Source organism: Callospermophilus lateralis, chromosome 1 (genome assembly GCF_048772815.1).
Source record: "Callospermophilus lateralis isolate mCalLat2 chromosome 1, mCalLat2.hap1, whole genome shotgun sequence".
In the NCBI taxonomy this organism is placed as follows: domain Eukaryota; kingdom Metazoa; phylum Chordata; class Mammalia; order Rodentia; family Sciuridae; genus Callospermophilus; species Callospermophilus lateralis.
The window spans coordinates 201,914,398-202,058,576 of NC_135305.1; positions in this window are offsets into that span (position 1 = coordinate 201,914,398).

The window sequence follows — 144,179 nt, forward strand, 5'->3', positions numbered from 1 at the left end:
TATTGAAAGTGCAGCTTCCTCGCCGGCCGCCATGTTGGATCCCCCAGTAATTAGGTTTATACAGGGTCATGAAGGTGGGGCCCCCATGATGGCATTAGGGGCTTTATGTGTAGGAAAAAGAGACGTGAGTTAGCATGATCACTCTGTCTACCATTTGATGCCCTCCACCACGTTATGATGCAGCAAGGAAGCCATAGAAATATGAGCCTTCTACGGGCTGGGGATGTGGCTCAAGCGGTAGCGCGCTCGCCTGCCATCGTGCGGCCCAGGTTCAATCCTCAGCCCCACATACAAACAAAGATGTTGTGTCCGCCGAAAACTAAAAAATAAATATTAAAAAATTCTCTCTCTCTCTCTCTCTCTCTCTCTCTCTCTCTCTCTCTCTCTGTGTGTGTGTGTGTGTGTGTGTCTCTCTCTCTTTAAAAAAAATATGAGCCTTCTATCTTGGGCTTCCCAGACTTAGAACCATGAGTGAAATTGATTTCTTTTCTCTAAAGATTTTCCCAGTCTGTGGAATTGTGTTATTGCTACAGAAAATGGACTGAGACAGCTAGACACAAGAGTTGTGGAACATGCTCAAATGTTTCACAGTTCAAAGTGATGTTTCAGTCACACCAATTTTTCTTTTGATATTAATCTTTTAAAAATGGCTTCAATCGAGGTATAATTTCAGTGAAACATAACCTGAACATCTCAGAATCTTACGGTGAGTCACATTTATATTACTTGGAAATCTCATGGTGGTCTGTGCTTAAGTTACGTCTGGAACATCATGTGATCCTGCAATGGATGAACCCTACACTAAAAGTTTTCAGCCTTGGGTGAGCAGCACATACATAAAACAACTAAGAAAAATTATTACTTTTTCTTAAAAATTCACATTAATCACATTAAATTGAACTAAGTGGCATAGTTAATATCTTTAAAAAATTTTAACAGATACTGCAACAAATTCCTATATACAACATCTACCCTCAGAAATAAAATATCATAAATAGAGTTGAAGGCCCTGTTCTTCCCCATCACTCAGAGCTAACCCTTTTCTCTTATTGAATATTTATTATTCAAAAAATTATGTATATATTTTTATATGTGCATAAATATAATATACATACATATTCATATATTGTACATAAGGTATAAATATATAGAAAAATTTTTGTATAATGAAATGATGGCATTTGCTGGTAAATGGATGGAGCTGGAGAATATTAAGCTAAGGGAAATTAGCCAACCCCCAAAATCAAAGCCCAGATGTTTTGTCTGACATGCAGATGCTAATTCACAATAAGGGAAGAGGCTAGGGAAGAACAGAGTTACTTTGGATTAGGTAGAAGGGAGTGGAAAGGAAGGGAGGGGTACTGGGATAGGAAGGATAGTAGAATGAATCAGACATCATTATCCTATGATTCTACAGCATGTACAACCAGAAGAATGAGGAATTATACTCCATTTATGTAGGATGTACCCAAGTGCATTCTATTGTCATACATAACTAATTAGAACAAATTTTAAAATTATGTATATTTTAACCACCTGCATATGTCTCTGAAAATCATACATTTATCTTATGCACCCTTCTGCATTTTCCCCACTAAATATCAAGTTGATAAAGATCACCAATGTTGATATCTATAGCTCTAGGTCTTTTTCACAGCTTTATGCTATTGCACTACATACCACAATTTATCCAATCATTTAAGGTCTTTTCAACTTTAAAACATTTTTTGGGGGGTATTCCAGGTAATGAAATTCTCAAAAATTTACTATACTATATAAACTTGTACCGATTTAAACTCCCAATAAAGATATATAGTATTTTTGTTGCTCCACCTCCTTACATTGTCTGATTTTAAAAATTTCATGATGAAGAAATTCTTTAAATATACTGTTTTTGTTTATGAATAGTTTCACTCAATTTTGGCTTGCCTGTTTTTTTCTTGATGGTGTGTTTTCATAGGTAAAAGTATGCAAGCTTCTATGAAGTTTAATTTATATATTGCTTTCTTTCTTTTATTGATTGCTCTCTGTGCTCCCTCTAAAAATCTTTGCCTGTATTAAGTCATGCAGACAGCCTCTCATGCTTAATTCTGGAAGCTGTATGATTTCAGATTTTACACCTGGGCCTATGAGTCATGTTGAGGTAATTTTGTGTGGGGGGTGTGATGGGGTTGAGGGTCAAGTGGATACTCCATTTTTCTACTCCTTTTGCTAAAAAATACTTTCCTCAGCTGAACTGAATGGGAATGAAAGTACATTAAAATTCGGTGGAATCTATTCAACTAGTGCTTTGAGGAAAATTTATAATATTAAATGCACAAATTAGAAAAGAAGACATTTTGAAATCAGCAAATCTAAGATTTTGCCTTAAGTAACAGAAAAAAAAGAGAGCAAAATGAAATTAAGGGGAAAAGAAGAAAGACATATTAAGACAAAAGACCAAATCAATGTAATGGAAAGCAGGAATATAGTAGAGAAAAATCAATGAAACTGAAAGCTGGTTATTGGAGAACACTAATAAAACAGCATTCTAATAAAACAGAAAAATTGGACATCTACATACAAAATAATCTTGTCTTAAACTTTACGTTTATTAGGGAAAAAATGTATTACTGATCAAAATATGAAACTATAAGTCCTTTAGAATAAAACATTAGAGAAAATCTTGGTGATTTAAGAGTTGAATAAAACATTCTTAAATATGTCCCCCAAAGCATGATCCATTTTTAAAAGTTGATAAATTTGACTTTATTAACATAAAATAAATGTACTCTGTGAAAGACTCTGTTAAAACAAGGGAAATAGGCTTCGGTTGTATGTAGCTCAGTGATAGAGTGCCTGCCTTGCAAGCATGAGGCACTGGGTTTGATCCTCAGCACCACATAAATACATAAAATAAAGGTATTGTGTCCATCTACAACTAAAATGATTATTTTTTAATTAAAAGGGAAATGATGGCTAACCCTAAATGCCTGAAAGGTCACAGTGCATCCGGAACTCTCACATCTGGCCATTTCAGCCATCGGACATGATGTGAAGAACTCCCTGCTCAACTCATAGAATCTTGAGAAATAAAAATTGTTCTTATTTTAAGTTACTTGGTTTGGGGGCTATTTATTACACAGCAACAAATAACCAAAAGTTTTCAGGCTGTAAAATAACATATACATTTTGCAAATCTCATAGGATTATACACTTACAAGTTGAGCATTTGACTATTAATAAGTACAATTAAATAGAGTATCATCTAATCATGAAAGAACAATGACAAACACCATAATAAATGGCAAAAATGTAAAGCCAATTCTATTAAAACCAGAAATTATAAGAGAATACTATATAATTCAAGATATGCTTTGAAGATTTTTGTTAATTTAATATACAAGAAGTGCAAACTGCAACTTTTGGAAAAGAAGAGAAAAAAATCTTATTTGCTGGTGATAGATTGCCTGCCAGGAAAATTCCAGAGACTCTGCTTTACAGTATAAGAATTAATAAAAAAAATTCAGTGAGGTGATTGGATAAACCATATGTAAATGCTAAGGTCTTTCTGCATGCAAAACAATAATCAGCTAGAAATGGAAATATTTAAAAATCCAATTCTCAATAACATCAAAAAGTATAAAATAGGTTCAAAAGTTACAAAAATCAAGTGAAGAAAGCCACAAAACACTGGAAATGAGACAAAAACATGATCTGAGAGATGCTATATACTTGGCTGGGAAAACACAATATCATCAAAATATTAATCTTTCATACATACAATGTAATTCTAAGAATCTCAATTTCTAATTAGTTGGTTCAAATTAGTTTACAATTCATGTGGAAGAATAGCTAAGATATTTTTCATAAAGTAAAATAATGACTGCACATTTGCTTTTTTCAGTCATTAAAATTTATCACATAAAACTTACTGACATTGAAGTACAATATGGGCATAATAGTAAATGAGTCTGTGAGGCAGAGAACAGGTTCCGTACGTGAATCCCAGGATGCCTGGGAACACATTTATTCCAAAGGTAGCATTTCAATTCAGGAGATTATGTAATGTACCCTGCTGGTTCAATTGTTCTTTATCTGAAGAATGCAATATTAGGATTCCCAGTCTTGACATACATCAAACCATATTTTGATAGATGAAAATGAATATATTTGACATGAAGTTTCATCAAGAGCCCATATTTTTTTTTCTTGCTGTTTTTTTTTTTAATATCTTGAGAGGAACCCATGGTCTTTTTGGGATTTTAAAATCCCAAATTGGAGAATATGAGAAGAATCACTGACTCTGGACACATCTGTACACAGGAATGTGTGCATCCCAAGTGTGGACATACTGAGTTTATTCCTGGTTACTTTCCTATCTTACATAAACTCTCCTCTCTCTCCAATATGTACCTGCTTCAAAAGGGAGAGAGTGGTGGAGAAAGGAAGGGAGAGAAAAGGAGGGCCAAGGGAAGGACTGTGGAGCAGTTGGTGCTCGGTCTGAAGTGAAGGACAAGGATACTCATTGTGGCCCTTCCTCTCGACTCCACTTTCTGCTTAGAACTGAATGGCAGCCGTGATGGAGCAGAAGTTCCTGAGCATCTGATGCTCACCTGTACTGGGCTACAGCGTGGAGATTGTGTTTCATGTGTTATATCTGAATAGTCACTAAACTTTGAGTTTGAAGTTCTGCAGAGTTATGGCAAACACTTTGATTTTCACCACTTTGATTTTTACCCTTTACGGACAAACATGGCTGAAATATTGCATATGGCTTCCTACTTTGTTGAGGGTTAGCCTGTGAGGCTAGTTTGATACTCATTATTATGGTATCTTGTTGAAGAGTCTATCAATTGTAAATCATTATTTTATGTGACACTAAAAACAGAAAAAAATACTGCTAATTAAACTAGGGCACATCTTTAAAAATGGTCTGGCTTAATGCACATATTGGGCACGCCAGCCTCTTGGGGCTTTGAAATGCCTTTCCTGTGCTCTGAAGGATTTGGCAGGTTCTACTGCCTTAAGCTGCATTGCATTGGGCGATAAGCCATTCTCGCACATTTATCTCAGTAACAAAATGAACCGTAACTTCTTCTTCCTCTGGGTTTATAAAATACATGGTTATTGCTTTGGAAGAAATGTGAGACTGCAATAATTCCTTCAACAATAAATATTTACTTCATTAATCTAAAATTTATACTTCACTGCTCTGTTTCCTTGTCTTTCTGCAAACACAATGACTTTTTGTTTGATTGCCACGTTGCAGTGAAATCTTTCTGACACTTTCCATATCTTGTAGCACCAACCATGCTTATAACTCAGTTGAAGTGACAACTTTGTGAGCAGCCACGGAGGAGTTTTCTCAGAACAATGACAGTGGTTCTATCTGGCTAACAGTGTTTGTGAGACACATTTTGATTTTCACAAATGTTACACCATGAAAAAAGAAAGTATGTTCTAGAATCGATGAAATACATTAAGTTGCTTTATTTCTAATGACTTTCTTTTTTCCTTCTTGAGCATTTTCTATAGCAGCTTTGCCTCCCACAAACAGTCCTCTCACCTGGCTGGCACGTACCTTGCATGCACACGTACCTTGCAAACACAAGCAGTTGCTCAGGCAGATTTTGCTTTCAGTAATTGCACCAATGATCTGACCACCATCCCCTATCGCTGCACCTTCAAGTTGGGGATAAGGAGCTGACTTGTTCAGAGTGCACAGTGCAGCAAGAAGTTGAATGTCTCTTGTGCAGGTTTAAGAAAAGCAGGGTTATTTGTGATAGGGGATACACAAGCTTCCAGGGGCTAAAAATAAATTCTAAGCAGGCTCATGAACCTGTTACACCAGAACTTGAAGTCTCTACCCTTGAATCATAAGGCCTCTCTCATTTCTGCTTCTTCAGATTTCTCTATGGAATAACCCTCAGTTACTGTTGGCATGATTTTGCTCTGGATCCCCATGGCGGTAACATGGGTCCAGCTCCTGGAGTCTATTCTTAGGATCTTGATTTTGTAATTCACATTCTTTGATAGAGACATCTATCACTCAGAGACCTGCCCATAGATTTTCTTTCCACCCTACACCACCCTACACCACCCTGACTTCAGATGTCTATTTTAGATCACTGTGGCGTACCCCAGGGTATCCCCCTAGGGAAACTGTGGATGGGATTATTCTCCTCACTCCAAAATGATGTGGGCAGAAGTAACAACCGGCCCAACTACTCCAGGTCAGGAGTAGTACAGATTTTATACCTCATTAGAGTCCCTGAAAGATTCAATATTCTGTTAAATAACTTCAAGAAAAAATTCAACTTCTGCAAAAGCGTAACCATGGAGACCAGGACATGTCTGACTGTCCAGTTATGAAAAAGGAAGAGAAGAAACATGGGTCTGATTTTGTTCCCAGTTTTGATGCCGTTACTTTTTGTTGACATCATCCCACATATGCCGGTCAAGCATGGGATCCTTTCCATATGAACCAAAACGGTAGTTAAGGAACCTAATGGGAACCTACCAAGGCCACCAAACCTCTACTTGGGATTCTCTGATCCCAGAAGTGATAAACAGAGGCAAAGTAAGAAGGAGATGATGTGGGGGAGGTGCTTCCATGTGAAGCTGTGCATTGGTGTGTGGATGGTTAGGAATACTTTATAGAGCAATACTTCTTTTTAAGAATTTATCAGAATTTCTTCAAACGAGCACATTTGCAGAGCGAGCCATTTTATGAGCTGAATGCAGCACCTGTATAGCCTTAGGGCATGTGTCTTCACTGGTTAAACAAAACCCTGAACTTATAGAAGGAAGCGACCTCTGCCATAGACCACCAATGGTATGACCTTGGTGCGCGCTCTGAATGTCTCCACACTGCAAACTTCCCCTACATCAAATATGGTGTGGTTTGTGGCTTCTTGCCCAGCTGGCAGCTCTCTGCTTATAAAGAATGCTGCATTGGGGAAACAAAGATGCACATGGTATTATCAACACTGTTCAAATTTGTCTTGGCTGAGAGCCTTGCCCATTATAAAACTTCTGCCTTGGTGCCCAAGGCATTCTCTGCCCAAAGACCATTTTGTGCTGACAGTACATTTTATTGCTGGCAGAGGCAGAAGAAGCCTAGCAGGCTGTCTTTGGTCCAAAAGACATGGGTTTTATGCACACACTTATGCTCAGTGCTCAGAGAAGCACCCGATTTATATTCTGTCTTCAGATGTTCACCAGCTGGGACAACCTGATTAGAAATATGGAGATAGTCAACTACAAATGTGCCTCCAACACGCAGCAGAGTTTCTGGGTTCACAGAGGATCACAAGGTCCCTGGTTCTAAGCAGATTCCTCCTAGCTGGGTGACTGGAAATAGATGGTTGAGCTCTTGACATGATGCAAATGGATGGGTTGATCACTGTTTCTTCTAAAGGCAGAGAATTCTAGAGGTAGGTCCTTTCTGACTCTCCAAGATGTGTCTCTGAGGCACTAGGGAAGCATGAATTTTGGGGATGTTGAGAGTCAAGGGAAACCTCTCTCATTCTTCTCATTTATTCTGCACCTCATCTTGTTCCTAAAGGGGATTTGAGGACAGGTAAAGAAATGCAGGTTATTAAATGAATACAAGACAGGTGCAGCGGTGCACAGCTGTAATCCCAGCAGCTTGGGAGGCAAAGGTAGGAGGATTGAGAGTTCAAAGCCAGCTTTAGCATAAAAAGTAAGGCGCTAAGCAACTCAGTGAGACCCTGTCTCTAAAGAAAATTCAGAATAGGGCTGGGGATTGTGGGTCAGTGGTTAAGTGCCCCTGAGTTCAATTCCCAGTAACCATTCTCCCCCCAGAATACCTAAGAAATGGATAAAAAGAAAAAAAAATTTAAAAATTAAAAGAAGAAAATCAAAGGAGACCCAGAGCAAAGGAAAATGACAGAAGAAGAAGAAGAAAAAAATGAAGGTGGACAGAGTAACACACTGTGTTTTTCATGATGACTGTGTGAAAATCACCTATGGTCCCAGGGGTCTGAATCTGCTTTTGCAGTAAGGACCCCTTCTTAATACCAGGGACTGGCAACTGTGTTGCAACTGGGGCCTGTTCTTTCCTCTCTCCTATTTTCAAGCCTCCAGATGCCCATGTTTTCCAAGGAAGTAACCAGATTGCTGCTTGTCACCTAAAGAATGCTGTCCCTAGGTAAACCTCCAGGAAAAATGGTTAGAGAGTCAGAGAGCAGACCAAGATTCAGAGCCACATTGTCTTTGGGGGGACCTTGGTGAGTAGAGAAGCCAGGGGGATTGCTGTCCTAGTTTTTCCCCACCTTCTTTCTCTGACATGGCTGTGGCCGCTGGTGAGGAGGGTGTGAGGTGGCCCTTTTATCTGGCTTCCAAGTCCACCAAGCATGCTCTGTGAAGACCAAACTCTATGAAACAGCCAGTGTGACTCTCTAGCTAGGAGATAATGAGTAAATCTGTCAGTCTTCTCACACCTACTGAAGTCAACATAAGCTGTCTGGGGAGGTAAATGTCTTTAGTTAAATGTATATTTAATAAATGTAACATATAGTAATTGATTTACTTAACATTGCAGTAAGTTATTTATAAAGGCCTAGGGAGTTAGAACCAGAACATAGAAACTTCTGATGGACAGAAAGCTTAGCATCTAGCTACTGAAAGAAGAGATTCTCTTTAGAGAAGTCTAGAAACGCTGAGCTACATGATGGTTCATGGCTACAATATGGGACTCAGGGTTCTCCTTTACTTACTTTGGAGTTTCCAAACCCCGTTTAATCTCTGTATCCTTCTTTGAAAAATCAGAATCTTCATAGTTCAATTCTTTATCATTTTTTTAGGGATTAAGTGGCATGATATACAAATGGCATTTAGATTTCCAACTGTTAGAGTTAAGTAGCTACTGATACTACTTTAACAAACGTTAATAAAGGAGTGGCATTGACTTTTAGGATATCGCTAATTCTCCATGGTGCAAGAAAACATTGTGTGTCACCCTTGTCCTAAAGAGTACTGTTCTCTTGAGCAACTCTATGGAAAACTCTGTTCTCAGAGACATGGTAACTGTTTTTGTTAGAAAGTGGTCTAAGAGTATTCATATTTCTCTGTCACTCATTAAGGAGACAGTTGTAGGTGGGGAAAAGAGTATTAAAGAAGAAAAGATTAATCTGATGAGGTTTATCCTTGTCTAGGCCAACCTTCTCACCATCTTCTTCATGTGCAACTGCTTCACTGACCTGGTGGTGATGGGATCCCAAGAAGGTTTCACAGAGCAGAATGACAGCTTATATGGAGGTGACAGATGATAAAAGCAGGGGGCTGAATATCCTTTTCTGAAGATGAACAGGATATGCAAACATAAATCTCATCAATTCTGGAGTTAGAGAAAGAAGTGGAATTAGAGAAATCCTGGGTTATTCTATATCTCTACGAAAGTGGGTAGAACTTAGGTAAAGGAATCAAGAAATCTTCAATTAGCATTATTTTTTTTTTATAAAGCACTTAGTGTAAGCATGCTTAGAGGGAGCTATTTTGTTAGTAGTCTAAAGAGCTTCCCCACAGTCTCATCTGTGCTATTATATTGCTTGATAAACTGTTTCTTTCTGCAAAGGCATTTTCTGGATGCTGGGAGGAGATATCTCACAGGAACAAGGCAGGGTCCTGCCCTCTAAGTAAACTCCAGTTTGGGCTTCACTTCAATCATCACCAGTAGGCCCCAAATCAGCACTGCTTGATTGCTCTTGTGGAAATATGATGGGGAAACAGGGTCCTTTTTCTATCTCTGGGAGTCAAACCAGGTCAATTTGAGCTTGCACAAATCAATAGGGAAAAGAAAATATTCAGACTCCGCCTGTGGGCGCAAGTTCATGCGTGTGAGCGTATGTGAGTCCATGGGAGCAAGTGATGTGAATGTGGGAGGGCCCTCAGGGAACATTTGATGAATGGTTTAATGCTGAACACAGACAGGACTTTTTCTCCCAAGGATCAAATCCACTTTCATGTGCTTTTTATCTCATGGGTGTTTCCTGTGACAGGGTCTGCAAAGAACTGCTCAGATATGGCTAGAGTTAGGGGGCATCCAAGGTCACCAGTGATTTAGGAATAAGGAATCCTGCAGCCAAGGCTTAAGTGAGATAGAGGAAGAGTTTGGGGTTCCATGGCTTTGACTTGGAATTCTGGAATTTGAATTGAATTTGTCATTTCACCAGCGGTGTGACTTGGCAACCTAACTTTTCTGATCCTTGGGTTACTCATATGATAGCTGCAGGTAATAAGGCTTGTCTCACAGAGTTGCTGGGAGAATTCAGTTAAAAAAAAAAAGAACACCTGTAGGCAAAGAGCCTCCACTAACCTTGTTCCAGATGATCCAGTGGTTCTGTGCATTCCCTCTTTATTGAGCAAAGAGTTCCAAAACAGACAACATTCTTTCCTTGCTAAGTTTTTCAATAATTATACTGGCTTTCTTTCATATGATACCAAAAAGAGCCTCCAATGAGTGCTTCCTATGGTAAAGGCACTGTTACGTGTTGTCCTACGCTTTCATCTTAGTTGATCTTCACCACAATCTGAATTTCAAGTACTTTCGCCATTTCCATTTTACAGATGGAGGTGCAAAGGGAAGTTAACTGTCACCCAGATTCACTTACTAGTCAATGACAGCATCAGGATTCAAACCAGCCAGACTGACTCTGAGGGACACCTGTGCCTTCGCTGCTTAGTATTGGCCACTTTTCACAGGTGGGCTACGAACACTAAGATGCCTGATGGTTGCGTGCATTTGACAGTCCCATCGACTCAGTTGTTCTGTAGAGCAAACCTGGGAAATAGGGTTCAGGGATTATTATGCTTATTTTGAAGATAATAAAATAAATCCTGAGAGGCCATTATTCTCTAAGTATTAACTATGACCATTTTCCACGGAGTGGCTAATGCATATGAGGGAGTGTGCTGGTCTGGCCAGGAGAATGTCTCCCGTGTACAGCAGCCAACATCACACAGCTACTCAAACCAGGAGAGGAACATGGCCAGGACTCCCCAGAGGCAGAAGAGGGGGCAGAGAGGACCTAGAGTCCACCCGAAGGCAACCTGGTAGGGCAGGAGAGAAGGAAGTAACAGAAGCTTCGTTGACTATGTTGACTGTGCAAATTCAATGCACAGTGGAACTAGCATCTCCCTAACGATCCTCATTTGTTAGGGGCAATTGTCAAACAGGGGTCTGTCCTCCTATTTACAGCCAGGGCACTCTGGGGAGCTGCTACCTGAATGTTGGGAGACTGGGATCATTGCATTGCAGCTTTGCTCTCATCCTGAGGAACCTTTACACCAGTGGCTCTCCAGGTGTTTGGTTTCAGGACCCCTTTACACTCTTATAAGTTACCCCAAAAGAGTTCTTTTAAAATTTTTAGGAGATACACACACACACACACACACACACACACACACACACATATATATATCCATATTAGAAGTTAAGAGCAGGACATTAAAATATGTATGCATTAATTAATTTAAGACAACAATAATAAATTCATTAGATGTTTACATGAATGATATATTTTTATAATAGAAAACCATATTTTAAAAATAAAAATCTTTACCAAGAAGATTGAACTTTTAAAAAATTTTTATTTTTTAGTGCATTGTAGTTATACATAATAGTATATGGGGTTCATTTTGACATATTCATAAATGCATATAACATGATTTTGGGGTTCATTTTGACATATTCATAAATGCATATAACATGATTTTCTCCATTTCAATCCCCAGTAGTATTACCCCTTTGCCTTCCCTCCTTCCCTTCACCCCCTGATACCTTCCTCTAGTCTATTGGTTTTCTTGTATTTATTCATTATTTTTAACTTCACATTATAGTTATGTATAAAATTGGAATGCATTGTGATATATTCACACATGTGCCTAACAATAATTTGGTCAACTTCATTCCTCAATTCCTCCCCTTTCGCTTTATTCCTCCCTCCCCCTTAGTCCCTCAATTCTATTCTACTGATTTCCCTTCCATTTTAGCAAGATTGAACATTTTACATTAGTAAACTATGGTCAGTGCTGGGATGCAAAATGTGGCTTCATAGATTGTGATTTTGCAGGAATGCCACCGAAAACTTCTCAGTCTTTTTGTCCAGTATTTGGATTCTACTTAGCTACATTTTTCTGGATTCCTTTGCATGCTTAGTGCATCTACTTTTCCAATGAATTGTGTCAACTCTGTAGTTCTTGCAGGATGACAGATTCATCTTCCAAAATGGGCTGTGGCCCATTATAATAATGTGACTTTTATTAATAATGTGACTTTCTGAAATGGGAGAGAGCCTCCGGAGCAGGAAAAATGTGCATAGTGCACCTGAGTGCTGAGGAGGGCTGTCAGAGCCAGGCCAGAGTCAGGGCACTTAATACAGACCTGGAGGGGCAAACACAGAGAAGGAAAAAGGGAGGGAAATAGTAAATCAGGGACAATTGTCATGTTTCAGGAAGCACGTAAACCTACTAAGCAACAGGATAAGTGTTGTGGAATTTGCTTTGAGGAAACCTGTTCTGACCATATTGCTCTATAGACCTCTCCGACTGGCCTTCTTGTCTGTCATCTGCATTTCCTGCCACTTTTTCCCTCCAAACTGAGTTTTACCTGAGTATACAGACTTTTTTTTTCCTCATCTTTTTTAAAAAATATTATTTTGTTATTTTTTTGTGATAGAATACACATAACATTTACCATCTTAACTATTTTTTATTTTATTTTCTGTTTTTATTTTAGTAGTAGCCATTCCTACGCATTTGCACTCATCTCTGTGTCCTTCTAACAGCACCTGATTGAATTCCTGGCCCAAGTATAGAATTATATCAGCATATTACTGCACCTAAAATTATAACAGTAATGGCTTTGATGAACAGGAAGATATCTTTATCTTTATCTCACGAGACTGGGAGACCATATGTCATTGGCATTGAACCTATTAAAAGAATACACACCTACCTTTTTTGCTGGGAATCAGAGGCTGCGACTGCTGGGTGTGACCCATAGGTTCAGCTCCTCTTTCTTGCTGTGGCTCAAGGTTTACTATCACAATTCCACTTGGAAGGACTACTCCCAGCCTTTGCCTTTGGGGCAATCTCGTTCCTTCAGTGTATTCACAGCTCAGCGCTCTGGTTCCAGTTCACGGTTTGTGACCTTTGTTGTTGGAAGGAAGTTTCCTTAGAGATTTCCTCTACTGCCTGAAAACAAAACAATCCAAAATGTCAATTTCCTTTAAGATTTGATGTTTTGAAGTGAGCAGTGGTGATCTTCAATCTTTCTAGTATGAAATAGTACTAAAAAAAAAAGATTTTTTTTCAGGAATTCACATAATTTTAAGTATTCTCATCATCTTTTCAGTGAAGCAAAGGTGGATGAACTTAATGGGTGAGGGGGAGAGGCAGTATCCAGACTAGGTCACAGGGGTCTAGAGTGTCCCCCTTGCAGATGCTGAGATGCCACATTGCTCTGTTTAATGGTTTGGGGGTTGGTGACACATGTTTTGTGGTTTGGGAAGACAATCAAGTCTATGGACTGACTGGAAGTCAGGAAGTCATTCCATCACTGTCCCCTCTCTCTGCCTTTTCATTGCTAGGCCAAGCAGCTCTTTTTTATCATACTTTTTTCAAGGAAGGCTCCTTCTTGGCTTCTGGAAAAGCCACAATTACCGTGTTGTGCTTGCTGAAATCCAAATATTTTCAGTGTTGGGCAATGAAGAGCAGGGACATCCAGGAGAGAGGGCGAAGACTCTGAATCATTTCCTGCCGGTGCTACTCCTCAGAGACCTGATGTCACGTACACCCTCTGTTCCTCCTCTGTTGACAGTGGGCTACTCAGGCATTGGAAAATACCAAGACCTGTTCTTCCCCTACAGTCAATTAAGACTCAGATGGAACTGGGGCTGGGATTCAGGGCACCTAATTCTGGTTCAACTCATCCTGTTAAACATCCCTTTTTAACATTTAAGGGAATCAAATCTATTCAGATTTAAAAGCACCTTCAAGGCCATCAGATAGTGATTAAAGAGAGATGTCGTGGATATTAAATGGTTACTTAAGAAATGTTACTTACATGGAAAACAGCAGCAGTAGCAGCCGCACTAAACTGTTGCTCTTATAAAAAAAACTAAGATATACGAAGTGTGGTGTTAGGTCAACAGAAATCACCGTGTAATCAGCCTTGGGGAGACTGGATTCATGCATGAAACCTAAATAACTATGCCAGGAAGTACATACATATCTAATGTGTGTCTAGGGCTACCTTTCTGAAATGTAACCCCATAGAAGAGGTCCTTCGAAATAGTTTAATGAAAAGAGGTTTTATGTTTAAATCAATTTGGAAAGTTCTGATCTACTCCTTTGGGAACTTACAATGGATATTAATTTATTAAATGTTTTCATAAATCCTGTAGCAGGTGACCCTGTAGCAGGTGAACTCCCCTCCCTCTCACACGTATATAAACACATATGTATATGCCTATGTGTATAAACATATACCCAAAAGTATAGCAGAATTATAGATGACTTCATGCTTATACTTTCCATGATTAAAATTTGTTACTTAATGAAGATATCTTTCTGTTCATCAAAGCCATTACTGTTATAATTTCAGGTGCAGTAATATGCTGATATAATTCTATCCTGTACATTTCAGAAGATATGGAAAAACTAGAGTTGAGAGTTTATCATTTGTACCAAGTATTCATTTGACGTGTGAATGAAAAGGATTACCCTGTTCCATTTTTTAAATTCTCATTTTCTTGATCAATCTCATGGTTGCCAGTATAAAATTCTGTAGTCAGATGGGATAGGAAGGCCATGGGATATATGAGGGGAAGCAATATCAGGTACTAAAATAATCTGTACCGTTGGATACCCAGGGTCATGAATAAATGTCTAAGCTGAGTGTGCCCTTGATCCAATAGATCACAGTGACTAATTCTCTGGGTTTGGTTTTGACTCAGTTATGTACTAATTTTGTCCCCCTTAACAAAATGTCTCCCCTCTTAGCTGAAGTTTTTTCACTTTCTAAAAGCCAGATGCTTGTACCTACCCAGGGAACCCCGTGAATTCTCACTAAGTTGCTAAGTGCCTCGCCATTGCTGAGGCTGGCTTTGAACTTGTGATCTTCCTACCTCAGCCTCCCAAGCTGCTGGGATTACAGGTGTGCATTACCACTGTTTCCCACTTTCACTTGACCACAGAACTTACATTCAGCTTCACCTTTTGACATGAACAGGAAGACATTTTGGGAAAGCTGATCCAGATGTTTACAGTTGGGGAGGATTGACAGAGATGTGTCATTTCTTTCGTTTTTTTTTTTTTTTTCCTTCAGACAATTACTATCTATTTTATTTTTCTCTAGATTTTAATTGGTGCATTATAGTTTACATATTGATGGGATTTGTTGTTACATGTTTGCACATGCACACAGAACTTTATAATTTGAAGTGTGCCATTTCTTGAGAAAGGTGGCAGTACACAGTAGGAGCTCAGGATGTCCCCGCAACAAAAGAGGAAAGGAACTGGAGCAGAGTGTTCTCCTTTTGGTACCAGGGATTGAATTCAGAGGCACTTACCCACTGAGCCACATTCCCAGCCCGTTTTTTTTTTTTTTTCCTTAAATTTTTATTTTTGAGACAGGGTCTCACTAAGTTGCTGAGGTTGGCTTTGAACTTTAGATCTTCCTGCCTCAGCCTCCCAAGCTGCTGGGATTATAGGTATGTGTTACCATGCCTGGAAGAGCATTCTTGTATTAAGTGCAGAGAGGAAGACTATGGAAATTTTTGAATGTATGCTAGAGAGACTGGGCTTGTACAAGGGAGCCCGGTGACACAATCCCTCAATGCACTTCCTCCTCAAAGATCTGTGAGCTCTGCAGAAGGCTGTCCATGATCCTCAGTGTGCAAACGAGGGTTCATTTACTATCTCATTTCCTCAGACAGAAGACCATCAGAAAATGGGGTCAATGCTATCTCTGGTCCTTGCTTACTCTAATGATTCTCAAAATTTTATGTGCATTAAAAAAACATCAGGGCTGACTAAACCATGGATTGCTGGGCTCTGCCAGTGTATATTGACTTAATAGTTCTGAAGGGGCTTAAAATTTGCATTCCTAACATAGAAGATGATGTCAATATTGCTAGTTGGGGACTGCCCTTGGAGTAACCCTTTAGAAATACTTTTATTACCGACCATCTTCCCATCAACAGTTTCTGAACTGGTGGACATAACGGAGGACAGGGTTGATGGGGTGGTTTAAATATAACTTGAGGATCCAGCTCCCTCACTCATCAGGGTCCCAGTTTCCCTACAGAAATGTAAGTGGCTTGGTACTTGGATAAAGTCAGGGCTTGCAAACTCAAATCCTGGAGGCATCCATGTAGCCCATGAAGATGAAAGAACCAGACCGGAAAGTCCAAGCTGAGACTCAGCTCAGGTCAACTGGTGCCAGGTAGAGTAAGGGCCAATGTTGCCAACTAGCCATCATTGTCACCTTTCTGAGGTAAGAGGCTCAGTGAGGGTAGGTAATGGATTCAAATTAATTCATGCAATGAATGAAAAAGCCCAGATGCAGATCCAAAGAATCGAATTCCACAAAGTTCTTTCTCCTATATAACATGGTCTCTGATCATGGACTATGCCTAGGTCATGGCAGGAGCTTTTATAAATGGTTTGTAAACTGGAGAGGACTGGGGAGGTATTACAGCTCTGGAAAGTCCCTCTCTGCTCTTTCTTTCTATTGCTATAAGGCAGAACCACAGACCCAGGGCAAACTCAGATGAATGACGGTGGGTTTGCTAGATGCTCTCAGATTTGCTCTGTCAGATTTAATCCTCCTGCTTCTTTATTACTGGGTTTTCACCCAAGTTCTTGCCCAGGAGCTAATCAAGCCTTAATTGGAAATAGAAATGCAGCCTCTTGCCTGCGTCGCAGGATAATAACAAACCAGGATAGATTAGAGGGAGGTGTGCGTGAGCTTGGGCTGCTTCCACTAATGAAGCCAGCACAAGCTGAAATCTGCAGCCAATTGAAAGAAACAGTCCCTGTCATGGTCCGTGGTACACAGGGTAAGGTTACCCGCATCAAGCTCCCAAGTGTATTTCTCTTCAATTCCTTGTCAAATCCTTTTAAAATTTGACTAATAGCAGCCACACCAAATATCTCCCATGTCACATCATGCAGTATACAAGGAAGCATTAGAGAGTACAGGCCCACAAGTTCAACCCACTTACAATTTAGAGACTAATAAGCTATGGCAAACAGATTAAATTTGTTCATAAATCCAAGACTCATTTTAGAACAAGTTTTGCTCCACCAACCATCAATCCTTTTCTTTTCCCCTCGGTTTTCTGCAAGGCTGGGGATTGAGATGAGGGCCTCACACATGTTCTACCACTGAGCTACATCCCCTTCTCTCTAACCATTAATCTTTTGACTTAACATGGAACATAGAGTGAATCAAACTTCATTTAATTTCTCCTCTAGGCATCGCCCCTGGATTGACCAGAGATGAAGAAGAGAAGGGAAGAACACATAGAAGAAACTATCAGCCCTCCTTCAGTCTCCTCTGCTTTAAAAAGTATTACATCTTCCAGGGAGACCCTGTTTTTTTTATTTTTCCCATTCTATGTTGCTGCCAGCTATGCTCATGTGATTAAGTTCTGGCTAATGAGGTATAAAGAGTCCTATGGCAGCTTCCAGAAATCTTCCTTAAGAAGAACCTCTCTGACCCAGTAAAAATTAGGAATACAATTGTACATCCATGCTTCTCAGAGTAGCCCTATTTATTCACAATACTCAAAAGAGGTGAAAGCAACTCAAATATCACTGTCAGATAGTGGATAATCAAAATTGGTCTAGACATATGATGGAATATTATTCAGGACATGGAGACACATATAACACCATGGATGACCCTTGAGGATATTATGCTAAGTGAAATGAGCCAGTCACAAAAAGACAAATACCGTATACGACTACACTTACACGAAGTACCTAAGGTTGTCAAATTCATGAAGACAGAAAGTAGAGTGGTGGTTGTCAGGGACTAGTGGAAGGGGAGAACCTTTTTCAAATCAATGCCTGGTGAGGTAGAATACTAAGCAGGAAGTCCACCAGGACTTGCATCCTTAGATCAGGTACTAAGGACTGAATCATAGACCTCCTTAAATAGTACAACCCTGGCAGCCTGAGCTTCATCCACCCATTCTCCTTACCAAGATGGCCAATGAGCTGAGCCATTGTGGTTCTTATGGGCAGAACCATAGCCAAACACCCTTATGATACTCATGAGAACCCTCCAAATTACTAACCAACTCCAACCCATGGAAGCAGGTTGAACCTACTCAGGTGACTCGCTGGAATGACAGGCTAAGATGCGGAGTAACTGCTTGCATCCTGGAAGGTAGAGGGAAGTTGTAAAAAAGTCTTTTTTTTTTTTTTTGCAGAGGTTGGGGGTGTTTGTGGTTCTAAATATATTATGTGAAAGCAAATCGTACGAGAGCTATCTTACAGAAACGAGCATTTACTACCATTGTTTTCCGCTCTGGGCTATTTGATGGTTAATTATAATAATAATGGTATGAACTAAATGGAATTGTTAAAATAAAAGTGGAGTGTAGCAGATTCTACTATTCCACATGTATGTTTAATTAATTACTATAGAGACTTATCCAGATTAAAATAAACACTGCCAAAATGGAAAAAAATTATCATTAAAATAACATCACTGGAGCTTTTGAGTTTAAATCATTTGAGAGGCTTCACAACAAAAATTCCACTGTCACACGGTCATATTCAGTCCTTCTTCAGTGGAATGTTTTCAGGGCTGTTCTATCTCCCCTTCCTGTAGCATCAAAGCAGACCCTCTCCCAGACCTGCCCATTACTTCTCTCCTTTTTCCTGGAATTACATCAGTTTCACTGTTATTTTCCCATCTTCCCTTCACTCTACTGACAGCCTCATGCTCAGAATTTCTTTAATGATATGAAAAACCCACCAAAGCTGTCAACCAGAAAGTGCTTGAATGTTTCCTTTCAAATTCTAAGTTGGACATGAAATTCCCAGTGTGCCTCAGCCCCACTCCTAAATGGAGAGAAATGGATCTCTGTGGCCCAACACAAAGACTTGAAGCAACTTGGATCAGGTACTAAGGACTGAATCATAGACCTCCTTAAATATTATAACCCTGGCAGCCTGAGCTTCATCCACCCATTCTCCTTACCAAGATGGCCAATGAGCTGAGCCACTGTGGTTCTTACGGGCAGAACCATAGCCAAACACCCCTGTGATACTCATGAGAATCCTCCAAACTACTAACCAGCTCCAACCCATGGAAGCAGGTTGAACCTACTCAGGTGACTCGCTGGAGTGACAGGTTAGGATGCGGAGTATTTGCTTTGAAATCAGGCAGACCTGGGTTTAAATTGAATCTTACTACTCACTAGCTATGGGAGGACGGATAAATTGCTTAACTCCTCTAAGTGTGCATTACCTCAAATGTAAAATGGGAATGCTACTTGCAAATAGGTTGTGTATAAAGTTCTTGGCATATTTTCTGAGACAAGGTGAGTGCAGAATAGACCTGACACAAGGTGGAGACTCCAGATCTGTGAGCTATTGCTGATGTTGGGTAGGGTGCAAGTGGAGACACGCTTCTGAAGCAGGTGATTAAGAAGTAGAGGGAAAGAAAATGTGGAAACAACGAAATTTTTTTTTTTTGCAGGGGATGGGGAATTTGCTTCAGTGAACATCCCTTCTTCTGGCCCCTGTTCCCTCTTCCAGAAGCATGTCATAGCTTCCTCCTCCAAGGCCTCCTTGGAATACCCTTTTGATACTGCTTAGCAGCCAACGTTGCATTTTTTTTAAATAGCCATATTGATTTTTCCTTTCCTTTACCAGCAAAATCCTCCATGCTCTGTAGACAGAGCAAAGTACTTGCTCGGCTTCTTTCAAGCTCTCTACAAATGTGGTGCACGGCATCAGCACTTCATGCCTTGGTGTGTGTGGAAAAAATCAACTCAAGAATGCTGCAGAATACCTGTCTGTCCTTCCTTGCCAACATGTGCAAGTCAGGGACAGTTGGAACTGACTCCATCAGGCCCTGGAGAGATCTGCAGGCTCTTTCTATCATGCTTGAAATGGAGAGTTCAGTGGAATTCCAGAGTTCAAGTTCATGTGCCTTTGCCCTTTAGACCTGTGTTGTTTCCCACACTCACTGTGGCTGGTGAGGGCAAGTGGCTGCTGCCAGCTCCTGCTGAGACAGTGCCCAGGAATCCCGATGCTGAGCCCTCACCTTCAGTGTTTGACTCAGCCAGGTGGTAAAGTGGCCCAGTGACAGATTGTGATTGTGCATGTGTGACTGGAATTCCTGCAGAGCCCCACTCCCAGAAGAAATCCCTGTCCCTCATAGGAGCCTTTTCCCTTTCTCCTGTATCCTCAACCCATTATCCATTCCACAGGTACAGATCACTCTCAGAAATATAAATATGATCACCTCACCTTGAGAAACCATAAATAACTATTCTTAGGGAGAGTTCTAATTGGTCCTATTATTGTGTGTGTGTGTATATGTAAATGTAGTTATTTTCCCCTTTTATATTTGTGGATAAGACAATCTTTTTAATGCAGCAGGTTCCAAAAGGTTGCATCCAATGCATTTGTACCAGCAAATGCCATCTCCCCTCTTGAACAGCCCTAATGCCCTGACTGGGCTATGACTATACTGAATGTCCCAAAGGCCTGAAAAAATGGAGCCTTATGGGAGGCCTGAGATGGAATTATATATTTTCAGGTGTAGAGTAAGCACTGCCCATGTGTAGTCCTGAGTGAGATCCTGGGCCTTGGGAAAACCTGGCTCTCCCACCTATCCAACAGTGGGTGTCTATGATCCACCAAGCCAAATTCTCTCTTGTGCTAAACATTTCTAAACCTGCTATTTACTTTGCTGGAGAGAGGTACCACTTTGGGGGCCTCAACTTCTCAGCAAGAATGAGTTATTAGCTAATTCAAGAGAAAGGATGTTTGATGGCTAGTGATTGGTCATCAAAGAACAACCAAAGAAGAATGCAGAAACACCACTGAGTCTTCCCATTCCTCATTTTCACGGGGTCACTGTGTATGGGACAACAAATGGCCTGATAACACATCAGGATACCACATTTTCGTTCTCCACCTGGTCCTGCACACCTAAGCAATGCTGCTTTTATTACGATGAGAGCGTTAGGATCCAAGCAAATACTCAGAAAGTCAACCATCACTGTGTTGCCTGACAAAGCTCCTTACCAATGTGTCTTGTCAAGGCTTCTCATGAGAAATGAGCCGGCTGCGGTTGCTTTCAGGTCCTTTAGAGCCACACTGGAAAGGAAGCATCCTGGACCTGTAATGCCAGCCCTTTAACAAAGTACTGGGGTGGTGGGGAGGATGGGTACCATGAATAGATGGAGTTAAAAAAGAGAGGCTGAGATCCTTCCACCAAACAGCTACCAGGTTCCAGGCAGTGAAGGGAGAACCAGGAAAGCCAAACTAATGTTTTTTATCCTTGTGAAGTCAAGAGACTCTTGCTGAGTCAAAAGACTTTGCTGACAAAGCAGAGGGACATCTCAAGTGAGAACACTGGGATGAGATTTATACAAGTCTCCCTTTTGTGGCCCATTTAGTTTGGATTCATGTATTCATATATTCTTCTTCTGCTTCCCCAAGTGTTTTCTCATCTAGGACCTCTCAGAACTGTGACTAGCATCTCCTATTTGAAGATCCCATAGTTTTGCTTATATTTTGCAAACTAGAAGGATGGCTCAGAGCCATGTAGGGTGAATAAAGGCAAAGGGTACATACATAAACAGTAAGTAGGCATTGGTATTCTAAAACACCAATTAGGCCAATGCAAATCTCTGGGAACAAAAAAAATATTTGCCTAAAGATTACATTAAATATCTATGGGTAAAATCAACAATTCAACAAATGTTCATTGAGGTCCAGTTTCCTTCTGGGTCCTGTACCAGGTGCTCAGGATTAAGTGGGGAATGAAATGGACAGCTTCTTTCTCCTCAATAGACTTTACATTTTAATGGGGAAGATAGAATCAAACAACGGCCATCTCTATCTAGCTCTCACTGTCTGCCTATTATCTGTATTATAGATGAATATTGCTCACTCACAGTTCATAAGAATGGTTAATATAAAGTGGGCAAATTCTAAATTGGGGCTGTCCAGTTTGGTAGTCACTAGTCATATGTGGCTATGTAAATATTTATTTAAGTTAATTAAAATTAAAAATTTAAAAATTAGTTTCTTAGTCTCCCCACCCCTTCCTGGCAGTAGGGGTATGGTGCTGAAAAGTTGTAGCTCTTGTCCTTTCGGCTGTCCAGCCCAACCCAGGTTCTCTAGGGACACTGTCCTAAATCACCTCCTTAGCATAATCTCTGGTGTGACCAGGAGGGACTCCTTGTGAACAGCAATGACACTCTTATCACTGGGATGCCTCTGTACCAAGTACCAGAGACAAAGACAAAACGTATTTCATATGATACCACAGCTTCCCAAAATGCCTTATGATGGATTATCAACCTTTGAAGTTCAAAAGGAAGAGTTTGTTCATAAACTATCTGTGTAAAAATATGAGGCTCTGAGATGATCGTCATTTTTTTTGTGTCATTCCTTTTAATGTGTCAAGAGATTAAAATCATATTTAATATCCTTTTGTTCTTTCCACACCATCCAGCCACATTTTCATTTCAATAATTCACCCACTACTGCAGTCATTACATCTCACTTAGGGGAGGACAATAATTGGTGTTTCACTCAAAAAGGACACATTGGTCTATTTTATTCCCACTAATATCACCTGTAAAATAGGTTTTTTGAGTTTTTCTTTTTTAGCTTGATATGACCTTTCCCTATAATGAATAAAAAATGTGTTCATCAACTGATCTCAGTAAATTTTCTTTCTGAAAATCAATGCCTGACTCTATAAAGAGACTTCCTCATTATATTAACAAAGAAAAAAGAGGCTGAGTCACTGGTGGCTTGTGATTCATTGACTTAGCAGGACAGTGAGTCACTTGGGGCCTGACTGGTGATGATGAGCATGCCGAGGGGGTGTAACCCTCCGCCTCTGGAGTTGCCCAGGTGGAGCCGGGCAAGGGGCAATGAACAGGAACAGAGAGGGGAGGCTCTCCTGAGGAAGGAGGCAGTAGGATCTCCACAGAGCCGCCAATGACAGCAAAGGGGCTTTCACCAGGATAGCCAAAAGGCCAAGGAGGAAAGAAACCCAAACTCTTGAAACCAAGGATCTCTGAAATAAAAGGGTTTATGGAGCCAGTGGGGTGCTATCAGAAAAGAAAGGACCAGGTCCCAAGATAAGTTTTGATAACTACTAGCAGCAGGGCTAGGTGGCAGTTGGAAAATGCCCACTAGGCCTGGAGCTAAGAGTATTTTTTTGTGTGTGAAATTGGGGAAGGAAAGCACGTGCTGTTTGCTTTGAACCTACATTGGCTGTAGGTAAGAAGGGCAGGATAATGTGAAGTGGGGGAAAGATCTGGGCCTGGAGGACAGTCCATGCTTCGGGTGAGTGGGGTTCTATGCAGCAGGGCATGGGGACTCTGGAGGTGAGCTGTGACAGGATTTAGGTCAATGTTGCACAGCACACATTTTTTTTTTGTTGTTGTTGTTGTTTATGTTTACAGTGGTTAATGGATTAACTTCCCTTATCTCTTTCCCAGTCCCTCTTCCAGCCCTTCTAATTAAATTTAGGACATCTTGGAAACTTTATTTTATCAGAGGAGATGAGAGAAGTTTTCAAGAAGCAGCCAAAGAATGAATCAGTCAGAGGTGGGCTTGTTTGTAAAAATCTTGGAAATCAAAGCAGTTCAAGTGTGGGCATGATAAAACAGTTCTTTTTAACAAAGGGCTTAGTGAAAACGGAATACTCATCCCTAAGAGACCAAAGCCAAAAAAAAAAAAAAAAATACAGATGAGTTCAAGGAAGCTAGAGAGATGGGAAGCATTTAGTAAGCACTTACTATGTGGACTAATGCACATCTCATTCTATTTAATCTTCAACACTCCTGGAAATTACAGAGCATATGTGCTGGGCAGGAAGTGATAAAATGATATTGCCCCATTTGATGATAGCACTCAAGAAAGTGCCATGTAACTGTCCAAACATGGGGCCTACTTCCAGGCAGGAGGGGACTCTTCTTGTCATCTTACACACACAGCTTAGTGGAAGTGAAAACGAGCACAGCTTTTTTGGGAGCACAATTCAGCAATATTATGCAAATTTGCCTTTGGTGTCTGCAGAATGTGGATGTGCACAAAATTGCTAAAACAAGGATATCCTTTCCAATGCTGTTAACGATATAGGAAACATAGAAACAATTGGATTATATGATTTTAAAAAATCAGATCAATAAAGTCCAGGCAGTATAATAAATATCACAAAATACCATTTGAAACCATTTCAAATGACTACGTAGAAGAACAACTAATGATAAAATAATGCTTGTAAATAATGTAATAAGTAATAATATAATAATAATAAATAGTAATAAAATAATGCTTGTAAATAAAATAATGCTGGTAAAATAATGCTTGCAATACATAGTTGAGAAAAAAATGATAAAACAGTTTGTAAAGTGTAATATAACATATCATGCACAGTCATCTAATCCTAAGGCCTATGCCTTTTGAATATCCATAAAATTTCATTACAATTCCTCAAGTCTCATCCCAAATGTCACTTCCTACATAGAGTTTTGTGGACTCCATTCCCCGGCTGTGAGTTTCTTCTCTTTCCTCTGTAACCCAAAGCACTGTGTCTTGACCTGCTTTTGAAAATGTCCATCCTCCAAATTTTATTATATCTTCTTTCATCTAATTATTAAGGCTCAAATGGCTTGAGAACTTAGAATTATCTCTCTAGGTCCCTTAAATAAAAAAATGCATGTGTTTTATATGAGTGTAAGATCTCTCCTCTCCTGACTCCCGTGCTGTTGAATGTACACTGACTTGAGACTGTCTAGCTTTCACGACAGACATAGGAAGCTTATCTGCTGCCCTTGTCCTGGCCCCATCGCCAAACTTATCCAGTTGACACCTGCTGTTCCCTTTCAAGGCACCCTTGTCCACGCACCACACCTGGCATTGATCCCCACTGATGCTGTGTCCCAGGTATTTTCATATGCTGTGCACCTACTTTTTATAACTTCGCACATCTCTCAAGGGTGAGCCTGCTTATCTTATTTTAGGAATGACAGTTCTTTTGGAGTATAGAATTCGGCTTTGACTTGTGTGTCTCAAAATTGTGTTCTTTTAAGAGATGAGTTTCAGCCCTTAGTTTTTTCAGATTGATTTATTTGGTCTGTTCTCAACTCTGTCACAGGATTTTATGTTACATTTTCTTAATGCACTATCTTATATTTCATTGTAGTCCATTGTCTACTCTTTTGTGTTTTATATTTCTTTGGGAATTTAGAGAAGTTTGAATTTTTTTTCACTCGTTTATTTATTTATTATTGATTTGTGCTTTATAGATATGCATAAAGGTGGAATACACTGTGGTATATTTATATATGTACACAGTGTAATTTTGTCAGATTCATTATTTCCAAAAGTTTGAATTTTTATTGCAGTCATTACTTTGGTACCAAGGCCTTTTAAAATGTCCTTTGCTCTAATTCTTTACATTGACTTCCACTAAATTGTTAGTTCAGCTTTAAATTCTACAGTTCTATTCCTTTCCCTCATGCAGCAATTATTAGATTATTTTATTTTCCCTTCTCTCTCTTCTCCTACTTTTAGATGTGTTAATTATAATTTTAACATGAAATTTACATGCTATTATTCTACTACTTGCTTTGCCTTTGTTTTAATCTAAGATTCATAAATAAAATACATTTAATAATTATCATGAGTCCTTTTGCAAAAAGTTCTCCATTCATTTCTTCATTGAATGAACTTTGTTCACTGAAAGAACTCCTGAGTACAGGAATCCCTGAATGTTTGAAAGTTGGATATTCAAAGGGTAACTTGGCTGGATATAAAGTTCTTGGTTCTCACTCTTTCCTTAAGTTTCTTAAAAATGTTGCTCTGTTTTCTATTTTTCTTTGATTTTTTTTACCTCTTTTTTTTTTTTTTGCTTTTGTCCTTGTAGTTATTTTAACTACTCTCTGAAATGCCTCTCATAGTTCTGTACAAATCTATTCTCTTGCATATCTTATAATTTTATTTCATTTCTGAGATGATTTTGCCTTTCTCTATCATTTCATTCTTGAGTTTGGTCAATTTCCATTTCACATTTTTTGTCTTTTGCTCATTTTTTATGATGAGTTTAAAATTTCTGATTCAAGATGATTTTCATAATTATAAATGTTTATTTTTTTTAATATTTAACTTAGCTCATGTAATTCTTTTTCTTTACTCCATGACTGGTATATATGGACAAACATTAGTAAGTGAAAGTTTTTATTCCCATTTAAATTCTCTTCTTATGAAAGGTGTGTATAGATGTTGCCTAATCAGATGTTTTCTGATCATTTAAAAAAAATGCTTACATTTCTCTGGACCAGAAGAGAACATGCAAGGCTAAGGAGTTTGGATAACTTACTGGCTTTTTAAATTCAAGACCACACTCTTTGTTGGTGTGTGGAAGTACAATTTCTTTATGGGTGGCCTCTTGGGGTAGGGAAAGGAAGGATTAGCTAGTTTACTAATTTTATGAGACTTTTGTTTCTTTAAAACTCTTAGCTTCTACCTCTGACCTCCCTCTTTCCATTTACCATGAAGATTCAGAGACAGCGTCCCACTTTCCCATCCCCCCAAAGCAGTGTCTTCTGCTTATGATCCTGATCTCTGCCTTTCAGGGTCCCCAAAGCCTCCTCAATCCCATGCATAGCCAGTGTCTGGCTCACCAGGCTTTAGAGCTGCTCTCCTTTCTCTCCAGTTGGGGTGGAACCATCTTTCTGGTGGGCTCTGGGTTTCAACACAGCCTCCTGCTGTCTTCTTTCTCACAGTCTCTGCCCAATGCTCCGTTTGCACGTGGGTTCTGGAGCTGACTCTGGCCTTCTGTTCTGAATGTTTATTCCCTGACTTACATGAGTTGGTGACATTAGTCATCTGTGTCTCCTAATTATCCTACAGCCTGGCTTAAGCATAGTTTCCCTTGTTTTCTTTGATGATCTGTACGTTTTTTGGAGGATGTATGAGTAGATGATCATTTAGACGGTTGCCATTATCCTACAAAAATCTGTAATCTCTATTCATACAATTTTTTGAGTGCTTCAATGTATTTTAGAAAAGCCTAATTATCAGATGCAAAATAGAACCGCTCGGGTGTGAAACTGGGAGGACAGTATGGTAGGGAAGGCAGAAACTTGATTTCTCAGGCTTTTTCCTATTCTTGGGACAGCTGTTGAAGGGATCAACAGATCCCCTCCAGGAGCATTAGAGAGCTCCTTGGACTTGATGTTCACCACCATTCTTTCAAGTCCTAATATTTTATAATAAAATAAATTAGGGTCTTTCTATTAATGCTTAATTAAGAAGAATAGTTGGTTAATTTTAATATTATCACAAACAATAAGGTCAGTTGGTATTTCTTGGATTTTCTTCCTTTTCTTTGTACTCTAGATTTTCTGATAAGCAATCATTAGATGCAAATGGAGGGGGGTCCAGAGGGGAATTCATTGCTGCATATTGTGTACCCCTATCAGCATGCTGAGCTAAAATCCGTAATTGGCATGGACAGTTTTCATTTGGCTAGATAATTCATTCCCTGAGACAACTTCTAAATGCTTTTTCTTCAGAATTATCATTTTCTGAAGCCTCTGTGCTAGACCTGCTAAAAACGTCTCCATAGTGTTCCCACCTGCCTCTTATTAATTGGCTTCCATAAGCTTATGTCTCTGTTAACAAATTTTACATTCCCTTCTGAGTGTTTGGTCTGATTTTTTTTTTATACAAAAATAAGAAATGTCTTCTGATCATGGTACTTCTCAATATAAACATAATGATTTCACTTTTTTTTTTCTTCTAAACCCATTCAAATAGATTTTCTCACTAGACCCTTTCTTACTGAACTAAACTGGGCTTGCATTCTCTGAGTATTTTATTTCTCACAGGATAAAACTAAAGCCAACAGAATTGAAGTGAATTGTTGAAGATCTACTTGAGAAAACTAGATTTATAATTCATGTTTCCTCATTCTCAGACAAATGCATATTGTCCACCATATTTCTCTAAATCTATAATTAATGCAGATTAAATTAATCTTTTTTATTGGTTGTTCAAAATATTACAAAGCTCATGACATATCATCTTTCATACGTTTGATTCAAGTGGGTTATGAACTCCCATTTTTACCCCAAATACAAATTGCAGAATCACATCGGTTACACATTCACATTTTTACATAATGCCATATTAGTGACTGTTGTATTCTGCTACCTTTCCTATCCCCTACTATCCCCCCTCCCCTCCCCTCCCATCTTCCCTCTCTACCTCATCTGCTGTTGTTCAATTCTCTCCCTTGTTTTTCCTCCCCTTTCCCCTCACAACCTCTTATATGTAATTTTGTGTAACATTGAGGGTCTCCTTCCATTTCCATACAATTTCCCTTCTCTCTCCCTTTCCCTCCCACCACTTGTCTCTGTTTAATGTTAATCTTTTCCTCCGGCTCTTCCTCCCTGCTCTGTTCTTAGTTACTCTTTTTATATCAAAGAAGACATTTGGCATTTGTTTTTTAGGTATTGGCTAGCTTCACTTAGCATAATCTGCTCTAATGCCATCCATTTCCCTGCAAATTCCATGATTTTGTCATTTTTTAGTGCAGAGTAATACTCCCATGGTGTATAAATGTCACATTTTTTTTCTCCATTCATCTATTGAAGGGCATCTAGGTTGGTTCCACAGTCTAGCTATTGTGAATTATGCTGCTATAATCATTGATGTGGCAGTATCCCTATAGTACGCTCTTTTAAGGTCCTCAGAGAATAGTCCGAGAAGGGCGATAGCTGGGTCAAATGGTGGTTCCATTCCCAGCTTTCCCAGGAATCTCCATACTGCTTTCCAAATTGGCCGCACCAATTTGCAGTCCCACCAGCAATGTATAAGAGTACCCTTTTCCCCACATCCTTGCCAGCATTTATTGTTGTTTGACTCCATAATGGCTGCCAATCTTACTGGAGTGAGATGGTATCTTAGGGTGGTTTTGTTTTGCATTTCTCTGACTGCTAGAGATGGTGAGCATTTTTTCATGTACTTGTTGATTGATTGTATGTCCTCCTCTGAGAAGTGTCTGTTCAGGTCCTTGGCCCATTTGTTGATTGGGTTATTTGTTATCTTATTGTTTAATTTTTTGAGTTCTTTGTATACTCTGGATATTAGGACTTTATCTGAAGTGTGAGGAGTAAAAATTTGTTCCCATGATGTAGGCTCCCTATTTACCTCTCTTATTGTTTCTTTTGCTGAGAAAAAACTTTTAGTTTAAGTAAGTCCCATTTGTTGATTCTTGTTATTAACTCTTGGGTTATGGGCGTCCTATTAAGGAATTTGGAGCCTGACCCCACAATATGTAGATCGGAGCCAACTTTTTCTTCTAGCAGACACAGAGTCTCTGATTTGATATCAAGCTCTTTGATCCATTTTGAGTTAACTTTTGTGCATGGCGAGAGAAAGGGGTTCAGCTTCATTTTGTTGCATATGGATTTCCAGTTATCCCAGCACCACTTGTTGAAGATGCTATCCTTCCTCCATTGCATGCTTTTAGCCCCTTTATCAAATATAAGAAAGTTGTAATTTTGTGGATTGGTCTCTGTGTCCTCTATTCTGTACCATTGGTCCACCTACCTGTTTTGGTACCAGTACCATGCTGTTTTTGTTACTATTGCTCTGTAGTACAGTTTGAAATCTGGTATCCCTATACCTCCTGATTCACACTTCCTGCTTAGAGTTGCTTTTGCTATTCTGGGTCTTTTGTTTTTCCATATGAATTTCATGATTGCTTTATCCATTTCTACAAGAAATGCCATTGGGATTTTGATTGGCATTGCATTAAACCTATAGAGAACTTTTGGTAATATTGCCATTTTGATGATGTTAGTTCTGCCTATCCATGAACAGGGTATATTTTTCCATCTTCTAAGATCTTCTTCTATTTCTCTCTTTAGGGTTCTGTAGTTTTCATTGTATAAATCTTTCACCTCTTTTGTTAAGTTGATTCCCAAGTATTTTATTTTTGGGGGGGATATTGTGAATGGAGTGGTTTTCCTCATTTCCATTTCAGAAGTTTTGTTGCTGATATACAGGAATGCCTTTGATTTATGCATGTTGATTTTATATCCTGCCACTTTGCTGAATTCATTTATTAGTTCTAGTAGTTTCTTTGTAGACCTTTTTGGACCTTCTAGGTATAGAATCATGTCATCCGCAAATAGTGATAATTTAAGTTCTTCTTTTCCTATTTTTATGCCTTTAATTTCTTTTGTCTGTCTAATTGCTCTAGCTAGTATTTCAAGAACTAAATTGAATAGAAGTGGTGAGAGAGGGCATCCTTGTCTTGTTCCAGATTTTAGAGGGAATGCCTTCAGTTTTTCTCCATTTAGAATGATGCTAGCCTGAGGCTTAGCATATATAGCTTTTAGAATGTTGAGGTAAGTTCCTGTTATCCCTAGTTTTTCTAGTGTTTTGAACATAAAGGGATGCTGTACTTTGTCGAATGCTTTTTCTGCATCTATTGAGATGATCATATGGTTCTTATCTTTAAGTCTATTGATGTGGTGAATAATATTTATTGATTTCCGTATATTGAACCATACTTGCATCCCAGGGATGAATCCTACTTGATCATGATGCACATTTTTTTTGATATGCTTTTGTATTCGATTGGCCAGGATTTTATTGAGAATTTTTGCATCTAAGTTCATTAGAGATATTGGTCTGTAGTTTTCTTTCTTTGAAGTGTCTTTGTCTAGTTTCGGGATCAGGGTGATGTTGGCCTCATAGAATGAATTTGGAAGAGCTCCCTCTTTTTCTATTTCTTGAAATAGCTTGAAAAGTATTGGTATTAATTCTTCTTTGAAGGTTTTGTAAAACTCTGCTGTATACCCATCCGGTCCCGGGCTTTTCTTAGTTGGTAGTCTTTTGATGGCCTCTTCAATTTCTTCCTTTGTTATTGGTCTGTTTAAATTGTGTGTGTCTTCCTGACTCAATCTGGGCAGATCATATGACTTAAGAAATTTATCGATATCTTCACTATCTTCTATTTTATTGGAATATAGGTTTCAAAATACTTTCTAATTATCTTCTGTATTTCTGTAGTGTCTGTTGTGATATTGCCTTTTTCATCCCGTATGTTAGTAATTTGAGTTCTCTCTCTTCTTCTCTTCATTAGCATGGCTAAGGGTCTGTCAAACTTATTTATTTTTTCAAAGAACCAACTTTTAGTTTTATCAATTTTTTCAATGTTTTTTTTTTTGTTTCAATTTCGTTGATTTCCGCTCTGATTTTAATAATTTCTTGTCTTCTACTACATTTGCTTTTGTTTTGCTCTTCCTTTTCTAGGGTTTTGAGGTGAAGCATGAGTTCATTTATTTGTTGTTTTTTTCTTTTTTTGAGGAATGAACTCCAGGAAATGAATTTCCCTCTTAAAACTGCTTTCATTGTATCCCACAGATTCCGGTATATTGTGTCTGTATTGTCGTTTATCTCTAAGAATTTTTTTGATTTCCTCCTTTATATCTTCTGTAACCCCTTGATCATTCAGTAACATATTGTTTTCCAGGTGATGCAGGATTTTTCCTTCCCTTTTTTATCATTGATTTCCAGTTTCATTCCATTATGATCAGATAAGGTGCATGGTATTATCTCCACACCTTTATATTTACTAAGAGTTGCCCTATGGCATAATATATGATCTATCTTTGAGTCAGATCCATGTGCTGCTGAGAAGAACGTGTATCCACTTGATGATGGTTGATATATTCTATATATGTCGGTTAAGTCTAGGTTATTGATTCTGTTATTGAATTCTATAGTTTCTTTATTCAGCTTTTGTCTGGAGGATCTGTCTAATGGCGAGAGTGGTGTTTTGAAGTCACCCATAATTATTGTGTTGTGGTCTATTTGACTCTTGAACTTGAGGAGAGTTTGTTTTATGAACGTTGCCGCACCATTGTTTGGTGCATACAAGTTGATAATTGTTATGTCTTGTTGGTGGATGGTTCCTTTTAACATTATATAATGTCCTTCTTTATCCCTTTTGATTAACTTAGGTTTGAAGTTGATTTTATTCAATATGAGTATGGCCACTCCTGCTTGCTTCTGAGGGCCATGTGAGTGGTATGATTTTTCCCAACTTTTCACCTTCAGCCTGTGTGTGTCTTTTCCTATCATATGAGTCTCCTGAAGGCAGCATATTGTTGGATTTGTTTTTTTAATCCAGGTTACTAGCCTATGTCTCTTGATTGGTGAATTTAAGCCATTAACATTTAAGGTTACGATTCAAATATGGTTTGTACTTCCAGTCATGTTTATTTATTTATTTATTTTAGTTGGGCTAGTTTTTCCTCTTTGGTTATTTTTCTCCCCCTTTACTGAGATACCTCCCACTGTTAGTTTTGGGTGCTATTTTTCAATTCCTCTTCTTGTAGTATTTTGCTCAAAATGCTTTGCAGTGCTGGTTTTCTGGCTGCAAATTCTTTTAACTTTTGTTTATCATGAAATATTTTAATTTCATTATCAAATCTGAAGCTTAATTTTGCTGGATACAGTATTCTTGGTTGGAATCCATTATTTTTCAGCGTTTGAAATATGTTGTTCCAGGATCTTCTCGCTTTCAAAGTCTGTGATGAAAAATCAGCCGTTAACCTAATTGGTTTGCCCCTGAATGTAATCTGCCTCCTTTCTCTCGAAGCTTTTAATATTCTCTCCTTGTTCTGTATGTTGGATATCTTCATAATTATGTGTCTTGGAGTTGGTCTATTATGGTTTTGAATGTTTGGGGTCCTTCCATCTTTCATATCTGGGAAGTTTTCTAGGATTATTTCATTCAATAGATTGTTCATTCCTTTGGTTTGAATCTCTATGCCTTCTTCTATCCCAATGACTCTCATGTTTGGTTTTTTTATGACATTCCATATCTCTTGGATAGATTGCTCATGAATTTTAAGCATCCTTTCTGTGTTGACTATATTCTTTTCAAGTTGATAAACTTTGTCTTCATTATCTGATGTTCTGACTTCTATTTGATCTAGAATATTTGTAATATTCTCGTTTGAGTTTTTAATTTGGTTTATGGTTTCCTGCATTTCTAGAATTACTGTTTGATTTTTTTTTAGGATCTCTATCTCCTGGTAGAGTTTTCTTCTTTGCAATTTGAATTTGCTTATGCAATTCGTTTTTAAAGTATTCTTTCATTGTTTCGACTTGCTGTCTCATGACTTCTTTAACATTCCATTCCATCTGAGTCAGGTATGCCTTGAGTTCCCTCTCTGTCCATTTTTCTGATGCCTCTAGGTTCTCCTGTAGATTTAAGTTGTCCTGCATTGTTTGTAATCCTTTTTTACCTTGTTTTTTCATGTTGTTCATGTTACTTTCCAACTCTGTTTAACTGCTGTGTTTCTGTTTTCTCCTATAAATTTGTTTTGGTTTTGTATATCTCTGTTGTCTCTCCTTTGTCGTGGGAGACTATGCTAGAAATGTTGCGCTTTATTGTACTTTAAGGCTGACTTCATTCAATTCATAAAAGGCTTCCGAATTCTGTATGCATATAGTGATCTGTTGTTTGGTCTTAGGACTTTATGTTTAGGTTAGGTTCTATGATGGTATGAGGGTTAGTATGTCTTGGCTACTTTGGAAGATTGCTCTACTGAAGGGGGATATTAACAGGCGATTGGATCAGGGTGTTTGGTAGTAGCTAGGTATTTAGGAGCCCTATAGACAGCCTCGAAACATTCACCTATTTGCATTTAGACAATTACACTTAATGGAAGATGTAATGCTAGGGATGAAAGTTGGGGGGTAGGGAAAGGAAAGTGCTCTTAAAAAGAAAGAAGGAGAGATAGATAGATTAGAGGAGAATGGAAAGAACAATAAAACTTGAAACAGGAAAGAAAGAAAGAAGGAACGGGGGAGAAAAGAAAAAAGAGAGAAAAAAAATTGAAGTCTTAGAGATCCATTTTCTTCTCTTCCAGTAGGCAGAGCTGTGCCCTCCGAGCCGAGCTTCTGCCCTCTATGTGCCGACAGCAATCCCTGTAAGGCAGCTCCTGGGAGTCTCTCAATCCTGTTAGTCCAGAGCCGTTTCACTTCTCTGGCCCCTCCCCCCTCCCCCCTCGTGGTGGAGATTCACTCATCTGGGGCAAACTGTCTCCTCCAAAAATCCTACTAAATCCCGGCTGGTCTCTCTTCAGTGGAATTTTGCTTGGAGTTTCTCAGCAGGTAGAATCTAAGCGTATCAATGCGTCTCTCTGTCCCCGTTATTGAGGAGGTACTGAAAGCGCTGCCTCCCCGCCCGCCACCATGTTGAATCTCCTAAATTAATCTTCATTGCATTTTCAATCAATAGTAATAGCAATGTGCTCGTGAGTATCAGGGATTATAGTTGCTTAAGTTTTGGGAAGGGGCCTTTGCATTAAGATAACTTCTACTTTAGTGGTTACTGACACTTCTGGGTCACTGACCACCTGAGTTATTAACTTGTAGTTAATGGGGATTCCTGAAGCATTCGGTGGGGCACATGAGATCATACAGAGGACCACAGGAGATGGGGATGGAGCCACAAGGAAGAACTAATGGAAAGTTTTGGGATGCTTCCTGCTTCTTCCAAGGCATCTGGAAAGCCAATTCTACCTTCTGGTTTCTGTCAAGGATAAGGGCAAATGGCAGTGCTGGAAGGGAGAGAGGGTGGGTGGACATGTTATTATGATTCTGTTGGGGACAAAATATGATCCCTGGTTTAAGCAATTGTCTTCTCATCTTTGGGCAGGACATGGCATCAGGAAAAGTCAACCTGTCTCTAAACATCCCCTGGATGGCCAGTCACAGTCTTTCGCCCACAGAGATGTAGCAGAATCTACTATTGGCAATAAAGGTTTCCCTGCCCTAATGGAAAACACTGGACTGAGAGTATTCTGAGTGTGTGAGCCCAAGTGGAAACAGAGAGACTGGAACCTTTTCATACTCATTATATTCTTTGAGCCTCACACGTCTCTCGGGTGGGTATAATCATACCAGCCTAAGGAAATGGAGATAAGGAAAGTTAATAAATTACCCAAGTAGGAAAGCTAGCAGGTCTTGGAACAGAAAGGACTCAGGTTTGTCTGAATTTAAAGATGTGACTTAACCAACATGCTAAACTGCCCTGGGATCTGTTGCTAGATCAAAAAGTCAGGTCTTTGACCATTTGAATAGGTGGGGTCTGTTTCAACCTCACATGACTCACCTGCGGACAGAGACAATGCTATCAGCTTTACAGCAGTGGCATGGAGATTGAACAAATAACTTATGGAAGTGTCTGGAGCACTATGGTCAATCATTTTCCATTGACTAATTTTATCTGGTCATCAGTTTTTTTTTATCATTAATTCAAAAATCACATATTGAGCTAGTGATATCAACCATCACTTATTTGCTGATCACTTTGTACATGTTTGGAACAGTGCTTGGTAATTTCTGCATATTATTTCATGTAATTCTTACCATAATCCTAAAATGTTGGCATTGTCATCATCTTTATTTTACAGGTAAGGAACAGGTTCAGAAAAAACGGAATGGTAAAGGAAGGCCAAGTCTCTGAAAATTAATTTTCCTAAATTATTTCACTCAAGGTGCAATTTGCTTAATTTTTAAGCATTTTTTGAAGTTTAATTTTTATGAGCATAATTTCTGCCCTTCTTTGCCTTGTCTTTTACATTTTCCTGTTTTTACATTTTGTGTAAGAATAGGTGGCATTCCTCTTATCCATAAAATGCAATGTTTTATAGTACTTTATGCTTCTGACTTCCTGTCCAGCCTCTTATTTGCCCCAGAGTTTACAGGGAATTGTTATTCAGTCAAAATATCATTGATTGATCAGTAGATAATTGAACAAGTTAATTAAAAACTATTCATTTATGACAAATTGAGTTTCAGCTGGTTGGTCCAGGGCTGGCTGGTGGCCAGGCCAGCTTTTTGCCATTGTTACTGTTGGTGGTGTTTTACCAGATGGTGAGGGCTGACACCGAGGGCCCTGAATGATGCAAGTACTCAGTACGTTTGGAATTTAAAACAAAACTTATTTTTGCTCTAGGGTTTCTGTGTCTAGAGAGCAGAAAGCCAGATCTGGCAACCGTTCAATGCCACACTCATAAAAAAGCCAATACGCATCTTGCTTATTTTTAGCTTGGACGAGTCTCTGACAAAATCCACCTCTTGTAACAGAAAGAATAGGGCTGACCTTATCCACCTGCCCCTACCCTGTGTCTAAACTGTATATTCCAGAATCAGTACGCTGCTTTCTTTCTCACTACTGCTGGCCACTCTCCCCTTTATGTGCATCAAATTTATGTTTCTTAAACATCCCAAAACACAGTATATTAGCTTTCTGTTACTATAACAAATACTGGAGTTAATCAACTAATAAAGAGGTTTATTTTGTCTCACAGTTTTAGAGGTTTCACTCCACCGTCAGTTGGTCTTATTGCTTTGGGCCTGTGGTGAGGCAGCACAACATGGTGGGTGTGTGTGGCAGAGCAAAACCATTCACCTCTCGGCTGGGACAAGAAAGAGTGGAAAGGATGGGCCTAGGGTTCCACTATCCCCTTGAAGGACATCCCCCAATGACCTGAAGACCTCCTTCTAGGTCTTATCTCTTAAAAGCTTCTATCACCTCCTAGTAGGACCAAGCCTTTACCTCTTGAACATTTGAGGGACACTCTAGATCCAAACTGTACTCACAGTCCACTTTGATCTAATCTTCCATCATTACCCAAGAGAATGCTGTCATAATCTCTTGCTGAATCACTAAAACAGTATTCCTGAAGCTTACTTCAGCTCCATCCATTTTCCACACCATGAACAGAATGATATAGCTAACAAATGAATGTTCTGTGGTGTTGCTCTGAAGTTCAGAAGTCACCCAGGCTCTTTGTCACCCTAAAAATAAAGTCCAAATGAAAATGTATGGCAGAATAGCACTTCATAGTTGGAACCCAGTTTCTTCTCCATTTGGACCCTTTTCTCCTGTCAGCATGAATCAACATAGTGCTCCAAACACAGAACTCTCTTCTCATCTCTAGAACATTGCAATGACGTTTCCCATTTTTGCTTGGCACCAGACGGAAATTGATGGTTTTCTTTGTTCCTTTACCATAGACTATTGACTTAAGGGCAAGCACTGAGAGCAAGCCAAATGAATATATATATATTTAAGTAATGAATGAAGATTAAATAATTAGTAATTCTGACCATGGAAGATGGAGTAATTTAAATCCTTCATTTGAGAACAACTAGAATAACCAAAAAAAAGGAAACAACTTTAAGGTACAGAAGAGCTAGTGAGATATTGAAAAATGACTGGGCCAAGATCCGGGGAGCAGTGTAGTTCTAGAAATATGAACCCAACTCATCATAACCTGATATCAAATTCTGATACAGATATTACAAAAAAGAAAATTTATAGATAAAACTTATTCTTCAATAAAGATGTAAATACCCTAAATATTTGAAAACTGAATCCAGCAATATTTCAAAATACTAATACACATTGGCTAAGTGGTTTTATTCCATGGATAAATGGTTAATTTAATGTTTGAAAATTAAACAATGGAATCCTCCAAATTAGTAAAATAAACCAGAAAAAAACCAACCTAGGAATAGAATAAAAGTTTCTTAATTATATAAAAGATATCTACAAAATACTTTGAGCAAACAAAACACTTGAGGATTAAGTAGTAAAAGCTTTGTTATTGAGATTAGAAACAGGTCAAGGATGCTCACTTCACTGATTTTATTCAACATTGTTTTGGAGGTCCTAATCAGGGCTGGAGAACATAGAAAAATTATGGAGATTGGATGTGATTAACTAAAGCTGATATTATTCACTAGTAATATAATTTATTTAAAAATATCTAGGATTTTAGGAATCCAAAATCCATGTTAATTTCCTATTAGTCTATAACAAATGAACCCAAACCTAGCAGCTTAAAACACCTACATTTATTACCCCACAATTTCCCTGGGTCCAGAGTCCAGGCACACAGCTCATATGGATCCTCTGCTTCTCATAAGGCTGCACATAGGGTGTCGGTAGGTCCTGTGGTCTCCTCCAAGGTCCTCTTCTACGTTCCTTATAGCCATAGGAGGAAAGAGCAGATTATTTCTTGTTTAAGGTAGACAGAAGAATCTCTAAACTCAGGGAGGGTCTTAGCCATCTTTTAAAGGATTCCCCTGTTCTCCTTAGACAGGATCATTTCCTTTTTGATTAACTTAAAGCCAATTAATCAAGAACTATAAACACATACACAAAATCCCTTCACATCACCAAGATTAGAGTTTGAATAACTACCCAGTTATTAGGTTAGTTCAACCTAGCCAAACTGACGTAGCCAAAAGCCATCACAGTTGGAAAACCTTATTGAACAAACATTAATAAGCAAAACTTAACTGTTTACCTGTGTTCCAGGAATCATCATAATGATACAAAAACACAAAATGCATAGCAATAAGTCTGACAAAAGATGGGCAAGGAGTCTCTGTAGAAAACAGTACATTATTGTTGAAAAAATAAGAAGAAGGGTTAAATAAATGAAAGTATAAACCATGCTCATGAACGGAGAGATTCAATGTTGTGAAATTCTCAGGTTTACTAGTCTATAAATGCAACATAATTTCAATAAAAATATTTTGTGGAAAATGACAAAGTAATCTTAAAATTTATATAAAAGTGGAAAAGACTAAAAATAGGACAGTCTGGAGAAAACAACTTGGGAAAATTTGCTTTAGAAGATATCAACATTTATTATTAAGCTGATACAAAGAGTTGTTTATACAAAAAGTAGACAAATAAAGCAATGAAGCAAAACAGGTAACTTACATGTGCATACTTGCTTTATGACAGTAGGACCACTGCAAAACAGTGGAACAAATTCTAATCTTTTCAAAAAAATGTATGGAATATATGTAAACTTGGTTGCAATTACATTAATTCTAGGAAAGCAGTATGGAGATTCCTTATAAAAATAGGAAAGGAGCCATCATATGACCCAGCAATTCCACTCGGTGATGTTTATTCAAAAAATCTAAAATCAGCATGTTATAGCAATACAGTCACTTCAATGTTTATAGTAGCACAATTCACAAAAACCAAATTATGAATCAGTTCAGATGACCATCAATAGATGAATGGGTCAAGAAAATGTAGTATATATGCATAATGGAGTTTTACTCAGCCATAAAGAATGAAATAACAGCATTTGCTGGTAAATGGATGAAAATGGAGAACATTATGCTAAGTAAAATAAACCATACTCAGAAAATCAAAGGTCAAGTGTTTTCTCTCATATATGGAAGCTGGAGCAAAATAAGGAAGAAGGTAGGAAAGATAGATATCATGCAGATATAGGGAGATCAGTGGAGTAGAAGATTGAGAGGGAGGCAGGAGGGATGGGAAGGGGAGGAAATATGGGCTGAATCTAACAAAATCAGATTATATGCATATATAAATATGTCACAGGGAATTTCAAATATGTATACTCAGAAAGTACCAATGAACTTTGTCAGAATGAATCAGAGATAACTTTTCTATGCTCATATAGGAATACACGACCAGTGTAACTCCACATCATGTTCCACCATGAGAATGGGGTCGAAACTGTAATGGGTTGCATCTCATGTATGTATAATATGCCAAGATACACTCTACTATCATCTATATCTAAAAAGAACAAATTAAAAAAAACAAAACAAAAAGAAAGTCTCAATGAAAAATAAATAAATGAAAGAAAGGAAAATCAGTAGATTAGAAGGAGGAGGATAGGGGAAGGAAAAAGAGAAGGAAAGGTGGGAGGAATAGGATTGCAATCAAATTTCATGCATGGATGATTTTGTCAAAATGAACCCACCTACTGTGTATGACTATAGTGCTCCAATAAAAAAAAGTTAATTCAAGGAGAATTATAGCTCTAACTGGGAAACATGAATCAGTAAATTTTTAGAGGCTAAGAGAAGATAATTTTATGACCTCAGAGAAAGGAAAAAACTCTGAATAAATGAATACCAAAAGAACTAATTGTAATGTGTAGACTCTTAATAAAGCATACATTAAATTTGAAAACTTCTATTCAAAAAAGATAACATTAAATAAGCAAAAATGGATTGCTTTTTGTAACATAAAAATATAAAATATAATTCATAATGACATAAGCATATAAAATCCCTTGTAATACATCTTAGGTGACAAGATATTTAAATTAAAAAATATAAAATTATTGAGATTAAGTTAAAAGTGGAGCTCAATATAAATTAAAAATAAATAAGTGCTAAATTGCAGAAGCATTAATTAAAGAAGAAATAACTTTGAAAAGTGATGATGAAATTACAGAAGATAAATCAAATGAGAATGTAAATCAGAAAAGGTTAAAAAGTCAAGACACAGAGAGGACAGAGTTTTGCAACATGTCAAATTAACAGCCTGCTTCTATCTGGCATATATATATATATATATATATATATATATATATATATATATACTCTCACAAACCATTAAAAGGCAGACAAACCAAAGAAAAAATGAGCAAGACACTTGAATAGATATTTTAGAAAAAAATAGAAGAAAATACCCAACAAAGAAGCTACTTGTTAACAAAAATTCATGTTTCAAGCTGGGTAGTGGTGCACACCTGCAATCCCAGAGGCTTGGGAGGCTAAGGTAAGAGGATCACAAGTTCAGAGCCATTCTCAGCAACTTAGCAAGACCCTGTCTCAAAATAAAATCAAAAAAGGCTGACGATTTGGCTTAGTGGTTGAGTTCCCCAGGGTTCAATCCCTTGTATAAAAAAAGAAAAATAATATACCAGAATAGCCAAAGCAGAACGAATGAAAATAGTAAAATATGTGGAATAATAAGAACTCTCATTTATTTTGTAATGTAGTTTAAAATTATCTATAAAATTTAGAGATACTCATAATTTAAGATCCAGTAATTCCATTCCTAAGTATAAACCTCCAGAGGAGTGCCATGTGAATAAAAAGACATGAATATTAATGCCCATTACAGCACTATTCTTAGTAGACAAAAACTAAAAAAAAAAAAAAACAAAACAAAACTAAAATGTCCATCAACAGTAAAATGAATAAGGACTTCATGGTCTATTCTTTTATTTAAATATGGTAGATCAATGAAACAATGAAAAACAGCTACAGGCAACACAGGATGAATCTCATAAACATTATCTTGAACCGAAGAAACTGGAGACAAGAGGATACTTACATTTTTTTTATTTTTATTTTTTAAAAATTTTTATTGTTGGTTGTTCAAAACATTACATAGTTCTTGATATATCATATTTCACATTTAGATTCAAGTGGGTTATGAACTCCCATTTTAGTTATTTAAAAACTTTCTCCCCACCAGGAGGCAGACAAACTGAACTGTGCTTTTTCAGAGAAGAATGTTTAGGTGGTCGATAAAGAGATCCAGAAATAAGTTATCACAGAGTCAGTGTAGAGAATAGCTTTGGGCAGGAGTGATGGGTAGGAGCAGGAAGAGAAACCAAGGAGGCTTCTAGTATGTATATAATGTTCTGTTGACATTTGTGATGATCACATGGGTATTTAATTTATGACAGATCATTGCCTTGCATATCTATGTTGTATTTAAAAATATCAAGACAGAAAGAATTCAGGTGAATAAAAACCTAAGGTTCTTGTGAGTCCTGAGGAACTTTCTCTTTTTCTTAATCCCCCACTTTCCTCGTTGGGGTATTTTCCACCATATACGTTTCTTTCCCGGATTGCCTTGTCTCCTTCCTCCTCTCCTGTTGAGTGGAGTTGAAGAGCCAACAAGCCAGTCTGCTCTGGAGAGAACCCTCTGGAACTGTGAGGGCACTGGAGGGCAACCTCTTTCTCTGTGTCATTCCCAGCAGGATATTATTCAATGGCCAGGTATTTCTAGCAAACATGAAGAGGAAGGAGGCATCAGGCTGGATCACCAGGTTTATTTCTCACACTGTCACTGGGTCACTTTACCACGTGGCTGAGTCATGCACTGAAGGCGAGGGCTCAGCATCTGGATTCCTGGGCACTTTCTCAGCAGGAGCTGGCAGCAGCCACCTGAACTCTGGAATTCCATTAGACTCCAGATTTCAAGCATGATAGAAAGAGCCTACAGATCTCTCCAGGGCCTGATGGAGTCGGTTCCTGATGGAGTCGGTTCCAACTGTCCTGACTTGATTAGGTTGGCCAGGAAGGGACAGGTATTCTGCAGAGATCCTGCAGCATTTTTTAGTTGATTTTTTTTTTTCCCCACACCAAGGCATGAAGTGCTGATGCTGTGCACCACATCTGCAGAGAGCCTGAAAGAAGCTGAGCAAGTGCTTTGGTCTGTCAACAGAGCCTGGAGGATTTTCCTGGTAAAGGAAAGGAAAAATCAATATGGTTAAAAAAAAAATGTAATGCTGACTTCTAAGCAATATCAGGGCATTCCTGAGAGGACTTTAGGGAAGGAAAAGGAAGAACTTCAGTAGCCTCTTTAAGCTACATGTTTTTGTCTTTACCCTCCTTCCAGGTTGCCTCTTTTCAAAACACTCCTGTTCTCTAATCTTGCCCAGCAATAGTAACAGCTGCTCTTTCTTGAGTAACTCAAATATGCTTTCAGCTCTGCACACAAAGTCCATGGTAATATTCACTCTAGTCAAAGGTTTTGCAATCAATACTGCTACTACTAAGTTATTTCTATATATATATATATATATATATATATATATATATATATATATATATTGGACAGTGTATTTTGGAAAAGATTTCTAGAAATGAGATTACTTGGTCAAATAATGACAGGATAACCAGAACAAAGGAGTGAAAACAGTGGAGAGTGCTCTTTGCAATCTCACATGCAACTGGAGAAGATTCCAATGGATGGAGGCCCATTGAGCCCTCATCCCTGGAGGGCTCTCCCCTAAGGACTTAGAGCTGCAGGTGATAAGAACAGACACAGAAAGGCAATCTCATGTAAATAGAAATCAATCTCTTCAATAACTTGGCTCCCCTGCCTCCCCCTGAAAGTCTGCTCTGCCCTTTGCTGCCTACCACAGAACCCATACCTAAACCTGGGGAAAACTTCCGCTCTTTATCACTCCAAAGTCCCCTTGTCCCATGAGATTAATAGAATAGAAGGCTAGGGAGGTGAGAGGAGACCATCTGTCTCCATCTCTCCATGGTAAGTGTAGAGGTTTCTTAGAAACACTCATGTTAGAACACTAATTTCTGGTTGGCTCAGAGACAGCCATCAATCCATATCTCCAAGCTCTGACCCTGTTTGGTTCCGATCCAGTTAAGTAGTGGGAGGATTGAGCTGAGACCCAAAAGAACTGAGAGCTGAGTTCTTTTCTGTCCTTCCCAAACCCTGGTCTCTCTTAATAACACCAACCTCTCATCATGAATAGATGGGTAGGTAGGTAGGTAGATAGATAATTAAAATATAGTTATGCATCACAATGATGTGGATACATTGTGAGAACTCTGTCATCAGGCAACATCATCATAGTGTAAACATCATAGAGTGGACTTAACACAAGCTAAGATGGCTACAATGTCACTGGGTGATATGCTCTTAAAGGGTCACTGTTGTATATATGGTCCAGCATATGTAAAGGGTTTGTCTTGAACATAAATGGGATTACACTAAAGTTAGTAGTTCTGGTTTTTAAGATGGGTTAAATGTGTGATTATTTCAAATATATCGAGTAAAATAAGACAAGCTTCTTTTATTTTTAAAAATACTTGGGATATAATAAAAAATACTTCGGATGATTGTAAAAAAACCATTGTTATGCAATGCACGACTCTAATTATGCCCACAATTTTATGTTCATCCAAGACTTCTCCCTTGACTTCTGAACCCTTATATTCCTATTCTGGATGAGGTACCTTGCATTTTGGATGAACTATAGTTGTTAAACCATACCCAGAAAACAGTAGAATGATATCTTCAAGGTGCTGGAAGAAAATAACTGTCAATCTAGAAATCAACATTCAGCTAAAATATTTTTCAAAAATGAAGAAAATCTGAGAGAATTTTTTTTCAGTAAACCTATACTAATACATAAAATGTGTTTTTTAAAGAAGAAAAGGGAAAGCTCAGAGTTTCAGAAAGAAGAGCAACAAAAATGGTCAAAAATATCAGTAAATCTAAATGAATTTTGTCTTTAAAAACAATAATAATGAGTCGGGCATGGTGGTACACACCCGTAATTCCAGCACCTTGGGAGGCTGAGGCAGGAGGATCATGAATTCAAAATCAGCTACAGCAAAAGAGAGGTGCTAAGCAACTCAGTGAGACCCTGTCTCTAAATAAAATACAAAATAGGGCTGAGGATATGGCTCAGTGGTTGAGTGCTCTTCAGTTCAATCCCTGGTACCCTTCCAAAAAAAAACCAACAATAATAATAATTTGATTTATTTTAATACAGATATAAATATGTGTCAACCATAACAATAATAATAGAGGAGAAAATGGAATTAATGGCTTCTATGGCCCTCATATTGTCTGGGAAGTAGAAAGAGTAGTCATTTACATTAAATCTTAAGTAATAGGGGCATGTGGTCATTTCTAAAAATTTTTCTTAAATAATCCAAATAGTATACTACTATAAATTAATGGAAAGAGGAAGAATTGAATTTAATAGTTACCACTCAAAAAAAAGAAGGAACAGTACATCAAAATAAATACGTCAGAAAATAGAAAGCAAATGATAAGATGCTTTATTTAAATATCCCATCAAATGTAAATACTAACTATGCCAATTAAATGGTGGTAATTGAACTTAAAAGGATCTGAAACCCAGTACATGTTGCTTTCAAAAGTCACACCTAAAATATAAAAACAGAGAAATTTTCCAAGCAATGTGATAGAAAATCAAATATATCATGAATACACTAAAGAAAGAAAGCCGGTAATATTATTAACATGCATGGGTCTTCTAAGATCAGGACTGATGTAAAAATGTTTACTATGAATGTTTCCATTCAACGATGAAACAACAAAAATAGCTAATGCACTGTGACAAGAAAAATAAAATCATTTTGGAAAATGATCCCAGGGAGCAGGAATAGGATACTTGTAAGGGTGAAGCAAGGAAAGATGGAAAACAAATACAAACATGGTATCAAGCTGACAGCTATCAAAGTCTGAGGCTCTCTGTGTTGCTATTCTGAGGAGAGTGGATCTTGCTTCTGATAGTTCCCTTAGAAAAGGGAAGAGGAAACTATCTGTGGCTTTTCATCCCCCACTGGTTTAGGGCTGATCCGTGGGGTTTTAACTTTCTTATACATCGAGGTGTGCATGTGTATTGTAATGGGTGAGCTACAGATGTTTCCCCTCAGAAATTGATAACTACTTTTAAAATCTTACATGAATATAGGGCAATGAGTATCTTAAAGAAGAACAAAGCTGGAGGGATCGTTCCTGTCAAATTTTACTAGAACACTAAGTTAATAAAGATAGTATAGTATTTCTGCAAAGATAGACAAACAGGGCATGCAACAGAATAAGTCTAGAAACAGACCCCCTGTGTTAGTCTGCTCCAGGCAGACATAACAAAATGCCATGGACTGGGCATTTATAAACAGTAGAAATCTCTCACAGTTCTGGGGAATGGGAGGTACCAGATCACAGTGTCTATAGATTAGTGTATGGTGAGGGCCCACTTGCTCATAGATGATGGTCTTTTCTCTGTAGGTTCACCTGGTGGAAAGGATGGGTGATCTCTTTGGGGTCTCTTTTCTGGTCCATTCATGAGGGCTGCTGTCTCATGATCTAATCACCTCCCAAACCCTATATACCAATACTGGGTTTTAATATGTGAATTTTAGTGGAACACAACCAAATAAGTATTGCATCTAAATGGAGAACCTTGACTTCAACACAGGTGGCACTGCAGAGCAGTGGACAATGACCATCTTCTCAGGAAACAAACAAGTAGCAACAACAAAAAAAAGCAATACTGGGTTGACTGGATACTCAAATGGAAAAAGAAAAAAGAAAAAAAACGAACCCAAGCCTGTAACTATACACAAATCTATCCACCACTCACACCACACATGAATCTTAAGTGCAAAAGAAGGAGCCACAATGTTTCCAGAAAACAACCAGTGGAATACATTCATGAGGTTGGGATAGAAACAGCTTTCACAAGCAGAAAACATACAGTATCATCCTAAGGTAAAAGGCTGATAAACACAACTAATTAAAGCCAGGAATTTCTGCTTATTAAAACCACCAATAAGAGAGTAAAAAGCAAGCCATTGTATAAAAATATATATTTAATATATGTAAGTTAACAACTCCCCTGATACAGAATATCCAGACCATAACCTCCAAAGGAAAAGACAGATAATCTAATAAAAAAAATAGTCACAATACATGAGTAGAAATTTCTTGAAAGAGAATAACCATATGTCTAACTAACAAGGAAAAAGTTCTCAATATTAGTCCTCAGGGAAATACTAATTAAAACTGCAATGAGAGAGGATCCAAGATGGCGGGCCAGAGGGAGGCAGCATTCTATGTCTCTTGGTGACATAGAATGAGAATACTGCTTGTCTGTGAGAGATATTCCTGCTCCCATGCGGGAATCATGGTCACTGTGCCAGTCCAGGGCTCCAGGCCTCAGCGTCAGAGTAGGTCTCCCAACTACTCATCCAACTACTCACCCACGCAGGACTACCAGGTGCCCGAGCAGGACCATCAGCACCCACACAGAACTTTCAGCCACCCACTTGAGAAGAAATCACGGATGCTGCTCCCACGCAGGACACCTGGCAGATTCCCACGCGCAGGAACTCTGGCCACTACTCCCATGTGGCAACGTGGGGATCCCTGGTTGCCGCCATCTTGGGACTCTCCACAGCAGTGGAGATAGCCCACTACCCGCAGGAGCCTGCCTGCATCCGGGAACTTCACACAGGCTCTGAAGACAGCTGACAGCCACACACTGCACGCCACAGAGATCGCCTCTGAACTCACCATCCAACGCCATCGCTTGGCTGCCTCCACCTGACTCGACACCCCATCGCTGAAAGCAGGCGCCTCCAACTTGGTAACCTTCATCACCACCTTCAGTGGGGGCAACTCCCAGTTTGGAACTCCCGCTGGCCAGGTACGCAGTTTCTAACGTCCCCCTTTCCTCAGCAGCCGCTAACGCCCGCACAGTATCACCCTGGTTACCTACACCATTCTGAGGGTGGAGATACCAGCTAACAACAGACGACCCCACCTATTGGACGAGAAGGGAAGCAAGAAAGATACCGATCTCCAACCCAAACTATCCCTGTTTCTTCCTTCAAGATTCCCCCCTCCCTCATTCTCCGCCCTCACATCCCCAACGTATGTGAAAACAAAGTACTTTGCGTGAATTAGGATTTTAAGGACTGGGATGACTGAATATTATATTGCAGTTGTGTTGTATATTCTCTTCCCCCTCCCCCACACCAATTTCTACTTTTATAGGTCAGGCTATATGGGCAATGGCCAAACAGACTCCATTTTACCCTAAGACTCCATATCATGTAATAAATGCTTCTCCCGTGGGAAAGCCCCACCTCTATACCCATTAATAGTTACCTAGCATAACATACTTGGCAACACAAAATAGCAATTCTTACACAATGTAAAATTGTTCTCTTTGGTTTCCATTTTTCTTGGGCAATGTTACCTTGTCAGAGATTGATTATTAACCATTCTCTAACTTGTACTCAATTAGGGTCATTTTGACCCACTTTCTTTTTGTTTGCTTGCTGCTATGCCAACCTGGAAAGTCCCATGGGAAATACCACTGTACCCATTGCATTGTCTTGCTAACTGCTCAATTCAGCTTCTGAACCTGCTTGCCTGCGGCTACGTCAACACAGAAGTTGTTTTTGCCTTTAAATATCCTAAAATGCTCAGGCTTGGGGATGTTCCTTGCAGAGGTAGTTATGGGTCCTGTGGGGAGCAGTCGCCAGCCAGCCTGCTAAATAAAGACTCTTCAATTTGGACAAAACTGGGACTTGGTGTGTTCCTGAGTGACCTGCCCCACAACACTACTATTTTAACATTTTTTATTTTTCTTAATATATATGTGTACTCTACTGTCTTCCCATTTACTTGTCTGCCCAAAATTACTTCCTCTCCCTTCTCCTGCTACTAATCTTCCTCTTTAGATTTCTCTTTCACACATCCTATCATATAATAACTCTATATCCTCACCTCCTATCTCCTCAGCATATAATCCTACTCCTCACCCTTGGTTCCTTGTCCACCATCAGAAACTGTAAACTCTTTTACAAACCTACTAAGTATATTGTAGATAATAATTGAATTCACCATTTCTATACATTGTGACCAAACTTGTAAACGTCTTAATAGTAAACATTTGTTTTTAGGGTGTATATTGTTTATATTGGGATCTGTTAACATTATCCTTCACCTCAAAGGAGAAGTATTTGATCCGTACAGGGGCACTATAAGCCTATAGGGTGAAAACAGTAATGCCTAGAATCCACAGAGCTAGAAGGGAAGACACACAAGTAATATGAAAAGACAAGGGAAGAGGTCCCCCAAACAAATCAAGATACCACATTATTAGAATCCATGGCCAGCACAGCAGAAGAAATGACAGAGAAGGAGTTCAGAATGTACACAATTAAAATGTTCTGCGAATTAAAGGATGCTATAAGAGAGCAAATACAGGAAGCAAAAGATCACTTCAACAAAGAGCTACATAAACAAATACAGGAAGCAAAAGATTACTTCAATAGGGCCATAGAGATTCTAAAAAAACAAACAAACAAACATGAGTCCTTGAAATGAAAGAAACAGTAAACCAAATTAAAAGTTCAATTGAAAGCATCACCAACAGATTAGACCACTTTGAAGACAGGACCTCAGGCAATGAAGACAAAGTATATAATCTTGAAAAGAATGTAGACCACACAGTGAAGATAAGAAACCATGAGCAGAACATTCTCAAAATATGGGATAGCATAAAAAGAGCAAATTTAAAAGTTATTGGGATAGAGGAAGGCATAGAGTTCTAAACCAAAGGAATGAGCAATCTATTCAATGAAATAATATCAGAAAAATTTCTAAACATGAAGAATAAATTGAAAAACCAAAGACTTACAGGATACCAAATGTACAAAATCACAACAGATCCACACCAAGGCACATTATAATGAAAATGCCTAACATACAGAATAAGGAGAGAATATTAAAAGCCACAAGAGAAAGGAAGCAGATTACATATAGGAGTAAACCAATTAGATTATGTGCAGATTTTTCAACCCAGATCCTGAAAGCTAGAAGATTCTGGGACAATATATATATCAAGCTCTGAAAGAACATGGATGCCAACCAAGAATCTTATATCCAGCAAAATTAAGCTTTAGATTTGATGATAAAATAAAAACCTTCCACAATTAAAAAAATAGTTAAAAGAATTTACAACTCAAAAGCCTGCATTACAGAACATCCTTGGCAAAATATTCCATGAAGAGGAATTAAAAAACAACAATGAAAATCAGCAAAGAGAGGTATTACCCAAAGGAAAAATGAATCAAAGGAGAAACCAAGTCAAGTTAAATACCAAAAATAAATAAAAATGACTGGAAATACAAATCATGTCTCAATAATAACCCTAAATGTTAATGGCCTAAACTCACCAGTCAAAAGACATAGAGAAGAGTAGAGATACTACTCTGCATTCTATCAGATCATAATGGAATGAAATTAGAAATCAATGACAAAATAAAATATAAAAGCTACTCCGAAACCTGGAGACTAAATAATATACTAGTAAATCAACAATGGGTTGCAAAAGACATCAAGGAGGAGATTAAAAAATTCTTAGAGGTGAATTAGAATAGATACAACATATTGAAATCTCTGGGACACTATGAAGGCAGTTCTAAGAGGAAAGTTCATTGCATGGAGTTCATTCCTTAAAAGAAGAAAAAGTCAATAAATGACTTAACATTACATCTCAAAGCCTTAGAAAAAGAAGAACAAATCAACACCAAAAGCAGTAGATGATAGGAAATAATTAAAATCAAAGCTGAAATTGAAACAAAAGGAACAATTTTTAAAAATTTGATAAAACAAAAAGTTGTTTCTTTGAATAAATAAATAAAACTGACAAACCCTTAGCCATGCTAACGAAGAGATGGAGAGAAAACTCAAATCACTAATGATGAAAAAGGAAATATCACGACAGACACTACAGAAATACAGAAGATAATTAGAAATTATTTTGAAAACTTGTATTCCAATAAAATTGAAAATATCAAAGACATTGACAAATTTCTAGAGTCATATGATTTGCCCAAATTGAATCAGGATGATATAACAATTTAAACAGATCAATTTCAAGTGATGAAATAGAAAATGCCATCAGACACCTACCAACCAAAAAAGCCCAGGACCAGATGGATACACAGTCAAGTTCTACAAGACCTTTAAAGAAGACCTAACACCAATACTCTTCAATTTATTTCAGGAAATAGAAAAAAAAGGTAGCATTTTCAAACTCATTCTATGAGGCTAATGTCACCCTGTTTCCAAAACCAGGCAAAAGCACATCAAAGAAAGAAAACTTCAGATTAATATATCTAATTAACATAGATGCAAAAATTCTCAATAAAATTCTGGTAAATCAAATACAAAAACATATCAAAAAGATAGTGCATCATGATCAAGTAGGGTTCATCCCAAGGATGCAAGTTTGGTTCAACATACAGAAATCAATAAATGTAATTCATCACATCAATGGACTTAAAATAAGAAAAATATGATCATCTCAGTAGACACAGAAAAAGCATTCGGCAAAATATAGCACCATTTTTATTTTCAAAACACTAGAAAAACTAGGGATGACAGGAACATATCTCAACATTGTAAAGGCTATCTATGCTAAGCCCCAGGCCAGCATCATTCTAAATGGAGAAAAATTGGAATAAGATAGGGATGCCCTCTTTCACCACTTCTATTTAACATAGTTATTTAAACGCTGGCCAGAGCAATTAGACAGATGAAAGAAATTAAAGGGATATAGATAGGAAAAGAAGAACTCAAGTTAGCACTATTTGCCGATGATATGATTCTATACTTAGAAAACCCAAAAAAAATTCCACCAGAAAACTTCTAGAACTAGTGAATGAATTCAGAAAACTAGCAGGATACAAAATCAACACCCCTAAATCAAAGATATTTCTGTATATCAGTGTATATCAGTGACAAATCCTCTGAAAGGGAAACGATTTTTTTTTGACAGAGAGAGAGAGAGAGAAAGAGAGAGAGAGAGAGAGAGAGAGAGAGAGAGAGAGAGAGAGAGAGAGAATGTTTTAATATTTATTTTTTAGTTTTCGGTGGACACAACATCTTTATTTTATTTGTATGTGGTGCTGAAGTTTGAACCCAGCGCCCCGCGAATGCCAGGCGAGTGCACTACCGCTTGAGCCACATCCCCAGCCGGGGAAATGATTTTAGAATAGCCATTTACAATAGCCTCACAAAAAATAAAATAAAAATAAAATACTTGAGGATCAACCTAACAAAAGAGATGAAAGACCTCTACAATAAAAACTACAAAATGCTAAAGAAAGAAATTAAAGAAGACTTTAGAAGTTGGAAAGATGTCCCTTGTTCTTGGATAGGCAGAATTAATATTGTCAAAATGACCATACTACCAAAAGCATTATACAGATTTAATGCAATTGCAATCAAAATTCCAAGACATTCCTCATAGAAATAGAAAAAGCAGTTGTGAAATTCATCTGGAAAAAATAAGAGACCCAGAATAGCTAAAGTAATCCTTAGCAAGAGGAGTGAAGCTGGTAGCATTACTATTCCAGATCTTAAACTATACTACAGAGAAATAGTAACAAAAACAGCATGGTATTGGCACTAAAATAGACTGGTAGACCAATGGTACAGAATAGAGAACATAAGCGACTAACCCACATAATTACAGTTATCCTATAATAGAAAAAGATGCCAAAAACATAGATTGGAGAAAAGATAGCCTCTTTAACAAATGGTGCTGGAAATCCATATGCAACAAAATGAAATTAAACCCCATGCACAAAACTCAACTCAAAGTGGATCAAGGACCTAGGAATTTAACCAGAGACCCTGTGTCTAATAGAAGAAAAGTAGGCCCAAATCTCCATCATGTCGGATTAGGCCCCAACTTCCTTAATAAGACTCCTATCACACAAGAATTAAAATCAAGAATTAATAAATGGGATGGATTCAAACTAAAAAGCTTCTTCTCAGCAAAAGAAACAATTAGTGAGGTGAATAGAGAGCTGACATCTTGGGAGCAAATTTTTACCACTTGCACATCAGATAGAGCACTAATCTCTAGGGTATATAAAGAAATCAAAAAGCTAAACACACACAAAAAATGACCCAATCAATAAATAGTGCAAGGAATTGAACAGACACTTCTCAGAAGGTGATGTACAATCAATCAACAAATATATGAAAAAATGTTCAACATCTCTAGCAATTAGAGAAATGCAAATCAAAACTAATATTTTATCTCATTCCAGTCAGAATGGCAGCTATTAAGAATACAAACAACAAGTGTTGGCGAGGATGTGGCGAAAAAGGTACATTCATACACTGCTGGTGGGACTGCAAAGTGGTGCACCAATAGGGAAAGCAGTATAGACATTCCTTGGAAAACTGGGTCTGGAACCACTATTTGACTCAGCTATCCCACTCCTGGGTTTATACCCAAAGGACTTCAAAATAGCATAGTACAGGGACACAGCCACATCAATGTTTATAGCAGCACAATTCACAATAGCTAAACTGTGCAACCAACCTAGATGCCCTTCAGTAGATGAATGGATAAAGAAAATGTGGCATAAATATACAATGGAATATCACTCAACAATAAAAGAGAATAAAATTATGACATTTGCAGGTAAATGGATGGATTTGGAGAATAATATGCTAAGTGAAGTTAACCAATCCCCCAAAACCAAATGCTGAATGTTTTCTCTGATATAAGGAGGCCAGTTCATAGAGGGGTTGGGTGGGGGTGCATGGGAAGATTAGACGAACTCTAGATAGGAAAAAGGGAAAGGAGTGGAAGGGAGGGGGCAAGGGGGTAAAAAAGATGGTGGAATGCAATGGACATCATTACCCTAAGTACATGCATGAAGACATGAATGGTGTGACTCTACTTTGTATACAACCAGAGATATGAAAAATTGCGCTCTATATGTGTAATATGACTTGTAATGCATTCTGCTGTCATATATAACAAATTAGAATTAAAAATTTTAAAAAACTGCAATGAAATACAACTACATACCTTGCAGAATGACTAAAATTAAAATATAAAATATATCAAAATGTTTATAATGTATGAAGAATCAAAATATAAATAAAAGTTAAAATGCAACACATAAAATATGTTTTCTATAAATATAAAATACATAAATGGTTGTAGCCATTCTGTGGAAACAAATTTGCTTCAAATGTTGAGACTGATGGTAACAACACATACACCCAAAGGTACAAATAGGATTAAAGTCAACATAGGTAGCAGGTCCAAAACAGCTCAAGACATCAAGGAAAAGAGGCAGGATGTGTTTTTTTGTTTGTTTGTTTTGTTTTTAATCATGGTTACAGGGTAGGGCCTGGATGAAAAGTCCCATATATGGTTTGAACTTGTCACTTTCACTGAAGGAGGAAGCTCCGGGGCTTTCTTACCAGCACACCCAGATGGGGAGCACAGGGGGAGGACAGAGAGGAGTGAGACTTGAATGTTAGCAAACAGCAAAAAAAAAAAAAAAATGAAGTCTGACCCTTCATTATACAGACAATACCAAACACTGGCAAAGATATGCAGCACCTGAAACCAGTAATAGTTTTCTAAAAACTGTAGTGTCTGTAGGTGTTTAAACCCAAACTTTCAATTGAACATCTTACTACTGTGGCATCTGGGGTTCTTGTAACCTTTGCTCTTCCAACAGCTCCAACATCATCTCTCACCATGTTCCCACCACGTGCTCTAAGCTCCAGCCTCTTTGGACGGACTGATATTCCCTAAAGATGATGCCCTCTCCTAACTTCAGAATTGCTCCTTTTCCAAGCCTTCTTCTCAGCCTTTTAATCTGGCCAGCTCCTAACTTCTTAGAAAATTTCTCTGACCTGCCAGGTATGGTAGTGTATGCTTATAATTTCCGCAACTTGGGAGGCTGAGTCAGGAGGATCACAAGTCTGAGGCCCCTGGGCAACTTATTGTGAGATTCACAATGAGAAAGGACTGGGGATGTAGCTCAGTGGTAAAGTGCCCCTGGGTTGACCCCCATTTATATCTCTAGTCTAGCCCAAATGTCTCTCTTCAACTTGACTTAGGCGTGCAGCTGTCTGCTCCACAATTCCACTCAAAGCATCTAAACAACATTAAGCTAAGTGAAAGCAGCCAGACTTGAAAAGTCACACATAAGATTCCCTTTCCATGACATTTTGGAAATAGCGAAATTGTAGAAATAGAATACAAATCAGTGGGGCTGGGGTTGTGACTCAAGCAGTAGCGCGCTCGTCTGGCATGCGTGGGGCGCTGGGTTCGATCCTCAGCACCACATACAAATAAAATAAAGATGTGTGTCCACCAAAAATTGGAAAATAAATATTAAAAAATTCTCTCTCTCTCTCTCTCTCTCTCTTAAAAAAAAAAATACAAATCAGTGGTTTCAGGGAGCTGGGAAAGTTTGGCTACAGAAGGGCACAAAGAACTTTTCTGTGTGTGATGGAACTGTTTTGACTGACGATTATGTTTGTCATGCATTTTTCAAAACTCACAGAACTGCATATTAAATAGGGTGACTTTTTTATATGTAAATCTTGTGTGTGTGTGTCTATCTCACACACACTTGGGATTGAACCCAGGGTCACTTAAGCACTGAGCCACATCCCCATCCCTTTCTCTTTTATTTTGATACAGGGTCTCATTAAGTTGCTTAGGGCCTTGCTGAGTTGTTGAGGCTGGCCTCAAACTTGTGATCCTCCTGCCTCAGCCTCCCAAGCGGCCACAAAGCTTGCCTATATAAATCTTACCTCAATAAAAAGTTTAAAAAGTTTTTTAAAACTGCTAAATATGCTAAATTAATATAAAATATCCTTCTTTTTTGTTTGCCAAGGCTGTAAAAAAAGTTGGAACATACTTAGGATTCACAGAAAAAATTCAAGTGATTATAGCTCAAATACAAATACTATATTTAAAAATGCTCACAAATTAGGGGGAAAAAAACCCAAAATATCAAAAGTAGTCAGGAGGGGCATGTTGGATTTCTCACTTTTTTCATTTAAAAAATTGTATTTAGTAAATATATATTGTTTTTCACAAAGAAAATGATATATTTACTCCACTATGAAAAGGAATATAGGGGAGTCAGAATAATCCTTCCCAAATATAAAAATTTGTTCAAAGTTTAAGTATACAGTCTAAGAAAGACATTCATTTTGTAAACAGGTCATTTTTCTTTGTGGCTTTAATTTGCTTTCCGGGAAAATGGGAGAAAACTGTTTGATATTTTAGCTACTCACCTTGAAGCAAAATAAACAAATTCTTACTCTGAAAGCAAAACAAACAGTGGCTAATTCAGAGTAGGTAGAAAAGGTAAATTAGTAAAAAGAAGAGCTTTCACTTTTAGGTTTGAACTTTGATACCGGTTCATTTTCTCCTTTCCAATAAGAACAGCGATGCGTTCCTATTCCTAAGCAACCTTTGAATGATCCACACTCTCTCATTCATCCAATCTATGACAATGCATTCTGAGAAAAAAAAAAACACCCACCAGCCCTATTTCCTGTTTCCATAGCACCAGCCAACAGAGAACTATGTGGCAATCAGGTTTACAGAGTAGCCTTTTAATTTGTTCACAGAGAACTCACTGCCAAGTCTGAAGAGTAATGAGCTCTAACTCCATTGCCCAAGCCCACAGGGCCAGCAGTACACCAAGTGCAGGGCCCATGGGATAAAAGGGTACTTTGAACTGAACAAGAAACAAGAATAACCCTAAGTGCTTCTGAAAGAGAAATTTCTTTAAGCCAGCAGGCGTTCTGTGAACCAGTGAAGGAGAGGCCCCTGTTTAATTTATTCAAACTAAACAAACTGTCAGAAGGTGTCAGGGCTTTGAAATCAGGTAAAGCCCCGGTCACATCCCACGTTTAATGTTGCTAAGAAAATTTTAGTATTTCTTTAAGTCTCAATATCTTCATAGGTAGAAAAGGCAATATTGAGTCCTAGGTTTTAAAATCAGGAGGATGAAATGGGGTAAAAGCAAAGAGCCCATTACACTGCAGACACTTCATAAACTGTTACTTCTTTTCTGCAGAGGTTTAGTACTGTGAAAAGTTATAGGGCAACCTAGCTAATGGTTCCAGAGAAAATGACAGGGGTGTGTGTGTGTGTGTGTGTGTGTGTGTGTGTGTGGGTGGGTGTGTATGCCGCAGTCCAGCTGGGCAAAATAACCAAGAGGTGACAAGCAACTTGAATGTTGAAGCGGGAACTACTTTATTGCAAGTGAACTCAGTGGGAACTGAGCAGGAACTCAAGGTAGCGGGCACCCGAGGTAGCAGGAGCCGCTTTATTGCGGGACAGCAGAGGTATATATACCTAACTGATTATACACAGCTTGACTCAATTAACATCATCCAGATACAGCAGTCAGCCAGTAAGGAATCCCCACCATCTTAATGGCAAAACTGCCAGGCGCCATCTTGACTTGATTTGCATCCCCAACATGTGTGTGTGTGTTTCTGCACACACCCGTGTACATGTGGAGTGTATTCATAATGGAAACTGGAGAGAATCACATGGGATGATGTGGCTATGTAATTAGAAGTAAAAACTGAAAGCTGGGGAAAAAAATGATTTGAGGAAGAGGTTTCTAGACATCAAGAGAAAAAGTTGTGAAGAAAGAGGAAAAGTTAGCTAACCCATTTTTAATTTAATTTAAATAACCATAGGATCTGGGAAATGTATTTCTTCCAATGCTTCATATTGCCTTTGAGGAGTTACCTGTTTCTCAGCAATATGGACTTCATTTGTTCTAGAAGTCTGGTAAAGTGAGGTTAGGTGAGAGTGGGAAATGTGGGGTGGTTTAAATTCCAATTAAAGGATATTTTCAAATTGATCATGTCCAGTTTCTCATGCATATAATTCCATAAATAACCCTTTGTTTTAGACTTGGTGAAATATAGTGGTACTACAGGAATCCTGGGAGACTTATCTCCATGCTTACATTCACATAGCTAGTGTGACACCAATACTTCATTCCAGCTCTCCTCAAGACTGGGCTACATTTTAAGTTCCATTGAGTGTAGGTCTGATGAAGGAGCGAAGGTTATTTCATCACAGAGAAGGGCACACTTGGCTCACTAACCTGCAGCTCCTTCTGCCCATTTGTGGGGACCATGGTATGTTATCCTTAGTATTTTGGATACTGACTCTCTGGATTCTGTGACTTAGGCAGGGATTAAATATTGAAATCCAGCTAAGTTAGGGATTGGAAGGGGAAAAGCTAGTAAACCTGCCAAACCACTGGTACCCCTTTTGTTCCTCCAGGAAAGGGGCGATTCGGCTTTGTAGAACCCGGCTCAATTTTGAGTCCTAGAAAAGAGGTGTTTTTGTAGAAAAGAGGTGTTTTTGCCAACAATGTTAGCATGTGTCTCTGTCAAACAGCCTTTGGATATTAGATTTGCCATCTGCACCATGATGTCTGGTTGCCAGGGTTACATTGCTCGCCTTGAACAGAAAATCAAATAGCTGCCTGAAACCTGCAGGTAAAGGTCACTCCTGGTACAACTTGTATCCTTTCTAGTATATAAAAGGAGAAGTATGGCTACAGGGAAAGCAAGGACTTTAGATTCCTCATTTGAACCCAGGCTGGTGAAGACAGTCTGGGTAGAGATTTTAGAGATGAGCTGTATGTAAGTGGGCATCTTGATGATGTTCAGAAATTCCGTAAATGGGCATCGGAAATAACTGTCTCTGAGGGGGCGAGGTCCCACATGAACCACCCTATATTCCCCACTCTCACCGAACCCTCAATTCCCCCAACTTCTAGAATGAATGAAGTCCACATTGCTGAGAAACAAATAATTCTAATAAGGCAATATGAAGCATTGGAAGAAATACATTTCCCAGGGGCCGTGGTTGATTTAAATAGTAGTTTGATCTTCTGCAGATTTCGGAGTGGTGGAATGGAAGGGAGGGAATATTTTCTGGCCAGGAAAATTTAGATCTGTGGCCCAAGCTTGAAGGAACAGAACACAGAGTATTCCTGTTAGGAGCTAAAGAAGTAACAGACTTCTTCAAATATCTTAGGGGAAGAAAGCTACTAAGGCTTTTTAATTCTTCTTCTTATGATTTTCTAGGGTTGATATTCATAATAATGTTACTGCTACCACTGCTTCTAATACTACTAGAATTTATGGCCAGTATTTCTTCTTAAATAATTTTCAGTGAATATATTATGAATGTGGTAAAAAGTATAATGGTACAAAAACACATAAAGTGAAGATTTCTCCCTCTTTCACTGGATAACCAAGAACTACTCTGGGAAGTAACCAATCTAAAGTGTTACTTAAGAAATATTCGGTGCTTGTGTGAGGATACATAAATATATTTGAACAGATGCAAGATTTAATATATATACTGCTCTGCAACATGTTTTTAATCACTTAACACTGTATCTTAAACATGCTTCCACATTAGCACCTATAGAACTAAATATCTGTGAGACACGAATTTGGCAGCATGTTGCCATGGAAGGAACATGGGCTGTAATTAAGGATATGTGAAAGGATTTGACTAAAAAAATGACAATAACTCCACTCTGTATAAGAGTGACACTTTTTTTTGGTAACAACCCAAATGTTCAAAGAAAATGCCATTACAATATAGAAACATAGAGAGCAAAACCACACTTGGTTTGATATTAGATTTACTACCTAGATGACTATTAGATTTCCTCTTCCATATGGATTGTAACTTCTGTTACAGTGCCGTTACATTAGAACTGATTCCTGCCATATATATTATTGATATGTTTTATATTTATTTATGCCAACTCAAAGGAAGATGTGTGCTTTCTCCTGCAGGGGAAGATTATTACTATTTATTCTCAGCAATCACCATCTTAGTTTCCCTTTGCTCCAAATTCTTCCCCACAGGGTGATGTGACGAGAGTCTGATATCATGCTGCACATACTGGGGTCTCTATTACAGGCAAGGACCCCCCAAAATATGAATCTTGGAGTTTATATAGGAAAGGACAGCTTTTCCTTCTTCCCTCTGAGAGAAACCTTTGTTCCCTAATGTAAAAAAAAAAAAAAGGAAATGTGAGGAAAATATGTATTCAATGGGTCTTACCTTTTGGAATGTAAAGCAAATATCTCCAGGAGGAAGATAAAACAAATATGTCTGAATTTACAACCCCCAAGATGTTTTCATTGTCCTGGTTTCCTCCCACTTCTGAGGTGCTGTGTAGCAAACCATCCCAAAACTTCATGGCTTAAAACAGCAAAAAATCACCCTTTTTTGGCACATTCATCTGAAGGTTCAAAATGTTATCAGAGTTTGAGAAATTCTTTTTTTCCATATCAAGTGAGGATAAATCACTAGTTTAATTTCATTGAAGTTCATAAGAAAATTGATTAAGCATTTTGTGGAAAATGCTAATTTTTTCCCAGAAGGAAAATTTTATTAACATTATGTAAAGCAGTTCTTAGATCAGATCTGGGACTTTATTTTTTTTTTAAATCATGGTCAATATTTCTCATTGATTTTTTTTTCTATAACAGCTTATTTGAGTTTCAGGTTTAAAAAATTCTTACTGATCATTCTGAGGATATGTACTAACAATGATCATTCTGAGGATGTGTATTAACAACATACCTTATGTCCTTAGTCTATATGGGCCTTTACTTTGGCCTCTGATGGTATAGTCCATTTGATCTGTTTTTCTTTCTTTCTTTTTTTTTTTTAGGAGTACTTATATTTTGTAAATGTTGGGTTATTTTTCTATAGGAAATAACTTGGCTTATCAGCCAATATGACTTGGGGGAATGTAGGAAGCCTAAACTTTAACTTTAGAACTCTAGCTGAGTTAAGAAGTCATTAGGAGCATATCAAGATGGAGAGAGGAATAGGTGTGGACTTTGGGGATTGATCTGCTCCTATCTTCCCCATTGCTAGCCCATTCCCTTTGAGGTGCCTTTTCTCAGGAGATTTTATTGTCTTTCTTGTAGAGCTTCAGGCACTGGATTTGGATGGGGAAGGATTGTAAAAAAGGGAAATAAATGCTCAGAGGTTTGCCAATATGCCATCCGTCACGATGATCTGCTCCTCTGCTCAGCCAGGTGGAGCAGAGCGAGCTTTGCCACGTGTAAACAAGATCATGACCTCATTGGCTCAAAACTATGCCACCAATCACTGCTATCCCACACTAAAATCCAGTCTTTCTTGTGGCCTACACAATCCTGCATGGCTTCTTTTGTCTTCTCTGTGTTACCTGTTCTTCCTCCAGAAATCCAATCTCCAGAAATTCTCATTAGCCAAACTCAACTGAGAGACAGAGGACAAGAGAATAAATTAAAATAATCTGTAGCAGTTAACCTCCTCGGGAAAGGGAGTAAAATGAAAGGGGTGAAGAGTGGATCAGGAAAGAAGTGAGGAATTCAATATGATAGTCCCCCAAAATTAAGAAACACAGGCTTAAGGTGATTAATTAAATTGAAAATACATGCTTTCTTTTGAAATTTTTAAATTTGTCTTAACTAGTTATACATGACAGTAGGATGCATTTATGCACTTTGATATATCATACATAGATAGGATATAATTTCTCATTTTTCTGAGTGTACATGTTGCAGAATCATATTGGTCATGTAGTCACATATATACATACAGTAATAATGTCTGTTTCATTCTACTATCTTTCCTATCCCCACATCCCCTCCCCTCCCATCACTTCCCTCTACCTAATCTAAGGTTATTCTTCCCTAGTGCCCCCGCCCAGTCCCCCACCCTGCCTTAGTGTGAATTAGCATCCTCATATTAGAGAAAACATTTGGCCTTTGGTTTTGTGGGCTTGGCTTATTTTGCTTAGCATGATATTCTCCAACTCCAACCATTTACTGGCAAATGCCATAATTTCACTCTTCTTTAAAGCTGAGTAATATTCCATTGAGTATATATACCATATATTTTTTTATCCATTCATCTCTTGAGGGACACCTAGGTTGGTTCCATAGTTTAACTATTGCTAATTGAGCTGCATGCTTTTTTTTTTTTTTTTTTTTTTGAGATTTGTTTCGGCTTACCTTAAAGAGTTACCATTGCTTAGTGTGAGGAGGGAATGTATGTGGAGAGAGGACAGTCCCCTCTCACCCCTGCTGCCACCAAAGACATTCTTCTGTGCAAGGGGGAATCAGAAAATACCTAAACAAAGGAGGGGGAAACTTTTATTCCCTGTAAGACAGTCACCTTGGAAAACCTTGAGTCAATGAGTTTGTTCCATCCAAGACAAATTGTGTGTGTGTGTGTGTGTGTGTGTGTGTGTGTGTGTGTGTATGAGTGTGTGTAAGAGACACAGAGACAGAGACTTTGTGCATGGTGTGTAGATGGCCATCTGGATCTTTGTCTGCTCTTCCTCCCTTTATTTATTTCAATAGCACATGAAATAGCAGACTGGAAAAGTAGTAGCAGGATCTCTAATATAGTACAAATTTGCTGCAAGTACAGGGAACTGAATCCTAAAACTTCACTCCAAGTTGATGCACAGACTAGAAATTGGAATCTTTTAATGCTCAGTCTTGGACCCTGTCAGGCACCCTGCCCTGCCTCGCACATGGTCTCTGGCATCATGACAGTGCAGCATGATTTGGCAGGTCCAGTGCACTTTAGATTTAGAAAACGTCAGCTGCAGTAGTTGGGTAGAGTAGGCAATAGAACAGATTGGGAGAAGAATGTGGTGCATGTCAAAAAGAAGAAAAAAGATATGGAGTAAATATTAAACCCAGAATGTGTTTTCTGTTGACTTTTCCAATATCAACAGGCTTATGTTTAGGCATGAGCAAGTCTTAATGCCACTATTTCTATCAACTCATTAATCAAATAGAAAGACTTCTAATCCTCACAGGTGCTAAGGATGAATTATTCTGTAACCAGGCAGGTCACAGATGACAGGTACTCCATCAGCTTGAAGTATTTTTGGAAGCAGTGGCAGTCAGTGAAAACTGACCTGGTTACTGCGGTCAGTTGGAATGCAAAACTATTTTGATGGTTACCATGGGAAGTAGCTGCTACTGAAGAAAATTATTGATTTATCTCTTTAAAAGTCTAATTAAGAATTGGCTGGATGGGCTTAGTTGAGTCTCCATATAAGCACAGATTGAAAGCCTTACCGTTATAGTTAGTATCTGGAATGTTCCTCAAAGTCTCATGTGTTGAAGGCTTTGTTCCCCAGTGCAGCAAGTTTCAATAACTCCACTTTGGAAAGTGACTGGATCATGAGAACTCTAAGCTTATCAGTGGATTAATCCATTGAAGGATTTATAGCTCAGTGGAGATGGTGGAACCCAGTTGAAAGGAATAGGTCATTGAGGGCATGTCTTGGGGAGTATATTTTTGTCTCTGGTTCACCCACTTTCCTTCCTTCTTTCCTTCCTCCCTTCCTCTCTCTGCTTTCCACCTGTCATAAGGTGAGCAGTTTTGCTGTTCCACAGCCTTCTGCCTCACCACGGGCTCAGATGCAATAGAGCCAATGCAGCATGGATGGAAACCTCTGAAACTTTGAGCCAAAATAAATCTTTCCTCCTCTAAGTTGGTTTTATCAGGTGTTTTTGTCATCATGATGGAAAGCTGACTAACCTTTATTAAAACTGTTCCGTGAATAATGCCAATCTGCCTTTGAAGCTCAAAGGATAAATCCACACAACTAACTTTTGGGACATTGTCTTCTTGTGTCTTTAAGTTTTTGAATTTGCAAGTTTGGGTTGCATACACCTTTCCTTCTGATGTGTGTGCATCTTATTTTCAAGAAAATCTCCATATGTTTACAGATATTTATTATCAAAAGACGTATTTAAAAGAAAAGAGCCATTTCCATGATGAGGCGTCAAGAGAAAACAGGAAAGGACAGGTTGAATTTCAGACTTAGGATAGGTCTCAATTCTACCTTAGTGATTGGGAGCCCTTGAGGTATGATTTATTAAAAGAGTGTCACTAAGTCTTCTTCCAAACTTAAACCATCTGTGTCTGTCAACCAGTCCCTGGTTATCTCTGTGTCTTTTTTTTTTCCTCTCAAAGAGCTAAGTGTAAGTTCTTGAGGCTGTTGTCTTCCCACTCAGACCCTATTTATCCTCTATATTTTCAGACAAATTCAACAACATGGTTTTATGTATTCCTGGCCCACTCAGAAGCACATCAGAAATAGAGGTATGGTAGTAGACAGGAATACAGGATAAATGAGATGGCATATGTGAGGATCAATAACTCCACTTGCAGACTTTCTTTTAGGTTGCTAAGACTGCTGCAACAAAGTGGTACATTGAATAACAAAAAAAAAAAAAAAAAAAAAATTCACCAACTTATGGTTCTGAAGCTTGGACCTTTGAGATCCAGGTGTTGTTGGGCCCACACCATCTGAAAGCTCTAGGGAAGGATTGGTGCTGGGCTTTCTCCTGGCTTCTGGTAGTTCCTTAGGTCATGGCAGCATAACTTCAGTCTTCGCATGGCTTTCTCCCTGTGTGCATGTCAACGCCAAATTTCCTCTTGTAAGAACGGACATTAGCCTTTGAATTGGGGGCCTGCCCTTTTCTAGTTTAACTGCATCTTAACTAATCTGCAATGACTCTTTTTCCAAATAAGGTCATCTTCTGAAGCATTGGAGGTTAGGACCTTGACATATGAATTTTCAGGGTGGTCACAATTCAGCCCATGACAGACTTAAGTAGCCTCTGTTGATGGAATCACATCACACACACACAAAAAAAAAAATCCACAAAAACTTCAGCCAGGAAGAGGTGAAGTGAAAGGAAAGATGGACCAGGCAGGCCCTGAATTAAGATTTAGATTTGTGTTCTTTCTAATCATGCAACTTCAGTCTCATGGCTTGATGGCTCTGAGTCTTTTACTTTTTAAATATTAAAAAAAGGCAATGATGAAACTTTTCTTTCCTTAAGAAGGTTAAAATAAAAATATTGGTAAAATCTTAAAAATATAAATCCTATTAATGTAGCACACAGTGTATGTTCACATACTTAGTATTACAATAACTTATGTAAAATACAAACATCTTGCATTATAGTTTCAGTTACTTCCCATGATTTTTTTACACTGTAGTTGTTAAATGTATTACATTTTTATACATTATAAGTTTACTAAGTTAACATTATAATGTTCATTTTAATCAGATACATGCATTTTAAACAACTTGAAAAATGGCTTGTACTTAAGTTTAAAAGGTTTTATTTAAAATTATTTTTAATAGTACATAAAAACATCAAAATCGTTCCTATTTATGGGGTACCATGTGATGCTTTGATGTATACATTTGATGTATACATGTATACATTTCGTATGGTTTAAGTTGAAGTAAACATATCTATCTTCTCCCATGCTTATTATTTATTGTGAAAACATTCAAACTCCTTTCTTGCTGCTTTATGTATTATACAGTTATCTATCACCCTAATGTAATTTTTTATACCTAACTGTAACTTAGTATCATAGATCAACCTTTCTCTACCCACGCCTCTTCCCTACTCTCCCCAGCCTCTGGTAACCATCATCCTATTCTCAAATTCTATGAGATCAACCTTTTTAGATTTCACGTACGAGTGAGATCATACCATACTTGTCCTTTTAATGCCTTTCCTACATTTTGACAGTCTGAGTTTTCTTCTGTTATCATTTCCCTTCATTCTGAAGAAGTTCTTTTAGCTTTTCTTAGAGAGTACATCTGTTGGTGAAACATCCTCTTAGTTTTCTTTTATTTGAAAATCTGTCTATTTTGCCAAAATTCCTGAAGAATCTTTTTGCTACATATAAAATTCTAGGTTAGCATGCCCTCTATCCTCTGTTCAGCACTTTAAAGGTGTTTGCCACAATCATCTAGCCACTATATTTTCAGATGACAAGTATGTAATACTGCAAATCATTCTCTTGTATGTAACAGGGCATTTTCCTCTGGCTTCTCCCAAGATCTTTGCTTCATCTCTGATCTTCAGCAGTTTCACCATCATGCCTACAGATGTTTTTATTTATCCTGTGCAGAGTTTGATAACGTTCCTGAGTCTTCCATTGTATATCTTTCAACCCATCTGGGGAGTTTCCAGCCATGATGGTAGGGTTTGTTTGTCAGAAACTTGTTTCACCACACCAGAAGCAGAAGCTACAGGCTGCTACAGCTCTCTGGGGAGTCATCCCACGTGGCCTACGGAAGTCAGAATCCCTTAGAGCTGAGCACAGATGTAACAAGGAGTCCTGCTTATGACTCTGTGTACCTTTGCTTTGGAGGTGTCACGATGATGGGCATCTTCAGCCAACATAAAGGTGTGCTGTGAGGACTTGGGTTTATATTAGGAATATAGACACAGGTGGGGGCATCTGCTAGAGAGCCTTTGTCACTCTTCTTTTTGGGAGTACATAGTGGCTGGGTGAACTTCAGGTATCCTGGACATATGTTGTTGGATAGCTCTGATAGTAGAGACATAAAGTATCACCTCTTCATTTTGGAAGTCATCACTAGCACAGATACAGCCTCAATATTATGGGTCTTGCCCATCTCAACTACCAGATACTGAACAGGACCTGGTATTTGCTCTTACATGCCTCTAGTTCTGCTTCCATCTCCTCTTTATCCTGAATTTAAAAAGCTGAATCAAACTGACTTTGGGGGAAGATAATAAGGCATGACTTTGCACACAAAGTTTGTTCTCTATAAGGAAAGGATGATGGCTTTCTTATGTCCAAAGAAATAGCACCCATTCCACCACCTTTGTACATGTATGAAGACATGAATGGTGTGGCTCTACTTTGTGTACAACCAGAGAAGTGAAAAATTGTGCTCTATATGTGTACTATGAATTGAAATGCATTCTGCTGTCAGGTATAACAAATTAGAATAAATGAATAAATTTAATAATCATTTTAAGGCAAACATTAAAATTACTTTAGATTACTTTTAAAAAAAGAAAAAGAAATAGCACCCACACTCAAGCTGATAAAGGAAATGAGGGCACTCACACTCCCTGAGTCATCAGTGCTTATTGAAAATCTGATAAATTAAACAAGTTTCTGATATTAAACTGGACCTGCTGTCAGAGAGTCACAGCCTTATGTCTGCAAATTATTTATGTTAATATGAAAATCGCTGGTGTGTGATCCAGACTCACTATGATTCATCAAGAATGAGCTTCAGTTAACAGTCTGCCTTTAGAAAATTAGGACATTCAACCTACATTCTACTTAGAGTTGTGTGAATTTAAATGCGTAGAAAACAACATTTCCTTCATCATCAAAGTATCTGGCAGTCTAGAAAAAAAGTATTTTGTTGTTGTTGTTCAAAAACACTGGTTTCCAAAGCAAGAATCCAAGAGCATTTTTATCTATGACTAGAGCAAATGGACCATTAGATTAGAGAATCAGAACACCAAGAACTCCAGTATAATTTTAGATTTTTGTGAGACAAAGATTCTACCCTGAGAATTTTTAGTTCTGGTAGAAGTGCCTAAATAAGTCAAACCAACTTCTTGCTCGCAATAGCCAGAGAAACAGAACAAAGCCTTCTTATAGAATCTAGAGGCATAAGAGAGAGTGGAAAATTATAGGTCCAGGATCTATGAGGAGAACACAGTGTAGAGAGGTGAACCCAGCACATGGGGTGACTTTGCCTGGGGCTGAGACCTTAGGAGGAGAGACTGTAACTAATTTTTAACCCAATCAAAAGCAATAGGAGAAAGCTGCTCAACCTGAGGCTTTCTCACTCAATCCTCTTCTAGATCCTTTGGAAGAACTCCTTATCTACGTACAACATGTAGAGATTTTCATTGTGGCTCTCAAGAGGGTATGCGTGTGAACCACGCTGGGGACAAAAAAATAAGGTGCCAACAATAGCAGTGTTAAAATTAACATAAGAACTGAAAAGTGAGATTTGAAGAAGGCTTGGAGGTAGCTAGGAGAAGGGTACCAAAAAAGGAGTCTTATCAGAGAAAGTGTGATCAGTGAGATTAGTAGTGGATGGTGTCATGGAACTCACAATAAAGGAGTATAGAATTCCATGAAAATGCAAACAGTCACCTATGCCAGATGCTACTGGATGGTCAAAGTAAGAAGCTGAAATGTGTCTGTCACATATGGCAGCATGTGGAGACTGTTGGTCATTTCTAACAAGAGAAATTTTAGGAAAGTGGTAGTGGAGAAGCCTGACTGAAGTGGGGAGGAAGGAAACCAGGTGGCGAGGGACTAGAAACACTGCTTAGGTAATTTTTGTGGTTTGGCTTTAAAAGTGGTAGAAAATGTGACCATATCTGGTGGTTGATTAGGGAGTCAGAAAGAGATATTTTTTGTTTATTTGTTTGTTTGGCTTAAGAGGAAAGAATTCAAGCAGATTTGATGATCTTTCTGAAGTCTAATTCATTTTTTTAATATTTATTTTTTAGTTTTAGGTGGACACAATATCTTTATTTTACATTTATGTGGTACTGAGATTCGAACCCAGGGCCTTATGCATGCTAGGCGAGCACTCTACCACTGAGCCACAATCCCAGCCCCCTAATTCATTTTTAAAAGTGAGTCCAGTTTTTGTTTAATTTTAAGTTCTCTTGGATGTTGTCCTCTATAACCAATTTCTTGACATCATATGTTAACATCAAATAAATTTACACATCCTGTTTTTGGATATATATTTGGAAGCTTTAGAATGCTGTGAGATGGACTATTTCTATCACAACATGCTTTGCCTAAGGTTTTATAGCTGATTAACAATAAGATGTTCTTCTAGAAGACTGGTAAAGCCAGATGTGAGCACTTCAATTTTACTGCTGAATCCAGAGATTTACAGGGCTCAGAATCACCCCCAGAGCTGCCATAATTATATGTAGAGAGAAAAAAAAAAACAAAACCCTGAGACCTCCATACCCTAGTCTCCCGAGAGTGTACAGTGAACCTGTTCTATAGACCATGATCATCTTTGGAATAGTGATAATGGATCTCTGGAATGAAAATCTGGAAGTTGGATCTTATAATTGGGCAAAATCTCAAACGCATTATGTTTCCCTTACTGACTGGACAATTGGACTCCTTAGCTAGCATTTCTATTTGGGGAAGGGGGCAACTCAACATTCAAAACTCTTACGTGTTTAGACAATTGGGTCATGAGGCTCTATTTTAGTTCTCATCATCAACTCAGAATCTAGACAAAGTTGTGGTCTAAGCAGTCACTGCATAATGCTTATTTAGGAACTCTTCTTTAGTAAGGAAATACCAATCTAGAGCAAAATGTGTGCATATATAAAAAAAATCAAAGGTGAATTAAGATGAAGTAATCAAGGCATTTGAAGCTTTTGAAAAGCTTCTCTTGAAAAAGAGCAAATGGATGAATATCTCAGGCAACAGTTAAGCCTCGGATTCTCCAGATGGTTGAATACACCATATGAAGACCTTATATAACAGAAATGAAACTTAATTACCTCCCTGAAAAATCTATTCTTTCCTTGACAATTTGAGATCCTGTCATGGTCTGGAAACTTAAACTTACTTGAAATACATTCAAGTCCACATTCTAAGCAAGTCACCTGAGTCAAGCATAGCTAAAATATTATTAAAACAAGTGGGCTTTTCAATATAGTCTTAAACATCTGGCTCAAAATTTAAAAATCTATGAAGCTAACCAGATTGCAATTTCTGAAAGTGCTAGGCTACTGACTACATTTGGCAAGCAGGCTGGGGTTTGGGTAGCAGGGATTTATTCCATATTTAAACAAGTCATCTTTTTGAAAACTTCCAACTTCTTAGAACTTCCTATTTTCTTATGAATTTTACTGGTTATATATTTTTTTTCTTAAAAAATGTCCTTCCCCAAAGAAAGTTGCAAATAAACACGTGGGCATACACACACATGCACACACATGTGCACACAGTAAGAATTTATTTCTTCACAATGAATATAAATGCAAAATTTGATTAGGGACTAATATGAAAGATCCTGAGTTCTCTAGGAAACACTAAATTTCATCTTGGAAGTGGCAGTGATCTTTTTCTCATTGGTATGGTTTTCACTTCAGGGAATGGATTTGCCTTCTCTGCCTGCACGAGCACCACCCTCTGTGATGAATGCCCTATAACCATCGAGTGTCCCTCATAACCAAGCTTCCAACCAAGGAACTATTTCACTGCATAAGAAGTATGGTATCTGATTCTTGCTCCTGTGATTCTCTGAATTCACCTCTTCTCCTATCTTTGGGAAGAGCCAAGATGCTTTAAAAATCATTGTGGTACCAGATGGGAAACAAAGGGAGTGCCCTGTGAGACCAGGGCACTCCCCTGTGAAGGTGAAATCTGTATTTTCAACCTGCAGCAGATACATAGAGCTTGAGGACAGGGGGATGAGAGGGGTGCTTCCTCTGAGATTGCACTTAACGACCCACTGAATTTTTGCTTTCCATTCCAGAGCCTTGGATGCGCTGATCTAAAGGCCTTCATTCTCAGGGATAGAATCCTTCTACCAGAGTACACACAATGGCCCTATTAAATTGGCAACAAGAGACTGTTAGGTTGGGTTCCCTGTGTTTTTTGGAAACCAGAGGCAAAAGGTTATTTATTGTCTGGAGTGTTGGAACCTCATGAGCAAGGGGAAATTGGGTTTTTGTTAAGAAATTATTTGGAAGTAGCTTCCTGCTGAAGTTAATTTTTGAGTTGCCTTAATATCTTCTACTTTGCTTCTCAGTTTCTCCATCACCCATGTAGCCAATTTCCTGCCTTAAATTCCTGCTATTTTAATTACTTGGAGTGGTTCCTTAGGACCTTGCTAGAGATAGTTTGGGGTATCAGGCAAGAGAAAAAAAATCCCTTAAGATGGGATGCTAGGATCAAGTGCTCATCAATTTAAGCACATTTTTAGGGTTGTCATACATAATAGGTACAATAGGGGGTACCTGTACCTTGACATACTTTCCCTCTTCTTCTATGGTAGAATTTCCATATATTACCCAGGATCAGGGCCATCCAGAATAACAATTAGTTCCAGCCAGCCTGACCCGAGCCAGTGCAGCCATGTGACTACATTCTGGCCAGTGGAACACAGAGGTGATGTGTGTAACTTCCTGGAGGCACCCTTAAAGGATGGTGCTTGTACTTCCCTCAACTTTCCTCTTTATTACTGCCTGAAGTGTGGATATAAAAAGACTGGAACTCAAGGACATCTTGGATTATCCTGTAGGTTAGCAGATGTGAAAGTTTTAGGGAACCTTGGCCTTTGGTGAGTTTAAAGAACCTCCTTCTTAGCCCAAAGGTTGATTGGGACCAGTGACATCATCAGCTGAGGCCAGACATTTCTGCCTAGAGACAAGGAGGATCCAACACCCCTGTCAGAGTCCACAAGGAACCTGATTTCAGGATAGAGAGCTTTACCTTTCCCTGGGAAGGTAGAGTCCTTAGCTATACCGTACACTTGCTAAGTAAGAATGAGATAGACAGGACACACTTCTACCATAGAGAGACAATTTTAAAACTCCCTGACAGTCTACCCGCAAAGACTCAGACCTCCAAAATAAATGTCTTAAACTAGAAGAGAATAAGACATCATTCACTGGGGCATGCAAAATTTGTGTTTCTTTGAAATTCAGTGGGTATGGCCTGAAAGGAGAGTAGATCAGTCATAGGAAATAAAGAAGGAACATCTTTGAATATATAAAATATAGTTGATGTGACTGTGTGATCAGCCTGATTTTTATATGGCTGGCCTGATAGAATGCTGGTATCATAGTTAGAAAAGAATTATACCTGCTAAACCAGAAACTGTACAGGTCATAGTATGGCTGGAATGGTCAAGGAGATCATGCATACCATTATTATTATTTTTAAATCTATGTTGCAAGCTAAAGTCTGAGATGATGAACTAACAAAGAATTTGTCAAGCCTTATGCATTGAAGAAGAACTCACATACCAGTAAAACCCAAGAGGCAGGCGGAGCATTGGTGATGAACCGTTGGAGGAATCCACTGGAGCTCAATTCTGTGAAGGCAGTGGCAGTGCCTGCCTTTGTTGCCCATTTTATGCCTGGTGCTCAGAACAGGGATTAGCACCTAGGAGCTCTTCAATAAACATTTAATGAATGTATGAATGAGCACATGATTTTTTTCTTCATTTAAAAATTTTTTTTTTCATTTAATGAAGACATTTCTAGCCAAAAGGAAAAAAAAACTCTAAAATTTTCATTGGAAATAGGAACTTCTGTACTTAAAGAAATCCTTATGGACATCTCTAAAAGAAAACACCAACATACCTACATAGAGTTGAGGGAGAGAGCTGTAACTCAAGCAAGGGCAGCAGCAGCAACTCAAGGGCTTCCCAGGTTGACATCAGGGCCAGGGGCCAGACCTGGGACAGAGGGGAGCTGTTAAAGCCAGTGCTAGTCTATGTATTATTAACAAAATTATTAGGACAGAGAAAAATTAAATCATTCCCTATTATTGAATTAACGGCATTAAATATGAAAAGTCTCATTGTTAAACAGACATTTGTATTAGGCTGTTTATGCTTCATAATCTAGTGAAACAGTTTACAAACTTTATAAATTCTCTTTCTCTATCAACAACTTGATTTTAGAAACATAAGATATTTGAGTTCTTATACTCATACTCACATAAATAGAATCAACTATAAACATCTTAACTTTTAATGTTTAGAAGAAACATGTTGCAAATTATTTATCTGATAAAAACTCTTATCCAGAATATATAAAAAATACTCACAACTCAACAATGACAAAGATAACTTACTTCAAAAGTGAGTAAAGCATTTAAATAGAAATTTCTCCAAAGAAGTGATACAAATGACTTGTAAGCATATGAAAAGATGTTCAACATCATTAGCCATTAGGGAACTGCAAATCAGAACCAAATGAAGTATTACTTTATGTCCATTGGGATTTTGATAGGGATGGCATTGAGCCTGTAGATCATTTTGGGTTGTACCAACATTTTAACAATATTAGTCCTTCCAATCAATGAATATGGGATATCTTTCCATTTGTGTCTTTAATTTCCTTCTTCAATGTTTTATAATTTTCATTGTACAGGTATTTTATTTCTTCAGTTAAGTTTATTCTTAAGTATTTTATTCATTTTTTTTGCTATTATAAATGTTTCAGATAAACCCATGGTCATGAGAATAAATCACCAAAGGTAGAAGGTACTGTATAGCCAATGAAAGAAGCAGGCAGATCCAGGATTGCACAAAGGTTAATTTACTGTGGGCCTTGTGGGCAGAAGCACGTGATGGGTGGCAATAAGACAATTGGACCCCATACTGAAGGCAGGAGGAAGGAGTTTATATACTACAGTGGACAGAGGTGAGCCACAGTCAATTGGAAGTTACCTGGTCTTTCTCAAAGACAATTAATATGTCCAACTTAGTTACGAAATATTTTCTTGTATCTCATTAGTCTGGGTATGATGTGTCTCTGATAATTTTAAAATTCCTTTTTGATTTCCTCTTTCACTAAATTATTCAAAGTGTGGTTAGTTTTTATATGACCAGAGTTGTTTTCCTTTATCCTCAAATTGGGGCTACCATAAAATCTTCACACTTAACCACCCAAAGTATTAACCAACGTGGAGTTAAACTTCTAGCACAAGCATATTCACAGGACTGCCTTGACTGAGGACTTGTGGGGGCACCACCATGGGCTGACCTTCTTCTCTTCTCACAATCTTCTGAGCCTCAGCAGCCACAGACCCTTCAGGAGGCTTGTTAATCCCCTCATGAGTCTTGTGCTCCCCATCCTCTTAATTTTTAAAAATTTTATCACAATTAAAATAATATGCTTATGTAGATTTAAAGGCTGGTTTCTCCAGAGAGGCTCTTTCCTGTCTCCTTTCTGAGATACTACATCTGATCACCAGTCATCCCACATCAGATAGGGAATGAGGCTCACACTGTCATCCTCCAGAATGCAGGCTTAATTTCTCTGTACAACATCTCTCCCATCCTTAGCTGTGCAAAGCTTTCCAGAAAGTAGATCCCCCTTCTCTTTCTGGGATGTCACTGGGATGCCTTGGCTCAGGGAGTTGTTCTGCTGGGTAGATTCTACCAGCTCTGCCTTCAAACTACTGATGAATCTTCTTCTTTTAGCTTCAACCACAGATACCCCCACAAAAGGCAACGACTGCCTCTAGTTCCTGTGTTTCTTGAGTTCTGTGCTCACAGTTTGTTTCTTGTTGCCTTCACCATCTGCAACACCATCTTGGAGCTTAACCCAATCAGCTAAGTCAGTTACCAGCTAAGTATTTCACTTTCAGCCTCTTGAAATGGATGGAGATTTATGTAACTTTGGGTTTTATTTGACCAGACTTGTATTCTCTTTGTTCTTGTGCAATGGTGACCTTTTTAACTTTCACTTTAGTGAGATTTGTAAAAGGGGTATTCTTAGATTCAGTCTGCTGTATTTCTGGATCAACCTTTTAAGGATTTTGTCTATTTATTAACTGACCTTCATTAATAGATTCCTTGCTCACTTACAGAACAATTATTCAGAGAGTCTGAGTTGGATTACAGAAAAAAACATATGATTTAAAAAATTTTTACCTTTGAATAAAAACCTGGAGAGAATGGAAAAGGCAAATTCTGAGATGAGAAGAGGCCAATAGGTTCCCACCACATTCTTGCCCTCTCCACCCTAGTACCTTTTTCTGGTGTGCTAAAGAGATTGCTGAGTTTGGCATTGTCCTGTCCCAATGCCAGGAATCAAACCTTATACTGACTTTCCCAAAATCCATTAGAACAGGGTCATGTGCCATTCTGGAGTTTCTTATTTTCAAACATAAACTATGAAAAACTGCTTTGTTAATTTGTGTTGTGATCATGACTGACCTTATCTTTTAAATTAACAGAGAGCTTGTTCAGGAATAGAGATCATCTTTCCCTTTCAGGTGATTATCAATTAAAAAAGAGGAAAGATAGATAGACAGACAGATAGATAGAAAGATCCCATGAGGACCAAAAAAAGAGTGCTTTTGACTGCCTGGGTCCAATGATGAGGCTAAAATTGTTCCTGAAAATATGGTCTCATTTCCAACTTGGTTAATTTCCAATTCTGAAGTATGATACCATGGATAGCCATTAGGGGGTGCAAGAATTATAATAGTGGGAGGTCTTCCTAAAGGATGCCACTCCGGACCTTTTCCATTTAAAGGGCAGAGTAAACTTTTTTCTTGTGAATTTTAGAAAAACTTTCAAACCACCCTCCACTTGAAAATTTTGCATCAATTAAAAACAAACAAATAAAAAAGGGTGGGGGAGAATTCCTTTGTAGATGCTCTTTTATGCTTGGCTTCTTTGGCTCAGTAATTTTCTCTGAGAGTCCCTCATATTACTTCATTTCACAGTGATTCATTTATTCTCATTTCTTTATATTATTCTATTACATAGATATACCACAATTTAATTATCTATCTATTGTCTTTTGGTATATGTATGCATTCATTTCTCTTAGATATGGCCCTAGTCAGGGAGTTGCTGAGTCATGCGATAGGCAGATGTTTCACTTTACTAAATAATGCTAACCATTTATCCAATGTGATTGTATTCATCATCCTGTATCAAGAAATGAGGGTTTCAGTTATTTCACATTCCTAACAATTCTGGTTATAATCAGTCTGGAATTTTAGTCACTTTGACAATTTTAATGGTATTTTATTATGGCTTTACTTTGTATTTCCCTGAACACTACTAAAGTTGTGCTTCTTTTCATATGCTTGATGGGGCTTTCTTTTTTTTGGGGGGGGGGGCGGGGGGAGGTCAAAAAGAAGATTCCTCTACTGAGATTAAAAATATGCCCCTGTTTCTTAACTGGGCTTAATGCTATATTTTTTTTTAAAAAAAAGAATTATGAGAAATCAAGGTATAAATTTCCAGTAATACTCATATGACTTTGAAAGAAATGAAATAGTAAGCAAAAAGATATAGTAAGCAAGAAAGAGCCCTCACCCTACAGTGCACAGTATTCCCACAGTAAAGTCCTATTACTTCACCATCTCAAATTACAAAACACAAGAAATAATTCACTACGCTGGAAGAGCTACATATATGATATAATAAACTGATAGAGAACATACATTATAGATGCTTAAAATGAGTAAAGAAAGCTTCCAGTTCTGGCCAGGTTGAAATGCGAGGTATTAAACTTACATTTCTGGTATAAACAGCTCTAAAACAGGATAAAATAAAACAAACAAGCAAACAAAAAAGATTTAAGGCTTTGGACCACAGAAGTGCAGATCTGTGGTCCTTGAGAAAAAGGAAAAAAAAACCTTATGAAATAAGATCCACATTCTTCCTAGTGTCTGAGGAATCTCAAGGAACTTACAAAATGGTAACATAGGGAAGGAAGCACAAGAAGAGAACAACTGTTGACCTGAGCAAAGGAATTACACATTGAAAAATCAGAGCTGGAGAAGCAAATGGAATTTTTAGAGCAGGGTTAAAGGAATCCCAGAAATCTGCATGAAGACCCCTGTATGTCTTTAGCCAAATACTAATCTGTTCATAGCAGAGTAAGACTCCCCAAGGCCTAGTAGAGAACAGATACTGGCTATAAGATGAACAGAGGTTCTCTTGATTTTTGAAATTTTTGGAGGTGACACAAGGATTGGTGATGTTGGAGTTCTGACCAGCCAGAGTGGGGTGACCTCAGTGAGCACCTGGGAATTCAGTTGAGATCTCATACAGGCTACAACCTTAGAGGAGTAATACTCTGTGCAATCCAACTAATGACTAAGACCAAGACTTGATAGGCCAAAGCTCAGTCGCCAGTAAAATAACTGTCAGCAAAAACAAAACTCAACACGTTTTAAAGGAAACCAACATAATGCAAACTCTCAACTACATAAAATCCACAATGTCCAGAATATAATAGAAAATTTCTAGGCATACAAAAAGGCAGAAAAAATATGAGCAAGAACTAGGACAAAAAAGAAAAGGTCAATGGAAATATATATCAGGGAAAAAATATATTAGAATTTGCTGATCAGGACTTTAAAAGTTTATATAAATAAATTTAGGGATAGAAAAGAAAAGACTACATAAGTGAATATACAGGTGATATCAACCAAAAAATGGAAAATATTTTTCAAAAGAACAAAATGGAAATTCAAGAAAAGCACAATATTTGAAATAAAGAAAAGATTCACTGGATGAGTTTAACAATAGAATGGATATTGGAAAAGAAAATATTAGTAAACTTGCAAATATGAAAGTAGACATTGTGTAAATGGAAGAACAGAAAGAAAAAATACTGACAAGGCAAACATATCTTCAGAGACTTGAGGGAGAATATCAAGTGGTCTGAGATATGAGTAATTAGGTTGGAGAAGACTCAACAGAGGAAACATTTGAGCAAATGACTAAAAATTTTCTAAATTTGATTTAAAAATTAACCAGAGATCCAAGAAGCTCCACAAGCTGAAACAGGATACACACAAAGAAAATCTCACCCACATGCATCATACTAAAATTGATATAAACCAAGTTAAAGAAAAAGTCTTGAAAGAGGCAAAGTAGGAAAAAAAAATACACATTATATTATAGGAAGTAATAATAAGAAGGATCATTTATTTATTTTCAAACACAATGTAGCAGAAGCGAATGCAATAATATTAAGTTCTGAAAGAACAAAATGATCAACCCAGAATTATATACCTACCACAATATCTTTTAAAAATTAAGATGAAATACACAAATTACAATAGCCAAAGTATGGAACCAGTCTAGGTGACCATCAACAGATGAATGGATAAAGCAAATTCAATTCCTTCAATAGATAACAAAGATATTCAAACTCTCAACTCCTTTTAGTATCACTATTGGTAATTGTATCTCAATGATTTTTTTTTCTTTTCATCTAAATTGCCAAATGCGTTGGTAAAAGTAATCAGTGGTATTCCCTTAACTTTTAATGACTGTTTGTTCTGTAGCAATATCTCCCCTTATACTTATAATAGTGGTGATTTGTGCTCCTCTCTCTTTCTCTCTTTTTCTCTGTGGGTATAGGTTCATGTAGATAAAAGTTTATTGATTTTATTGTATCTTTCAAATAACCCACTTAAAGTATCTTTGCATCTATCTATTTTAAACTCATTTTGATTTTAATGATTTCTGCTCTAAATCAAACACACAAGTTTTATTCAGCCATTAAAAAGAATTAAATTTTTATGTCATTTTCAGGAAAATGAATGGAACTTGAGACATTATGTTAAGTGAAGACTCACAAGGTCAAGGGTCTTGTTTTCTCTCATACGGGAAAGCTAGAGAGGAAAAAGGAGAAGAAAGGTTATGTACGGGGTGTGGGAACTCATGAAAATCAAAGGGAGCTCAGTAGAGGAAAGCTACCAAGAGATAGGAGGCAGGAGGGGAGGGGTAAATACTGGGGAGTGATATTGGCCAAATTATATTGTTATACTATGTGCATGTACAAATACGTGACAATAAATCCCATCATTATGTTCAACTATAATGAACCAAAAAAATTATTTTTAAAAAGTTATTGTTGGAAAGATTAAGTAAAAGTAATATATAGAAGATTTTCAACACTATCTACATTTATTTAAACTACTTGCTATTAAGAAGAAATTTTACCCAACAACAGTCTTTTCAAATGCACAGGAAACTCAAAGATGCACCCACATGCTTGGCCAACAAAAATCTTAATAAATTTAGGATTGAAAACGTTAAAAAAAATGTGTTCTCCAATCATAATCAAATTAAAAATCAAGTTTAAAGTTACATCTGGAAAATCTCCAATTAGTTCAAAATTAAACACATTTCTGTGTAACTCATAGGCCAAAGGAAAAACATAAAGGGAAATTACAAAAAGAGTTGGAATTAAGGATAATTAAAATACAATAAGTTAGCTGAAGTAGTCCTTAGATGCAAACTTATAGCTTAAAATGCTTGTATTAGCAAATAAGAGCATCATAAAATGAATAATTTAGAGTTTCACCTTAAAGGTAGGAAATAAGATTAAACAACAACAAAAATACCAGAAGGAAAAAAAAATAACAAAAAGCAGAAATCATTAAAATAAAAACTAATCAAAAATAGATAAGTGCAAAGATGCTCTAAGTGGGTTATTTGAAAAGATCAATAAAATCAATAAACTTTTATCTAAATGAACCTCTACCAGCAGAGAAAGAGAGAGGAACACAAATCACCACCCTTATAAATACAAGGAGAGATATTGCTACAGAACAAACAGTCATTAAAAGTTAAGGGGATACCATTAACTACTTTTACCAATAAATTTGGTAACTTAGATGAAAAGAATTAAAAAATTATTGAAAGACACAATTACCAATAGTGATACTAAAAGGAGTTGAGAGTTTGAATATCTTTGTTATCTATTGAAGGAATTGAATTAAAAATGAAAAATAAATCTCTAAGAAAATTCCAGACCTGGATGGCTTTCCCAGTGAATCCTCTCATACATTTAAGGAAGAAATGATACTAATATTACATAAACTCCTTCAGACAACAGAAGGAGAGAGAACGCTTTCAACTCAGGTTTTGCTGAAACCTCAGGTTACGTTGAGAACCACACAAAGATGTCTTAAGAAGAGAAAATAAAATTCAGGAGGCTGGAGCTAACTCAGCTAAGGGAGTGTGGTGGCTCTTTGAAATGTTAACTTTTTGAGACTATAGGCCCTGGTTAGTCAAATAAACACTAACCGAGTTGCTGCTGCCAAGGAATTCTGAAGACAGATTTAAGTCCTTGATCAGTTGGAAGTCCTTATAAGCAGGTCTGAGACTTCTGAGGGAGAACTAGAGAGAGGAGAAATTTGCCTATGGGCAACAATTCCAGCCTCTTCCTGGTCTCCCCTTGCTGACAGCTCCCTTGCTGTCAGGTTTGCTTAGCCAACCCCACAAGTATGTAAGCCACCTACTAGAAATTACTCTTCATTCGTTCATTCATTTCTGTTTCTCTATTTAAACCCTGACTGATACTGGAAACATGGCATTTAGAAGAAGTTAGAAAAGTACACATAATTAAATTATGCTGGACCTTACAGATATGTTAATAAGAAAGGATTTTTAAGTGCAATGGAATATAAACACTTATACAATCTAAGCATTTTTCTTAATAAATAATAACTTCTGCCCCTGGAACTAGAGAAATAAAATTTCAAAACATTATAATGTTGGTGGCATTAAAGAGAAACTAAAAATCATTTTAGCTTTGAGGAATGTATCCCAGGGAAATAGTTGAAATAAAAGAAAAATATATATGTGAATTGGTTAACTGCTGCTGCACAAGAGCGGCTTGAAATATAATACCCATTGACTAGCCTACATTTCTGTAGGTCGGAAGACTGGCATGCAGGGGCTAATCCTTCTGTCAGTGTATTACAAGGCTGAAATTAAGATGTCAACGATCTAAACGATTGTCCAGAGGCTCTGGTGGGAAAATCTGCTTCCAAGTTTGTGTGATTGTGGCAGAATTCAGTTTCTTATGATTCTGTGACTGAGGCCCTGTTTCCTTGTCTGTGTGCTGGTGTGTGTGTGTGTGTGTGGAGGGGAGTGTGCATCCTAAGCCCCTAGAGGCCACTCACATTCTTTGCCACATGGTCCCCCTGTCTTCAACAGAGAATCTCTTTTACATAAAATCCTTGTAATGCCTGGAATCTTTCTGATTTCTTGCACCCAGAGTCAAAGGACTCATGCGATTAGATCAGGCCTGCTCCTCTTCCCTTCTTGAAGACAACTGTGCCCCATAACATTTCATCACCATGGGCTCTAAAGCCATCCTGTTCACAGTCCTGGGTATTATAAAGGGTGTGAATGCCAGGATGAAGTCTTGGAGATGTTTCAAAATTCTGTCCACCACAATATCTATTTCTATATCTAATCTGGATAGCTGTCTGGATAGCTAGGCATTCAGAGTGTTTATACATGAACTATGTGTATATTCAAATATGTGTCTGCCGGAAATAACCAAATTCTGATTGGAGGCCAGGCAGCCTTCAGTTCATTAAATAATGGGAGGTTATCATTACACAGGCTTCTCCTTTCTATAATATCTTCATGTATGTGCCACCTCTAACTGCAATGAAAGTGGGAAAATACAACACACAACGGTGAACGGGCAGTGATCATAGGAGTTGCAAAATTGGAAAAAATATGGGCATTATGATAAGGATCAGAGTGAAAGTGGTAAGAGAACGTTCTTGTGTTGATGTCATTGTGGCAGCGAGGTGGGAGTGGGGTGGGCAGAGAATAAGCCAGCGTGTTAAGATAAGCAAATGGATTTCCACTGTTTTTACCCTTTTGGGGTTTCTGCCCACACTAGACAAAATTTTCAAAATATTTGGACAGAAGTAGAATGCATTTGGCAAACATATGCTGCCAGTTGAAGCCAGACTCCCTAATCATTATAAGGCTGTGCAAAGCTGGTTTGCAGGGGGCAGGGACGCTGGGGGAGATGAGTTAAATAAGGAGGGTGGAGGGAGGAGCAGCTCCAGCCAGCTCTCCAGGGTTGACTCAACTCTGAAGGGCTCCCTTTGCCTTGGCTCTCAGCGGCTCTTGAAGTTCCTGTTTCTGAGTCACTGATTATGAGTGACAGCTAGAGTAAGTAGAAAGTCCTTCCGTCCTCTCTTGAGACTGCTGTCCAAACTCCCTTTCCCTCAGGCTGCCAGGCCCAGATCAGAGTTGCTGACTGCTGTCTCCAGGCTTGGGGACACCTGCCTTCATGCATCTTGCTTTACCAACCAGACCTTTCCTCTCGGAGGCCTGGAGGAAGGAGGACATGTGGGGAGCGAGGCCTCGGGTTTGCCTTCATGCTTCAGAGGGTTTGGTAAATGAGATTTTCTTTTCAACAGTAAAAGCCCTGGGACAAAGAAACCGTGGTTGTTTGAAGCTTGGAATTTGCCCATCCATCTTCTTGGGGAGATTCATGTTCTAAACTTTCTCAGGAACCACAAAATACTCTTAAGCTTTTCAGGAAGTCCCCGATTTGCATTCAAATGTCACCAGTTAGGTCAGAAAGAAAGGCTCCTTTAGGATATTCTGTACGGCTGTCTTCCAGTTCCTGCTCTCCACCATTCGCTGAGACATCCTTTTTCCTGTTTTATAAGAATGTTTCAATCTCTGGGGAAAAAAAAAAAATCTCATTTTTCCTCTTCTTACACATCAGTGAGGGCCTGAAGAGCAAAACATTTTCCTGCTTCTGACATTGAAGATCCTTGAGCAGATGTGAGTGGGTGAAGAAGAGATTCGGACGCAGTTGAAAGGCAGAGGACCTGTTCGGGTTTGCTTTGGTGTGTTTGCCACTCCAGGGTTCTATCCCTGAGTTTCAGTCAGCTCAGTCCTCCTTCTGTTCACAAGTGTGGGGAGGAAAATTAAATCCACTGCAACTGAGGTGCTGAAAACTTTTTGGAATTTCCACAAATCTCCACAGCAAGGCCAATGGTACATATAACTTCTCCAGTCCTAAGAGTCCGCAGGCCAGCAAATTTTCCCATGAGACTCAGGCCAATAGAAGGACCACCATAGAATGACTGAAAATGACTCTATGAATTTGGAGACCTATGACAAATTGTTGGGTTAAACACCAATCAGTATTCAAGAAAGCTTCCAGTGAGATAAGAAGGACTCTAAAAAATGTGATAATAAAAGACATAGAAAGGAAAACCTGGCCACTTCCCTTATCTCCAATCTTTAGGTGAGGATCAAAGCAGAGTGACCTTTGTTGTAAAATTGAAAAAGGTGCTTATAAAACATCTGAAGAGTCTCTACCCAAAGGACTTAAAACCAGCATACTACAGGGACGCAGCCACATCAATGTTTACAGCAGCGCAATTCACAATAGCTAAACTGTGGAGCCAACCTAGATGCCCTTCAGTAGATGAATAGATAAAGAAAATGTGGTATATATATACAATGGAATATTATTCAGCATTAAAAGAGAATAAAATCATGGCATTTGCCGGTAAATGGATGGAATTGGAGAATATAATGCTAAGTGAGGTCAACCAATCCCCAAAAACCAAATGATGAATATTTTCTCTGATTTAAGGCTTCTGATTCATAATGGGGATTGTGGGGGGGATGGGTGGATTAGATGAGCTCTAGATAGAGCAAAGGGGAGAGAGGGGAAGGGAGGGGACATGGGGCTAGGAAAGATGGGAAAATGAGATGGACATCATTACCCTAAGTACATGTATGAAGACATGAATAGTGTGACTCTACTTTGTGTACAACCAGAGATGCGAAAAATTGTGCTCTATATGTCTAATATGAATTTTAATGCATTATGCTGTCATGTATCACAAATTAAAATTTAAAAAAGAATAATTTTAACTTGGAACTAAACAAAAAAGACATATGAAGAAATCCACTTGCACAGTAGGCATTTAACCTATTCCAGATATTCCAAGTCATAAGTGTGGTTCAGCCCTCCCTTGTATCCCAGCCTGCTGCCATCAAGAAATGCATAAACAATAAAACATCCAAAACTCTCCACTGAGTCCTTCAGGTTCTTTCTTTGGGATTGGTAAAAAGTATGGTTGGAGCCTTTGCGGCCCTCAGGTTCAACACAAATGAAGATAAATACTTCCTAGAGAAGAGGAGAGAAAAAATGCAAATAAGATTCAAAATGCAAGATTGCAAAGTCTTCTTCCATCTGTACAAGATAGAAAGATAAAACAGAGTATGTGTTTATAACAACCAGTTTGGAAAACGTTGGGCAGTTTCTTTAAATACAATTACCATATAACACAGACAATTCTGGATAAACTACCCCAAAGCAAACAAAAATATAAGACCATACAAGGACTTGTACCTGAATGTTCACAGCAGCTATATTTGGAAGAGCCCAAACTGGAAAGGGCCCAAATGTCCATTAACATGTAAATGAATAAGAAAGTTGCTGTTCCTACATACAATGGAATGCTACTCAGCAATATACAAAGAGGAAGTATTGCTAGAAAAAATAAAATAATTTTAACATGAATAAAATAATTCATATTAAAAGAAATAAGACAGTCGAAAAGACATGGTACAAACTGTATGATACCACGTATATAAAATACAAACAAGTCTGTATCAGGCATTGCTGGAGGTTGCAATATGGACTATTAAGAGGCATGAGCAAACTCCGGAGATGATTATCTTCTGATGATTGTTTTATGGATGTCATCAAATTGTGCACTTTAAATATATGCATTTGGTTGTCAATTGTACGGCAACAAAGCTGTAAAATAAACAGTAATGATATTTTCTTCTATTCAAAATAAAATGAGGACATGCTTGCATGCCTAAGACCTGAGAGATAATTTTAAAATTTGTAATAAACAATGACTCTTTTCATCTGGATGCTTAACACCAGTTAGAAAGACCAGAAGATAGGAAGAACAACTTCCACTGTTCAGGCTCTTCAAATACGTATCATCTGATTGGATGGCGTTGAACTTGAAATGTCTCATGGCTTCATTTGCAATAATTTCCCATGGATGATGTGCTTGTAGGGTAGTGTGATTTTTCCTATTCCTGTTACAAATTTCCTAATTTGGTCCTTGAATTGAATTCATCAACACTCCTGATATTCAGCAAAAGCTGGGGAGATTTTTTTACCTTTTCCCCTTCCGTGGCAGAAGTGACTTACCATTAGAATGAGGTTAAAGGAAGTAGCCCTCTCTCTGACAGATCTGCATGAAGGCAGGCCATTTTCTCCCATCCATCCCTCCTTCTAGGAGGTACGTATACTTGAGTAAGATACCTTCTTACCTGGCTGAAATGGACACTCCCAGATCCTTCATCCGTGTGACTGGGAGTTTCCTGTGGAGTCAGAAATCAGCCTGTTGAACGGCAGAAAGGCCTACGTTGGAGTAAGGAGGGAGGAAGGCAAGGCAAGCTGAGTGTGACCTCAGGTCTGAGTCACATTCTGCAGTCCAGCTAGTAATCATTGTACTATGATTCAGTTCCAACCTCTAAGTTGGTTTAGAATTCATAGAGGAAGGACATGTGACTAAATAGACAATGGATTGTGTTGGGTGGTGCTCTCACTTGCAGTAGCATGATGCGTGGAAGGGAAGGATAAGGTGTGTGTGGCCATATTCCCTAAGGAAGAGTCCCTCTAGAAATAACATGAAAAGGAAAGGAAAACAGAAGGTGGGCATTCTGTTACTTTACCAAGTTAAACAGTTTCATCCTTTTATCTGACATTTTGATAATGACAGTTACAAAACGTACTACACATTTACATCAGTGAGTTCAAGGAGAGTAATCACTCTTTAAGCTGAGAATGTCAATGCTTCTGGATGGAATTTTAATCTGTGCAAGTATGTTTTGTCACTCAGTTGCTAATTTATCTGAGAATGATATAGAAGAAGGAGTTGAAGGTTTAGGGGTAGGATTGTTATTTACTATGTAAATAAGCCATTTATTAAGTAATTTTTTCTGAATTCTTTTTTATGTTAATTTTTTTGCAATTTTGTGTTTATTTTTTTTTTCCTTTTTACTGGTGCATTATAATTATACACAACAGTGGGATTTGTTACAATATATTCATATGTGCACACAATATAAAATAGTATAATTTGATCAATTTCATTCCCCATTCTCCCCTTTCCCTCCTCTCCCTCCCTCACATCCCCTTCTTTTATTATACTGATCTTCTTTCTATTTTTTCAGTTTGTTCTAATTAGTTATACATGACAGTAGAATGCATTTTGACACATTGAACACAAAAGAAGCACAACTTCTCATTCATCTGGCTGTACCTGTTGCAGAGAAACACCAATAATATATTCATACATATACATAGGGTAATGATGTCTGTCTCATTCTACCATTCTTCCCACCTCCACAGCCCTACCCACCCCCCTCCACCAGCACTATGGGTCAGCATTCGCTTATCAGAGAAAACATTCAGCCTTTGGTTTTTTGGGACTGGCTTATTTCACTTAGCATGATGTTCTCTAATTCCATCCATTTAAGTTAAAGACCATAATTTCATTTTTCTTTAAGGCTGAGTAATATTCCATTGTGTATACGTACTTCATTTTCTTTACCCATTCATCTGTTGAAGGGCATCTAGGTTGGTTTCATAGTTTAGCTATTGTGAGTTGAGCTTCTATAAACATTGATGTGGTTATGTCACTGTAGTATGCTGATTTTACGTCTTTGGAGTATAAACCTAGGAGTGGGATAACTATGTCAAATAGTGGTTCCATTCCAAGTTTTCTGAGAATCTCCATAATGTTTTCTAAAATGGTTGCAACAATCTGCAGTCCAACCAGCAATGTATGAGTGTACCTTTTTTCAACCATATCCTCACCAACACTTCTTATTGTTTGTATTCTTTTTTTTTTTTTTAGAGAGAGACAGGGTCTCACTGAGTTGCTTAGCATCTCACTTTTGCTGAGGCTAGCTTTGAACTCATGATCCTCCTGCCTCAGTCTCCTGAGCCTCTGGGATTATAGGTATGTACCACCGTGCCTGGCTTTGTATTCTTGATAATTGCCATTGTTTGTTAATAGATTGTATTTCTTCTTCTATGAAGTGTCTGTTCAGTTCCTTTGCCCATTTATTGATTAGATTATTTGTTTTTGGTGTTAGGTTTTAAAAATTCCTTATATATCCTGGAGATTAGTGCTCTATCTGATGTGCATGTGGTAAATACATTTTCCTATTCTGTAGGCTGTCTCTTCACACTCTTGGAAGATCTAAACAGTGGTGAGAGAGGTGTGTTAAAGTCCCCCAGTATTATTGTGCTATGGTCTATTTAAATCTTGAAATTGAGGTAGTTTTGTTTGATGTACGTAGATGCCCCATTGTTTGGGGCATAAATATTTATGATTGTTATGTACTGTTGATGTATGATCCCTTAAGCAGTATGAAATGTCCTTCTTTATTCCTTTTAACTTTGGGTTGAAGTTTACTTTGTCTGATATAAGGATGAAAACCCCTGCTTGACTCCACAGTCTATGTGAGTGGTATGCTTTTTCCCAAATTTTGACCTTAGTCTGTGGATGTTCTTTCCTAGGAGGTTTCTTGAAAACAGCATGTTGTTGGGTCTTTTTAAAAATCCAATCTGCCAGTCTATGTATTTTGATTGATGAGTTTAGGCCATTAACATTCAGGGTTATTATTGAGATATGATTTGTATTCCTAGTCATTTTGGTGTATTTTTGTTTTTTAACTTGACTTAGTTACTCCTTTGATTGACCTTTCCTTTAGTGTAGCTCCTGAATTTGCTGGTTTTTAGTGTGCTTTTTTTTTTTTCTTTTCCTCCTTGTGGAATATTTTGCTGAGAATGTTCTATAGTTCAGACTTTCTAGCTGTGAATTCTTTTAACTTTTTTTATCATGGAAGGTTTTTATTTCATCTTCAAATCTGAAGCTTAATTTTGCTGGTATTAAAATTCTCAGTTGGCATCCATTTTCTTTTAGAGCTTGATATATGTTATTTCAAGACCTCCTAGAATTGGTTTCCCCCTATATGTAATTTGATATTTTTCTCTCCCAGTCTTTAAAATTCTATCCTTATTCTGTATGTTATTCATTCTCATTATTATGTGCCTTGGTGGGGGTCTGCTATAATTTTGTACATTTGGGGTTCTGTAAGCTTCTTGTAGTTGATTTTCCATTTCATTCTTTAGATTTGGGAAGTTTTCTAATATTATGTATTTGAAGATAGTGTGCATTCCTTTGGTTTGTATCTCCACACCTTCTTCTATTCTGACAAATATTAAATTTGATCTTTTCATGTTATCCCATATTTCTTGGAATTTCTGTTCATGGTTTCTTATCATCTTTTCTGTGCGGTTGACTATATTTTCAAGATTATATATTTTGTCTTCATTGCCTGAGGTTCTGTCTTCTAAGTTGTCTAGTCTATTAGTGATACTTTTCAGTGAAATTTTAATTTGGTTTATGGTTTCCTTCATTTTGAGGATTTTTGCTTTATTCCTTTTTATAGTCTCTGCCTTTTTACTGAAGTGATATTTCACCTCCTGTATTTTCTCTCTGATACGATCATTTATTTCAAAGATCAGCCTAAGTATGTCTCTTCTAAACTCCTTCTCTGAAATTTCTTCTACTGTGTTGTCTATGGATTCTATTGTTGGATCATCTTGGTTTGTTTGAGGTACTTTGTTCCCTTGTTTTTTCATGTTGTTTGTGTGTCTTCTCATCTAGTGGCTTGGATATGAGGCAGTACAGTTTCTTCCCTGTAGTGGTACAGTGTCCCTGAAGGCTCCCAGTACCTCACCTTTAAGAGGGAGACCAGTATTAACAGCACCCAATGCAAACAATATACACCTTTAAACCAAATAGCTCCTATTAAGGCATCTACAGTTTTGTCACAGAAAAATGACGGGACAACAGGTGAGAGACTGGAAGAGGGTGTGAGAGCATCTTGCTGTCACCCATGCAACCATTCTGGCAAGATGCTCTTGCCAGACATTGTCCCATCATTTTTTTGTGACTATAAACAGAAATGATGTGTTCAACTTCTATCCACAATATAAAAAGTTTGCTAAAAGGATTTACCTGAGGTCCAAAAATAAGAGATTTTAAAAACCATCCAGAGATTCTGTTGACTTTATCTTGAATCTCACCGTCAATTTCCAAACTTGTCCTGACTAAAGAAGTGTTGAAGATGTTTTTGTGTGTGCAGACAGAATCAGAGGATGGAGCTGTCCTCTATAATGTGAACACCCATGCTCTGTGATCCCTCTGGGCTTGGATCAAAGGGCAATTCCTTGCCACACACACAGCAAGTTCCCCTCAGGGTCTCCAAACTGAGGTCCAAGGAATAATCTGGGCTCCCAGTGGTTTGTGAAGCTTTTGCATTTATTGTGTATTAACTTACATTCAGGTACTAGTAATGGTAGTTGAGGTAGCTTCAATGGCTGCCTTTAATGTGACACTTACCATGGGCCAGGCCAAACCTAAGGGCTTTACATGTATTCATTTCATTAAAATCTCACATCATGTCAATATAAAAGCTGGAACAGATCTCCATTTATAAGATATCTTCTTCATTCCACATCACTCCACTTCAAAGTTTTGCAATCACTCCAAATTTATTTCCGTATTAATTTTCTTTTTCTTGTTTTTAACATGGCCTTTAAGAATGGCCCAAATTGCAGGCTGTGTGTTCAAGGCAAATCAACAGGAGAGAGAGAGAGAAAGAGGAGAAAGAACCTAAAGAAGTTATTCTGTAGTAACAAATGAGAATGTTGAGATGGGGCTCTGAGTATGAAAACAGGCAGTTGGCCCCATGGAGTATATTCCTGCTATATTACCATCACTTCTCCAAGTCATAGTACACTTAATTGACAGACTAAGACCCTCAAATATGCCAGATGTTGTGAACCGAACAGAATGTTCTTGTCTCTCATTGTCTGCCACCAAGTCCAGAAATGCCACAAGAGATCCCATCTCCCATAAGCTTCATTGATTCTCCTCTCTTTCTGTCTTCTTTCTCTTTCCATTTTTCTTATTGCCCTTTAACAATCTTTATTTTTAATCCAGCTAACCCAAAACCTATGTTACTTAATTTAAAAAATTGGGGGTGGAGTGACTTGAGAGGGTCTCTTCAGATGCAAGGAGAAGAGTTTTCAAATTCTTGGCTTGGACAGGAGGTGCCATCAAAATGATTTAGGATGCCATGGTCTTTGCCTCATTTACTTTCAGGTCATGCTGAATCAGCTGTCCAGTAAAACTGCTGTACTAAAGCAAAGAGCCTTGAGAGTTGATAAGACTTCTCAAAAACGTTCCCAGGGTTGGGATAACAGAATCTCCAGGAGGAAAATGAGGAAAAAGTGATCTGACCACGCTAGCGAAAGCTAGAGATGGCCAAAATGTGAACTCAGCTCTGAGTTGAGAAGCACACTCTTTAACTACTGCTTTATAGGGTCTTCCCTCTAAAGAAGAATTTATCATTATCAGTGCAAAATAGATCAGTATATCTAACTGTACTAGTTTCTTATAGATCGCCTTTTCATTGAGAGTATGACAGTCCACAGCAATATCTTTGATCTGTTTCTTCTAGGAGTGATTCCTAGGGACTTATAGTCTTCTAGACACTGTAATTATCTCAGGTATATTTAACAATTCAAGGTGCTGGGAACTTTTTTGTTTTTAATTCTTGGGGTGACCAACGTGCTATTCCTACTCCTCCTACCTGCCATGAGGACCCAACCTTCAGCCCCACCCAGGCCAACTCTGCAAAAGTTGTCTATAATAGTCCCAAACACAAATCCTAACCAAAAAAACATAGAGCTTGCTGAAGATTGTATAAGAGAGGCAGAGGAAGTAATTTGCTCGACCATAGTGTTCATTAGCATTATTGAATATATAAGATTTTTCTTTGACTTGTAGCCACAAGATTTCCATTCTCTCTCCACTCTAGCCATCACTTTTCAGACTTCTCATCGGCTTTTCTCAGTTCATATGTGAAACAATTTAGCTGTCCCCCTGATTCCATATCTAAGTGTACATGCCTCTAAAAAACCACTGATGGTATTGTCAAGTGGATCAAAAGTTATGGTTTCTGAGGATTTTACTTTGACCTGAGCAAGCAAATAATCCTTCATCTATGAATACCCAACTGTTTTAAAGACAGTAGGATATTGTGATTAATTAATGTAGAAGGAAGCAGAGTGGGTAATCAGGGCCAGTTAGATCCTATCTTTTTTTCAGGATGGCTGAGGAGTTGATTAGGTTTTGCAGAGAGCCACTCCTGAAATCTTTAGAATAAAGATGACTTTTTTTTTTTTTTTGGTAACAGGGATTGAATCCAGAGGTGTTTAACCACTAAGCCCCATCCCCAGCCCTTTTTATGTTTTATTTTGAGTCAGGGTCTTTCTAAGTTGCTTAGACTGCTTAAACTTGCAATCCTCTTGCCTCAGCCTCCTGAGTGAGTAGGATTACAGGCATGCACCAGCGTGCCTGGCTTGAACATGCCTTTTTGTTCTCACAGAAATGTTTGTTCCTGGAGAGGTTGCCTCACCTGCCAAATGAGGAGGGTAGAAAAGACCTTTGATAGATTATTTATCTGTACAAGGCGCCTATTGAGACAAATTGGGTTAAGATTTACTAACCCCAATCCCAGAGACCTGATGGAAGGGTCAAGACCTTTCTAGAATAGGCCTCAAACTTGAGTGTAGAAGCTAGTATGGTATTTGCTTTCAAAATACTTTTTAAGCCCCTGAGATTTTACATCTAGCAAAGATCTGTAATATATGGTACAGCAATGATAATGCAGACCAAAGAAATGTGCCATGCGGGTACATATTCAAATATTTCGAACTCTTTATCATCTTTGGCCTCTGCCATACTTATTTGGAGAAGCATAGAGCCCCTTTGGTGAGACTCTGCACAAAACTCTACAGGAGACAGCAAACTTTGAAATACCTGGCAGTCATCTTCTTCCATCTTTTTTAATCTCCCGAACCTCATCCTTTATTCTCTGTAGCCTGAGTGAATTATGAAAGAGGTTCAGTTCTGTGACTGTAATAGTTCAAGATTTGATATTGTAATGGAGAAACTGCTACAATGAAGGATCATGATGACCTCCAGTCATTCTTTGTCCAAACATTGTCCATTTTCTTCTGCTAGCTGGGGAGTATCCTTGGGTTGAGACATTAAGCAAGAACTAACTCTCCTACCTTTGACCTGGGATAAGAACTTAAAGAGTCTGAAATTCTCAAAAAGTATTGTAGCTAATTTTTATTCCAATTTAAATTTGTTCACTGATACAGAGAAAGGTTATGGGCAGAAGCCGGCACAGGAGGATGTATGGGGAAGGATGAGGGGATGGTGTTGGTGTGTGAAGACCAGGATGTTTTAGCAGGTTGGAAGGCCTCTTAGGAATTGAGAAAGTAGAGAGCTAATTTTGGTGGTTCCTCTGCACCATTCTATCCCTTCCCCTCTACTCTCAACCTTCATTCTAATTGATGTACACAATGCAAGCCTGTCGCCGTCCCACCATTTCCCTCTTCCTCCTGACACTGTGCTGCTAAAAGGAGTTGGTTTGCAGCCCTTTGAGAAGAGCAGTGATGGCATAGATGCACTGACACACCTGTCTGTCTGTCTCCAGATGCATTCTGGGTGGCCTCATTTAAGTAGATGCTGCACACTTGTGGCCTTCTAATTATCTCCCTCACCAGTGTGCAGTCTGCACCTGCTATGGACTCTCAAGGGGCTTCCACTGAGCCCTTTCAGATTCCTGTCCCATCTGTTAGCCTCTCCAACCTCATTTTTTGACAATGTGGCTCAGTTGCATCCAGAGCCCAGTGGTCAGGTTTCCAGCTGCCCTTTACCTGCTTCATAGTCACAGCCCAAGCTGGGGACCATGACTTGGAGAGTGTCCTTTTTCCTGGCTTTGCTGAGGATCACTGACACACACCCCCTGGAGACCCTGAAACCCTTTCCTTGGGAAGAAGAGAGGGGACAACACAGGTAACTGGTGGGCTCCTTTGAAGTAGAACCTGAGTCAGAAATTTAGGTGCTGGGACATGGCTCCTGGGGAGAGACTGAAAGTTCAAACCAGACTGGAGGGCAGTGGGGAAAGGAGACCGGACTCCGTTCCAAGGTCTTCTCTTGTCTTGATTTTGCATCATCTTTTTTCAGCTGAAGTGGAGGGTGGTTTTCGGTCTCTTGAGGCTTACTATATACCAGATAACATCCCACCAAAGTGTTTCTCCCCTCAAGAGAAATGATAACTATGTGCTAAACCTTTAGGGAACACGGACATACTCTGAGTATAAACATTTCCAAAGCCTTAGACTCAAGAGAGGTTTCTCTGATCCTGAATAAAAGGATTTATAAAAGACTGACAAATGTAGACAGAAGGGTAGGGAGATAATGAGCCATGAGGCTTGGTCTCTTGGTAAGTAGTGGAGTCACCGTGTTTGGAAACGGTCGTTGTCAACCGAGTGGGGCCATGTTATCCAGCACGTGCTCATCTGAGTTGAGTTGGGTTTTTAGAGCAGAGCCTGAGACAGACTCAAGGTCATGGGATCTACTGAGGAAGGCCCTTTAAAAGAAAACATGCAAGAGAGGGAAGGCAGCAGGATGAGGAAGGGGAAAGCTGAGGAAGCATGAAATCTCAGCCTGATTTGCAAAATGGAATGCCGATTTACACCCCAGGCTTCATGTTACTCTCTGATGACTCCCTGTAGGTACTTCAACCCTTAACCCACCTCAGCTTCACCTTTATGAATACTGGGGTATGGGACTGAGCACTGGAAATGGAAAGTGTCCCTGTTGCAAAGAGCTCACAGTGGCCATCAATGTAAAGAGACAAGCAGGTGTCTCCATTATGGTGCAGTGCACCATCACGGGGCTGTTTCTACCCTGTACTGGGAATGAGATCCTTGTCAATCAGCCTCCAATTTTGGGCATACTAGTTTATAAATCACTTTAAACCTAATTTTCTTTTCTTTCTTTCTTTCCTCCCTCCCTTCCTTCCTTCCATTCTGGGGATTACACCCAGGGGCGCTTAACCACTGAGTCACATACCCAGTCCTTTTTTAAAAAAAAAATTAATTAGAGACAGGGTCTCATTAAGTTACCTCACTGCCATCCTCTTGCCTTAGCCTCTGGAGTCACTGAGATTACAGGTGTGCATCGCTATGCCAGCTCAGTTTTCTAATGGTTCTGAAGTAACATTTTTTCACACATTTTTGTTCTGGCCTACAATGATAAATTGTTGTTTCCAACAGAGCTGCAAACTTTGTTTCCCTTTTAAAAATCCATTTATACTTGCAGGAGAGTTCCTTTAATTTGATGGTTTAAAAATGATTAATGAATTGAGATTTTTTCATCTCTAATGAAATAAACTGTCTGAATACTTCCAACCACAATTTTAAGCTAACAGTCCTCTTTTTCATCACCCATAACCTTCCTTTGTTCGTTGTTTTTAACGTAACTTTACACGTATGCTTAAATACGCACGCACATCAAATAAATAATTAGATGATGTCGAAACCTTCTCCTTTAATTTTAAGATAAAATTAACTTTATCCTCATATTATCAATGATGGCATGTACACAGTAATATCGTCATATATTAATAGGCTTCTTAGCTCCTCAAAGAACTTTCACTTGAGAGCCAGAAAACATGGTGTCTTTGTGATGACCTCAGCCATTTTAAGGGTTACCCTCTGCTGTATCTATTTAAACTATTTTTGCATCTTTATTGCCATTTTGGTAAAAAGGGGAGCCAAGTTTCAAAGCCCGCCGCTCCTTTATAAAAATTCTTGGTCATTCTTGATCAAGTGGCCAATCTCCTCTAATAGATCTTTTTTTCAATGTAGTGACTACCTAGCAAGAAAGATTAAAAGGCTCTGGAAATTTGTTAACATCCTCCTTCGCTATAATGTGTTCTTAGCTTCAGGATAATAATTGATGCAATTTATATGGAATAGTTATATGGTTTCTTATTCATCAAAGGATTCTACCAGCCTCCATTTAAAAAAACCTTGTCACTATAAAAAATGATGGAGTCATTTTGTTTTGTGATCAGTTGGTGGTTTTCCTGATGTCCCCCATACCTTGTCTGAGCCCTATTATAAGCTACAAGTCAGAAACTGTGCCTCCTGAAAATAACAGCAAAGGAGAGTTTGTGTACTTTGGCAGGAAAGACTATGGACTTTAAATACTGCCCTAAGTACTGCTCTAAGTACTCTAAGTACTGCTCCTGTAAGGAATACACTGATGGCTGCTGGCTTCGCAGAGAAGCTAACCTTGCCACAGGGAGTAGGCACCTGTCAGACCATACCAGGAGGTGTCTTTCAGGACTTCCAGCACTCTTGTAACCCAGCAGCAGACGACTTTATGAAAGTAGACAGCTGATCCCAGGTTTGACAGAACAAGAATTGGTGACGTGGACAGAATGAAAGAGATCAAAGAAATATCATTGTTGGCATTAACAAATGTTTGCTGGCATCGTTGTTAATATTCTATTTCTGAAGGGCATACAGGGAAGCCTTTCCTCTGTGTTCCGAGAGTAACTTCGACCTTTGATTTAGTGGGCTATCATGGTGCAAAATGTAATGAAATACTCTTCCAGTGGTGCCTTATCCAACTGAGCCCCCAGGAATTAGAGTATCTGTGGGAAATCCTAACAAAGGTAACAAGCTAATGAACCCTGGGGGATGTAAGGATGACGGCTCTAGTAACTGGGACAGATGAATAGTCTCACAATGGAGTGTCTTTACCTACAATCATAATGCCCACCTCAAAGCACTACTGTAAGGGTTAAAGTAATAATCTGTGAAAGGAATTTTATTACTTTATTTTAACTGACAGTAGGATTATGTATACTTAGTAAGGTATGATACTTTGATACATGTATCAGAATATTTTTGATACAAGTATAGGTATTCTGATACATGCATACATTCTGCGATGATTGAATCAGGACAATTAGCATCTCCATTACCTCAACTATTTATCATTTACTTGGGGTGAGAACATTTAAAATCTTCTTTTAGCTGTTTTCAAATGCACACCATTATTATTATTATTTTTTAAAGAGAGAGAGAGAGAGAGAGAGAATTTCAACGTTTATTTTTTAGTTATCAGCGGACACAACATCTTTGTTTGTATGTGGTGCTGAGGATTGAACCCAGGCTGCACGCATGCCAGGTGAGCGCGCTACCACTTGAGCCACATCCCAACACATCATTATTATTATAGTCACCATGCTGTCAAATAGATCACCAGAATTTATTCCTGCTGTCCGGCTGAAACTTTGTACCCATTGCCAATATCTCCCCTTCCCCCAACCCCTGCTCTGGTAACCACTTTCTCACTTTCTACTTCTATGAGTTTATATAGGTGAGATCTTATAATATTCGACTCTCTGTTTCTAGCTTATTTCACTTAGCATAGTGTCGTCCAGGTTTATCCAGCTTGACACAAGAGACAGAATTTCCTACTTCTTAAAGGTTGGATAGTATCTTGCTGTGTGCCTACATTGCATTTTAAAATCCATTCATAGGCACTACAATTGTTTCCATATGTTGGCTCTTGTTAAAAACTGCTGTAGTGGACATGGGAATGCAGATATCTAATCAACACCCTGATTTCATTCCTTTGGGTATAGACTAAGGATTGCTGAATCATATGGGAATTATATTTTAAGTTTTTTGAGAAGTCATCAGACCATTTTCCGAAAAAACTGTACTAAGATATCACCAGCCGTATACAGGGGCTCCCTTTTCCCCAAACCTACACAACACTTGCTCTTTCATCTTTTTGACAACAGCCAATCTCGTGGGTTTGAGGTATTAGTTCATTGGGGTTTTAACTTGCTTTTTTCTCTGTTGGTTAGAGATATTGAGCAGTTTATTGACACAACACTAAAAGATTCATCCAGGATATTGTAAGTGAAAGCAGGGAGATCAATCAGGAGGCTCTTACAAAAATCCAAGATGATCTAGATGTTGTAGGCAGTGGAGTACAACAACGAGTACAGTTAAGACCAGGACTTCATGGTGCTTACATTCCAGTTTGGAGAGGTGGTGACAAGTCTCATGAAGGTAAGCTGATGGAAAGAACCTCTACCTTCAACTGAAAGAGATGGAAAGACCTCTACCTCCAACTGAAAGAGATAAAAAGACCTCTACCTCCAACTGAAATGGAAAAGCAGCAGCAAATCAATGTGTCTATGAATGACTATTAAAACAGAACCAAAGATTAAAGAAATATTCTCAAAGGGTTCTGAATGCAATCAAAATTAAGAATAATGAGGGAAAGAATTGTAGGGAAAGATATTCTTTCTTTTCTTTTTTAGGGAGAGATATTCTGCAGCTGGTTTCTCCATTGGACATTGGCCAACGTGTCAGACAAGAGGCTTCATTTAAACTTAAATTGCACATATTGTTCTTTTAGTTAACACATGCTCAAAAATAGTCCTCTAACTTAGTGTAAAGACGATGTCTTTCAGTGACCTATGAGCTCTTCAACTGGGCCTCCTTCTCAGTTCTTCAACAATTTCTTACTTTGATTCCCCCCTGGTTATTCTGCTTTGACCACCTGAGATTTTTTCCTTGCTTCTCAATCATGCTAAGCATATGCAGTATTCAGGGTCTTCGCACTTGCTGTGCATCTGCCCAGAAAGCTCTTCTTCCATTTCTTAGCATGATTGCCTCCCTATTCTTCCTTAAGCAATGAGATCTTTTTAATTTTCTCTTTCCTGACATGCTATTTAACATCATAATGCCACTTCTAGAATTTCTTATCCCTCTTCCTTAATTTAGTTTTTTTTCTCTTTAGGATTAATCATCATATTCTTTATTACATACGTCCTTACTTGTTTTGATTACTTTCTATTTACTTTCCTCAGAAAATAAATATTATTTAGAATTTTTTGATGTTTTACTCACATTGTCTAAATCAGAGAGTGGTCCGTTCAGGTCCATGATAAACACTGGTTGAATAAATGACTTATATAGGACCAACACTGATACATTTCAACCAGATAGAGTTGAATTTATTCCAATTTGAGGGACATGACAAAAGATGACATGAGTTCTCTTCTGTAGGCAGTATAACATTTTGGGAAATAAGTGGAGGAGACTTTTGCAAACCCAACCAATTATTCCCCTAAAGTCTGGAGAAATGAGTGAACAGTAGAAAATTCAGCAATACCATGTCTGCCATAGATGAACCCTGAAAAGGTGAGAGGGAAAAGGAGGTGGTCAGGCTCTTTTTCTGAACTGTTTTCCAAGAAGCATCTTGATTTTTCTTCATTGTGAGGGAAAAGATCCTACCAAGGAGTGACAGAATCTAGTGGGAAAAAATCTGGATGAATAATACCAGAATCCCTTTGTACAGTTGTAGAAAAAACAGAAACGTGAGGACAAATATCAAGTGGGAAAAAATCTGGATGAATAATACCAGAATCCCTTTGTACAGTTGTAGAAAAAACAGAAACGTGAGGACAAATATCAAATTTTATTCAGTCTCACCAAATAGCCCCCAAACCTTTTGTATTTCTTTGTCATTTATCTTTTCTCCATGGGACATATTCACCTAAAAGTGGGCCCATAAATTACATAAATTACAACTGCCTGTTGGACATGACATTTCACTAACATGTATTAAGGGATGGATAGACCTTAGCTGAATAAATAAATGAGGCTAAATGCACAGTACACGGAACCTATGCTTATTCCCAGTGGCAATATTAAAATATTTAGTAATAGATTTGTCTCTGACGCAAGCCATCCAGAAAGAATACACCCATGAAGAACCAGTACGGCTCTACCAGTATTTACGACTTGAAAGTCACCTGTGTATTTATCACTTTTTTCCTTAATCACCCCAACTTAGATTCTAACAATAGCATATATTAGACACTCTACTCACTTTGACAATGTCCTTGAAACTTCAGTATTTTCAAATTTCCTAATGCAGTCATTCACTTAGAAAAAGATAATGGAATCACAGTTTGGGTATGACATATCCCCCCCGAAAAGCTCATGTAATAGACAATGTAGGAATATTCAGAGGTTAACTTATTAGATTATAAGAGCTATAACCTAATCAGTGGATTAACCCATTTGATGGATTGATAATTTGAATGGATTACTGGGTGATGACTATAGGCAGGTGAAATGTGACTGGAGGAAGTAGGTCACTGAGAGCACATCCTTTGGGATTATACTTTGTTCCTGGCACTTCTCTCTTCCTCTCTCGCTCTCTCTTTTTTCACATACTCCTTTCCAGGTTGCCATGAGCTGTATAACTTTCCCACACAACATCCTTCCACCATGATGTTCTGCCTTACTCAGGTCGAGTTTTGAAGTTGGTCAACTAGCACCTCTGAAACTATTGAGCCCAAATAGATTTTTTCCTCCTTTAAATTGTTCTTTTCAGGTATTTTGGGTACAGTGATGAAAAACTGATTAACACAAAAATTGAGAAGTGGGGTCATTTCTATGATTATCCCTGATGATGTGGTTCAGAAGACTCTGAGACTGGTTTGTGAAAGGAGTTTGGAAACATTTGGAGATGCAGACTGGAGAAGCCTTAGGATGTTGTAAGTGGAACTTTCAGAGATTCTGGGAGCTCAGAAGACCAGAATGCAAATAGAAATGTGGACAATAAGCTGCGCTCATGAGGTTTCAGAGGGGAATGAGGACTCTATTTGTAAGGACTGGAGGCCACACATGTTACGTTCTGACAAAGAACTTCCTGCATTTTGCCTGTGTCCTGAGACTTTGTGTGAGGCTGAATTTAAAGGTGAAGTAATTAATCTGGTAGAGGAAATTTCAAGGCAGCAAAACATTCAGGTGATGGTATGGGTGACTGTTGGCAGCTTTTAGCTCAGTTTACTGTGGTAACCAGGAGAAGAAAGCAGAGAAGAAAGTTTTTTAAAATTTGCTGTTTGACCAGAAAAGCTTGAGTAAAACTGGGGCCAAGAAAGATGTGCTTGCTTAAGAGATTACCCCCACTAAAGAAACAATTGGAAACATGCTTTATAGGCATCTCAATAATTAGCAAGACCACACCCATCACAGGCTTAAGGATGTAAAGGTGGAAACTACTTAAAGAAATCATGAGGGGCCCCTGCTCCTACAGGAGTGCCTTATGCTGTTTCCCTAGGGTTTAATTCACCATGCTTAACCAATTGGATATTCAGAAGCTACTTCAGCCATAGTATAAGGAGGACTGGCTACTGTTTGAGATGGTGGCAGACACTGGTGTCATCCACATGGTGCTGGTTCTGCAGGAATGCAGGTGCTGGAGTTAGGGGGTTGTGGAAGCCTCCACTGAATTTCAAAGAAAAACCTGGGAGGCCAGGCAAAGCATAGCAGAACCCCTGCAGGCAGCCCATGATAGGACAATGTCTGAAGCTATGAGACAAAAGCTGAAGCTGAAATGCAGACCCCAGAGATTAAGAGATGCCAATAATGTGAAATTTCTGCCAAGGAAAGCAGCTGGCTGTGGACAGAGCCAGTCTAAGAGGAAAGACATGTATGCTGCAAGTGACAAGCTATAGGGGGCTGCCCTAGTTCTTTAGTGCCCACATCTCACTACCATGCACCTTAGAGGCTGGATGTGGAATTACAGACCTTATTTAGCCAGGTGGGCTTCGGTCTTGTTTTGGTTCGGTCTCTTCTTTCTGTGCCCCTGTTTTCCCTTTGGAATGGAAGTGTTGACTCTGTGCCATTGTATATTGGATATATGTAACTGGGTCTTATAACCAAGAGTTTTAAGTCTCAGGGGAGACTTCAGACTTGGACTTTTGAACAATGCTGGAACTGTTCAGACTAAGGAAACTCATTCTGCATTGTAAGATGGACATGTGCTTTTGGGGGCCAGGGGTAGAATGTTATGGTTGGATATGAGGTGTCCCCCCAAAAGTGCATGTAATAGACACTGCAGGAATGATCAGAGTGAAACAATTAGATTTTAAGAGTTGTAACTTAATCAGTGGATTAATCCATTTGATGGACTGATCTCTGAATGCATTACCGGGTGATAATTGTAAGCAGGTAAGGTGTGGTTGAAGGAAGTACCGTCATTGGGAGTATGCTGTCTAGGATTATATTTTATGTTTGGTTCCCCTCTCTTCCTCTCTCTCTCTTTCTCTGTTTCCTGGCTACTATGAGCAGAGAAGACTTCCTTCACCATGCCTTTCCTTCATAATGTTCTGCCTCCCTTTAGACTCAGAGTGATGGAGTCAGCCAACTGTGAACTGAGACCTCTGAAACCATGAGTCCAAAATATACTTTTCTTCCTCTAAGTTGTTTTTGTCTGGTATTATGGTCACAGAAAACAAAAATCTGCCCAATTTGTACACTATAGGCTTCTTAATGTTTCACTGGCCTTTAAGGAGAAGTTTTTTGTGATCAGATATTAACTTTTTAGGTTTAGCCCAAATAAAACTATGTTCTAAGCCAATAAGCCAATGCTAATTTGCGTGCCAATAGTGTTTGGTATTTTTATTATCTGGACAAAAATAATTTCTCAGAAAAATCATTTGCTGGTAAGTTCTTTTTCATTATTATTATTCAAAGAACTCTTATAAGATCAAACATCTCTTCAATGATATAAAACTTCCTTTTCTTCAAGATTAAATATAAAAGTTTAATTAAAATATGCAAGACAATAAAGTCAAATTCTAATCTCTTTATGTAGTCAATGAAATGGAATTAAAAAAAAGAAGCACAGTGGAGTTTTTAAATTATCAAATCTTTTTTTTAAAACATCCATTATCTTCCAAAAAATATATTAGCTGAGATAAGATTTCTTTTTTATAGGAGGTAGACTTTTCCAATGAAGTTGTTATTATCCACTCAGTGAATATTAAAATAATATAATCAAACTAAAGAAAATGTGTCTGCAAAGTTAATGTCTGGTCTGTTAATGAACACATATTGCCCCTTTGTAGACCACAATATATATTTATTTCTGTATCATTTAATTTAATACATGTCTGTCTCATTTCAGCATCCATTATGGAAGTAGAGAAAATGTTCTAATTTTATAGAGGGTAATCATGCCAGCAGCAAATAAATGACATTTCAGCTATATGATCTCATAATTTTTAGCATCTGTTCTACAGTATTCTATTACATATCATCCATACCTTCGATATCCAATCCCACTTACATTGTTTTATCCCAGTTGGCAAAAAAAGGTTGAAGTCCATTTGAATGTAAATTGGATGTAAATGCACATACACACACACATACACTCACACACATACACACCCAGTGGAGGTGTTCTCTCACCCAGCACACACTATTACATGCCTTGTGCACTGTGAATGATAAATCTTTCTTAAATAACTCTTTTTGTAGCAAATTGCCAGCTCTCTTCTTTTCAAAGACAAATAAATTTTTTAAAATAACTATGTGACTTTGGAAAATTAACAGGGAAATCATCTTCTTGGTGTTTGGAAGTAAGAGCAGCCTTTGGAAAAAGGACTTGTGATGGGCATAAAAGTAAAACTTAAGACTGTCATGTTTTTATGAAATAAGAAAAAAAACAAAAGGGTAATTACTGTTGTATTGTGAGCACAGATTATTTTCTACTGACCACTTACTAAATCAATACTTATCAATTAGGTAGTTTACAAAAGTTTTTAAACTAAAAGTAACATCTGGGTGTGCGTATCAATCCTGAAACACATCCTGGGCAAATTTTCTATTTAAATAATAAAATATATGATAAATAGATTATTAGTAAATAGGTAGATAGGTAAATTGATAGATGTTAGATAGATAGATAGATAGATAGATAGATAGGTAGATAGAAAGCCTGCTGGTTTTGCTTTTCAAACTTTTATGTAACAATACCCCTTCCTAATTGACACAGAAAATTTATTATATATTTATTACATTTAGTGTAAAAAAATCTCTGGAATAATTCAGAATAATAATATCAGGATTGTGAAAGCAAGTGATCATAAAACTTTAATGGGAAAAACACTTTTGCAGATTAAAGAGGTGGAATTTGTTGCTTTAAATAAAAGAACGAAAAGTGCTGGGGCATTAAAATGCTTGACACTGGTAAATGTATGATTTTTGGCTTATACACAAATCTAAAGAATTGAGTGACATTATATAGAAAAAATACTTTCTATTTCTATCCAGTTAAACATCAATTTACCTTTCTGAAAATGTTATATAAGTGTATTCTTTCTAGTTTGATTTTTTCACACAGCATAATGCCTCTGAAATTTAACTATGTTATTGCTTGCATCAGTTGTTCATTGCTTTTTATTAAAGAATGATTTCAATTGTACAGCTATACCACAGTTTATCAATGCATCTGTTAATATGCACTTATGTTAATTTTAGCTATTGCAAATAAAGATGCTATGAACATTTACATATGTTTTCCTTTCTCTTGTGTAGGCATATAGGAGTGAACATGGTAGATGATATTGTAGGTATATGTTTCAAGAAACTCCAAACTGTTTTGCAAAGCGTTTGTACCATTTTACATTCTCCACCAGCATTGTATTAGAGTTTCTGCCTCAGCCTCAACACCATTTAGTATTAATCATCTTTTTAATTTTATCCCTTCTAATAAAAGTATAATTATTTTAGTGAAACTCTTATAACATGTTCTATAATAACAAAGGGTGTTGAGCATTGTTTTCATGGATTTATTTGCCTTTCCTATATTTTCTTGGGTGAAATGTTTATTCAAATATTTTGGGAGTTATCTATTCATTACTGAATTTTTTGAGTTCTTAATATATTCTGGATATATATTTTATTAACTATATGATAAGAAGGGGTATTTTCTCCAAGTCTTCCTATTCCTATAATAGAATCTTCTGAAAAGCAGATATTGTTTTGATTTGATGAAATTCAATTTATTGATTATGCATTTGATGTCATATCCAAGAAACAATTGCTTAGCCCAAGGTCAAAAGATCTTCTCTATGTTTTGTAGCTTGAAGTTTTAAATTTGTCTATAATCCACATTGAGTTAATTTTTGAATATGGTGCAAATTAAGAATTGAATTAAAGTTAATCTTTTAATACACATTGGATATTCAATTGTTCAGCTTGACTTGTCAAAAAGACATTCTTCTCACCATTAAATTGCCTTTGCACTTTGATCAAAATAAGTTGTTTGCATTGGTCTATTCCTGGACTATTCTCTACTCTGCTCCATTGGTCTATTGGTCTATCTTTATGTCAACAGCACAGTGTTGACTACTATACGGGGTGTACTCTTTCTGTAAACTCTAAGGGAAATTCCATTTTTGTCTCTTCCAGTTTCTAGTTGTTACTAGTATTCCTTAGCTTTGGGTTGCATAACTCTAATCTTGAAGAACAGCCTCCTTACATCCCTTTCTGCTCTGTCTCCACTTCACCCTCTCTTCTCTGTGTCTAAAATTTCCTTCTGTTTCACTCATGAGGATACATGAGATGGCATTTAGGGCTCATCTGTATAATTTGGGACAACCTCTCCCCATCTCAAAACTCTTAATCACATCTGTAAAGGTGATGATTATGATGATGATAATGATGATGATGATTGCCAAATAATTGAACATTCATAAGTTCTATGGATTAAGAGATGAATATCCTTTGGTGACCACTTTTTAGCCTATCACAATTTGCCCTTTAGCCCCCAAAGATTCATATCCATTCCACATGTAAAATACATTCACCATATCCTAACATCCCCAAGTCTCAACCCATTACAGTTTGACTCAAGTAAAAAAAAATCTCTAAATATCAATAACTCAATAATCCTGAATCTTATCATCTAAGTCATTTAATAAGGTATTCATGAGACTCTGGGTATGATCCATCGTGTGGAAAAACTCATCTCTATGAACCTGTGAAACTAAAAAATAAGTTATCTGCTTCCAAAATATAATAGTGGACAGGCATAAAGTAAGAGTGATAGACATTCCCATTTAAAAAGAAGAAAATAAGGTGGGTGCAGTAGCACGTGCTTATAGACCCAGGTATTCATGAGGCTGAGGCAGGAAGATGGCTTGAGCCCTCAAGTTTTAGATGCGACTAGACAACATAGTGAGGCCCTATCTTTAAAAATTCCAAAAAAGGAATAAAATAATCACTAGTCCAAACCAGTTTTGAAATTGAGCAAGGACAATTCCCTAAATGTTACAAGGCCTGGAATAATCCTCTGTGGCTCTAGGCTCCACCCTCTGTATCAGTGGCTCCAGCCTTGGAGTAATTCTTTTTCTTGAGAGTAGCATATATTTCTGGATGTATAGCTTTATCCCCTATTTCCTGCTGTAAGATCCCTTTTTATTTTCACCCTATCTCTATCCCTTTCAGATCAAACTGTCAATGTTACTGTTGGCATGACATCCTCAAAAACCTTGAGGCTCTCCTGTGTATGTCATGGAGATTTATGCCATCAGACAAAAGAATCATTCACAGATTTTTCCTGGACAATCCTGTCTCTATTCTTGAACTTTGCTGAGATTTTTAAGGGTATCCACAAGCCATAATCTTGTTGGCACTAGAAAAAGCTTATTCAATCAAAATATTGGTCTTTTCTTCAGAACTTTTGCCCTCGTAATGAATTTCCTAATTTTAGTATTCTTTGCAATCTGAATAAGCTTAAAATTTCCCAAATTATTAAAATGTGGTTGCTTTTTTGTTTTGATAAGTTTTTTCCCTCACCTTGTCTCTTTCATTTTGCACTGTATTGTAAGTAGCAAGAATAAAAAAGGCTATACCTTCAACGCTTGGTTTGAAAATGTTCTTAGTTAAATATTCAATTCATTGTTTCCAAATTCTAATTTCCACACAACTGTAATACACAATTCAGTTAATTTTTTTGGCCACTAACCAATATTGACTTTCATCTAGTTTTCAACACTAAGTTCCTAATTTTCTTTTGAGTCTAATACTAAAAACTAAAAATCAGAAAATACAGGAAATTACAAAAATTATCTCTCACAGACATAGATATATGAGCAAATCAAATGCATCTATATGTGAAAAAGAACATCACATCACAAACAAGTGGAGTTAATCACAAGAATTCAAGGTTGGCTCAATGTTCAAAGGAAAATCAATATAATTCACCAATAATAAGCTAAAGATGAAAAGCCATATGATTAGCTCAATGGTACAGAATTTTTTTTTCAGTTTAAAAAAATCTTGTTTGTATATGTTTGGGTTCTGATTTAACAAAAAAGGTATCATGGAAGAAACCAATGCTACATTTGAAGGTGAGAGTGTCCAGGATTCATTCTGTTTTCTCTTCTCTCTCTTTTTTTTTAAAATTGGTGCATGATAGCTGTATATAGTTAGACTAATTTTAATCATACATGCATAAAATTTAATTTCCCTCATCAGAAAAATAATTTGTTGTTTTCATTTTAATAATACATAGGAATATGTTAATATAGTTCTCAGGACAAAAGGATCCTGTAATCAGGCCCATATTTACTTGAGCAGAAGTGAGCTAACTTATGAGTTCTTAGGGGGAAAAGTGAAAGGATCTCCCTTGGGGAATGACCTTTGCAATCTAAATTCCATGAGCCCTTTGTCATGAACAGGGGAGGCAGAGAAGTAAGAAGGGAGACATCCTTTTCAACAAATTGTTTCAGTCCTTGTCATTAACACTTTACAAAGATTTGAGTCTTAGAAGAAATGAATAGGAAAGATTAGGGGCTCAGGAGCCTTCAAATGTCTTTTGATGTTTTAATGAGATTAGTGAATCTCATCATGTACTTACAAGAAGTCTTTCTGCTGGGAATTGAACAATGCTTCTTTTGTCTAATTCTAAGAAAACAGAGGGTACTGATGAATGCCAAACATTTTCCTTTGTGAAATCCCTTCTCTTTAAGTTGAGTTTTCCCCCTGTAGTCTCAGGAACATGTACTTTTACATTAGCCTTTGAGACAAGAGCAGCACAATATCTTTTATCAATGGCTTGGAGAAGGATGTATGAGTAAGTTTGTTCTAATAATAGTAAGAACTATTATTCCACCCCTTTGGCCATTGCTTACAATGAAATCTTAACATGGAGCACAAGGCTCTACAATGTCAGCACTTTTTTTTTTTCACTCCTTTCCTTGTTCTCCAAGCTTCAGTCACAATTTGTTTTTCAAAATCATAAATCTAGTGAACAGCCACATCAATGTTTACGACAGCTCAATTCACAGTAGCCAAACTGTGAAACCAACTTAGATGCCCTTCAACAGATGAAGAGATAAAGAAAATGTGATATATATATATACACACACACACACACACACACACACACACACACACACACATACACACACAGTGGAATATTACTCAGCCTTAAAGCAGAATGAAATTATGGCATTTAAAGATAAATGGATGGAGCTGGAGAATATCATGCTAAGCAAAATAAGCCAAACCCCCAAAACAAAGGCTGGATGTTTTCTCTGATAAGTGGATGCTGATCCATATGGGGGTGGGTAGGGAAGAATAGAAGTACTTTGAATTGGGAAGAGGGGAGTGAAGGGAGGCGGGGAAGGATAGTAGAATGAATGAATCAGACATTATTACCCTGTGTACATATATGCTTACACAACTGGTGTGATTCTACATCATGTACAACCAGCAGAATGAGAAGTTATACTCCATTTATGTATGCTGTGTCAAAATGCATTCTGCTGTCGTGTATAAGTAATCAAAACAAATAAAAAAAATAAAGCTCTCTTAAATTGCATGTCTTCAGCTGTGTCATTCCACTTTTTTGAGATGTTCTTCCACTCACTCCCCATTTGGTTAGATTCCGTTCATCCCACAAGTCTCAACTTGCTTCTCTTTCTCAGAGAAAACCTCCCCAACACACACCTTGCTTACCTAGGAAATGTTTTCCATTACACTTACTCTTATCAGTCCATAGTATTTCCTCATTGCACTTATCACAACCTGCTGCTTTATATCCATCTGTGATCTTCTACTTGACATCTTTCTCCCCATTAGGTTATAAATTTCATATAGGCAAGTATAAAACAATGCCTCTTTTATAAACCATTGTTTCCACTCTGCATAAACAATTGCTACTAGATAGTAAGTACTAAACAAACACTTGCTGAATAAATATTGGATGGATTACTACCTTTTTACTTTAAGACTTTATCTAAAGTAAGTACTTAGTGTAAAGTTCCCCCTAAATGTTGTTATGATCCTCTTTTAATAGCCTAGCATACCTATTAAATTACATGCACTACTAGAATGCTAATAAAATTATTGTAGCCTAAAAGAATAAGGCACACATTTTGCCTGTGATGATAGATTAGCCTGTTAAAGACTCAAGCAGCTTTACCACCTGTTTTATCCAGGATTATCACCATGGGTTGCAACCACACATGATCAAATAGCTTAGAATAAAAACAGTTTTGCAACAACTTCCAATAAATTCTTATACTTTTCTATAACTTTCCCAAGTATTTTTTAATAAAACAGTCATGCAACAGGAAACAGTTAAAATTTTTGAGTTTTTCAGTGCTATCATACTGTGTGTTTGGCTCAGGGAGGACAATCGGTGTAGGAGATTCAAGAAATTTGTGACGGGGATTGTCTACTCCATTGCCAAATATAGGATTATGTAATTGTGTTCATTTGTTATCTTCTAATTCCTTGGAAATTGCATCTCAAAGTTCGAGTAACAAGGATGAAATGTCCAGTCTATCATTGCACTGAAAGTTCAGCCATAGAACTGCACATTTTATTTTTTTGGTAGCTAGATAACTACTGTGTCTAGCTTCAGGGTGACACTGATAAGAGAATTAATAATGTTGACCATGTTGCTCTTAGCCTGATGGTTTGTTTAATTAATTGGTTCCCAGGTGCACCAAATACTATTTGGATGTCCTAAGATATCCATAATAGGGACAGTAAATATCTATAGCCTCAGAATCCAAGAGCTAAATGGGGCTGTCTCTGGATGTCAACATCATAACTTCAACATTAAGATACATGTTTTTTGCTTACTTATTATTATTATTATTATTGCAGTGCTGGGGTTTAAACCAAGGGTTTCACACATGTTAGGCAAATGCTCAACCACTGAGCCACAGTCCCAGCCCAAGAAACATGTTTTGACTAATAATTGGGGTGATGGTGTTTTGGAATTTCAAGAAGAATGAAATTATGGCATTTAAAGGTAAATGGGCAATTTACCTAGAATGGCTCTAAGAATCATATGAACAGAAGAAGAGGTTGTTTTCTGTTCTTTTAAGAAACTGGTGGCATGATGAGTATTTCTAGATTTGAGGCATCTTCCTGACCAATAAAGAATGGAAAAAGAATGGATTTAACCTTCTTGAGAAATCAGGAAGCAGTTGTCAGAATTGGACCCCAATTCTGGGAGGAAAAGAAGAAGCTTGCATGATATCAGGACCCATATAATGGGGACATTAACAATCATGCTAAGAGTTAAACAGACATAGGGAGAAAAGATAGTGGCAAATAGACATCTAGTCTCAGAGAGGATCAAAATGAGTGATATGGGGGGTTCTGTGACCATGGGCAGGTCAGGGTCCAATCAGCTTCCCACATAGGTGAGATGACTTTTCTTTCTTTCTCTCTTTTTTTTTTTGTGTGTGTGTGGTCTGGGCATTGCATCCAGGGCCTCAAGCCTGCTAAGCAAGTGTTCTACCACTGAGCCATGCCCCTAGCCCCTATTATCAAACTACATACACAATGTTCAATATATGCATAATGTAGTATTTTCTCTTATTTAACCTGTGTAGCGCGATGTTTCAAATAAGTGTTAGGAAAGAGGATTATGGTATTTGACAAAATTCTATGAAAATTATTAACAGTTTTATCTCTTTCATCCTCTTCTTTTCTCAAGTAATATCAAATTGATCCTCTTTTTAATATAGAACACACCAAGATCCCTGAGTTGCCCCTCTTTTTTGAGACAAATGTAGTTTCCTAAGTAGCATTGAAGAGATCACTGTTTTTTTTAAAAAGAAAAGTTGAGTTAGATTGCTTCCAACAAGTTACATTTATGAATATTCAGATTTCTCTTTTATGTTCATTCTTGGGGGGAAGATGTCATATATCAGGCTGAATGGATATGACTTGATTGCAGCCATCTAGAATGGTAATTGTCAAGATTGCCCCTTAGTAACCTTTGATGGGGTTTCCTGCAAAATTCTCCAACCAGCCAGAAATAGATGAAACCATTGGCATCACATATGGGACTTTACCATCAGACCCTGGATCCAGTGATGCTCCTGAGTCTTCCATATAAAGATCCCCCAGATACATTTCATCCACGATGAGGTTATGTTTGTCCTAACCTATGAATATACTCCCATTTCTGACTCAAATTTCAAAAAAACCAACTGGTCTTGCTGCTGGTCAAGACCCCCAATAATTGCACTTTGAAATCCTGGATCTGTCCACCTCTTTCTTCTGCCTCACAGCATCTTGCAGCTGGTCCTCATACACTAGGACTGAGTTGTTTTGGAGCCCAGGCTGGTGGACATGTTAGGACTGTCTATCCCACCTTCCATTTATGAAGTGCTGGCTGTAAATTGGTCTCAGCTGTTCCTTTCTTGGAAGAATTGCTTGTGGCCAAGGGACCTTTCTCTGGAAATTCTTGGGAGGTTATATCTTCTGTCCTGGATTAGCTCCTAGTCACTGACTCACAGATGTTTAAATTACTAAGCTGAAGCTAGTTGAAGCTGTTGAAGCTAGAGGAAAAGGCTGAGCAGAAGGATAAAGGAAATAGTAAAAGGACTTTGTTTCTTTCCAAGGGACCATCCTTTATAGCTCAGCTGAATGACCCACCTGTGATCATTCTCCTGCGCTCAGGAGTGAAGTACAACATCACTACCAAGCCCCATCTCCACAAGGGGTGGAAGGCAAGGCAGCCAGCTGAGCATCAGCCATAGCTTTTAAAAACTACAAACCTCTGAGAGAGAAGTCATTGGGGTGGGGGGGACTGGTAACAAGAAATTTGGAGAAAGTAATTAGAGGAAAAAAATCTTCCTTGGGGAAAGCAAGAGTGGAGATGGTACTTAAAAATCCATTTGGAACAAGTACAGAAGCAGAACTAAAATTAGCTGCAATTGGTAATAAAAACCTTCAGATTCAAATAATAATTAAAAATAACAATAGCTACTGTTGATTGAACACCTGCCAAGTGTGAGGCTGTGGTGCCAGAGTCGTTACATTTATTCATCATAATCCCTGCGACAAATCTCTATGGCTGGTCTGAGGCCAATGCTCAATGCTTTTCATGACGTCATGGCTACCTCTTGTTGCATTACAAACTCCCATAGGAAAGAGTCGTGTGGAACAGGCAGTAAAAAAGCAATGGCTCCTACAGTGTCATTTCCTTCTCCTTAGCATACAGTACGGTGCCTGGCATGTAGGAGTCACTCAATAAATATTGGGAGAAAGAATGAAAGGCTAGAAGTATAAATACCAGACTTTGATAATGATTAACTTTAGAGGGTGGGTCTAAGAATTACAATCTCCTTTGTATTTTCCCACATTTTTCTGCATTAAATTGATACTTTTTGTAAACTGGAAAATTATGAGCACATATATCTGCCAATGTTTAAATATTTGAAGATTACTTATTTATTATTTATTCTTTTTGTACATATAGCCTATCCTGCATATCACTTGGGGCTTAACTTATTCATACAGACAAATCCTAGGTTGCATAAATGCTTCTTAGAAATCTAGTTTTGGCACCAACTACACAAGTGCAGAGCAACATTGTGAAGGTCACTCTGAACCCCAAATGAGAGCCACAGCCACTTTCTTTAGTGGATGAAGCTGCAGCTTCAGTACCTCTTCTGCTCTCTGCAGGGGGGTTTCTACCGTCATTTATAGGCATGCATGTCATGAAGAGAGAGAGTCTTAAACATGTCCCTTAAATCACAGTTCTGTGTTTTCATAATTGCCAGTAATGAACAAAAGAATTCCTGGCAAATTCAATAGCAACCAAATCCAAAAATTAGAGAGCTAAGATGACTAAAATATATTTGAGTGTCAAGGTTCAGTTTTCTGGAATTATCCCCTCAAATTCTATCCTAAGGGTGGATAAATGAAAATGCTTGGCAATGTCACTTTCTGTTTCCCCAGGGAACCACTCTTTGACAAGCACCTGGTCCTCTGCCAGGTATCCTTGACCCAGAAACTGAATTGTTCTCCTTTTGTATAGATGAAGGGAATCGAGGATAGGAGAATTTTTGCCAAGGAGCACAGCTGGTGACTATCTCCAGTCACAAACACCCTGTATGGCCCTGAATCCTCTTGTATGTGTGAGTGTGTGGGTCAACACATTTAGATGCCTTTTATTTTATTTTATCTTCAGTGACTAACCTTTAAAATGGAGGTGACTATAAAGATGAAGCCAAGGCCATAGTTCCTTCACTCTCAATAGACACAGAAGACCCCTTGTCACAGCTGTGCCCTTGAAGGGCAGGTTCCAGCCAGGACTGCAGACTTTGAGGCCCCGAAGTGGACACAGCAATGTCATTCTGCAGTAGCCTTGGTTTCCTGCCAAGGGAACAGCCGAGCTCCGGAACAGAGGAGCCAGCACTTCTGTCCGTTTAGGAGGAAGTTTTGGTTCAGTCGCCACAGGAGGTCTCCAACTGGGGCTAGAGCAATTTGCAATTAGACATTCTCATTTGCATTTTTCTTACTAACAGCTATTTAGAGAAGGACTTTAGATATACTGGCTGATGATTCTGGGAACAGGGTCTGCTTCTATCCACAGACCTGCAGGCAGAAGGGGTTTCAACAGAGCCCTCATTTGGGAAAACACTCCCAAAGCAGATACTCCATTCTATCTCTGCTTCTTTCATAGTAGGAATTTTTTTATCTGACTGCTTACGGTAGCAGATATCAGATTTCTCCCAGTGGTAATTTTGGGTGATCTGAAACAAAGCATTCAACGTTAAGTCTCAGTTCTCTCATCTATAAGATGGAGTAAGACTGTGTTCCTCATAGGATTGTTGTACAGATAGTGTTTATAACCCAGTGAAGTGGGCAGAAGGGAGACAAAAGGTTCTAGTAAGTATTGGTTGTTATTATGTCAAATAATGAGAGGGGAAATTCTGGGTACCCTGAGAGTGACTAATGGGGATCTGGTTTGGTTTGGGGTACCAGAGGAGGCTTTCCATTTTAGGGGAGATGAATTAAAGATGTATTAAAGAGTTATGTCATTGTGTCCAGTTAGAAAATGACAAAGTGAGTGTCTTGAGATTGTTGCAAAATTTTAGATTTGGAAGTTTCTTTTTTCTTTTGGTAAAGAAAGTATATAAGAACCTGTGATTATTAATAGATGCTTTCTTATTCTCTTTTACTGTTTCTAATTGTGTTTGATTAAGCAAAATAAAGGAATGGAATAGATTAGTAGTAGGTGCCTACTTCTAGTGCCCAATCTCCATGGTGGAAATATTCATATTTTAGATCAGATAATTCTTCATTATGGGGACATTTCCTATGCAATGCAGGGTGTTTGGCAGCATTACTGGTCTCTTTCCAACCCCAGTTGTGTTGATCACAAATGTCTCTGGACATTGATAAAAGGTGGGTGAAATCAGTCCCCATAGAGAATCACTGTTCTAGTGAATTTATCTTAGAATCCTATAGCACTTACAGTAGATAAACCAGTTAGAACTAGTACCCATGTTTGATGACAGGAGAGAACACACCAAAACTAAGCAATAAAAACAAAGTTAAAGATTGTTAGACCAATGGTACAGAATAGAGGACACAGAGACTAACCCACAAAATTACAATTATCTTATAACAGACAAAAGTGCCAAAAACATACATTGGAGAAAAGACAGCCTCTTCAACAAATGGTGCTAGGAAAACTGGAAATCCATATGCAACAAAATGAAATTAAACCCCTATCTCTCACCATGCACAAAACTTAACTCAAAGTGGATCAAGGACCTAGGAATTAAACCAGAGACACTGGGTCTAATTAGAAGAAAAAGTAGGCACTAATCTTCATCATGTCGGATAAGGCCCCAGCTTCCTTAATAAGACTCCTATAGCACAAGAATTAAAACCAAGAATCAATAAATGGGATGGATTCAAACTAAAAAGTTTCTTCTCAGCAAAAGAAACAATCTGTGAGATGAACAGAGAGCCTGTATCTTGGGAGAAAATTTTTACCTCTCACACACCAGATAGAGCACTAATCAAAAAGCTAAACTAACCAAAAAGCTAAACTCCAAAAAAAAAAAAAAAATAACCCAATCAATAAATGGGCCAAGGACCTGAACAGGCAGTTTTCAGAAAAGGATATATAATCAATCAACAAATATAAGAAAAAAATGTTCATGAGAAATTAGAGAAATGCAAATCAAAACTACTCTGATTTCATTTCACTCCTATCAGAAGGGCAGCTATTGTGAAGACAAACAACAATAGTGTTGGCGAGGATGTGGGGAAAAAGGTATATTGCTGGTGGGACTGCAAATTGGTGCAGCCAATATGGAAAGCAGTATGGAGATTCCTTGGAAAACTGGGAATGGAACCACCATTTGACCCAGATATCCCTCTCCTTGGTCCGTACTCAAAGGACTTAAAAACAGTCTACTACAGGGACACAGCCACATCACTGTTTATTGTAGCACAATTCACAGTAGCTAAACTGTGCAACCAACCTAGATGCCCTTCAGTATATATGAATGTGGCATATATACACAATAGAATATTACTCAGCAATAAAAGAGATCATGGCATTTGCAGGTAAATGGATGGCATTGGAGAAGATAATGCTAAGTGAAGTCATCCAATCCCAAAAAAATAAATGCCAAATGTTTTCTCTGATATAAGGTGACTGATTCCTAGTGGAGTATGAAGGGGGAGTATGGGAGGAATATTCAAACTCTATATAGGGCAGAGTGAGAGGGGAAGGGAGGGGGCAGGGGTTAGAAATGATGATGGAATGTGATGAACGTCATTATCCAGAGTACATGTATGTACAACCAGAGATATGAAAAAAAATGTGCTCTCCATGTGTAATATGAATTGTAATGCATTCCACTGTCATATATATATATACAAAATCAATAATAAAAATATTCACATAGCACGATTGTTAAAAAGTTCAAAAATAACTTTCTTAAATTTTGCTTTTAAGTTTTAGATATTTTAAAGACCTAACTATACTGCCTATAACATATCCAATGAATAATATAAACTAATATTTATTAATCTTGACAAAATGATAAACTTTATTTTTGACATCATATTTCAAAAAATAAGCCCATCCTTTAGTGTTTTGGTTTTCATCCTGGTGGCTGCTAGCTTGACAAAGAATTATTATTAGCCTATTAACTAGTATTTCAGGTGACCAAAGACAAAACAAAATTACAATATTTCTTTAAAAAAAAACAAAAAAAAAAAACAAAGTTAACCTGAGTCTTGGTCAGAGTCTGAGGTGAGTCACTGAGCATGACAAATTCTTCCCTCTGTCAGTATGACAGTGGTCTACCTCATGCTTTGCTGCTCTGTCACTGACGCTTATTTTTTAAATGGACATCTTTCTCTTTTCCTCTTCTCTCTCTCTAACCTGGAGCTGGGGGATGGATTACCTGTTCCCCATCTTAGGCCAAGAGGGTCATCTGTCTTTGAGCACACACCCACCATAGGGACCAAGTAGTTCAGACTTCAGGGATGGCACCAGAAGATCTCAGGAACGGCTGTCTCCCACAGCCCCTCACAGGGAACATCTGGGATGAACCACTTCTTTAAAAATCCTCTGGGTAGAATCACAGCGTTTGGGAAGGATTTTCCCTGTGTTTCTCCTTTATTGGCAAAAATGTAAATTTCTTTTTCCTTTTTCTCAAAACCATATCCTCACTATTGAATTCCCATCGTGGACAAGGACCGAGCTCTGGTTACATCAGCTTTGGTAACTGGAGCTCGGTTTCCCAGAACAGGGCTGGTGGAGCAGATACCTGTACTTATTTGGATGCAGAAGTAACAGTCATTGCTCTCTGTAGGGTTTGGGGGTCTGATAAAGAGATGACAGATGAGGAGGTGCCTGGTCAGCTCCAACTGGCCCTCACGCTCCTCCACTCCTTGTCCAGTTCTTCTTCTCAACTGACCTCATGACTGGCCACAACCCTAGCTCATCAACTAGACTGTGGAAGGACTGATGGAATGTGATAAACGTCATTATCCAGAGTACATGTATGAAGACACGAACTGGTGTGAATATACTTTATATACAACCAGAGATATGAAAAAAAAATGTGCTCTCCATGTGTAATATGAATTGTAATGCATTCCACTGTCATATATAAGAAAGCAGCAGTGACAGCCTTCTTTACAAGACTGTCCCACTTGGGTAACTGAACGTGCTCTGCTTGTCTTATCAGACCTCCCTGCAAGCTCTGGCTTGTCCACTACACAGTGCTTCAGGAGGTCTAGTTAGGATTTATTATCCAACCTAATGACTCCTTCTACCAGAGCCTCACTGCTCAAGCTCCTCCCACAATTGGGCAATGTGAAATTTCCACAATAATTCAAATCCCTTATTCCATAGCATTCATGGTAGCCGAGTGACTGAACTTTGATGACATTACTCTATGCCTTAGACTCCCCCAGAACTAGAATTTCAGAAGCCAATGCTGTATGTAAGACATTGTTAATCACACCCATCCCAAGGGAGGACACTGGGCCATGAACCGTTAATCAGAACAGAGGCCGAGAGAAACAGGGCCATGAGTTAACTTCCTTCCTAATTCAATAGGTCGTAATAAATTTATCTCGGCCATAAAAGCATGCCTGTTTGAAGAACTCAGATCGTTTTGCGTGCACTGGAGGATTAGAGACGAGGAGAAAATGAATTTTTTTCTAAGGTTCCAAAGAGGAAGAGTTTCTCTTGAGCAGCCCCGGGTTTACGATTTCGCTGGGATAGCAAACAGGAGTGATCACACATCAGCCTTAACATTCCCTACGTCTTAGTTCAGGCTCTCTGAAGGGGATAAGAATAAAAGGATTCAGAGCAAGTTGTTCATTCAAGAGAGGATTGAAGGAGACCCTGAGTGAGAGGAGGGGAAGAGAGGCATGACAGGGACTGTCATTAAACAAGGGAGGATCATGGGTGATGAATTGGAGCTTGATTTCACTGGGAACCCTTGGAATCAGTGTAGGAGACATTGCATTGTCGCACTTGGCATTGCTGATTTGTGGGGAAGATAATATTATGTTAATTCTTGTCATAAACTTTAAACCTGCTCTGTGTGGAAGCTCCCAGCTACCAGAGACAAAGACGCTGAAAGCTGGCATTAAGCCAGCATGCATTAAAATGGTATGGCCCCCAGTGGTATAGACTGTGCAGAGAGGCACTAACAGTACTCTCTGAAGCCCCAGGTTTTGTGCATGTGGCTCAATATTCAGACAAAAACTAGTCCTTAGAAAAAGATCATGAAAAAAATAAAGTGCATGTTCTGTGTCTTGTCTCTAGTCTCTCAAAAAGTAGTGGTTACCATTGTCTTTGAACTTTTTATCCTTCACCCTGAAATATTTCTCACACATTGTCCTCCCATTAAGTCAGAGCAATGAACGTATATTTATTTGTTCTGTTTGCTTAGTTCCTATCCTTCTTTTCCTTCTTTTATCTTCAGGCTCAATAGTCATGCTCTGTTTCCTCTTCTCTTGATTGAAAAAATCTACCTTTGGGCCAGAGGAAACAGATAGGAAGGAAGCTGCTCTTGAAAACTTCACAAAGTGAAGATGTCTTAGTCCATTTTGAATTGCTATAACAGAATACCTGAGGGTGGATGAAGTATAAAGAACAGAGGTTTATTTGGCTCATGATTCTGGGGGCTGCAAAATCCAAACAGCATGGCACCAACTTCTGGTGATGGCTTCCTGACTATACTACAATATAGCAAAGACGTAGAGGGGAAGAAGTTATAGGTAAAGAGACCAAGCACACGGGTGACCTCACTTTATAACAACCTGCTCTTGTGGTGATTGATTTGGTCCCACAAGACTTAATGTATTCCCAAGAATTCCAAGAATTCCCTTCAAAGTGGTCAAAAACCCAATCACCTCCCACTAAGCCCCACTTCTTTAAAGTTCCATCACCTTTCAGTACTATTACATTGGAGACCAAATTTCCAGCACGTGGACCTCTTGGGGACAAACTATATAGAAAGCATAGAATGAAATTTGATCAACAGTGTCCTTTAGGTATGAATTTTAGCCTGTTAGGAAAACTGGTCCCACATCCTGATCTACAGGATGGCATGTGTCTACCTGAGGGAGCAATGTAGAAAAAAAGCTTTTCCATTCTCTTCCTCATGCTGTGAGTTGGCTGGTAAAACAAACGAAGAGAATTCAGGAATCTCACTGCACATTCTTCTCCTGAAGGAAGTGGCTTGTGCTTGTGAGGGTCTTTTGTGCTCAAAGGATGAGATAGGCTAGGAGAAGTCTCAGGGGGTTTGATAGTCTGGGTCCTGAGGGCTGGTTTAGGTGAAGGATTTGTTTGTTTGTTTGTTTTTTATCTTTTAAATGTTTTTATTTATATTTTTTTTCTTTCACTTTTCCTTAAAGCAGATGTTTTTAAATTTTTTAAAATTTGTTTTAATTGATTATACACGACAGTAGAATGCATTTATGCACTTTGATATATCACACATAGATGGGATATGACTTCTCATTATTCTGAGTGTACATGCTGCAGAATCATATTGGTCATGCAGTCACACATATACATACAGTAATAATGTCTGTTTCATTCTACTACCTTTCCTATCCCCACATCCCCTCCCCTCCCCAACCATCACTTCCCTCTGCCTAATCTAAGGTAATGCTATTCTTCCCTAGTGCCCTCTGCCTTATTGTGAATTAGCATCCGCATAGTAGAGAAAACATTCAGCCTTCGGTTTTGGGGGATTGGCTTATTTCACTTAGCATGGTATTCTCCAACTCCAACCATTTACTGGCAAATGCCATAATTTTACCCTTGTTTAAAGCTGAGTAGTATTCCATTGAGTATATATGCCACATTTTCTTTATCCATTCATCTCTTGAGGGACACCTAGGTTGGTTCCATAGTCTAGCTATTGTGAATTGAGCTGCTATAAATACTGATATGGCTGTGTCATTGTAGCATGCTGATTTTAAGTCCTTTAAGTATAAACCAAGGAATGGGATAGCTGGGTCAAAGGGGTGGTTCCGTTACCAATTTTCTGAGGAATCTCCATACTGCTGTCCATATTGGCTGCACCAATTTGCAGTCCCACCAGCAATGTATGAGGGTACCTTTTTCACTACATATTTATCAACATTTATTGTTGCCTGTATTTCGATGATTGCCATTCTGAAAGAAATGAGATGAAATCTTAGAGTAGTTTTGATTTGCCTTTATCTAATTGCTAGAGATGTTGAACACTTTTTCATATATTTGTTAGTCAATTATATTTCTTCTTCTGTGAAAAGTCTGTGTCAGTTCCTTAGCCCATTTTACTCATTGGGTTATTCTTTTTTTTTTTTTTTTTTTTTTGGTGTTAAGTTTTTTGAGTTCTTTATATATCCTAGAGATTAATGCTTTATTGGAGGTGCATGCAGTAAAGATTTTCTCCCAAATTGTAGGCTCTCTCCTCATGTTTTTAATTGTTTCCTTTGCTGAGCAGAAGCTTTTTAATTCGACTCCATCCCATTTATGTATTGACTCTTGATTTCACTTCTTGTGCTTGAAGAATCTTGTTAAGGAAGTCAGATCCTAGGCTGAAGTGATGAAGATTTGGGCCTATTTTTTTTTCTTTTATTAGGCACAGAGTCTCTGTTCTAGTGCATAAGTCTTTGATCCATTTTAAGTTGATTTAGGTGAAGTTTTTAGCAAAGAAGGGCCAAGGGTCTTGGAGGTTCTTGAGTGTTCTGTTTTGTTCTCTGGTATAGAAACATCCTTAAGAATCTAGGGGGAAAATTACTTGAAGACAGAAATGCACTACGGCTACCTTTTGTTCCAGAACTCAGGGGAGAGAGAGGGGGGCATGGGAGGAGGAAAAAGGGAGAAAACAAGAATCGAGAGATGGATCAGAATGTTTCCTATGCCCAGCCCTGTGAATTGGTGTCATCTTAATTTCGAGATGACATCCCTGAAGTTTAGAGAAGTTAGGTTAAACCACCTTTCTTAAGGTGACTTAGCTGGTCAGTGATAAAACTCAAATTCAAACCCATTTCTGACCTACTCCAAAACACTTGCGTAACTCAAGATTCACACATAGCATGTGACTGGGTGAGATGCACTCCCTACAGAGGTGAAATGAACCCAATAAATGCAGCTACTCAAGTGACACTCTATTCATCCACATTATTAATTGTGGTGAGCCGCTTCTGCAGATTATGGTCGCCATTGCAGGATGGCGCTGGCTCCACTGTGGTCTGTGACAAACAACTCCTTGTTTGGGAGAGTTGGTGCATGGTTTTTCAGCACCCTGTGAGAAAGTTCCACGTGGCAGCTTCGCATTGGGGCTTGGGATGCTTTATTAAGGCTGGGAGGGGCATCCGACCAGGAATTAGAAGAAATATCAAGGGCCTGAATAAACTGCTGAAAGAAGATTCCTGAGTTGCGTCTTCCTTGCGGGTAAGGGGTCGCGACAATTAATGACAGCTAAATAATACATAACATTTGAGAAATTGCTATATGCTACATACTATGCATGCCCCTTAATCTTTAAGATAAAGACTTTCAACCCTGGTAGCACATTAGAATTACTTGGGGAGTTTTCAAACATATGAACTCTCCACTTTTGATCAAGTATATTAGGGTCTTTTAGGGTTGGAATACAAGCATTGGTATATTTTTAAAAATCCCCAGGTGATTGTAATGAATAACCAGGGTTAAGAACAATTGCTTAAAACAATGGCTCATAACATGGGCATGTTTGGAACACCCCAGAGAGTTGGTAAAAACAGATTTCTGGGATTCATTCTCAAAAAAATAATGATTCTGTAGACCCAGAATGAGGACCACAATTTTGTGTTTCTAACAAATCACCAAGTGATGCTGATGCTATTTGTCTGGTGACTTCACTTTGAGAAACATTGGTTAGAATAACCTTGAGGAATATGGATAGTCATTCCTATTTTACAAATGAGTAAATGGAGGCTTGGCCATAACCCAGTCCAAACTTGCACATGGACTCTCATCCATGCCCTTAAAAACTATGCTCTGTTTGCTTCATCTTGTACAAAAGTTGATCACGTCTGACTTTGCCAAACGTTTCACCTAAAAGCAGATGCAACCAGTTTCTAGCATTGTGTGAAAGTCTGCCTGGTGGGCTGCGTAAAGTCAGTGCCAAATTCTTGCCTGCTGGCAAGGAAGATGAATTTAGAGAGGACAAAGCCAATTTAGCTAATTTAGTTTTGTTAATCAAAATAAAATTAACTTTCCAATCTTCTTAAGAAAGGACTACTAATGCATACAAAAACACCTCAACCAAGACAACTGCAAAGTACCCTCCTCCCCCATCTGTGCTCAGAGTGGACGCTCTTCTACAATGGACTCAGTCCTCCACATTGCCTGCCTAGGGAGCAAGCGTGTTCTTGAGAAGGTATAATTTTTGTTTCCAGGAGATTACAAGGGTAGACCTTAGGTGTCATGATGAAGGAGGGATTTGGGTAATGAGAGACTCAGGGATGATTATGTTGGCCGAGAAGTGAGGCAGACACCTTAAGGACCCAAATCCTACACTTAGGATGAGAAAATTGCTGCCCCTTTAAAAGATTGTTAACCCACTTTCAAAGTTGTTCTTTCTTTTCTGTTTAGGCTAAAACTTTTTGGATAAAATTATAAGAAATCAGCCAAGGTCATCCAGTCACTCTGCTTCATCTTTTAGGTAACCTAGAGTAATTTGGCTCAAAATACTGAACTGAGCATGCTCAGAAGCATTTGTGTCCACCATCTTTCCTTTTTAAGCATTTTGTCTATAACCTTAGACTGAGAATGCTCAGAGATGTGCCTACCCCTACATTTCCTTTATGACTGTGTATAGGCTCCCTGAATAAAATCCCCCACCCCTACTTTCTTTATTCCAGGGGAATGTTGCTTTGCAAAGAATCCTGGTGCTCTCCATACCTGCTATAGACAATAGATATTTCTCTACTCTTTCATCTCCTTTTGGCTTTGAACTCACCAAGATGTGAATCCATTAAGTTCAGTTATCGCCTGCCAGGGTTGGTTTAAGTCGTTTGTAAAAGTCAGAAGTTAAAGCCAAATAACACTAGAAGTATTTATAATTTCTGTTTACTCACTAAAAAGTTAAATGTTTAAAAATAATTGAAACCTAAGGACACCATAAACAAATAGATCACTAGTGTGATTTCTTCTAGCATTTTATTTTTATCATGGATATGAATTTCAAGATCTCACACACCCAAGTGATTGCACTTTCAACTTCAATTGATTTTTCATTTAACTTCCAAAATGGTTCGAGGGCTTGCCAGATTGTTGGAGGAGGCAGGTCTTCTGATTATGCTTATGTTTGTATCTTACTTCTTCTACTAAGAAGAGTGATCTTTTTCATTTAGAAGAGAGGGATGGAACTGACACCTGCCACAATAAAATTATTCCCTGACTCTACTCTCTAACTTCCATCTTTTCCCTGCTTCAGTGATTTGTTAAACAACCAAGAATCTGAGTGTAAACACAAGAAACAGATGCACATTCCCCAAGGACAGGGCCTGAGATGGACTGTCCTATAAGTGCCTGAGGGAGTGAGGGCAGTAGGCAGGACGGAGAAAGAACTGCAAAGATGTGAGCTTGGCTGTAGTCCAGGCTCCACCTGATCCCATGGGGGCTTAGGAATGTGAATTATGTCACCAAGCTGTTCCCGTCTTGAGGCATGGGGGCTGGCCTTTAATACCCTGTGTAAGGCAGTGATTGACAGTTTGTATTGATATGGCCATTGATGGGAAGGGCATAAAATCCTAGGCATTTCCAAAAGTGACATCCAGCAGATCAAGCGAGGAAATCTTAGGACAAATGGGAGCTGTCCAACACTGAGAACAGCTGGGTGATGCAGATCAGATAAAAGGAATCTAAGGCCAACAGCATCTACTAGAGGAACTTGGCAGTCAAGAAGCCTCTTCTCAATATATAAATATATATATATATAGCAAGTGCAATTGCAAGTCACTGATGTTTTTCTTCTGTGGCCTTTTCTTGGGGCTGCCCAGGGCCTTTGGTGGGCTTTCCCACCTCTCTGTATTCATGCCTCTGCTGAGCCCTTAAGAATGTTATCATTTTGTTTTATTGTGTCTGTCTGTACATTGAGATCAAGAGCTCCTTGAGAGTTGGTACCCTGACCCAGCCACCTTTGTGTCCTTAAACCCAGGGTAGCACTAGGCACAAGCAGCAGACCCTGAGTTTGTATTGATGTGACCCAAAGCTTTCCTGTCCCCTTATTTTCATTAATGTCTCTCAATCTAGTCCCATCTGGGCTACTTTCAATGAAAAGAACACCTTCAAGACCTTACAATTGTAATTTCTGGGGCTGAAGAGATATCTTAATGTAATTACAGTTGTGCAGAAATGAAATAAAGACAGATGGTTCTCTCCAAATAGATGAAAAAGCACAGAAGGTTTAGTTATTCTTGAACTCTTTTTGGTCCAAAGAAAGACCCACTTAGTGACTCTAAAGCAAGAGGCAATAACCTGCCCAGAAATAAGAAAGAGGACATAAATCATTCTTCAAGGTACTAACTGGCACATTCAGAGATAGGATTTCGCATAGTAGAGGTTATTTTTTTTTATAAGGAATAAGAGCAAAACAACTGGGAATAGAAGTTTATTTCACAAAGCTGGTAACCTCTAAGTAGACGTCGCTATGGCATTATTATGGCATGCAGAAATTGAATTTTTCAAATATGTCCCCAAAACATCATCCTCCAGTTAGACTAACATTCTTTGCTTTCCATTTATAACCATGGAAAGTTAGCATTATAATACAATATTCATAATCAAAAAAAATAACTTGCATGAAAATGGTGGGACTATTATTTTAACAGGAGCAAAGATTGAAGCAAGATGGTAGACTGAATACATGCTTTTACCTAAAAATACCTGAAAGTGGCAAAAACGAACACAACCACATTATTGATCTTGAGTGAAAACAGCTCCGTTTATACAACATTTTTAGAAAGATGTGAATGTTAGAGGGAGTTCTCTTGGATCACTGCCTAGCCCTTGTGACTTTTCTATCTAAGGTACATGACTGGGGGAAGTTGGGTGATGTGCCTAATCCTAGCACCCTTTTCAGAGTCAAGCAGATCTTCCTCCAAAGACGGTTTCCTTTGGCTCTTGCCCTCAGCAGGCACCCTTGATAGCTGGATCATTATACCAAAAAGAAAACTCTCCCTAGCCCTGAGGGGTCTTCGGGTCAATCTCCCCCCTTCCTGGACTTCATTGTCTTTTTGGGTGTGGATGGTGGGTAGAGAGGAGAGAGCTATATGTTAGAGGGATTTATAGAGAGAATGTCTAAGGGATTTGATGGAGACACAGCAACACAATAGGACATAGGGAGAGAATTTCTGAGATTTCTATCATTAGGGCTTCTGAGGCTGTGACCCCAGGATTGGCCATGAGGAGAAAGCATATGCTTCCCTTTCTTCCTTTGAAATGACCAGTGTGTCCATCCAGGTCCTGAAATGGGCAGCCCAAAACGATTCTAGATTCTGTCCCAGAGCTTTAAAATTGGTGACCACGATAATCTGTCTGGTTTGGGGCATTGATGGGAAGGTGCTATGGTCCGGGGAGTCTGAAAAGCTGAGTCAGCAACTGCACACTACATGTCATCTGACACCTGAAACCCTGGCTGACTTCTTCTAATGGAATGTAGTTCATGCAACTGCCTCAGCCTCCAGCTTTCTATGACTTGAGTCACTTGCCAGCTGAACTACCTGATGTCTTTCCAGAGACATCTCCCTTCCATACATTTAGAATCTACCAACAAGGCTCACCGATGTATTTTTGGTATTTAAAAAAAATCTGTCAATCTCTTTTATATTATTTTTCTATTTATGGATGCATTATAATCATACATAATAGTGAGGTTCGTTGTACATCTTCACAAAGGCACATAACAGAATTTGCTCCATAGTTTTCAGAAGGTAACACATTATCATATGAGAAAAATCTAAGTCATTTAGAAAACATTTCTAATATTTTTCTAGTTAATTTTTAATTATTTACACAAATTTATTATTTGTAGATGGACAGAATACGTTTATTTTGTGTTTTTATTTTTATATGGTGCTGGGGATTGAACCCAGTGCTTCACCCGTGCAAGGCAAGCACTCTACCACTGAGCCCCAGCCCCGGCCCCACAAATTTATTTTCAATTGAGATATAGCTCACACATAATAAAATGCACAAATATTACATGTACAATTTTATTAATTTTTATGTTTACATCCCATCAGTCCAGTGAGTTCCCTCATGCCCCATCTTACCTAATCCCTATAATCCCACCACCAGAGCAACCACTGTTCTGACTTCTGTCACTGTAGCCTAGTACTTGGACTTCTCATAAATGGATGCTGTTGTGTGTGTGCTTTTCTTTTCATTCAACATAATGTTGGTGAGGTTTATTCTTATTTCTGCATGCATTGCAGATTACTTTTTATTCCTGAATGGTATTCCATTGCATGAAAATTGTCACCTTCCTGGGCATGCACACTTTTACTTTTTGAGTAAATATCTGGACATGTGATTATTGGATCATGGAGTAGGTGTTGAAAAATCTCATACCACAAGAAAAGCGGATGTCAAGGACAATAATTTAATAGTTACAGACACTAAAATCCACACATTACAGAAATGTTGACCCCTTCTCAGGATCTGTTTTAACCAATGGACATAGGCTGCATTGAACAGTGGCCAGCACTTTCTTGTTCAATGGAAATATCAGCCATATGAGGAGGCCAAGCAGAGACATCTATCTATCAGTGCTAGAGAGAAGTTCCCTGGCTCTAGTGTGTCTTTAGAATGTGAGAAATTAGGAAAGAGGATTTGAGAGAAAGAGGCTTATCCTAAAGGTTATTAAATATGGAACTCTGGCTAAAATGGTTTCATGTACAAGCGCCCCCAGCGGCCCTGCTCGTCGAGAAGGGTCCCTGCCCGGCCGGCAGACAGCTCCCACCATCCCGGCACTCCTGGCGGCCCGCCCGCTCTGCGAAGGGTCACCCCGCCCGGCTCTTAGCCACGCGGGCGCCATCTGCCTGGCTCTGTGGGCGCCCCCGGCGGCCCAGTGCAGCCAGAAGGGTCCCCGCCTGGCCCGACAGAAGGCCCGTGCCCTTCCGGCTCTGCTAACGGCCCTGCCCGCCCGGGAAAGGGCTCCCCCCCTTGAGAGGATGGGAAGGAAATCTAACCAAGCCTCTATGAATTAGCGAACTGGGATCTAAAACCAGAGATTGTGTCAGACCAGAGACAAGCCAGTTCCACCTCTCCCTTCGGTCACTCCTGCAAGGAGTCAGGGGCCCGCCATAGCAGAGAGGGGAAGTCACCAAAGATCGGCCAAAGAGATTCCTTCCCAGCGGATTCTAAATTAGCAGGAGCGGCGAGGGAGCCGGCCGGAGCTGGCGGGAACCGCAGCAGCGGCACGGGAACCGGCGGGAGCTGAGGTGGCGCTGACGCAGGAGCCGGCGGGAGCCGCGCGGCGCGGGTCTCCCAGCTACCGCTCCCACCAGTGCTGACAACTGAGGTCTCTTGCACCAGATACGGGGGCGTGGCTACCAGAAGGTAAGCAAATTTGCTGGGGGTTCTCAGCCCCAAGCTCTACAAACTTAGGGCCTGAGGGAGGCAAACAAGGAGAGTGTGCCCAGGCACTAATGAAACAGCTGCTCCACGCGTGTGCAAGGTAGGCGGAACCGTGACCACCGACAAAACAGGCCCAGTGGCCCGCCAGATACATCGCCCCGGTCGGGGGAGGGGCAGAGCCGCCACCAGCGCCTTTTAGGTAGACAGACCTGCAACCAACAGACAGAACAGGCCTAGTGGCCAGCGGAGGGGCAAAGCCGCTGCTCACGCCTGCAAGGTAGGCGGACCTGTGACCACCGAAAGAACAGGCCCATCAAAAGTACAGGTACAGTGGCCTCCTGGCGTGGTAGGCACATTGCCTCAATTGGAGGAGGGGCAGAGCCACCGCCAAAGCCTGCGAGGGAGACTTTGCAGCTATACAAGAGCAATATAAATATATAGGGGGAAAAATCAATAACACAACAGTTTCACCAAGCAGAAAGAAACGCGATCAGTATGAAAAGACAAGGAAAGAAAGGACCACAAGCAATGCAGGTCAACTCAACTTTAGAAGAGGTAATATCTGCAGCAGATGGAATGTCAGATAAAGAATTCAGGATATACATGCTTCAGATGATCTGGAGTCTCAAGGAAGACATTAGACAGCAAAATCAGACAATGAAAGACCACTTCAACCACTTTGACAATCAATTACATAAACAAATCCAAGAAGCTAAAGATCAATTATACAGGGAGATAGAGGTTATAAAAAACAAACAAACAGAAATCCTGGAAATGCAGGAAACAATAAACCAACTTAAAAACTCAATTGAGAATACTACCAGCAGAGTAGAACACTTAGAAGATAGAACATCAGACAATGAAGACAAAGTATTTCAACTGGAGAAGAACATAGACAGCTCAGCAAAGCTGTTAAGAAACCATGAGCAGAACATTCAAGAAATATGGGATAACATAAAGAGACCCAACTTAAGAGTCATGGGGATACAGGAAGGTATTGAGGTCCAAACCAAAGGAATGAGCAATCTATTTAACGAAATAATACGAGAAAACTTCCCAGACTTGAAGAATGAGACAGAATCCCAAATCCTAGAAGCCTACAGGACGCCGAATGTGCAAAATCATAAGAGATCCACACCTAGACACATTATAATGAAGATGCCCAACATACAGAATAAGGAGAGAATTTTAAAAGCTACAAGAGAAAGGAAGCAGATTACATTTAGGGGTAAACCAATCAGGGTAACAGCTGATCTTTCAACACAGACTCTGAAAGCTAGAAGATCCTGGAATAACATATTTCAAACACTGAAAGAAAAGGGGTTCCAACCAAGAATTGTGTATCCCGCGAAATTAAGCTTCAGGATGGAAGATGAAATTAAAACCTTCCATGATAAACAAAAGTTAAAAGAATTTGCAGCTAGAAAACCATCTCTTCAAAACATCCTCGGCAAAATATTACAGGAAGAGGAAATGGAAAATATCAATGAAAACCAACAGCGGGAGGTAGTACAGTAAAGGTGGGGGGGAATAATCAAAGAGGAAAACAAACCATGTTTAGTAACATAAATAAACAAATATGGCTGGAAGAACAACCCATATCTCAATAATAACTCTGAATGTTAATGGCTTAAACTCACCAATTAAGAGACACAGGCTAGCAAAATGGATCACTAAACAAGACCCAACAATATGCTGCCTTCAGGAGACGCATTTGATAGGAAAAGACATACATAGACTGAAGGTGAAAGGTTGGGAAAAATCATATCACTCATATGGACTTCGGAAACAAGCAGGAGTGTCCATACTCATATCAAATAAAATAGATTTCAAGCCAAAGTTAATCAAAAGGGATGAAGAGGGACACTACATACTTCTCAAGGGAACCATACACCAACAAGACATAACAATCATAAATATATATGCCCCAAACAATGGTGCAGCTATGTTCATCAAACAAACTCTTCTCAAGTTCAAGAGTCTAATAGACCACCATACAATAATCATGGGAGACTTCAACACACCTCTCTCACCGCTGGACAGATCTTCCAAACAAAAGTTGAATAAGGAAACTATAGAGCTCAATAACACAATTAATAACCTAGACTTAATTGACATATATAGAATATACCACCCAACATCAAGCAGTTACACTTTTTTCTCAGCAGCACATGGATCCTTCTCAAAAATAGATCATATATTATGTCACAGGGCAACTCTTAGACAATATAAAGGAGTAGAGATAATACCATGCATCTTATCTGATCATAATGGAATGAAATTGAAAATTAACGATAAAAGAAGTAAGGAAAAATCATGCATCACTTGGAGAATGAACAATAGGTTACTGAATGATCAATGGGTTATAGAAGACATCAAGGAGGAAATTAAAAAATTCTTAGAGATAAATGAAAACACAGACACAACATATCGGAATCTATGGGACACATTGAAAGCAGTTCTAAGAGGAAAATTTATTGCTTGGAGTTCATTCCTTAAAAAAAGAAAAAACCAACAAATAAATGATCTAATACTTCAACTCAAAATCCTAGAAAAAGAAGAGCAAAACAACAGCAAAAGAAGTAGAAGACAAGAAATAATTAAAATCAGAGCTGAAATTAATGAAATCGAAACGAAAGAAACAATTGAAAAAATTGACAAAACTAAAAGTTGGTTCTTTGAAAAAATAAATAAAATCGACAGACCCTTAGCCACGCTAACAAAGAGAAGAAGAGAGAGAACTCAAATTACCAGCATACGGGATGAAAAAGGCAATATCACAACAGACACTTCAGAAATACAGAAGATTATCAGAAATTATTTTGAATCCTTATACTCCAATAAAATAGAAGATAGTGAAGGCATCGATAAATTTCTTAAGTCATATGATTGGCCCAGATTGAGTCAGGAAGATATTGACAACCTAAACAGACCAATATCAATTGAGGAAATAGAAGATACCATCAAAAGACTACCAACTAAGAAAAGCCCAGGACCGGATGGGTATACAGCAGAGTTTTTCAAAACCTTTAAAGAGGAACTAATACCAATACTTTTCAAGCTATTTCAGGAAATAGAAAAAGAGGGAGAACTTCCAAATTCATTCTATGAGGCCAACATCACCCTGATTCCTAAACCAGACAAAGACACTTCAAAGAAAGAAAACTACAGACCAATATCTCTAATGAACCTAGATGCAAAAATCCTCAATAAACTTCTGGCGAACCGGATACAAAAACATATCAAAAAAATTGTGCACCATGATCAGGTAGGATTTATCCCTGGGATGCAAGGTTGGTTCAATATACGGAAATCAATAAATGTTATTCACCACATCAACAGGCTTAAAAATAAGAACCATATGGTCATCTCGATAGACGCGGAAAAAGCATTTGACAAAGTACAGCATCCCTTTATGTTCAAAACTCTAGAAAAACTAGGGATAACAGGAACATACCTCAACATTGTAAAAGCAATCTATGCTAAGCCTCAGGCTAGCATCATTCTGAATGGAGAAAAACTGAAGGCATTCCCTCTAAAATCTGGAACAAGACAGGGATGCCCTCTCTCACCACTTCTGTTCAACATAGTTCTCGAATCACTGGCCAGAGCAATTAGACAGACGAAAGAAATTCAAGGCATAAAAATAGGAAAAGAAGAACTCAAATTATCACTATTTGCAGATGACATGATTCTATACCTAGCAGACCCAAAAAGGTCTACAAAGAAACTATTAGAGCTAATAAATGAATTCAGCAAAGTGGCAGGCTATAAAATCAACACGCATAAATCAAAGGCATTCCTGTATATCAGCCACAAATCCTCTGAAATGGAAATGAGGACAACCACCCCATTCACAATATCCTCAAAGAAAATAAAATACTTGGGAATCAACCTAACAAAAGAGGTGAAAGACTTATACAATGAAAACTACAGAACCCTAAAGAGAGAAATAGAAGAAGATCTTAGAAGATGGAAAAATATACCCTGTTCATGGATAGGTAGAAGTAACATCATCAAAATGGCGATATTACCAAAAGTTCTCTATAGGTTTAATGCAATGCCAATCAAAATCCCAACGGCATTTCTTGTAGAAATAGAGAAAGCAATCATGAAATTCATATGGAAAAATAAAAGACCCAGAATAGCAAAAACAATTCTAAGCAGGAAATGTGAATCAGGCGGTATAGCTATACCAGACTTCAAACTATACTACAGAGCAATAGTAACAAAAACAGCATGGTACTGGTACCAAAACAGGCAGGTGGACCAATGGTACAGAATAGAGGACACAGAAACCAATCCACAAAACTACAACTATCTTATATTTGATAAAGGGGCTAAAAGCATGCAATGGAAGAAGGATAGCATCTTCAACAAATGGTGTTGGGAAAACTGGAAATCCATATGCAACAAAATGAAACTGAATCCCTTTCTCTCGCCATGCACAAAAGTTAACTCAAAGTGGATCAAGGAACTTGATATCAAATCAGAGACATGGCGTCTGATAGAAGAAAAAGTTGGCTATGATCTACATACTGTGGGGTCGGGCTCCAAATTCCTCAATAGGACACCCATAGCACAACAGTTAATAACTAGAATCAACAAATGGGACTTACTCAAACTAAAAAGTTTTTTCTCAACAAAAGAAACAATAAGAGAGGTAAATAGGGAGCCTACGTCCTGGGAACAAATCTTTACTCCTCACACTTCAGACAGAGCCCTAATATCCAGAATATACAAAGAACTAAAAAAATTAGACAATGAGATAACGAATAACCCAATCAACAAATGGGCCAAGGACCTGAACAGAAATTTCTCAGAGGAGGACATACAATCAATCAACAAGTATATGAAAAAATGCTCACCATCTCTAGCAGTCAGAGAAATGCAAATCAAAACCACCCTAAGATACCATCTCACTCCAGTAAGATTGGCAGCCATTAGGAAGTCAAACAGCAACAAGTGCTGGCGAGGATGTGGGGAAAAGGGTACTCTTGTACATTGCTGGTGGGACTGCAAATTGGTGCGGCCAATTTGGAAAGCAGTATGGAGATTTCTTGGAAAGCTCGGAATGGAACCACCATTTGATCCAGCTATTCCACTACTCGGTCTATTCCCCAAAGACCTAAAAAGAGCACACTATAGGGACACTGCTACATCCATGTTCATAGCAGCACAATTCACAATAGCAAGACTGTGGAACCAACCTAGATGCCCTTCAATAGACGAATGGATAAAAAATATGTGGCATTTATACACAATGGAGTATTACTCTGCATTAAGAAATGACAAAATCATAGAATTTGGAGGGAAATGGATGGCATTAGAGCAGATTATGCTAAGTGAAGCTAGCCAATCCCTTAAAAACAAATGCCAAATGTCTTCTTTGATATAAGGAGAGTAACTAAGAACAGAGTAGGGACGAAGAGCATGAGAAGAAGATTAACATTAAACAGGGATGAGGGGTGGGAGGGAAAGGGAGAGAGAAGGGAAATTGCATGTAAATGGAAGGAGACCCTCAGGGGTATACAAAATTACATACAAGAGGAAGTGAGGGGAAAGGAGGGAAAATATAAGGGGGAGAAATGAATTACAGTAGAGGGGGTAGAGAGAGAAGAGGGGAGGGGAGGGGGGAGGGGGGATAGTAGAGGATAGGAAAGGCACAGAATACAACAGACTCCAGAATGGCAATATGTAAACCAATGGTTGTGCAACTGAAGTGATTCTGCAATCTGTATATGGGGTAAAAATGGGAGCTCATATCCCACTTGAATCAAAGTGTGAAATATGATATATCAAGAACTATGTAATGTTTTGAACAACCTACAATAAAAATTAATTAAAAAAAATATAAAAAAATAAAATGGTTTCATGTGGCTATGCAGCACTCTGCTGAAAGGGTAGGAAATTTCCTGTGATCCAGTACACTTGAGCCATGGACAAGCAGTGGTGGCAGAGCATGAGGACCCTTATCAGTCAAGTTAGAGAATTTGCATTTCATATTAAAGGCAATAGAACACTATTGGATGTTCATAACCTGGAAAGTCACAGGAACAATTTAAGGCTAGAGAAGGATCCTCCTTTTTCTGGTATGGCAAATAGATTAGCATGGAGAAGACCTAGAAGCAGATTAGTTTAGAGGGTGCTGGGGTCACCTACAGGGGTCAGTGGTATCCAAAACCAGGGTAATAAGGATGGGGAAGGAACTGAATCACAAAGAACAGAGGAGGTAGAGTCATCCTTAAGGGGCTCCAGAGGACGAGAAAGACAAGGAGGTTGAGAATGACATCTTGATTTCTGACTTGGATACTTAAGGAAATGCAATGCCATTTGCTGCTTCAGGAAGCACTGATGAAGGAGGGATTTTGGAGTGAGAACTCAGCACATTTTAAATGAATATATCTGTCTCATATCTCTGTCACACAAAGCACCATAAACACAGGGACTCCATCTTTTTTATTTGCTGTGTTATCTCAGTGTGCAGAGCAGAGTGAAACCAGGTGCTTAGTTGATATTTCTTAAAAATGAACGCATGAAAATGACTGTGTTTTACTCTATTATTTGGGAGTATTTGAAAATTTCTGTAACTTCGCATCCAGAGGGGCATTTGGTCTGCTCCCAGTATTTGTTGAAATAATCAATGAATGAGTGAATGATATGTGATAATGAATGGTAGACCATGGGAACACAGGTGGCTGGCATATGGGACCCTAACCTTGCCTCTTTCTTTCTTTTCTCTCCTTCTCAAAAACATGTGAACTTGTACCAAGCAATAGGGAACACAGAGAACTGTGGTCCTCTGTGTTTTCTAACTTTATCCCCAACTCCTGTGGCAAACCCTGCAGGCTCCCCCTTAAAGTAGTCACATGGAGTCCTTTCTCACCAAAGATATTCTGATGTGAAAGCCAGTTTTTTTTTTTTTTTTTTTTTTTTGCCACTACTTTAATGTCTATGAAAATGAAACTAACTGGTAAAAATTAAAGATAAATTAACTGGTAAAGGATAAAACTGAGACAAGATTTATAAAGATATAAGCAGGGGGCAAATTAAAGTACAGGTAGGAGGAAGAAACTACTTAACTGATTATTTTTGTACTATAGTATGTGTGCCACAAAAATATATTTTCCACAGTATTTGATGATTAATTCTGCATACTAATGCTAGAGATACATCACAGAAAATATGCACAGGGCCAGAGCAAAATGTTAGAGACTTCCAGCTCAGATGAATGGTGCATGTGAAAAGCCAGGGTTATCCCTGCTGAGATCTTTCAGAAAGGGACAATATGATGCATGCACAACCTGAATCAATAGGGGAGGAGTTTTTGTTTGCAAGAGCAAGGTTAAAATCCAGGAAAATGGGAGAATATGTATTCTTTCTTAGAGGTATGTGATGTCTTTGGAAGAAAATTAGTCTTTAAAGAGGAGAAAATTGGAGGTTGCCAAATCTTGCAAAGAGAAGCAGAACTCCAGTAAGAAGAGTTGCCATCTTCCTACCTTGACCACAGGTTGCACCTCTTTCCCTTCCTGGCCAGTGGAGGTTCATATGGAGAAAACTGTCCACCAACATCCAACTGGGTGCCAGTTGAGGTGAACCTTGCTGTCTTGGAGTGAGGATGCTGTTGGAGAAGGTCTGGAAAGGAAGCAGAGAGGAAGCTTACATGGGGCATCAAAGCAGAGCAGGGAAAGTGGGGACACAGAGTATGAGGAAGGACAGACCATCTGCACTTTCACAAAACCTGAAAGGAATGTCCTGTTTCTTCCTTTGCCTTCTCATGATGGAAGGGGTTGCATTAAGGTCAGGCTCGCTTTTTGCACAATTCTTGGAGGCACCACAGTCGATGTAAACACATCCCTAAAGTGACACAGTGCACCCCTGTGCTGTAGTGTCTGCTAGCTTTGGATGAAGCCACATCTGATCTCCCACAGTGATGGGATGCTTCCCAGACATCTTCAGGAACAAGAACTGTGTAAACCTCCAAGTTCGCAGTGGGCTTGGTCCTGGAAAAATGCAAGTAGTGCTACTCAGGAAACAGGCTGCAGCTCTCATACCCCACCTACTCACTCCACAGCCACCTTTCCTCATTTCCTGGGAGGGTACTCACTGGATCTTAAGGATTACAGGCCTGACCTACAGCCAGGCTCATTCGTTGAATCCCTAGATCCTATAGGACAAAAAGGAGAGACCCTGTCATACAGGCTCCACACTGTCCAAGACCACGTGTGGCTAAGCTCTGCCAGTTCACTATATGAAATGTCTGGCCTGTCTCTCTGTCCCTGACTCTCACCAAGCTTCTCATCTGCTGATCTTATTTACACTGAATTTTAGTGACAGACCATTAAAGATCCTTCCTTTATAGATTAAAATTCTACCCAACTATGGGAACCTTATTCTGCCAACTTGGAAATCAAACATAACATCCTAGAAGAGCCAGTGGCTTGCACTTGCACAGTAAGGGATTTATTTGCATGTCAAAGTTTTCATTATGCTTTCAAGGATCTGTATTGGAGAATTTCCTAGTTCCAGAAAGGTATCCATAATGACCTAAATATGAACTGTTCAATGACAGACATGCAGAAGTTACAATGGTAAGGCCCTAGGACATTTATATCAGCACTGTTTTAGTCAGCTTTTTTGCTCCCATGACCAGAAGACCCAACAAGAACAATTTTAAAAGATGAGAAGTTTATCTGGGACTTGTGGTTTAAAGTCTCAGTCCATAGATGCCTGTCTCCATAGCTCTGGGCTCCAAGATGAGACAGAACATCATGGCAGAAGATTGTCATGGAAGAAAGCAGCTCAGAATGTGCAATCAGGAAGCAGAGAGAGTTCTGCTCACCAGGGACAAAATATATACTCCAAAGGTATACCCCCAGAGATCTACCTCCTCCAGCTATACCCTAACTACCTATAATCATCACCCTGTTAATCCATTCAAGTGGATCCATAAGGACCTTAATATGAACCGTTCAATGACATACATGCAGAAGTTACAATGGTAAGGTCCATTACAATGATAATCCATTCAAGTGGATTAACACATCTTTTAGGTTAAGGCTCTCACAACCCAATCACTTCATCTCTAAACTTTCTTGCATTATCTCACACATTAGCTTTTTGGGTATATATCATATCTAAATCACAACATTTAGTCTTTGCATATTCTCATCATAATTACCAAGTTTAGCAAGTTGTAGAATGACAGCAGATGTTGAAATTTTAGGTTTTGACATAATTACCTGGAGAATTTGACACAACTAAATACACAATTGTCAGAACATTTAAATGTTCCTGAATTAGGATTTTGGTTTCCCAAAAGTAAACAGAATGTTAGGTATAGAAACACATTCAACTGTTTTGCACAAAATATAAATTACATACGTGTGAGTTTGATCTTCCTGGACAGAAGCCCCTAATTAGCAGTCTTGTTGAAAAGTTAGTTTTGTTTAAAGATCATATAGGTAATGAACTAATCCAGCTCAAGGTCATTGCCAAGCATATCTTGTTGACACTAAAGGTACAGAATTAGGTTAATAAATTTGATCAGCAAGGAACACAAATATTAACAATAGCTCAATGGTTGCTGTGAATCCAGGCTCCTCAGGGTGCCCAACTCTTTGTTTGCCTGGGAATGAGGGAGATCCCAGGATTGTAGAACTTTCCATTTTAAAACCTAAGTTAAATAGAATGAATTGGTCACCCTATCCCTCACATTCTAGGCTCTGAAGGAATATCTGTCACAGAGGGATTTGCAGAGGAGACCGCCACCAGGTACTCAGGCTGCTCAGCACCCTTTTCCCATACCAAGGGCCACCTGAGCCCTACAGTGCCCCACTCCCTGGCAATTGCTTTCCCTCTGCTTCCATTGAGTGTGGAAGGTGCTGCTCTCAGAATAAAATGTAATGATCAAGGAAGGAAGTCTAAGGATTTTTCTTTTGTCTTTCTCACTCTTGCTCTCTGATTTTTTCCCCTGTGTTTGTCTGTCTTCCCAGTTCCCATGTAAATCTGGAACAGCAGAATGCCTGGTGTGTCTGTTTAGACATTCACCAACACTTCTCTTGTCAATAGGACTTTGGGCCCCCCAGTCACTAAGTACACTTGTCTAACAGTGCTATTTGCATCTCACATGTCTTTAAAAAAAAAAAAAAAAAAAAAACTTTAAGAATGATCCTAGGAAGAAAAATCCAATAATTCCATTTTGTTGATAAATTTATCTAATTTTCCATTTTGAATACATTTAAATGGAAATTTCAGGTTTACTTCAATTAATGTTTTTAAGTCATCAGCTGTTGCAGGAGGTTGTGTTGACCTGCCTATATGCTCTTGCCTTCCACCCCACCACCCATGCATACCCATCTAACTTCCAACTGACAGTATCTACCTGTCTTTGCTGAGAACTTTTTCTGGTGTCCAGAATCTACTTTGTCAGTCCACAGAAGAACTGGAGAATTATCACCAGGAATAATCTTCAACCTATGATTGACAGGAACTATTATATCAACACTTTATATCCCTTTGCTTTTTAGAAGAACAATTCTAAGTTCTGCATTTTACATCAGTTCAGGAATTTCCTCATGGGAGCAGTCACCAGGTACCCATAGTGGTTGCACATCCTGACTTGTCTGCTTTCCCTTCCCTGGCTCACCTTCTCACTGCCCTACGCATATTTTCTCCACCTCCCAGTTAAACCAACGGCTCATTAAGCTCTGGGTCAGGTTTTCTTCTGCAGAAACCCAAACTAAAATTCCCACCTACAAATCCAAAGCAGTTCATTGTCTTTCAGGTCACCTTGTTAGTTTCTTCCAGAGTATTTTTTACAACACAGGTTTTTATGTGTGTTTACTTGCTTATTTATCTCCCTGACAAAGTTAAACTGAGTTTACTCTGTGTCCATGTTTCTCAGGGCTTGCTATCTCCTCAGTACTGCTCACAAAGCTTTGCATACTCTTGTAACTCAAAAAAATGCTTATCAAATTGGTGAATTCTAAGGCAGTTGATTCAAAACTTAAAATTGTACAGCCAGTTTACCAAATTTGGTTTCAAGGAGCATAATGCCACCCCAGGTGTATGTTCGAAAACTTATCTGATATGCAAGAACATTCTCTAGTCAAACCTGGGACCTGAAGCTGTCTGACTCTAGAGCCTGTGTTCCAAACTACAATGACTTTTTCTCCATTTGAAAAGCATTATTATTTTCCTATATTATCGCTACCAAAGAGTTTTGTTGGGAACATTACATTACTGTGTGTGACAGAGCTTTGAAAAGCATAAAACATCCCCACTTATGGCAGATACTGTTCACATTTACACGTGTGAAAATAGAAGAGCATGGCCCATGTCCCTGCCAAAGATCTTCCAAAGATCTGACACCTATAATCACAATCAGAGTGCCTGCAGAGATTCCCTTATTTATATTAGTAAAACACAGTGTTGCTGCATGTGTACTTTCCTATAGACAGAGCCAAAAATATAATTTTTCTGTCTGCTAGAAGATAGATTATTTTTTAAAGGAGGAAACCATATAACAGCTTTAGTAGCTGTGATTTCTGCAAGAAAAAAAAAATTCAGTGGAATGTTTTCAAAATGCTGGTGAGATGGTTGGTTTTAAAAGTCATGCCAATTAAAGACAAAGAGGTCTCTTGGTGCAGTGGAAGTAAATATGGGACAAGCCAAAGTGTGTAGTGATGGGCGTGAATGGATGAAACCCGCAGAAGTATCAAAAGCAGAAACCTAGCCCAGGCCAGTGGCTGGTCAGCTCTCAGCTTGGCTGGGGCTAACTTTCTCCTTTTCTTTCAGAATCTTGACAGCAAATTTCCTTCCTTCCTTCCTTCCTTCCTTCCTTCCTTCCTTCCTTCCTTCCTTCCTCCCTCCCTCCCTCCCTCCCTCTCTCCTTCCCTCCCTTCCTTCTTTCCTTCCATAGTGGGGACTGAACCCAGGAGCTCTTTAACCACTGGGCTACAACCCCAGCACCTCCGCTCCACCCCCGCTTTATTTCTTATTTTGAGACAGGCTCTCACTAAGTTGCTTAGGCTTCAGTAAGTTGTTGAGTCTGACCTCAAGCTTGCAATTCTCCTGTCGCAGACTCCAGAGTCTCTGAGATTATAGGCGTGCATCACTGTGCTGGGCTATTCTTTATTTCTTATTTCCTGCCAACATCCATGCCCACAGGATCACCTCCCACCTCTCTTTTAGTTTCACTGTGAGCAGAGTCCAAGACTGGAGTTTGTGTGCACAGAATTTATCAAGGCTGTACTCTCAGGAGAAACTTGAAGGGGAAAGAGAAAAGTAAAGGAAGATAGACAAGGTGCTAAGCAAGAATGTGATCCCAGCTGCATCAAGCATTGATCTGGTCCCACAAGCATAGATTTGGTCCCACATTGAGGCAAGGAGCCATTTGCATCTGTGTCAGTCAGTCATTACATTTGGACCGCTGTGGGCAGGAATGATAACCTCCTGACAGGGCAACTTCTCTCTAGCTGAGAGTATCATTTGAAGAAGAGGCAGCTGTGAACCAACTGAGCCACAGTGTCTGAGTGAATACCAAGAGCAGCCATAGCAGTGGGTTACTGAGTCACTTTATGAGCTGAAGGCACTACAGAGGACTTAGGTCTTGGTACTGCCAGTGCTCTCATTTAGAATCACACCTCCATTTTTGCAAATCTTTTGTGATCCGATTAAAAGCAATGAATATTTTACTTTTCTTCCTAGCCAAGAATTTTGGGCCATCTTTTTTCCTACATGAACGTCTATAATCATGTATTTAACACATGTCAAAATCAAACAAAAACCTGGAGCTTATATCTTAGCATGTACCATCTTAGTAGAGTGCTCACCATATGTGAGCCACTGATCTAAGGTCTTTATAAGCATTATCCCCTTTAGCTGTCATACCGAGGAGGTACGTTAGTCCCAATACTCTTAAACATAAAAAATGTAAGTAAGACTGCAGAGGCCACCATTACTCAGGTGCCAAAACCTGGCAGAAAATGCATCATCTAAAGGAAGGAAGGCAGGAAGTCAAGAAAGAAGGAAGGAGGGACGGAGAGGAAGGGAGGGAGAAAGGGATGAAAGGAAGGAATGAAAAAAGGAGGACAGAGGGAAGAACAGGAAGACAGTCTTTAACCAATTCACTTATAAATACTGACAAAAATGATAGTCAAGAACAATTTAAGAACTCTTATTATCACTAGGACTATGTAACTAATATAAGTAATATAAATAATACCCAATACAATTAGATAAGAGGAAGAAAAACAGGTGTAAATATTAAACTATTTGAAACACATAGACAAAAGTATTAATGTGTATAGATGCTATGATATTATCATGAAAGAGTCTAAGAGATTCATTATGTTCTAGAACTCAGTGATCATAGTATTTCCTCCAGTGCAATTTTTTTCAGACCTAGATTTTCTTAACACTTGCATGGAGGCCCATCTTGAATATCACTGAGTGCATGAAGTAGAGATGCATCGTAGAGAAAGTCAAACTCATAAGGGACCTTTGTTCTGCAGACTAGGATTGGTCTTCTGACATTTAAAATTGCTAACACTTTTCACATGTGGGTTTTCTCAGTTGATTCACAGAAGGTGAATGATGTGGGTGTGTCTAATATTGAGAGCCGAGGACATTCTGTCAGAATTAGAGAGGGATCACGTTAATTCTAGAGAGAAACTTTGTATTTTATGTTGTCATATTAGAGTCTTTGGGGCTAAACAGTGAAAAAAAGGATGTTATTAGCTAATCAGTGTGCTGAGAGATGGGTACACACTGTCCACTCACGAGTGGACTGGGTTACTCCCCCCTCCCAAACTATTTCTGTGGTTGAAAGGTATTTTAAATGAATTTGTATATTCATAATATACAAGATTGTGCATGCATACCTTTCTGTAGATAGAGCCAAAATATAATTTGTCTAACTATTCTTTTTTTTTTTTTTTTTTTTTTAAAAAAGAAGACCATATAAGTTGCTTCAGTTGCTATGATTTTGGTGGAAATGTTAACTCTCTAATATAAATTGTAAAGATTTTGTGGGCATTATGCATTTCAGCTGGGAAGCCTAAAGTAGGAATAAACAGAAGGAGTGTGGGATGGTATGGAAGCAAATAATCTTGCAGAGTATTTTCAACTCTGAAAAAAAATAAATCTGAAGAAGTAAGTTTTGCCATAACAGGAAGTATTAAAGCTATTCCAAATTCTCATTAAACATATTATTTATGTCTCTAAACAAAGGTGGGATATACTTCCTGGGAGCAATAATATTTCTAGAAAATAAAAATGTAAATATTATTTTTGCCTATTAACTCTGAATTGAAAATTATAATCATAAACAAGATAGAAAAGGTGAGTTATTCTTAGGAACTTCACTTGGCTTTGTGACACAAGAAAAGCTACTTAACTTTTCTAGGCCCACATTGTTTCATTTTAAAATGGAAATATTGACAATAACATCATGATAGACTGTTGTTAAAGTGAATAAATCAAACAAAACAAAGTACATATACTATGATACCTTTTTTGTAAGAGAAATATAAAATAAAATATCATATATATATATCTGTTTATTTTTGTTCTGAGATACTCAGCAGAATCAAATAAAAATTATTTAACCAACAAAAGAATTCAATAAGGTAGTTAGGAGCATAATTGACATAAATGTAATTATATTTCATATACCAAAAATGGAAAAGAAAAAAAGATATATTTACAAAGGAAACAAAAGCTATAGCAACAACAAACAACTCTTAAAATATATGCAAAACTTGAGTGAAGGAAGCTATTCAATTATCCAGAAAGAAACAGACCATTTTTATTCAATAGGACAATTCAGTAGCATAAATTTAACAATTCTTTTAGGTTTTAAACTTATGGTTTAATACAATATAGTGTTAATTAAAATACCCTCAAAATTTCTCTTTGTTTTCCAGGTTTGTTTTAATTCTAATGATCAAATTAACAAAAATTGCCTTCATTGATGAAAATACTTACAAACATAAATTTCACCTGTTTAAATTGTATATTTTGATGGTTTGTAGTATATTTCCAGAGTTATGCAGCCATTATCAAAACTTAATTTTAGAACATTTTCATCATCTCAAAAAGAAACCTTGGGTTCAGTATTTGATCTCACTTCTTAACAATACAATTTTATATATAATTCATGTACCATAAAGTTTACCTTTTAAAGTATATCATTCAGTGATTTTTAGTATATGGACAAAGTATGGCTAGTATGGCTATTTTAACAATATTAATTCTGCCTATCCATGAACATGGGTGCTCTTTCCATCTTGTAGTGTCTTCTTAGATATTTTTATTCCACATTTTATATTTAAAAACTCATCCTGATATAATTTTGGATTTAGAGCAAAGTTACAAAGTTAGCTCAGAGGCTTCTTGTGTGCTTTTCACCCAGTTTCTCCAAACTTAGCATCTTACATCATCATTAAACATATGTTAAGAGTATAGAATTAACCTTGATACAATACTATAAACAGAACAACTACCTAATTCCAGAATATTTCCATCACCCCAGAAATAAAACCCATAGTCACAGAAGTTACTGTTAGTTTGTCTCTTCCATAGCTGGTGGTAAGCACTAAATCTACTTTTTGTCTCTATGGATTTTTTCAATTTAAACATTTCATATAAACAGATTCATAGGATATATGATATTTTTTTGTCTGTCTTCTTTTGAGAAAAGAAAAAAAATGAAGGAGTTTTGCCTGATATTGAAACACACTGCAAAATAGCAATGTAGACTATTAAGTAGAAATAGACAAGTATACAATGGATCACACACACCACCACCACCACCACCACCACCACCATTTAATCATGACAGCAGTGTCAGTTTAAGTGAATAAGAAAGAATGTTAACAAATGATGTCAGGACAATAGCTTTAATACTTCCTGTTAAAATTTATATAAGAAATAAAGTTAGAGCCTTCCCTTATGTCATACACAGAACTGAATTATTTTTAGATTAAATACTTAATTATCAAAGAGAGAACTTCAGGAAAGTACCATCCTTATCAGGGTAGGATAAATCTTCCCAAACAAGATGTAAAGCACTAAAACCAAACAAAACCCAGAAGGTAAAAAGTTGATAAATTTGAAGGCATCAAAATTAAAATTTGTCTAATAAACTGGATCGTATAGCCCAACAAATAAAATGTTCATGAAGCCACACTACACCAATGAACCATTAAATAAAAATATATAAGTAAATTCAGAAGAGAAAAAAACTTCTTTACAGAAGAATTTCAAATAATAAATGTATATTTTTCACCCTTCTATGAGGTAGAGCTTAATTTCCTTCCTCAAGTGTGGGCTGGCTTTAATGACTTGTGTCTAACACATGAACAATGGAAAGAGAATTTACAATGGAGCCATCTGGCAGACGTTATCTTAACCAAGTGATCAAGGTCAGCATCCCTTGCAGGAAGCCATGCTGAAACCACATGTGCTCCGGTGATGTGACGAGAAGCCACTTAACTTCTGTGGTATTCTTTCCAAAAGTCTGTAATCTTAGTTCAGTTATGAGGAAATATGAGACAAACCCAAATTAATGAACTTTCTATAAAAAGTCTGACAAGTGCTCTTCAGAACTGTCAAAATCATGAAAAACAAGGAAAGACTGAAACTTTGTCACAGATTGAGGGAGGCAAGTGAGACATGATGAGCGTATCTTGAATGAAACCTTGAAATACAGCAAGATCACTGGTGGGAAAACTGAAGAAATTTGAATAGACTCTATAATTTGGTTTATAGTATTGTATCAAGGTTAATTCTATACTCTCAACAAAGGTTTAATGATGATGTAAGATGCTGAGTTTGGAGAAACTGGGTGAAAAGCACACAAGAAGCCTATGAGCTAACTTTGTAACTTTGCTCTAAATCCAAAATTATTTCAGGATGAGTTTTTAAATATAAAACATGGAATAAAAATATCTAAGAAGATATACAAGATGGAAAAAGTGCCCATGTTCATGGATAGGCAGAATTAATATTGTTAAAATACCATACTAGTGAAAGCGATACATAGATTCAGTTCAAGTCCCATCAAAATATCAAAGACATTCTTCACAGAACTAGAAAAAAAAAAAGAATCCTAAAACTCATTTGGAAGAATATGAGATCCAGAATAGCCAAAGCCATTTTAAGCAAGAAAAGCAATGCCGGAGGCATCACCATACCTGACTTTAAATTATACTGCACAGCTATAGTAACAAAAACTGGCATTAAAATAAACATATTCTGGCATTAAAATGACAAACTGGAAAGAACAGAAGACACAGAGACAGACCCACACAGTCACAGTGGGGTTGATCCTTGACAAAGGAGCCCAAAACATATATTGGAGAAAAGACAACCAGCCTGTTTAACAAATGATGCTGAGAAAACTGTTTATCAATATCCCCATCTCTCACCCTGCACAAAAATCAACTCAAAATAGATTAAAGACCTAAGAATTAGACCAGAGACTTTGCAACTCCTAGAAGAAAATATAGAGTCAACACTCCAACACAGAAAAAAGGATTTCCTTAGTAGGACTCCTAAAGCTCAGGAAATAATATCAAGAGTTAATAAATGTTGACCTGGGACAAATTTTCATGTTATATATAATTAAAATTTGAGGGAGAGTAATTAAACATTTTATATCTGAAAAAAAGAGTTAATAAATGGAATGGCATCAAATTAAAAAGCTTCAGTTCAGCACACAAATCAGTTAAAGGATGTGAAGAGAGAACCTACAAAATGGGAGAAAATCTTTGCTAGCACTCCTTTGCAAGAGAATTAATATCTAGAGTATATTAAAAACTAAAAAAAAACTCAACACAAAAATCACAAATAAACCAATTAATCAATAAACAAATAAACTAAATAGACACTTCTAAAAAAAAAAAGAAACACAAATGACCAACAAATATATGAAAAAAAAATGTTAATATCATTAGCAATTAGGAAAATCCAAATCCAAACCATACTGAGATTTTATCTCACACCAGTCAGAATGGCAGTCATCAAAAATAAAAATGATAATAAATGCTAAAGAGGGTGTGGAGAAAAAGGAACATTTCAATGCTTTTCATGGGATTGTAAATTAGTACAACCACTAGAAAAATTATCGTGGAGGTTCTTCAAAAGACTAGGCATGGAACCACCATGTGACCCAGCTATACCACTCCTTGGTATTTATCCTAAAGAATTAAAGTCATTATACTACAGTGACACGTGCAGACCCATGTTTATAGCAGCACAATTCACAATAGCCAAACTATGGAACCAATCTAGGTATCTGTCAATGGATTAAACAGATAAAGAAAATGTACATGCACGCACGCACAATGGAGTTTTATTCAATTACAAAGAAGGATGAAATTTTATTATTTGCAGGAAAATGGCTGGAACTTGAGAACATTATGTTAACTCAGAAGGTCAAGGGTCATTTGTTATTTCTCACATGTG